General features: G+C 44.8%; 2 protein-coding genes across 4 annotated transcripts; one reads left to right on the top strand and one right to left on the bottom strand.

The window, feature by feature from the left end:
- Positions 1-25,176: 25,176 nt before the first annotated feature.
- On the top strand, positions 25,177-48,489 carry tmem179ab (transmembrane protein 179a, genome duplicate B). Of its 2 annotated transcripts, XM_078562495.1 has the most exons (4): positions 25,177-25,541; positions 28,674-28,811; positions 29,080-29,158; positions 47,391-48,489. In XM_078562495.1, exons 1-4 carry the CDS (start codon positions 25,240-25,242, stop codon positions 47,568-47,570), a joined length of 699 nt encoding a protein of 232 aa, XP_078418621.1. In that variant the 5' UTR covers positions 25,177-25,239; the 3' UTR covers positions 47,571-48,489. The 2 variants fall into 2 exon arrangements, with proteins under 2 accessions (XP_078418621.1, XP_078418622.1); XM_078562496.1 differs by lacking the exon at positions 28,674-28,811 and having other exon boundaries at positions 25,183-25,541.
- Positions 48,490-77,236: 28,747 nt separating this feature from the next.
- Positions 77,237-141,247, bottom strand: c18h14orf180 (chromosome 18 C14orf180 homolog). 2 transcript variants are annotated; one of them, XM_078563335.1, is made up of 7 exons: positions 141,097-141,247; positions 138,391-138,498; positions 116,885-116,915; positions 110,780-110,861; positions 97,587-97,747; positions 96,986-97,127; positions 77,237-77,699 (listed from the first exon to the last, which is right to left on the bottom strand). In XM_078563335.1, the coding sequence occupies exons 2-7, from the start codon at positions 138,399-138,401 to the stop codon at positions 77,500-77,502; spliced, it is 627 nt and encodes a 208-aa protein (XP_078419461.1). In that variant the 5' UTR covers positions 138,402-138,498; positions 141,097-141,247; the 3' UTR covers positions 77,237-77,499. The 2 variants fall into 2 exon arrangements, with proteins under 2 accessions (XP_078419461.1, XP_078419462.1); XM_078563336.1 differs by having other exon boundaries at positions 96,986-97,124.
- Positions 141,248-144,179: the final 2,932 nt, after the last annotated feature.

Raw genomic sequence — 144,179 nt, 5'->3', positions numbered from 1 at the left:
TCTAAGCCCCAGTGGTCAGAAGTGTAGTCGACAGTGATAAAATAATCAGTTTGTGCTATAGTGAAGAGGTCTACTCCCAGCTTCATCCATGGTCTGTATGGGAAGTTTACTGCCATGTTCGCTCACCCAGTATTTTACTTGCAGCTTTGCCTTTGGTATGTGTTTGATTGTCTTTGCCTTTGTCCTTATTCAGCAACTTTCAGCAGATTTGACCATTTCTGTGTGCTTTTCTGAGCTGTGTCTTCTCTGCAGAATTTCCAGGATTTCAAACTCTATTTTATCCCACTTCTGACACCATGTTTCGAGTTGAAAGACAGCAGTGCTTCTTAAGTGCCTTTCTCAGTGTGAATCTTTATTGAACTGATTTAAAATGGCAGCCTACAGAGAGCTTCCCACAAGGCAGAGGTCACATGATGACAGCAAGCCAGATAGGACAGGTAGTACTGTTGCATTTCAGAATCCAAACAAAGTTAACCGGGAAAACATTTTCTCTAGTTTAGTGTATTCGTTGCCTACTAATGAATGTTTGTTGATATTGATTTTAGTTTGTCACAGTAAAAGTCTTAAAACAGGAAATCTTGTGCGATTCTTTGCGTCAGGCACTGGGAAATTCATATCTCTTTTTGAAAGTCACTGGTGTCTATGGGGATCATAACACCCAATTTGAGAATTGGGTGGGTACCTAGGCCCAACCATCTTCAGCTGCTTCATCAATGACCCACCTTCCATCATAAGGTCAGAAGTGGGTATGTTTGATGGTTGTGCAATGTTCAGCACCATTCGTAACTTCTCAATTACTGAAGCAGTCCATGTCCACATGCAGAAGGACCTGGACAATATCCAGGTTGGATTGACAAGTGGCAAGTAACATCTGTGTCACACAACAAGAGAGAATCTAACCATTGCCCCTTGACATTCAATGTCATTACCATCACTGAATACCCCACTATCAACACCCTGGGGGTTACTATTGACCAGAAACTGAACCAGACTAGCCATATAAATACTGTGGCTATAAGAGCAGATAAGAGGCCAGGAATCCGGCAGCGAATAGCTCACCTCTCGACTCCTCAAAGCCTGTCCACCATCTACAAGGCACAAGTCAGGAGTGTGATAGAATACTCTCCGCTTACCTGGATAAGTGCAGCTCCAACAACACTCAAGAAGCTTGAAACTGTCCAAGACAAAGCAGTCCATTTGATTGGCACCCATCCACAAACATTCACTCCCTTCACCACTGACACACAGTGGCAGCAGTGTGTACCATCTACAAGATGCACTGCAGGAACTCAACAAGCCTCTTTAGCACCTTTCAAACCCATGACCATTACCATCCAGGAGGAAAAGGGCAGCAGATACATGGGAACACCACCACCTGGAAGTTCCCCTCCAAGCCACTCACCATCCTGACTTTGAAATATATCGCTGTTCCTTCACCGTTGCTAGGTCAAAATCTTGGAACTCCCTCCCCAACAGCACTGTGGGTGTACCTACACCACATGGACTGCTGTGGTTCAAGAAGGCAACTCACCAAGGACAAATAGGGATGAGCAATAAATGCTGGTCTAGCCAGCGATGCCCACATCCCATGAATGAATAATTTTTTTAAAGTATTCAGGATCGGCCATCCTTTGCCCCACCCCACCCTATGTAACTCGCCTGCAACTGGAATGATGACAGAAAATCAGCATGCTGGCTAGCACCGCTATTTCCCTCACCCACTGAAGTTCTAACCGCTAGTGGACCTGAAAATCAGGCCCATAGAGTCATAGAAGAGTACAGCATAAAAGGAGGTCATCCAATCATTGAGTCTGCGCCACTCTTTCAAACAGCAATCCAGTTAGTACCACTATCCCAGTCTTTCCCCATATCTCTGCAATTTTTTTTCATGTTTTTGTCCAGTTCCTTTTTGAAGACTAGTATTGAATACGCTTCCACCATCCTATCAGGCAGTGCAATCTAAATCTGAACCACTCGTTGGGTAAAAATTAGCTTTTTCCCCTGTCGTCTCTGGTTTTTTGCCAATCACCTTAAATGTGTTCCCTTTGGTCATCAACCCTTCAGCCATTGTAACAGTCTCCCTTTATTCACTTTTCCAAGCCCTTTATGATTTTAAAAGAACCTCTATAAAATCTCCTCTTAGCCTTCCCTGCTCCAAAGAGAACAACTCCAGCCTCTCTAGCCTATCCGCTAACTGTAATCGCTCAAACCTGGAACTATTCTGGAAAATCCCTTTTATACACTCTCTAAAGCCTTTTCGTTCTTCCTAAAGCGCGGTGCTGAGAATTGGACAAAATACTCCAGCTGGGGCCAAACAAGTGTTTTTCCGAAGGTTTAGCAATGCTTCCTGGCTTTCTAAATGCCTCTATTTATGAAGTCCTGGATCCCAAATGTTTTATTAACTGTATGTTCACCTGTCCTGCCACCATCAATGATTTGTGCACTCCCTAGTCTTTCTGTGCTTGCATCCTTTCAAAATTAGAATAATGAAATATAATGTTATAGGCATTTATATTGTTTCTGCATTAAGGTAGACAAAAATGATGGGCAATTACCTTAAACACAAAAAATAATCAGAATAGTCTTTATCTTAATGATATCACACACAACCTGTTTGACAAAGCCTTCCAGTAAAGTTTGCATCAATACGTTTTTTAGAATCAAACAAAGAATTTCTAAAGAGGCTTTTTCATCCAAATAAGCATTAAATTACATATAAATGCTACATGACCCTTTCTTAATAACATACGAACAGGGAGCAGGAGTAGGCCATTCAGCCCCTCGAGCCTGCTCCTCCATTTCATAAGATCATGGCTGCTCTGATAGTAACCTGAAATCTGCATCCCACCTACCCCCGATAACCTATCACACTCTTGCTTACCAAGAATTTATCCACCTCTGCCTTAAAAATATTCAAAGATTCTGCTTCCACCACCTTTTCAGAAACAGAGTTCCAAAGACTCATGACCCACTGAGTGAAACAAATTTGTCTCAACTCTGTTTTAAATGGGCGACCCCTTATTTTTAAACAGTGACCTCTAGTTCTAGATCCTCCCACAAGAGGAAACATCCTCTCCACACCCACCCTGTCAAGTCCCCGCAGGATCTTAAATGTTTCAATCAAGTTGGAATCTAGCTTCCAAAAACAAATCAAAGGTTTTCTTCCTTGGAGGAAAGTGAATAATGCTAATAAGGCACGAAAAGCTCAATTAACCAGGAAAGAAGGTAAGGCTAGAACTGCATCAGATGATGATATTGTTTCTCATTGTACATTCCACAACGAGAAGGTTCTTAGCTGGTCTGCTGGTCTAAGGATGCTCTTTACAGTTGGAGGTGTGGGTTAGCTGGGGTGAATTTTGTGCTCACCATCCTGGGGAATTTATTCCAGTGTTGGCACCAAGTGATAGTTTTTGTCATTTGGATGATGCCCTGATTTCATCCCAGGCCAGTTTGGAGAATCCAGATCTAAGAATTCCAAGATGCTACATCCTAGAATCCTCTTTGTCATGGAAACAATTTCATGAACAGGGACAGAAAGGTGACAGCAGTATTTGTTTGCCTCCTTCTCTGCCATTAACTCTCGTGGCTTCTTTCCCTGCAGTTTTAATTCCCTTGGCTTTGATGTATGCTTTATTTCTTTCCATAATGTCAAAAGATCATCAGCCTGAAGCATAGGACCTGATATTTTTTGAGGAGGAGCATAGGGGTTGGGAGGGTGGTGATGGGGTCATGGGTGGGAGGGTGGTCAGTAGGAAAGGAAGAGTTTTGATCAAGAAACCCAAAAATACCAGTTTCCTGCATGTTCTGTAACTGTTAACTGCAGAACATCTGCTAATTTTGTTTTTCTGCAGATTTCCTGCCTGACAAGAAGCCTGAATGACAGGTTGCCTGGCTCGTGAGAAAGCGTGTGGCACAATTGGCCGCAGCCGTGGAGCAGGCAGGGAGGAAGAGATCACCGTCATCGGGGTCCCATGGTCTGGGGGCATAGACTGTTGTTGAGAGTGGGGGTAGAGCATAGTTGGGGGCAGATTGGGGTGGGGGAGAAATATTTGTTGCAGAAAGGATGATGGCTGGGAGGGAGATTGTGGTCAGCGGGGAGATTGTGATTGAGGGCTGAGATTGTGGTTGCGGGGAGAGATCACAGTGGGGAGAGATTGTGGTCGGGAGGTTTTCATGGTCACTGGAGAGATCACTGGGAGGACAGAACATGAAGGTGGGGCATGATCACTGGGAGATATCAGGGCAAAATCGGAGATTGTAGAGGTGAGGGCACGGTTCATTATCCTGGAAAGGGAAGCAGGTAAGCTTGTTCGATCAGGTGGAAGCACTCCTGCCCATAAGTAATGTTGTAAAGTTCAATTACCTTATGGACCTGGCCTTAGTGGCCTCCTTTTACCTGCCAGGTTTCCCGAGGCCTGGGAAAGTGAGCCAAATGGGTTAAAAATAAAAAGAAAAAAATTGTAATAATGGAGGCATACAGCTCCATTCAAAGCTGTTACCAACTGATCCGTCTCCTGATTCTGGATTAGTCTTCTGCCCCCTATCCACCCTCCATTAAAAATGGAAATGGGTGGGTTCGAGATAGGCAGGAGTTTGGTTTGAATTTTTTTTAAATTTAACTTCTCACCCAACTCAAACCATTTCTAGAGGCTACAGAATCACAGTGCAGAAGAGGCCCTTCGGCCCATCAAGACTGCACCAATAATTGCCCTTGTTAATTGATTTTGTCTCCACGGATGCTAGCAGCATTTCCTGTTTGTATTTCAGATTTCCAGGATCCTCAGTATTTAGCTTTTGAACAATTACTATGGTAAACCTGTTTGAAAAGAAATCCACGTTGGGCTAGAATTCCCATTAGTTTGCATTTATGGGCAGAATGTTTCACTGAGCGGGCGGGCGCGCGCCCGACCTGCTCGAGTGTAAAATGACGGCGAGTATCCCGATGTCATCGTGCACTCGCGCAATATTTCACTTGGCAAGCGTGCACTGGAGTCAGAGCCGTGCCTGCCATTAATTAACAGGCCAGTTAAGGCCCTTGACAACTCAACTGACGCCGATTTAATGTTGCCCTTGCGAATTTTCGCTCATTGCATGGGCAAAACGGGCAGGCCACAATTTGCAAAACCTCATCCATGGGTGGGATAAGAAGGGTCAGCAGCATTGTCAATATGAGAAGTGAGGGGTTTTGGAGATAACTTGCTGCTGGTGGCTTATTGGTACTTGTCAGCTTAATCTCTGATCGGGGCTTCATTCTTAGCATTTCCAGGCTTCATTTCTGGACGGATTGGTATCTTCCAAGCCCCTGAGGACCATGTGGACCGTTCCAGGTATCGGAGAGCATTCCCTTACCCTGGTAATGGGGATTGTGGTCTCTGCTGGAGGCACCTCCTCTGAGGAGGAACAGAGGGAAAGAAGGGGGAAGAGGCCACATGTCCCAATGCAGCTTCCAGGGGTGGGACCTGTGGGAGGAGAGGTACAGGCACAAGGGGTGCAGGGCCAGCAGGAAGTCCAAGGCAGAAGGGGCTGCTTTCCTGCCGCCAGGGTTTACAGGCAGCGATGCAGCTCCCTCAATATGTCCGAGGTGCAATGCTGAAGAAAGCTCTGCCTCTCAATGGAGACTGTGACTTCCATTTGCCAGATGATCAGGCCCTGAGATCAGCTCCGACTGTGTGGGTGGACACCCCATGCCAGTGGCTCTGAAGGTCACAGCAGCCCTCAACTTCTATGCCTCCGACTCTTTCCAGGGGTCAGTGGGGGATCTGTGTGGAGTCTTCCAATCAACTGTTCACAGTTGTGTCAAGTTGGTGACAGAAGCTCAGTTGAGGCAGGTATTGACTTTCCTTCATTTTTGTACGGATGAGGCCAGTCAGGCTGAGCGAGCCAGAGGCTTTGCAGTGATTTCTGGGTTCCCCCTTGACCACGGAGCCATCGACTGCACATGTGTGGCCATCAAGGTGATAGCGGGTCAGCCGGGTGCCTTCGTCAACAGGAAGGGATTCCACTCCATGAACATGCAGATACTGTGTGACCACAGGATGCAGATTCTGTAAGTCTGTGCAAGGTACCCTGGCAGCTGCCATGACGCTTACATCCTGAGACATTCCCAGGTGCCAAGGCTCTTCAGTGCTCCAGCCCAACTGGATGGAAGGCTTCTGGGTGACAAGGGCTATCCCTTGAAAAGGTGGCTTATGACGCCTCTCCACCACCCAAGAACAGGCGGAGCAGTGGTACAACAGGAGCCATGCCTCCACAAGGGTGGTGGTAGAGAGAACCATAGGTCTTCGCAAGGTGCGCTCCTGATGCCTGGACCTTTCAGGGGGAGCACTTCAGTATCCACCAGAGCAAATGTCACTGATGGTGGTTGCATGCTGCACTCTCCACAATCCGGCACTGGCAAGGGAGTTCCACTGGTGGAAGAGGATCTTGACGCAGCTGCAGAGACCACAGAGGATGAATCAGTGGTGAGTCAGAAGAGGAGCACACTGAGGAGAACAATGAGGGCGTGAGACCAGACCTCGGTAATCTCCAGGGAGGCAGGGACAACAGGGACACCTTGATCCAACGCTCCTTCAGCTAGGTTGCCAAATAAAAACTACCATCTCATGCCAGGGCTGCCATCTCCATCATGGATCGCAGAAATGATCCTTTCCTTGGCCTCCAAGATACCCACGTCCCGCATTACATACTGGCCTACCCTGCACCTACAAAACAAATGAAGCATACTCAGGCCAATAACACAAAAGCAAATGTAATTTTAAGTTAGAACTCTCATAGTTTTGAACAGAAAAAAAAATTGGTGTTGGTAGTCACACCATTAAAAAAAAGAAAAACAAAATGGGGAAACAAAAGATCACCAGTGACCAGTTCCTCTTGTGCTTAAGGTGCTTTAAACCTACGTTTACGGGTGCTCTGTCTAGGTGTTCCCCCCTCGCTGGCTGGAGTCAGCCTGCTGACTGTGCTGTCCTGTAGGCGTTGATGCCCTTGGCGGTCGTCCTCTGGCCAGTGGAGCCGGTGCTGGCCCCGCCTGGGAGTGAGCGGCCAGTTCCATGGCTGGCATCTCCCCAGTCGCCACAGCCTCATCAGATATGATGGTCACTGGCAGAGGGACGGAGGAGCTGCTGCTGCCATCCAGAGTGCCCTGAAAGGAGCCCGCAGTGACAACAAGCAGCTCATGCGCCAACGTGAGGTCACTGTGGACCTCCTGCTCACCATTCAGGGCGGGCACCCAGCTGGGATACTAGGTGCCCCATCCACCTCACACATGGATCTCCGCCAGATTTTCCCACACACCCTGCTGGACGTCTACCATCTGCTGCCTAATGGACGACTCCAGAGGCTCATCACCTGCCTTCGACTGAGCATCGTCCTGGTCTTCAGCAGTCCTCCAACTGCTGGCGCCCTGGGCACTCTCTGCCCCCGTCTTAATTGGGCCACCAGTGTGAAATCTGGGTCGGGCCCCAATCACGGGTGGCAGTCAGCTTCCCGACCGCTCTCGCCTGCCCCTGCCAAGCCTGCCTGATAAGGGCTAAATTCTGCACCACTTTATCAGCGCAATCAGGGTGAAATCGGCCAAACCAGTGCAGAAGACCAGGTAACTATAAACCTAAGTTGCATCAAGCATAAATCGAGTTTCTTAATTCTTTTACGCTGCTTTAAGAAGTACTTTGGCCAAAACCAGCCAAGCCCACAAAACTAGCCATGTCCACAGATTGAAATAATGATAACTCACTCTCACTGCTGTAGGTACGTGTAGTTTGCATATCTGTGCCATGTGTTGACATATATGCAGGCATTTTTCAATGTTTCTATATGGTGTGAGGCAATATGTCAGTAAGGGTGAATGTTATGACCCAGCAGTTGGTCAAGCTGAGTTATTTAAAAATCCCAGAGGGAAACTTTAAACAACTGTCATAACCTATATTTTTATTTTTGTATGTTTGCGGTGCAGATCTAAATTCAGGAATCAGACTACCAGTTCTCGAGAAGTTTATTATCAAAATACATGAGACATTTATTAACTTTCACAAGTTAAATATATACACATGGCTACAAATTACTACTATCATAACTTAACAAATTCCCAAACTAATCTCCATTAAGGCAACAGCAACCCATAGACTTAACCAGACACCAGGCAAAGCATTTTACTCTTACAAATTCAAAATGAGATTCCTTTCAGTTTGGTTCCTTTGGAGACAGTTGTAGACTTACAGCTGCTTTGATCTTACATTGCCTCTGCCTTGCACACTTAAAACTGCTGTCTGTTATACCTAGCCCAGCTTGTTGAATATCAATTCTCGTTGTTTCACCAGCCCCTTTGAACTCCACCTCTTCCAACAATAAAATCCCTTTCATAGTACCAATTTTATTAGTAATATAAACATATTGCTTGGTCTCTGCTAGCTAGGTGCCAGATTTCACTCTCCTTCTTGAATGCTCTATTCAACAAAATGCAAATGCACTCTACCTCTCTTACATTTCAAAACTAGTACACATCAAAGCACCCAGACTAGCTGTCTTTAATCCAATTAAGACAAACACATAGACTAAACCTCTATTTTTAAAAGAAAAATAATTTCCAATAATGTTAAATATATTAATAGCTTCATGACAATGAGTGCAATGAAAATCACTGAAGGAAGAGCAGGACAATTATAGCAGGATTAGAGGTAGAAAGGTTAACTCCAATCATACTTTGCAATGTTGCTGATAACCCATAGGGCAGAATTTTCCATTCGGCGTGTGGGCACATGCCCGACACGCCAGAATGTTAAATAACGCACGATGATATTAGGCGTGCGTCCCAACGTCATCGCGAAGTCATGTGATATTTTGTTTGACGGATGCGCGCCAGAGTCGGCTGCAAGCCCGCCGATAATTGATAGGCCTATTAAGGCCATTAACCTGGTAACTAACCTGCATTTTATGCTGCCCATCCAACCTTACAGTTGGTGGGCAGGCGATAAGGCCATGCAGCCTTTACAGTTTTTAGGAAACTTCATCTAGGAGTGGGATGAGGTTTTCTAAAGCTTTTACAAATTGAATAAAACATTTTTTCGAAAAATAAAAACATGTCTCATCTCATGTGACACAGTCACATGAGGGGACGTGTTTCATTATATTTTAATTGCATTTATTTATTTCTTTAAAAGGCGCTTCAATTTCCCTGAGGCAGCTCCGTGCCTCAGGGAGATTGAAGCGCTCTTTCACGTGCATGCGCGAAATTGCGCTGGACCCGACTCTCCCTCCTCCCACCACCCGCACAGGTACCACTCACGATCCACGCAGGGCGGGCATAATTGGGGCGCCCATGTGAAGTCATAGTGTGGAGCCAATTGCGGGCAGTGGTTGGCTCCGCGACAGCCCCCGCCCACTCCCGCCAAGCCTGCCCAACGAATGGAAAATTCGGGCCATGTTAATAGAAGGTCCACATTCAATCGAACTAGAAGAAATGCTGTAAACACCGGTTTTGTTCATTCTGACTAACTTGCAATGTAGGTAGTCAGAAAGGAAACCTGAAGTAGTTGTTTTTTCCATTAGGTTAGTTCCCATTCATTATTATAAAATCATTATTGGGTAGAGGGAAAAAGTCCCAGTGTGTTGAACACCTGTGTGAGAGTGTATTTTCCATTGCTCCATTGATGTTTCCTATTTTGCAGAGTCTCTGAAAGAGGGCAAAATTAATGTTGTGTCAATTGAACTGAATTATGGGTAGTTTTCTGCTGGCACTTTTGACTACTAGGAACTGGACTAAAACTGTTTTAAATTCATCCACCTTACATCTGCAATAGAAACTGGACTGGATTCAAAAACATATCCAAGTCATAAGACGACCTTTGTTTAACATTGCATTCTACATTTGTTTGTACATAGCGTGCTTATAATTATGGGTATCCCAGGTGGAGAAGATTGTTATTTAATAGCAATAAACCTATTGCCAAATCTTTCATTTATTTATAATAAATTCATTAAATTTACAAGCCTATGTTTATATTGAAATAAATGTCCACAGGATATAATCTACTCCCCCATGTGTGCCAATTGGCCAGAGGAAAATAAATAATGGAATTACAACAATACCACTGAGAAAAATCTGAAAATGGCATTGTTTTGAATTTTCTTTTGAATACTGCATATGGAAGAAGGATTTTTAAATTTGTTTTAAATATTAACAGGTCACACTTCTTCACAAAACTAATCTGATTGATAGTAGACAAGCCGGAAATAATTGAGAAGTATGCTTCTGCCTATGGCAGTGTGACCTTACATGCACCAGGATTTACCTAGATATGTAAAATATAAAGAACAATGTTGGTATGGAATAGTTGTTCAGTGTTAGCCAATTATTTAGTGTATGCATAATTTACCCCTAAGCCAACTAACCTTGTGACTGGGGTTGAATTCTCAATGAAACATGGTATTTGAGGATTACAAGGAAAGGAAATGTCTCCATTTAAAAAGATTAAACATAGTAAAACCTAGACAACGGTGGTTTAATAAGGAGATTGGAAAGATTCTAAAAGGTGCAAGGAAACTTTAACGGAAGAATTAGACCTAAGGTAACTGAGGATAATAAGAAAGTATTAGAAAAAGTGAGAAGTAGAGGGTCAATTTACAGAAGACAGAAAAGGCATCCAAAATTGGATAAGACTATTACAGTTGATCAGAATATAGCAGATATATTTAATAGGTTCTCCAGATCAATTTTTACAGAGAGTTGCAGACAGATTTTAGTATTTATGGAGCATGTTTACCATCCTAAAATGTCCCAAGGTGCTTCATAGAAACATAGTAAGACAAACTTGATATTGAGTCAACGAATATTAAAAGACAGGCAGCTAAAAGCTTGGCAAAAAAAAGTAGGCTTTAAGGAGCAGTTTAAAAGAGGAGTGGTGGAGACATTTAGGCAGGGAATTCTAGAGCTTAGGCCTAGAAGGTTGAAGGTACAGCTCCAAAGGTAAGGCAAAGAAAATTGGGGAATGCACAAGAGGCCAGAGGCATGGAGGAAAGCATTTCTCGGAGAGGTATGGAGCTGTAGGAGATTTCAGAGATGGGTAGACGGAAGCCAGCGAAGGATTTTAAACAAGAGAATGAAAGTTTTAAAATTGAGGCTAAATGAAGCTAAACGATCCATGATACATGTTAATAAATATTTTGTAGCAGAAACTGGAAGGATAAAATGCCATATTGCTTGCATCCTAGAATTCTTAAGGAATTAAAGGAGGAAATTATTGTAACTTTGATATATTTTAGAATTCCATAAATATTGTAATATCTTAGATATGGAGGATATGGCATATTCAGAATTGAACTAAGGCATAAGCTTGCTAATTACAAGCTAGTTTGCCTAACATCCATGGCAGGGAAATTGTTGGGGCAAGCTGTTGGAATCTCTCCACATTCCTAGTCAGATAAGAAGCCATTACTCATTATTCTCAATGTGAATGTTTTTCTTTCAGAATGTTGAGTATGTAAAATGTACCACAGAGAATTAATAGATTCTTCAAGGCTCATATCATAAGTCAACAGTGGAACTTAAATCTCTTCTTTTGATAGACCAAATATTAGCTTCATAGGGCAGGATTTTACGCGTTGGTGAACGGGGGCGGGGCCCGCTCGCTGACACGTAAAATGACACGCAGTGACATCGGGGGGAACTCCCGACGTCACCCCGCCCCATTTAAATTTTCAGGAAGGCGGGGGCATAGCGAAATCAGCTGCACGCCTGCCGACCTGTCAATGGCCAATTGAGGCCATTGACAGAGGCTATTAAGTAATTAAAGGTCCTGCCCGTCCAACCTTAAGGTTGGCGGGCAGGCCAGGAGCCCCGGCGCGAATTAGAAAAAGCATGAAGCCTCATCCACGGGCGGGATGAGCTTTCGTGTAGCTTTTAAAAATTTTTAATAATTATGGACATGTCCCAACTCATGTGGCATTGTCACACGAGGGGAAAGGTTAGGGAAATTTTATTTTTCTATTGCTACCTTTTTGACATTTACAGCCGATCTCCCTGAGGCAGCACTTAGCCTCAGAGAGATGAGTGCACTCTTTCGTGCGCATGCGTGAAAGAGCGCACTCTCGATTTTGGGATTCCCCCCCTCTGCCCGCACAGGGAGCGCATAGCGCTTCTGTGTGGACGTCTCGCTGGGTGGGCCTTAATTGGCCCGCCCACGTAAAATGGCGCCACACCCCCGATTGGGGGTGCCGATCGGAAGCGCGCCTGTGCGCGCCCGCCATTCAACTTCCCCCCAAATGGAGGGAAAATTCAGCCCATAATGGGCCATCTAATTTTGCATGCTTGGTTGTAACTACATTTAGCTTTAAATTTAAACAGAATCATAGAATCATACAGCACAGTCTGAGGCATTCAGTCTATAAAGCCTATTCTAGCTCTCTGAAAGAGTTTCCAATTAGTCCTACTCCCTTTCTCTTTCCCCATAAACTTGCAGTTATCTTCCTTTGTAAGGAGAGATCCAATTCCCTTTCAAAATCGCTATAGAATTTGCTTCCAGCACTCTTTCAAACAATCCATTCCAAATCATAAAACTCACTGACTTGATAAAACATCTCCTCATTTTTCCCCTGGTCTTTTTGTCAATTATTTTAAATCAGTGTATTCTGATTAGTGACTCTCTTGCCAGTGGTAACAGTTTCTCTCTGGGTACTCTTTCAAAATCCCCATGATTTTGAATATTTTTCTTAAATCCCCCCTTAATCTTCTCTGCTCTGATGAGCACAATCTCAGCTTCTCTAGTCTCTCCAGATAACTGAAACCCCACATCTCAGGTACCATTCTAATTTTTTCTGTACCCTCTCCAAGGCCTTGACATTCGTTCTAAAGTGTGGTGCCCAGAATTGGACACAATAGCTGATATCTAACAAGTGACTTATAAAGGTTTAGCTTATTAATTTTTTTATTCTCCTGCAATATTTATAAAGCCATGGATCCCTGCTTTATCAATTTGTCCTGCCACCTTCAAAGATTTATTATGTGATTCCCAGGTTGCCCTGTTCTTGCACCCCCTTTAAAATGTTACTATTTAGTTTATATTGCCTCGCATCATTTTTCCATCCAAAATATATCAGTTCACACTTCTCTGCAATAAATATCACCTGCCATGTGCCTGCCCTTTTCACCAGTCCGCCTATGTTAGCTGCTACTATCCTTCTCACTGTATACTACGTTTCCAAGCATTGTGTCATTTAAAAAAAAATGAACAGATATATAAACAGAAAACTTAATGGAAATCTGGAAGAATTCATTACACTTAAATGAAAGATTTTCAAAGCATCATTGTAGCTTCATCATGCATGAGATAGTAAAGCTGCCTCATGATTGGAATTAATTTGGGATTCCACACATTCTTTTATATCATATCCTGGAGGTGAAATCACCTGGCAATCAATTGTGGACTATTTCTTGTTAAATCTGCAGTAACTATGGCACAGTCATGAATCATTGCCATGAATATTCATGTATCAAGAATATGAAGCAGTCTTATATTGCACTGCCATCCTAAAAACTGATGCACAATAGAGAGAAACGATGAACCACAATATACATATAAAAAATGACAGATACCAGGGAATGGTTTGGGCTATAACTAATCTTCCGGTATATACTTTGGAACAAGTCTTGTTCATCATCCCTTGTATTCACTTTCTTTTTCCATTATTCAATATTTATTTCATAGCTTATGCCTCCACCTTTGAAAGGGCTTTGTTGATCAGATAACCAACTGGTTATTGTCTGCCTCTACTTCAGTACCAAAGAACTGGCTATCAGTTACACATTTCATTTAGTCCCTTAACAAATGAGATTCTATAAATGCAGGAAAACATGGAAAATTGGCCTGATAGACATGATCTTAATTAAACCTGATTAGGAAACAATTTAGATAAGTAAGTCCTTGGGATTGGTAATTGGAAATAATGCTCATTCCACTTGCTTTTTATTATTAAAGATAACAAGGGTAAAATCTCACAAGCAGAATAATTTCAGGCTATTTTTCTACATCTTCAAGTCATAACTAGAGTTAAACCATACCAGCAAAGTTATACATATTTTAAGGTACTGGGGGGAGTTTTAACTCAACAAGGTGGGTGGGTTTTATGAGTGGGCGGAAACTGTCGGCTCCATCCACTGCAGGTGATATTTCTAAAATATAGCAATCTACTGCCCACAAGTGCATCTCATGTATGGCTGATGCCATATCTCCCAGGGCTGGCATTTTTAAGCACTTCTCAACTCATGAGGCCAGTCAGGGCGAGTGGATGCTCAGTTTTGCCCTCTGATTGGCTTCCCACAGGTTCAGGGAGTTATCAACTGCACACATGTGGCAAAGATTGCCATGCCTACTCCTGTGCAGGGGCAGACTAGTCCATCAGACAGGAGGCAGCAAGTAGGGCTCTGGCTGAGAGGGGTGGGGCAAGGGGTCAGTCGTGGAAGCGCTTAGACCCGTCCCCACTTCCATGTCCTTTTTCTCCATTTTCCCTCTCGAGTCCTGCCTGCACTTCCCTGGTAGCCAAGAGCTGGAGGGCATTTCGCTACACTTCAGTGAGGCACTAAACAGCAAAGGCCAGGTTTTTCTCAATACTGTTTAAGGTGGCAGAAAAAGAGGACAGGTCATTGGTAAGGGCCAGCAAGGGCTCGTTAGATTGTCACATCTGATTCTTCATGCAGGTGGCCGTGCTCTCCATGGACATAGATATCAGTGCACAGGCCTGAGACATCCGGCCCTCATGTTAGAGAGAGACTCCTTCAATCTCTCTTCCAATTGTGTGCAGTATGACTGGAAAGGCTGACAGAAACTCTCATTTCCTGCTGCTGTCACCCCACTCCCCACAAAGATTATCTTCTTTGTTGGTGATTCCCGAGGCCCAGCGGATGCATCCAACTAAGTAGAACTTGGAGAGTCCTATATCCTTCAGTGTTTACTTTTCACTGCTATCTTCTGATGTATGCTTCACCATGTGACAACCCAACTACCTGTCTGGCTGATCCACCAAGATGTGTGTATCTGAGCTGGTGAACAGTGCACGAGACCTGTGATGGTACCACCTCAGAGTGATTGAGTTGCTCTAAGGATTCTTCATCCTTCTCCTGCCTCACCAACTGAGGGACACTTGTAGAGCCTGTGGGAGATGAAAGATATGAACTAGAATTAACAAGGTAAGATGGTGCTAAGTCATCATTGTACATATCAAAATCTTTAGTGGGTCCGGACATCAAAATGACATGAGTGAGTTTTATATGCAACGTGGCTATGTGATATTAAATTTGTCACCAGATAGTGGGAGATTCTCATCTCTCTATCTTCCATAGCCAGGCATGACAAGATTGACTTATCTCCAGTGTGTCCTTTTCTGCAGGCGTCAAACTGGAGATGACCTCCAGCGTCACCTCTAGTTCTCTGCCTCTCCTTCAGTTCTGTGCTGTCTTCTCCTGCAAGGATCAAAGAAGAGACCTATGAGTGTGAGCAACTGAATATATTGAGAGGATGGAAGGGCAACATTTTTGGAGGGTCACTGTGAGTGATGGTGTGACAATGTATTAAGTTGAGGGTAAATTTCAGTGATTGCTAGCCAAATGGAGATGTGAGGAGGTGTCTAGATAGAGAGAGAGAGAGGAGCACCTGCACCTGGCATAAGGAGTGATGTGCAGGTGAAGGCTTAGGAAAGCAGTGTGAGAGGTAGGGTGCGGGGGTTGAGGTAAGACGCAGATCAAGAAATAGTTGAATGTGCTATGCCACTCATTTTTCCTGCCCTGATTAGGTCATTGAACCTCTACCAGCACAGTTTCCATGAGCATGGGACTACACTCCCACTGCTGACCTCCTCTGTCATTTCCAGCAACAAATACTTGTTTTTGGAGCAACCACAATCATCTTCCTTTATGGTAGGTATGACTCCAACCAGTGGAGAGTTTTCCTCCTCATTCCCATTGACTCCAGTTTTGCTAGGGCTCCTTGATGCCACACTCAGTCAAGGGAAGTCACTCTCACCTCACCTCTGGAGTTCAGCTCTTTTGCCCATATTTGGAACAAGGCTGTAATGAGGTCAGGAGTTGAGTGGCTCTGTGGAACCCAAACTGAGTGTCAGTGAACAGGTTATTGCTGAGTAGTGATGCTTGATAGCACTGCTGATTACACCTTCCATCATTTTGCTGATGATCGAGGGTATACTAATGTGGTGGTAATTGGCTGGGTTGGATTTGTCCTCCTTTTTGTGGACACAACATAGCTGGGAAATTTTCCACATTGCCAGGTAGATGCCAGTGTTGTAGCTACACTGGAACAACTTGGCGAGAGGTGTGCTAGTTCTGGAGCACAAGTATTCAGTACTATTGCTGGAATGTTGTCAGGGCCCATAGCCTTTGCAGTATTCATAGCCTTCAGCTGTTTCTTGATATCATGTGGAGTGAATTGAATTGGCTGAAAACTGGCATCTGTGATGCTGGGGACCTCTGAAGGAGGCAAAGATGGATTATCCACTCGGCACTTCTGGCTGAATTTGCAAATGCTTCAGCCTTGTTTTTTGCACTATGTTGAGCTACCCCACTATTTAGGATGGAGATATTTGTGCAGCCTCCACCTCCTGTTAGTTTGTTAATTATCCATCACCATCCACGACTGGATGTGGCAGGACTGCAGAGCTTAGACCCGATCCATTGATTGTGGGATTGCTTAGCTCTGTCTAGTGCATGCTGCTTCTGCTGTTTGGCACGCAAGTAGTCCTCTGTTGTAGCTTCACCATTTTTAGTATGCCTGGCGCTGCTCCTGGCATGCCCTTCTGCACTCTTCACTGAACCAGGGTTGATATCCCAGTTTGATGGTCATGGTAGAATGGGGGACATGCCAGGCCATGAGGTTGCAGATTGTATTTGTACACAATCCTGCTGCTGCTGCTGATGGCCCACAGCATCTCATGGATGCCCAGTTTTGAATTGCTAGATCTTTTTGGAATTTATTGCATCTAGCACATGGTGGTAGTGCCACACAACACAGAGTTGTACCTCAATGTGAAGGCGGGACCATGTCTCCACAAGGACAGTGTGGTGGTCACTCCTACTAATACTCTCACGAGCAGATGCATCTGAGGCAGGTAAAATGGTGAGGACAGGGTTAAGTAGGTTTTTCCCTCTTGTTGGTTCCATCACCATCTGCTGCAGACCCAGTCTACCAGCTGTCTCCTTTAGCACTCAGCCAGCTCAATCAGTAGTGGTGCTGCTGAGCTACTCTTGGTAATAGTCCCCCAACCAGCATATATTCTGTGTCCTTGCCACCCTTGGTGCTTCTTCTAGTTGGAGTTCAACATGCAGGAGTAATGGTTCATCAGCCAACGGTGCACAGTAGGTGGTAATCAGCAGGAGGTTTCCTTGCCCATGTTTGACCTGATGCCATGGAGTCAATGTTGAGGACTCCCAGGGTAATTCCATCCCAATTGTATATCACCATGCTGCCAGTGGGAGAGGACATACCCAGAGATGGTGATGTCTGGGATATTATCTGTAAGGTATGATTCAATGAGTATGACAACATCAGGCTGTTGCTTGAGTAGTCTGAGGGACAGTTCTCCCAATTTTAGGGCAAGCCCCCAGATGTTAGTAAGGTTGTTGTTTCCAGGTGGCCTGTCTGGTTTCATCCCATTAAGGCTCATAAAGGTTTGATACAACTGAGTGGCTTGCCATTTAAGATTCAACCAAATTGCTGTGAGACTAGAATAACATGCAGAGCAGGCAGGCATGTCCTTCCCTAAAGTGGCATTAGTGAACCAGATGTGTTCATGGTCACCAGGTTTATTAATTGATTTTAAATTCCACCAGCTGCCATAGTGGGATTTGAACCCATGTGCTCAGAGTATTAGACTGGGCCTCTGGATTAGTAGTCCAATGACATTACCACTACACCACTGCCTCCATTCCACATTTAGTTGCTAAAATGTGAGAACTAGTACACTAATGTTAGTGAATATAGCTTGTGATGCACCATGCCATGCAGATCAGAACTTTCCTCAGTTAAGTTTTCAGTCTTTCTGATCTCAGCTTTGACAGTAGTCAGTGTTCTAAAGTGATCTCAGTGTTTCCAGCCTGGAAGAGTGCAAAAAGAAAGTCTTTAATTTTTGTGCCTTATACTCCAGATAAGATATTTGATTATTTGGGGGTCACCGAACCATAGCTAATGTTGTGATTTTACTGTGGGGCAGGGCAATGAGGCAGGCTCCAAGTCTATCTCAATTGAATGGGGATTGAACCCCACTCTGTTGACATTATTCTGAGCCACACACTAGCTCTCTAGCCAACTGAACTAACCAGACCCCCTTGAGCATTATTGCATCTCGCAAAAACGTCTCATAATGTTTCAAATTAATGAATTACTGTTACCAAAGTTCAGTGACTGCTGTTACATCGCCAAATGCAGCAGCAGTTATGTGCACAGCACGGTCATACAAATAACGCAGGGTTAAAACTATTGACTGCATGGAAATTAATACAAATCCTAATAATCAGGCAGCATAATGGCACTAGATGTTAGAATGATAATATTTAGTGCCCTAGAGGAAGGACAGACACTAATTCAAATCATTCTGTTGCCAATCTCATCTATAATGAGCAAGGAGACACCGTGCAGAGACTTTAACTTCTCCAATGTAAATTGGAGGGAGCAATCCACTCAGTAGGTCCTTCGTGCCTTTTGGCAGCTTACTACCAGGGACATTAGTGATAGTCTGGGAATAAGCCATGTGGCTATCATCTCATCAGTAAGATTAGGCACACTGATGATGGAAGATGTTCCAAGAAAAGAATTTTAAAAAATCAAATATATGAATAGTCAGAAAAGGACTCCAGTTTTTTGTTGCAACTTCTCAATTAAAAGTTGGTATTCCTCTGCTGTATGTTATTCTATATGTATTTTCATACTATAACAATAAAAACTACAATAGCTTCTTCAAGCCATAATAGTTTATTTAAGTTGCAATGCCTTATTTAATTCTCTGCCATTTCTTCATGGTATCCAGATGCAAGAACCCTTATTAATTTCTTCCCATATTTTAACAATTACTCAGACCTTGCATATTCCTTTGAATAATAGTTTTTAAATCCCACTATACAATTAAGATAAGGAACTTATAGTGATGCCCACTAATTATTGCCGCTTATGCAATTCATTTTAGGATGAAGAACACATTCATTGCCTAAGATATTTTGCAAATGAAAGGAGTGAACTGATCAAAGAGCTGGGAGAAGAATTGGAAAGTTGTGTGGGCAAACTGAAGAATGATGTTGCAAAAATCATCAGAAGAAAGAAAGAACTTCAGATTGATGCAACAGCATCGACTTAAACTGAAAACTTAGAACAGAAATTGTATCCATGTTGTTTACATGGTGTCAACTGTTATGTAATCAAAATAAAGCTGAAGAATTTCTCTCACTTTTTATTAGGCTTCAACAATAATTCTAGATTTATTTTCTTTCTTCTTGGGATGTTGGTGATGCTGCCATTGTAGCAATTATTGCCCTGAGGCAGTAGTAGTTAACCATTGGATGTTGGTTCTAGGTTGGGCATTGCAGGGATTTGAACCAGGCATGTTGAAAGAATGGCGATATATATGTTCACTTTGGGATGATTTGTGACTTGGCGATGATGCTTTTCTGCTTGTGTCTTTCTTGATGGTTGAGTCATGGGGCTGGGTGTTGCTCTAGAAATAATTTTGTTGAATTACTGAAGTGTAACCTATAGATAGTACACTAGGGCATAAAAATTAAGAGGAGTAGGCCATTTGGCCCCTTGAGCCTGCGCCATCATTTGATAAGATCATGCCTGATCTGATTGTGGCCCCAACGTCACCCCCTGGGTACCCCCCATAACCCTGGATTTCCTTGTCGATCAAAAATCTGTCTAACTCAGCCTTGAATCTATTCAATGATCCAGCCTCTAATGCTGTCTGGGGAAGAGGATTCCACAGAGAAAAAATTCTCCTCATCCTGGTCCTAAATGGGAGACACCTTATTTTTAAATTGTGTACCCTAATTCCAGACTGCTCCACCTATTCTTCTCAACTCCAATGGGTACAGGCCCAACCTGCTCAACCTTTCCTCATAAGATGATTCCTTCATCCCAGGAATCAGTCAAGTGAACCTTCTCTGAACTGCCTCAAATACAACTACATCCCTTCTTAAGGCCAGAGACCAAAGCTACACAGTACCCTAGATGTGGTCTCACCAAAGCCCTGAATAGCTACAGTAACACCTCCTTACTTATATACTCAATTTCCCTTGCAATAAACAATTCTATTTGCCTTCCTAATCATTTTCTGTACCTGCATACTAACTTTTTGTGATTCATGTGCCAGGACACCCAGGTCCCTCTACACAGTGGAGCTCTGCAATCTCTCTCCATTTAAATAATATAATGCTTTTCTATTCTTTCTTGCCAAAGTGGACAAGTTCACATTTTCTCACATTATAACTCAATTTGCCAAATTTTTGACCAGTTATCTGACCTATCTAAAGCCCTTTGTAGACTCTTTATGTCCTCTTGACAACTTACTTTTCTACCTATCTTTGTGTCACCAGCAAATTTAGCTACCATACATTTGGCCCTTTCATCCAAGTCATTTATAAGTAGTTGAGGTACCAGCACTGACCCCTATGGCACTCCACTTGTAACCTCTTGCCAGCCCAAAGAAGATCAATTTATCCCTACTCTCTGCTCCCTGTTAGCTAACCAATCCTCTATCCATGATAGAGTGTGTAATAATCTTATCAAATGATTTTTGGAAATCTATGTGCACCAGGTCTACAGGTTCTCTTTTATCCACATTGCTTGTTACTTCATCAAAAAACTCTAATAGATTCATCAAACATGATTTCCCTTTCAAAAAAGCATGTTGACTCTGCTTGATTGTGTTAACATTTTCTAAGTGCCTGCTATAACCTCCTTAATAATAGATTCTAGCATTTTTCCTATGATAGATAGGTGTTAGGCTAACTAGTCTGTAATTTCCTCCTTTCTGTCTCGCTCCTTTCTTGAATAGGGGAGTTACATTTGCTATTTTCCAATCTGATGGGACCTTTTTTCTCTGAGGTTGGTTAGTCCATGGAATTCTCTTTCCCAGAGAGTGGAGACAGGGTTGTTGAATACTTTCAAGGCTGAGTTAGACAAGGGAGTCAAATGTTATGTGGGGTAGATAGAAAAGTAGAGTTGAGGCCACAATCTCGTCAGCCATGACCTTATCAAATGGCAAGACAGGCTCAAGGGGCCAAATGGCTTCCCGCTGCTCCTAATTCATATGGTCGTACATATGGAAAAGGGAGAACTGCAAGGTGGCAACATGACTGATTGTGGAAGGAGTGCTGCAGTGAAATAGAAAAGAATTTCACCAATCATCAGAAAGAGAGAGCTACAATCAACAGGATCTGGCCACTGATCATCGGAAGAAGGGAACTGTAATCAACAAGAGCTGGCAACCTTGGGGTAATTGGAGAACCATTTTTTTATAACATATTTGGACATTGTATTGCTCAGGCACCTTTATCCTAAGGCAGAATAAGAGAGACATATTTCTATGGAGGGCATTGTATTGTCAGGCAGACTGAAAGGGGCCTTGTTTTACCATTGAAATCTACAAACAATTTTATCTTTCTCTCACTCATATGGACTCGAAACGTTAACTCTGTTTCTCTCTCCACAAATGCCAGCATTTTATGTTTTTATTATTATTAAAAAAAAGCTTGTTTAGCTAAAGAGTCTTTGGGTGATTCATTAATTATTTCCCTTGTCATTTATGGTTCAAAACAAACTATAAGCCTGAGAAAAGGATAATAAGGCTCCCAGCCAGATGATCTCCAGTAGACAAGATAGGATTATTATTAGCTGTGTGGTACACTATCCATCTCACAGATGTACAGCAGTGCATGTTTTGGTTTGTTGGAGACAGGTCTGTTTATGAGAATTGCCTTTTTACCATCAACATAAGATAAAAGTATTGGCACCCTTAGTGCAAAACTATCTTTAATCTTTTAATTTCACTTCACTTGAGGTTGCTTTCCTTAATCTATCTCCAAGCCCAAAATCAGGCTTGTATGAGTTATGATATTTGGAATGAAGTTGTGGTTAATAGAAACACTAGTTCAATACATGGTGCTATGGGTGGAGTTGGTCTATTTTGCCAAGTGAGAGCTAGACTTTTAAGCTCACCGAGGATAATACCTCCCAAATTTTATGGGGAGGATCTTCCGGTCGGTGAGCGGGGGTGGGGCCTGCTCACCGACACATAAAATGACACGGGATGACGTCGGGTGGAACTCCCAATGTCACCCCGTGTCATTTCCATTTTCAGGTTGGCAGGGGCGCAGCCAAATCAGCTGTGCGCCCGCTGACCTGTCAATGGCCTATTGAGGCCATTTAAAAAGTACTTAACATCATTAATGGGCCTGCCCGTCCAACCTTAGGGTTGAGCCTAGGACACTACCCTGAGCAACTCCTGCAGTGATATCCTGGAACTGAGATGATTGACCTCCAATAACCACAACATCTTCCTTTGTGCTAGGTATGACTCCAACCAGTGGAGAGTTTTCCCACTGATTTCCATTGACTCCAGTTTTGCTGGGGCTCCTTGATTCCACATGCAGTTAAATGCTGACTTGATGTCAAGGAGAGTCACTCACACCTCACCTCTGCAGTTCAGCTCTTTTGTCCATGTTTGAACCAAGGCTCTAATGAGGTCAGAAGCTGAGTGACCCTGGTGGAACCCAAACTGAGTGTCAGTGAGCAGGTTATTGCTAAGCAAGTGCCGCTTGATAGCACTGTTGATGACCCCTTCCATCACTTTGCTGATCACGATGGAGAATAGACTGATGGGGTGGTAGTTGGCCGGGTTAGATTTGTCCTACTTTTTATGGACAGGACATACATGTGCAATTTTCCACATTGCTGGGTAGATGCCTGTGTTCTAGCTGTACTGAAACAACTTGGCTAAGGGCATGGCAAGTTTTGGAGCACAAGTCTACAGTACTATTGCCGGATTATTGTCAGGGTCCAGTATCCAGTGCTTTCAGCCATTTCTTGATATCACGTGGAGTGGATCGAGTTGGCTGAAGATTGGCATCTGTGATGCTGGGGACCTCTGGAGGGGGCCGAGATAGATCATCCACTTGGCACTTCTGGCTGAAAATTCTTGCAAATGCTTTAGCCTTATCTTTTACACTGATGTGCTAGGCTCCTCCATCATTGAGGATGGGGATATTTGTGGAGCCTTATCCTCCAGTTAGTTGTTTAATTGTCTACTACCATTCACGACTGGATGTGGCAGGACTGCAGAGCTTAGACCTGATCTGTTGGTCGTGGAATCGCTTAGCTCTGTCTAAGACTTGCTGCTTATGCTGTTTGGCATGCAAGTAGTCCTGTGTTGTAGCTTCAGCAAGTTGACACCTCATTTTTAGGTATGCCTGGTGCTGTTCCTGGCATGCTTTCCTGCACTCTTCATTGAACGATGGTTGATCCCCTGTCTTGATGGTAATGATAGAGTGGGAAAATGCTGGGCCATGAGGTTACAGATTGTGGTTGAGTACAATTCTGCTGCTGTTGATGGCCCACAGTGCCTCATGGATGCCCAGTCTTGAGTTGCTGAATCTGTTCGAAATCTATCCAATTTAGCACTGTGGTAGTGCCACATAACACAATGGAGGGTATCCTTAATGTGAAACCAGGACTTCGTCTCCACAAGGACAATGTGGTGGTCACTCCTACCGATACTGTCATGGACAAAGCATCTGTGGCAGGCAGGTTGGTGAGGATGAGGCTGAGTACGTTTTTCCCTGTTGTTGGTTCCCTCACCACCTGCCGCAGACCCAGTCTAGCAGCTATGTCCTTTAGGACTTGGCCAGCTTGGCCTGTGGTTGTGCCATCGAGCCACTATTGATGATGCACATTGAAGTCCCCCACCCAGAGTACATTCTACACCCTTGCCGCCCTCAGTGCTTCCTCCAAGTCATGTTCAACATGGAGGAGCACTGATTCATCAGCTGAGAGAGGGCGGTACGTGGTAGGCAACAGGAGATTTCCTTGGCCGTGTTTGACCTGATGCCAAGAGACTTCATGGGGCCCAGAGTCGATGTTGAGGACAACTAGGTCAACTCCCTCCCGACTGTATAGCAGTGTGCCGCCACCTTTGCTGGGCCTGTTCTGCCAATGTGACAGGGCATGCCCAGGGATGGTGATGGTCGTGTCTGGGACATGATCTGTAAGGTATGGTTCCGTGAGCATGACTATGTCAGGTTGTTGCTTGACTAGTCTGTGGGACAGCTCTCCCAATTTTGGCACAAGCCCCAAGACGTTAGTAAGGAGGACTTTGCAGGGTCACAGAGCTGGCTTTGCCATAGTCGTTTGCGATGCCTAGGTTGATGCCAGGCATTGGTTTCATTCATCCGGTTTCATTCCTTTTTATTGACTTTTTATCGATTTGATACAACTGAGTGTCTTGCTAGGCCATTAGGCCATTTCAGAGGGCATTTAAGAGTCAACCACATTACTGCGGATCTGGAGTCACATGTAGGCCAGACCAGGTGAGGACAACAGATTTCCTTCCCTAAATGACATTAGTAATGACAGATGGGTTTTTACGACAATCGACAATGGTTTCATGGTCATTGTTAGACTTTAAATTCCAGGTTTTTATTGAATTCAAATTCCACCATCTGCCGTGGTAGGATTTGAACTCGAGTCCCTAGAGCATTACCCTGTGTCTCTCGATTACCAGTCTAGAGATAACAAAGGCATAGACATGGATTTTAGCAGCAAATGAACGAATGAAAAAAAGCACAATTACCATTTAAAATATTACAGGTACATTAACCAGGCTAATGGACAACAACAAAAATTGCCGAATGCCTCCATCTGCATCAATTTATCCACTATTCTCTCCAAGTTACAATGATGTATGACCACAACACAGAATGGGGGTTTAGGGAAAAAAAGTGCCAATACATGTAGAGCTAAGATAATACATACTTTTCGCATTGAAGAAAATTTCAACTTCCACTTTAATATTGGGCAGAAATGGAAATGAGAATTAACTAATTAAATAAGGAGATGATGAACTATCTCCCACCCTGAATGGAGATGGATGTCTCCAGGTTGACATCTGCCATCCCCCTCGCGCCGAGCTTCAGCGACCAGACGTCAGCGGATCGATCGGCGCAGGCGTGGACCAGGTCTGGCTGCCGCTTCAATGTGAGAAATGGGGATGAATAATTTTCTGTTCGCTCAGTGCATCCTGTATTTTCTAGCTTTCCTGTTTGGCTTCATCGCCGTGGTGCCGCTGTCGGAGAACGGCAGTGATTTCCGGGGAAAATGCCTGCTCTTTACCCGGGGGATGTGGCAGAATGAGAACATCACTGTGGAGAAGCAGCGCTTCGTGGTGGAGGAATGGGGCCCAGAATCCGCCTGTCAGTTCACCACCTTCATCGGACTCTTCACCCTCCTCTTCTCGGCAATCCAGGCATGGAGACTCCTCTTCTACCTTTGCAAAGGACACGATGAGTAAGTCGCTTTGTGTGTGGTGCATTTCCATTGAACCCCCATACAGTACCCACTGTACCCCCTGGCCACTGTATCCCCTACCCACTGTACACCATGTCCACTATACCCCCTGCCCATTGTACCCCTTACCCACTTTACCCCATGCCCACTGTACCCCATGTCTACTGTACCCCATGCCCACTGTACCCCTACCCATTGCACTCTTTACTCACTGAACCCCATAGCCACTAAACCATTTACCCACTAAACCCCTTACCCATTGTACCACTTAACCACCAAACCCTTTACCTTTGGTACCTCTGACCCACTGAATTCCTACACACTAAACACCTGACCCACTGAACCCTTTCCTACTGAACCATATTCCCTCTGAATCCCTTACCCACTATGCACCTTACCCACTGTGGCCCTTACCCACCAAGCCCCATACCCACTAAAACTTCTTACCCAGTGAAACCCTTACCCAATTAACCCCTTCCTACTGAACACATTTCCCTGAACCCTATACCCACTGAGCTCCTTGCCCACTGAACTCTTACTCACTGACTCCTTCCCACAAAACGCTTATGCATTGAGTCCCATACCCACTGAACACTTCTCCCGCTGTACCCCCTACCTACTATACCCCCTACCCACGGAACCCCCTACCCACTGAACCCTCTACCCACTGAAACCCCTACCCATTGTACTGGTACGCATTGTATCCCTCCCTGCCATACCCCTACCCACTACACCCCTACCCACTATACCCAATATCCACTGAACACTTTACCCACTGTCCCTATTATACACTATACCCACTGTACCCCTGCCCATTGTACCCCATGCCTACTGTATGCCATACCCACTGAACTCACTACTCATTACACTCTTTACCCACTGAACCCCATAACCACTAAACCATTTAACCTCTAAACCCTTTACCTTTTGCACCCCTGACCCACTGAATTCGTACCCACTAAACATCTGACCTGCTGAACCTTTTTCCAAATGAATCATATTCCCTCTGAATCCCTTACCCACTGTGCCCCATACCCACTGTGCCCCTAACCCACTGTACCCTTTACCAAGCTCCATACCCTCCAAAACTTCTTACTAAGTGAACCCCTTATCCAATTAACCCCTTCCTACTGAACACATTCCCCCTGAACCCTATAGCTACCGAGCCCTTTGCCCACTGAATCCCTTACTCACTGAACCCGTACCGCAAAACTCTTACACATTGGGCCTCATACCCACCAAATCCCAGACCCTCTGTACACCATGCCCACTGTACACCATGCCCACTGTACACCATAAGATCATATGATGTAGGAGCAGAAGTAGGCCATTAAGCCCATCGAGTCTGCTCCGCCATTCAATGAGAGTATTGCAGATCTGATAATCCTCAACTCCACTTTCCTGCCTTTCCTCATAACCTTTGGTTCTGATTAAAAATTGTTCTATCTCAACCTCGAATATACTTAACGACCCACCCTCTACAACCCTCTGTAGTAAAGAATTCCAGATTCACTACCCACTGAGAGAAGCAATTCCTCCTCATCTCTGCCTTAAACGGGTGACCCCTTACTCTGAGATTATGCCCTCTGGTCTTGAACTCTCCCACAAGGGGAAACAACCTCTCAGCATCTACCTTCCCAAGCCCCCTAAGAATCTTATCTGTTTCAAAAAGGTTGCCTCTCATTCTTCTAAACTCCAATGAGTACAGGCCCAACCTACTCAACCCCTCCTCATAAGAAAATCCCTCCATACCCGGGATCAACCTAGTGAACCTTCTCTGGACTGCCTTTAACGCTTGTATATCTTTCCTTAGATAAGGGGACGAGAACTGTTCGCAGTACTCTAGGTGTGGTCTAACTAGTGCATTGTATAGTTTTAGCAAGACTTTCCTATTTTTATACTCCATTGCCTTTGAAATAAAGGCTAACATTCCTTTGGCTTCCCTATTACCTGCTGAACTTGTATGTTAACTTTTTGGGATTCAGGCACAAGGACTCCAAATCCCTCCGTGCTGCAGCTTTCTGCAGTCTTTCTCAATTTAAATAATATTCAGCTCCTCTATTCTTCCTGCCAAAGTGCATAACCTCACATTTTCCCACATTATATTCCATCTTGCCAAGGTTTTGCTCACTCACTTAACCTGTCTATATCCCTCTGCAGATTCTTTGTATCATCCTCACCACTTGCCTTCCCACTTATTTTTATGTCATCTGCAAACTTGGCAATAGTACATTCACTTCCCTCATCTAAGCCATTAATATATATTGTAAATAATTGTAACCCCAGCACTGATCCCTGTGGCACTCCACTAGTTACAGGTTGCCATCCTGAAAATGCTCCCCTTATCCCAACTCTTTGTCTTTTATTAGTTAGTCAATCCTCTATCCATGCTAATATACCACCCCCAACACCATAGGCTCTTATCTTATTAAGTAACCTTATGCGTACCCCTAAACCATTGTACCCCTGACCCACTGAATCCTTTCCTTCATGCCCCTTACCCACTAAACACCTTACCCAGTGATCCCTTTCCTACTGAACTATATTCCCTCTGAATCCCTTAACCACTGTACCCCTTAACCACTGAACCTTTTCCTGATGAACCCCTTTACCCACTGAAACCTTACCTCCTGTACCTCTTACCCATCGAGTCCCGCTCCCACTATACTCTTAACCCACTGAACCCCTTACCCACAAGTCTCTTATCCACTGAACCCCGTAACCACAGAATCCCATACCCACCTTGATGCAACATCTGCTGGGTATCTGCTGGCATGTGGCAGTGTTCAGAGAAATGTTGGACCTTCTTTCGTTTATAATTTACAAAAGCTATTCCTAATACTAAGCAATAATTATCTGTAGTGCAATATGTGCTAAATATCACAATCCATTGAAATGCAATCGTAACCTCTCTTACTCTCAATGCAAATAGCTTAAGGTTTGTGTTTTATTTTAGTTAAGAGCTAATCAACATGAATGGTTTTGCTGTCACTGTAAATGTAGCTATCACCAGTGCAACATTCCCAGGGTCCATCCTTAACAGGATGTTTATCAAACATCTTGCTGTCTTTGCTGTCTTACCGATGTGTTTCCTCCTCCCTCCCCACCTTCCACTCCACCTGTTTGTTGCAGTACTTTCTTTGCAACGTTCCTGAATCTGCTGGTCAGCACCTTCGTGGTTTTCCTTATCTTCGTAGCAAGCACTCTGGTCACTGTTGGCTTCAATATGTGGTGCGATGCAATCACTGAGGATGGAAGAAAGCCTAACAGGTACACAATATTAGGAATTTCTCTTGTTTTATAAACAACTGTTGTGTGCTTTCTAAAATTGTCCAGTAAGGAAAATTGCGCATAATAGAACAAAACAGATGTATGAGTTTATTATGAATGGTAATCACTATTAATATTAACATCCAATTCATTAATGCTCTTGCCTAAAGAAAATAAACAAAAGGCATTTTCAGAACAAACTTTCTAATATAAATGTTGCAAGGTCTTGTTGAACTTTCTAGAATGTAAGTTTTGTTCTGGTCTACAGTTGTGAAGAATTGCAGGATATTGATCTGGAGCTGCACTTGGATAATTCTTCTTTCTATGACCAGTTTGCAATTATCCAGGTAAGCCTTTGGAAAGTTTATATGTAGATTGTAGCATCAACAGAACGCAGCTCAAAGGATAAATTGTGAGATTTGGTTCATTAGGCTTAAACTTTGACACCAGTCAAGGTCAGCCAATTTGTTGATCTAATTTCTTATTCAGACATTTTAAAATAAATTATTGCCAAGTAAATATTTTAGAAAAGATTGAAGTGTAAGACCCAGATCATTCCAGAATACAAATTTTGTTAAAATTAGCATCCTTGGAATTCCCACCCTTGAAAACCAGTTGCTGGAATACATTCCCTTTCATGTAGTTTACCCCATTTTATCAGATGCTGAGACCACTGGCAACTTGTTTTGTAGACAGACAAAAGTCTTTTACTTATAGAATAATAGAGACACTGGAACATTTTTACATTAAGGCTGGTATCTGTGCACCTGTCATTAGCTGAGAGCCAACAGACTGGATCTGCAGCACAATGGGCCTAGCACTCGATATAATCAATTTAATTTAGTGTAACCTAACATAACATTGTTGGGTTGTCAATCAGGGATATGGGGGGTTAAAATTGATTTTTACAAGCGGCACAAAATAGGCTTGTAATGACTTGATGTATCAGGCAGGTTTCTACTTAAAACAGATAACTTTATTACTGTTCTCTTTTAGAAGCTACATGCTTGAACCAGGTCCACGGCTAGAAAGCTCCGCTCCCCCCATGGACTACCCGCACTTAGGGCTCATTCGTCAAAACGATCACTTGACCCTGATAGGCAGTAGGAAAGGTTATACCTTCAGTCACTACATTTCCTCCCCCTTTAGTTTTTTTTAACATTTCCTATTTACAAAGAACATTTTAATCCACAATATATACATATATATATGAAGGTCAGGTGGTTAAAGATTAAATCTCTGAGGTGGTTTTCTAATTCGGTTTGAGCGGCGTAGCTCTACCACTTGAGGCTCTCTCACTGGATCAACCTGATCAGGAACTGCAGCATCAGGTACATCCTTAGAAAGTGGCAGTTCAGGATTAGGCAATTCAACAAATCTATCCTAGGTCAATCTGTCACCTCGGATTAAAGGTTTGTCATCAATTACAGGCGGAATAGCTGGTTGTTGAAGTGTCTCTCTACTCCTCAGATGATCCACATGTTTTCAAACAATCCGGCCTTCCACTTCCACCTGGAATGACAAGGGACCAGATTCTGAGACGATTATACCTGGAACCCAACTAGGTCGATTTCCAAAATTCCGCACAAAAACTGTCTCCTACAGTAAATCTTTAAGCTTTACTATGAATATCGTGATTCAATTTTTGATTACTCTGATTCTCCTCTACCTTCCCCTCTAAGTTTGGAAACACCAGACTTAACCTTGTATGTAGGCGGCGTTTCATCAACAATGCAGACGGCGTTGAACCTGTCGTTGAATGAGGAGTCGTACAATAATTGAGAAGAAAGCGGGAAAGTCGAGTTTCTAGAATACCTTCAGATGACCTCTTCATTCCTGATTTGAAAGTTTGCAGTACTCTTTCAGCTAACCCATTTGATGAGGGATGATATGGTGCTGCTTTAATATGGTTGATTCCATTTAAACTCGTAAGTCTCTCAGGTTCTGTATTAGTAAAGACTGTACCATTATCCAAAACAATAACTTCTGGTAGGCCAGCTTTTCAATATTTGCACTCAATGTGGGTGACCTGACTTCATACACATCTATCCACTTAGAATGCACATCGATGATCAATAAAAACATGGTACCTAAAAATAGACCTACATAAACAATATGTAGTCTAACCCAAGGTCAACCAGGCTACTCCCACAAATGCAGTGGAGCTGAAACAGGCAACTTCTGTTGTTGCTGACACTGGAGACAGTGCTTGACAATGCTTTCAATATCATTTTCTATACCTGGCCACCCAGACATAGCTTCGCACAAGAATTCTCAGCTTCGATATGCCTGGATGCATACTGTGAAGAGTGGTTGTTTTCTTTGTGAAGGGATGACAACTCTTGATCACCACAAGATTGCATTTTGACAACTTAACTGTTTTTTCTGGCATGGAGTGGTCTTATCTCTTCAGGCGCTGGTGAATTCAACCACCCTTGCAATACAAGGTCTTGGACTTCTAACAAAGTTGGATCCCTGTTTGTCCAATTCCTTATTTGCTTTGCACACACAGGTGAAGAGTCCAAGAAATTCAGTGCAAACACAACTTCTTGTGGCATTGGAGCATGTACAATGCCAACTGGTAATGGAGACAACTGAGTGCATCCACATTTACAATATGTATGCCAGGATAGTGCATAAAGGTATACTGACATGCAGATAATATCAAAGCCCAACGTTGAATTCTTGCTGAGGCTATTGGCGGAATGGCTTTATCCTCACTGAATAAACTCGTTAATGGTTTATGGTCCGACACTATGGTGAAATGTCATCCATGCAGATACTGGTGGAATTTCTTCACTCCAAATATCACTTCCTTTTCTAGTTGTGAATAACCCTTCTCTGCTGCAGAGAGGGATCTGGAGACATAGCCGATTGGCCTTTCGGAACCATGTTCCATCCTGTGTGACAACACAGCTCCCACATCATAAAGAGTGCATCATAGGTTAATATTAATTCTTTTGATGGTCCATAATGCACTAGTAGATATGATGAATGTAATAGCTTCTTAACTTCTCGTTGTGAATTCCATGATCAAGGATGATTCTTTTTCAATAACAAGTGTAATGGTGCTAACGCTGCTAACAAGTTTGGCAAGAGGCGGCTATAATAATTAATCATGCACAAAAAAGGCTTGAGTTCAGTGACACTGGAAGGAGAGGGCGCCTCTTTGATTGCCCTAACTTTCTCCTCTACTGGATGCAACCCCATGGCATCCACCCAGTGACCCAGGTAAGTGACTTCTGGCAAAAACAAAAATACCTGGAAAAACTCAGCAGGTCTGACAGCATCTGCGGAGAGGAATACAGTTGACGTTTTGAGTCCGTATGACCCTTCATCAGAACTAAGGAAATAGAGAAATGGGGTGAAATATAAGCTGGTAGAGTGGGGTGGGACAGGTAGAGCTCGATAGGGGGCCAGTCATAGGTGAAGGCAAAGAAGAGATTGCCAAAGGTGTCATAGACAAAAGGACAAAGCGGTGTTGATGGTGGTGATATTATTTAAGGAATATGCTAATGGGGACATTAAGGGTAGCAAGCAGGACAAGCTAGTGGCAGATGGCCCTAGTGGGGGTGGGGTGGGGGGAAGGGGGGAAGAGATCGAAATGGGCTAAAAGGTGGAGATAAAACAATAGATTGAAATAAATTTAAAAATAGGTGGGAAAAGAAAAATATATTTGTAAAAAAATTATAAATTATTGGGAAAAGGGGGATCGGAAAGGGGGTGGGGATGGAGGAGAGAGTTCATGAATTGAAATTGTTGAACTCAATATTAAGTCCAGAAGGCTGTAAAGTGCCTAGTTGGAATATGAGGTGCTGTTCCTCCAGTTTGCATTGAGCTTCACTGGAACATTGCAGCAGGCCAAAGACGGACGTGTGGGCATGAGAGCAGGGCAGAGTGTTGAAATGGCAAGCGACAGGGAGGTCGGGGTCATGCTTGCAGACAGACCGTAGGTGTTCCGCAAAGCGGTCACCCAGTCTGCGTTTGGTCTCTCCAATGTAGAGGAGACCGCATTGGGAGCAGCGAATGCAGTAGACTAAATTGAGGGAAGTGCAAGTGAAGTGCTGCTTCACTTGAAAGGAGTGTTTGGACCCTTGGACGGTGAGGAGGGGGAAGTAAAGGGGCAGGTGTTGCATCTTCTGCGGTTGCATGGCAAGGTGCCGTGGGAGGGGGTTGAGGTGTAGGGGGTGATGGAGGAGTGGGCCAGGGTGTCCTGGAGGGAACGATCCCTGTGGAAAGCCGTCGGTGGGGTGAAGGGAAGATGTGTTTGGTGGTGGCATGATGCTGGAGTTGGCGGAAATGGCGGAGGATGATCCTTTGAATGCAGAAGCTGGTGGGGTGATAAGTGAGGACAAGGGGGGCCCTATCATGGTTCTGGGCGGGAAAGGAAGGTGTGAGGGCCGGTTGAGGGCCCTGTCAACCACCTTGGGTGGAAAACCTCGGTTAAGAAAGAAGGATGACATGTCAGAGGAACTGATTTGGAAAGTAGCATCATCAGAACAGATGCGACGGAGGTGAAGGAACTGAGAGAATGGGATGGAGTCCTTACAGGAAGCGGGGTGTGAGGAGCTGTAGTCGAGGTAGCTGTGGGAGTCGGTAGGCTTGTAATGAATATTGGTGGACAGTCTATCACCAGAAATTGAGACTGAGAGGTCAAGGAAGGGAAGGGAAGTGTCAGTGATGGACCACGTGAAAATGATGGAGGGGTGGAAATTGGAAGCAAAATTAATAAATTTTTCCAGATCCAGACGAGAGCATGAAGCGGCATCGAAGTAATCATCGCTGCACTGGAGAAAGAGTTGTGGGAGGGGGCCTGAGTAGGACTGGAACAAGGAATGTTCCACATACCCCATAAAGAGACAGACATAACTGGGGCCCAAAACAAAAACAGAAATACCTGGAAAAACTCAGCAGGTGTGGCAGCATCGGCGGAGAAGAACAAAGTTGACGTTTCAAGTCCTCATGACCCTTCAACAGAACTAAGTAAAAATAGGAGAGGGGTGAAATATAAGCTGGTTTAAGGTGGGGGGGGTGAGGGGAGAAGTAGGGGGGGCTGCTGGTTGTAGGGACAAGCAAGCAGTGATAGGAGCAGATAACCAAAAGATGTCACAGACAAAAGAACAAAGAGGTGTTGAAGGTGGTGATATTATCTAAAAGAATGTGCTAATTAAGAATGGATAGCAGGACACCCCCTCCCCCACTTCTCCCCCACCCCCCCACCTTAAACCAGCTTATATTTCACCCCTCTCCTATTTTTACTTAGTTCTGTTGAAGGGTCATGAGGACTCGAAACGTTAACTTTGTTCTTCTCCGCCGATGCTGCCAGACCTGCTGAGTTTTTCCAGGTATTTCTGCTTTTGTTTTGGATTTCCAGCATCCGCAGTTTTTTGTTTTTTTCATAACTGGGGCCCATAGCCACACCTTTTATTTGGAGGAAGTGAGACGAGTTTAAGGAGAAATTGTTCAGTGAGAGAACAGGTTCAGCCAGACGGAGGAGAGTAGTGGTGGATGGGGATTGTTCGGGCCTCTGTTCGAGGAAGAAGCGGAGAGCCCTCAGACCATCCCGGTGGGGGATGGGGGTGTAGAGGGATTGGATGTCCATGGTGAAGGGGAGGCGGTTGGGGCCAGGGAACTGGAAATTGTTGATATGATGTAGGGCGCGAGAGGAATCGCGATTGTAGATGGGAAGAGATTGGACAAGGGGAGAGAGAGTGGAGTCAACATAGCAAGAAATGAGTTCCGTGGGACAGGAACAGGCTGACACGATTAGTCTGCTGGGCCAGTCCTGTTTGTGGATTTTGGGTAGGAGGTAGAAGCGGTCTGTCCGAGTTTGGGAGTCTATGAGGTTGGAAGCTGTGGTGGGAAGATCTCCAGAGGAGATGAGGTCAATGACAGTCCTGGAAACAATGGCTTGATGTTCAGTGGGGTCATGGTCCAGGGGGAGGTAGGAGGAAGTGTCTGCGAGTTGACGCTCAGCCTCTGTGAGATAGAGGTCAGTGCGCCAGACAACAACAGCACCACCCTTGTCAGCAGGTTTGATGACAAAGTCAGGGTTGGACCTGAGAGAACGGAGTGCGGCAAGTTCAGAAAGAGACAGGTTAGAGTGGGTGAGAGGAGCAGAGAAATTGAGACGACAGATGTCACGCCTTGGATGTACATTTTTATTTCTTTAATCACACACTAGCTTCTAAGAATCATCTTAAAATCTCTTCTAGGTTGGCCAAATGTTCGGCTTCCATTGACCCTGTGATCAGGACATCATCTGCGTATACTACTACTCGGGGAAGTCCTTGTAATGGACTTTCCAAGTTCCTTTGGAAGATTGCACATGTAGATGATACTCCAAAGAATAGTCACGTATATTGATACAGGCCCAGTGCATGTTGATGGTTACATACCCTCTAGATGTGTTATCCAGCTCTTACTGTTGGTATGCATGGCTCATGTCTTGTTTGATATAGGACTTGCCTACAGCTAGCTTTGCATACAAGTTGTCTCCTCGGGACAGGATATTTATCTAATTTGGCTGCCTTGTTCATGGCCCATTTGTAGTTCCCACAAATGCAAATAGTTTGATCAGGTTTCATCACAGGGACTATGTGGCTGCCCATTCTGAATTTTGGACTGGCTGGATAATGCCTAGCTTTTCTAAGCGGCACAATTCTGCATCTACCTTCTCCTTTAGGGCATAAGGCACTGGTCTGGCCTTAAAGAAATGGGGTGTCACCTCTGAATCTACATATACTTTTGCTTGTAAGCATTTTATCTTTCCCAATTTGTCACAAAATACACTTATATTTCCTTAACAGCTCAGGAACACCTCCTATTCTCAAGTGAAATATTTCAGACTATTTGAGCTTTTTTTTGTAACCAGTCGCAGCCTGGAAGACTAGGTCCTTCACCTATCACTATGATCACTGGAAGCTGGGCTTTCTGTTGCATATGGGACACAGGTACTGTGGTGATGCCCTTTACCTGTATGGATTCTCCAGTGTATGTCTTTAATTGAGCCTTGGTTTGCTCCAAATTCAGTGGCTGGGACCTTCATTTAGGTATTAAAATGTCTGCTCTCCCACCACTGTGGTTGAGGCTCCTGTATCTACCTCCATTACGAGAGGTTTCCCATTCACTTGAATAGTGATGGTTATTGGTTCCGTTATTTACTACTTTGACATCATACAGAGAATAGTTATCGGTATGGACAGCTTTTGGTTCTGTTATCTTATTCACTTAAATCATTTTGGGCTGCTGTCTTGTGGGCTGTGTCAATTTTGCCCTGCATTTCATTATTACTTGCCCTTTCTTGTGGCATTAATGGCATCTGCCTTCTTAAGTCTGCAGGCTTCCGGTCCATGATTATCCCACATCTGTAACAGGTTAACATCGGAGTCGCTGCTGAGATGCTTCCACTAGGCCTTTTCATTTTTCGAGCAGCAGAGACTGTCTCTCACCTCACTACTGTCTCTGGTTTTCGCACCATGGCTGGCAGTATGCTCCCGCCCCAACTGAAGAACGGCACTCTGTTGCACACTCTGTAAAGCCTGTGAGTCCCTCTCAGCACGTTCCATGGCTAGTGCCATTTCCATGGTGCACTTCAAATCGATGTTAACTTCTGCGAATAAACGGCGCTGAATGGCATTATCATGAACCCCACAAACCAACCGGTCCTGCAACATATCACTGAGTGTGTCTCCGAAGTTGCAGTGCTCTGTCAACTGCTTCAACTTCACTATATAAATTGCAATGGGCTCTCCCGGGGCCCTTACTTTGGAGTTAAACTTAAACCTGTGCAATATTACCAACGGCTTTAGCTGAAAATGGGCCTTCACGAGGTCTATCGATTCGTTAAAAGATTTCGACTCGGACGCGTTCGGGGCCGTCAGACTGTGGATGAGGTTATATGTCTTGCTACCACAGACACTCAAAAGAATTGCTCTCTGCTTCTCCTCCGCACTTATTTCATTTGCCACAAAATAAAAACCAAGGCGTTCTACATACTGGCTCCAGTCTTTCATAGATGCATCATAAGAGTCGATTCTGCTGAAGAGTGGCATGACTAGTGAGTATACTTTTCTTTTTTCCTAAGAACTGATTTACTCACATTCACAAGGCAAGGTGCAGCATCGGAGCTACTTCACCCTCGTTGCCAAATGTAATGACACACCGGAAAGGTTTCTAGTTGAAACAGATAACTTTATTACAGAGAGCTTTTAGAGGCAACATGCTTGTACAAGGTCCACGACTAGAAAGCTCCCCCCTCCGGATTACCCACACTTAGGGCTCATTCGTCAGAACAATTATGTGACCCCCTCTAATCCCCTAATAGACAGTGGGAAAGATTATATCTTCAAGCACTACAGGGCTCTTAATAAATTGGCAGCCAATTTTTTTTTACCATGCCAGTTTTTATTTTCCATTGACTTGGAAAATATTGCCAAGATTTTTAATTTCAAACCAAGTTGACAGTGATACTAGGAAACAAATCTCCCAAAACAGCTTGAACTATCATTCTGTGAACATCAGTAGAAAGAAGATCAGGCATGATGAAAATTGACCATTGATTTGCTATAAACCGATATCATAGTGCAGGCATACACCACTGTCACCCCCATGAACTTCCTACTTGACATATTTTCAAACCTTACACTTGAAATTCTATTTATGTTCCAGTGGAAGGCCACTCAGATATGGTTTGAGTGATAGCTACGTTGAATGGCGGAGCAGGCTGTATGGTCTACTCCTGCTCCTATCTCTTGGGTTCTTGTATGTGCTAACTTCTGTTTTACTGAATTGTTTTAAAGTTGGCAGCGAAGTCAATGCCTAATCAACATTTCTAGCTGGATATCAAATCCACTGCATAAAGGTATTTGCAGTTTCAGTGGAGATGAGTGCTTCCCAGTTACAGTGCGATTCAAGCTGAGATTCAGGAGAACAGTAGAATTAAGGGTTGACAATCAAATTATATGGATGGTATATGGCACGTACATGAAAACAGATTTATCAGCAGATGGCAGATTTAAACTTGCCAAAAGCAACACTTTCCTTGTGGGGTACTTCAGCCTTTGACTCTTGAACTTGATTTTGTGTTTACTGAGGGAAGTTGCCAGTTCATGATTAGATAGTGAGGCAGCCTGATCACCATCTGCCTTACCTGCATTGTCATTCCTTTGAAAAAGATCACAACTGGTTATCTATTACCCCTGTGCTCACTGACCAACATTGACTCCTAGTTTGGCCTCGATTTTAAAATTCTCATCTTTGTTTTTAAATTCCTCTGTGGCCTCACCCCTCCCTTCTCCAGGCCCACACCCCTCTGTGATCTCTGCCCTCCTCCAATTCTGGCCAATTACACAGCTTTGATTTTCATCACACCACCATTGTTGACCATGCCTTCAGCGGCCTAGGCCCTGAGCTCTGGAATTCTCTCCCTAAACTTCTACAACTCTCTTTCTCTCTTTAAAACATTGCATCAAACCTATCTCTTTGACTAAGCTTTTGACTACCTGTCCGTGTATCAGCTTGTTGTTAATGTTCCTGTGAAGCACCTTGGGAGGTGCTACAACATTAAGGGCACTATATGAAAACAAGCTGTGTTAGACTAGATACAACCTTTTTGACTGGAGCACACACCAAAATTGAAGCCATGTGCAAGATCAGACTCCTCGCTTTCAGAGAGTACATGGTCAGAGAGATTTACTACATGTTTGGTGGCGTCATTAATTGCGCTGCTTTAAACGACTTCCGATTAAGTGAGTTTACAGTGAAGGTGTGTTTCAAGTGGGTATTGTTTATGATCATGTGCTCTCTGAAAGCGAGGAGTTTGTTCTTGCGCATGGCTTCAATTTTGGTGTGCCGTCATCCCACATCAAACAGGAAGAGGTATTTGCTCAGTTCGAACTCCTCTACTCTCAGCTGTCCCACCACAAACCAGCGTCCACTGACAATGCTGACTCCTTGAAAGCTCTCCTAGCTGATCCAGTGCATGCATATTGCAGGATTCTGAACGACTTGGCTGATTTTCACATGTAATGTGAATGCCTGTAACGTTGTGAGGCCTCATGGCCAACCCAGTCATACATACCTGTAAACCCGACAAAGGGACTGGAATAGCCATCCTTAACAAGTGTGACTATATCAACAAAATTCACACCATACTTAATGATGGGTCCAAATTCGTATCCATTGGACCCGCCACTCAGCATGACTGGACAGCCCTGCTCGAAAGTGAGTTACAAAAATGCTTGTTGGACTCTTGCAAGACTAATGAGCTGCCGGGTGGTATATAAAAGATTCATCCTCACGGCTCACTGCCTCTGTGTATGTAAGGGCTGCCCAAGACACACGAAAGTGATATCCCTTTATGCCCTATCTTATCTATGACTGGTTCTGCACAGCATGAACTAGCCAAATGGTTGGGTGAGTTGCTGCAACCAGTTCTGAGGAAGTTTTCCACAAACACGGTGAAGGATTCCTCCACCTTTGCGAAGACCATACAGGACTTGCATATCGATAGCAATGCTGTGTCCATGCGTTCATTCGACATTGCAAGCCCTATTCACCAATGTTCCGTTCAAGGATGCCTTTGACATTGGCATTGCATCACTATATCATGGCAATCTAGAAGCACTGCCATTGTCTGAACCTCTATTCATTGAACTGATGAACTCAGCAACTTGTACAGTTGAGTTCAGTTTGAACGACACCATGCATGCCCAAATAAATGGTGTTGCCATGAGATCCCCTCTAGGCCTAGTTCTTGCAAGCATCTTTGTTGGTTTCCATAAGAAACACGTCTTCGATGGAATGTCACCTAGGCTCCTGCACCTTGCATGTTTCCAATATGTGGATGATACATTTGCTATTTTGAATCCGCAGCTGCATGTAAGCATGTGTGCTCTCGGCACCTTTAAGGTGGGTCTGGCCCCATCTCTTCAACATCTGTGACCAGTGATGCTGTGCTCCTGAAGGGCTCAGGTGCTAAAGGCGGACAAAAGATCAGGTGCTTTTACAGTTTCAGTGCCTCAACGATATGACCCTGATCATGGAGTGCAAGCGAGCTGCCTTCAGCCACACAGGAGTCAGACATCCTCAGAGGCTATGTGAAGATCGATGGAGTATCCTCACTGCATGTCATCATCATCCTCCTGCAAGTGAGTGGTTATTAGGGCCTCCACTGCATCTCCATGACAGGAACATTATCACAGAAGGTATGTGCGCTGCCATAAGCCAGACTGGAGTCAAACATTCATAGGTGAAATGTGAGGGTCTATGGTGTCACTTCATTGCATGTCATCATCATCCTCCACAAATCTAGCAGCTATGAGGGCCTCCCGAGCATGCCTGCCTCATCTGGCCAGTACGAGAACCACATCGCCATCATCGTCACCTTCGAGGACCTCCTTACCCTCATCCCTGTCGATGTCTTCCTCATCTGAGGAGACCTCCAGCTCCTCCAGTTCCTCCCCAGCCAGCTCCTCTCCTTGTTGCAGCGCACGGTTGTAAAGTGTGCAGCAGACAATGACGATGCGTGACAGCCTCTGTGGACTATATTGCAGGGCTCCATCAGGCACCAGAACCGCATTTTCAGCATCCCAAGATGGTTTGCTCCACCAAGTAGTGAGTTGCAGCATGAGTCTCATTATACCTTCACTCTGCTGCAGTCTGAGGCTGCCGCACGGGTGTCATCAGCCACATACTCTCCGGGTAGCCCTCTTGCATCCTGGCTGTCCTGGTCCCGGGTGAAATGCACAAATCTGTGTGCCCTTGCAAAGGTGGCATCCGTGACCTCATGGATGCATTTGTGGATGGAGGCTTGTGAGTTCCCAGAGAGATCACCTGTGGAGTCCTGAAAGGAGCCACTGGTGTAAAAATTGAGCGCTGCGGTCACTTTCATGGCCACTGGCAGCGGATGCCCTCCATGCACCTGTGGTGCCAAATCCTGCAGTAGCTGGCAGAAGTGACCGACCAGTCCCCTAGACATGTGTAGCCTTTGGTGACCCTGATTTTCGGTCATCTGCAGGAATAAAAGGCGGCATCTATAGACCATGTGTCTAGCTAGGCACCGACCAATGATAGCTTGCTGTGGCTCTTCAGCGGCTTGTGCGGGAGACCCAGCCTGCCCTTGCCTCTGCCCAGCCAGGCAACTTTATCGTCTCTTCTCTGCCGTCTTTGATCTCTGTAGCTACAAGGTATACAGCTAGTTCACTAGGCTTCATGCTCCTGATGTACTACAGGGTGAAAGAGAGAGATGCGTGGGTTAGCTTGGGTGTACTAAGAACTTCTCTTGGTTAAGTCTGAAATTCCCTTAACACATCCCGGAGAGTGCTGGCCACCACTTGGATGGCCAGAGTTTAGTGCTCTGCATGGTTGCCCGAAACCCCACCCACCTCCGCCCCACTCCACCTGACCGATTGGCTGCAACTTTGCCCATTGGACTGCATGCTGTGCTCTCAGCTCAGATGCAGGCATTTTCCTAACCCACACTGCACAGCTGCACTGTTAGCTTGAACCATGGAGGAAACTGGTCCACACCAGGATGGTGACATTGCAAGGGGCTGTGAGCGCCTCCAGCAGTGACTGATCATCCATGGCCAGCTTTAGCAGGGAGATTATACAATGTGCCTAGTCATCCAACTGCAGTCCACTAAAACGCTCATTAGTTTGCAAGCTGTGCCTGAGGGGTGAAAAACTCTGGAGGTCTTGGTGACACTTTCATGCTTCTGCGTTGTTTGAGTGGGCAGATAAGCTAGAGACCCGACTCCATGCATGTCAATGTGGTTGCGTCTGAACTGTCTCAGCTGCAGAGGAATGGTCACTTTATACAAGGGGTCCCTAATGCATGGCCGCTTCCCTCCCTTCCACCCTGCACGTGCTTATACACTACCTTCAACCACAGGGCAGCCCTCCCAACCCCAGCCTCCCATGCACCTCAATTGCAGAGCAGCCCTTTCCCCCGTCCCCACCTAACCCACCTCAACCGCAGGGCAGCTCTTGCATCCCCCCCCAACGCTCCTCAGCCTTGAAATCCAACAGGCGACCCTCACTAGTGCAGCGCAACATTACTGTACACTCACCTCTGAGTTCCCCTCAAAGTGCAGCCCGCCAAGTGCACACCTTATATATGCTATTGTGAAACACATCCGCGTGAGTGGATGACCCAGAAGGGGGTCGTGGGGGTGGGGGGGGTTGTCTGATTCCGGTGGGCTAGCCTTGGAATGATATGCAGATGTATTACAGTGATGTTCCCTATGTCCGATGGCAGGAAATGCGGCCCACCATTGACGGGCAGATGATCGCAAAATGGTTTCACAACGCTGTGAAACCGATTTCTGACCTTCTCACTAAATTGTCTGCTCACATGCCGAGCAGCATACCAGCGGGGACTGAAAACCCCACCTATAGTGTCGAACATTAGATGTGATTCTGCGATTGGACAACAATTGCTGAACAATCCTGATTGTTTTAATAATTACACTGACAACCAATCTAAGATCATCAGCTGGACTCACAGTGTGTGCAGCTCATTTGCAGGTGCTGGAAGCTATATATATTTATACACAGGGTCCTATCCTTTGCAGACAGAAGGGGCATGTCCACACATTGCACCCTTTTCAACTAAACAAAAGCTTGGGCGACTGCCATTTCCTGGTTCATTCCCATGGCAATGCCTTGACCAATCAGAGCTGACCCGTCTGGATTGAATTTAAACAAAAACTTAGCAGTTAACTTCTCCTTGATGCATTCTCCATGTCAGTGCCTCTACCAATCAGACTCTATTTACCAACCAATCAGCACTCTCTTCTCATGCAATCTAAATTGTTGTTCCCTTCACAATTGGTATTCTTGTGAATTCTGTCGATGAGTACAAGACGAAAAGCTTCAACAGCATGTCTCTTTTTTTCAGCAGTATTAAAGTGTTCTAAAGCGCTTCACAGGAGGGCTATCAGACAAAATTTGGCAAAGTCAGGAAATGACACAGAAGGCACTATTATAACAATTCAGCATCAACAACATATAATTTATAAGCTCATATTATGCACAAAAAGACCAAATTCTTGGCATTACAGATATCACTTAAAATTTGGTGAATCAAAGAATTCTGCTCATAAAAAATACAAACTGAACACATTTCCACCACATAAAATCTACTTAATCTCTGGGAAAATATTGAGCCTACAGTTACAGTTAGTGAGGACCAGACCTGAGAATAAATTTGTTTTGTGACTCCCTCTGTTATTGTGCCTGTGGTGCATTATCCATCCTGCTGCTTCACAACCTAACTGCAGCCGTTGACATGGTCAACCACATCATCCATCTCCAGTGTCTCTTCTGGTCTTATAATCGAATTCTTGCAGTCACTTTCCTTTCTACCCCCACACCTTTACCTCTAGAGTCCCCCAAGGATCTGTGCTCAACCCCCTCCTGTTCCTTAGGGTCAGGCTTCTCTTTGGCAACATCACCTGAAAACTTGGGGGCAGCTTCCACGTGTATGCACTCAACCTCTCTATCACCTCTCTCGCCTTTCACCAGACTGTATTATCAGATTGATTATTTGATATTTAGTCCAATTAAATATTGAGAACACTAAAACAGATGACTTAAGCCCCTGCATGTAATGCGCACCTTTGCCATAGATTAATTATAATACTCATTCATGGGTTATGGCCATTGCTGGCAAGATCAGAATTTAATGTCCATCCCTAATTGCCCTTGAGAAGGTGATGATGAGCTTTCTTGAACCGCTACAGTTCATGGGATGCAGGTACAAGCACAGTGCTGTTAGAGAGGGTGTTCCAGTAAATGAAGGGGAATATAGTTCCAAGTCAGGATTTTGTGCAGCTTGGAAGTGAAGCTATGGATGGTGGTGTTCCCATCCATCCACTGTCCTTGTTCTTCCGGGTGGTAGAGGTCATGGGTTTGGAAGATGCTGTCAAAGGAGCGAGTTGCTGCACTGCATTTTGTGTATGATACATGCTGCTCCCATTGTGAGTCATCAGTGGAAGGAGTAAGTGTTTAGGTGATGGATTGGGTGCCAGTCAAGTAGGCTTCTTTGTTCTGGATGGTGTTGAGCTTCTTGAGCATTGTTGGAGCTGCTCTCTTCCAGGCAAGTGGGCAGTATTCCATCACACTCCCGACTTGCACCTGGTGGACAGTGGGTTCTGGGGAGTCAGGAGGCGAATTACTCACAGCAGAATTCCCAGCCTCTGATGTGCTCTTGCAGCCACAGTATTTATATAGTTGGCCCAATTGGATTTCTAGTCAATGGTAACCCCCAAGATGTTGATGGCGGGGTATTCAGCGATGTTAATGCCATTAAATGCTGGCCTATCCATTGAGGCCCACATCCCATGAATGAATTTTTTAAAAATTAAATATCAAGGAGAGATGGTTAGAGTCTGTCTTACTGGACATGTTCATTACCTGGCACTTGTGTGGCACAAATTTACTTGCTATTTATCAGTCCAAGCCTGAATGTTGTCCAAGTCTTGCTGCATGCAGGCACAGACTGCTTCAGTATCTGAGGACTCAGGAATGTACAGAACACTGTGCAATTGCGAGCAAAAATCACCGTTGCTGACCTTGTGATGGAGGGAAGGTCATTGATGAAGCAGCTGAAGATGGTTTGGCCTAGGGCACTATTCTGAGGCACTCCTGCAGTGATGCCCTGGGATTGAGATGGTTGGCGTCCAACAACCACAATCATCATCTTTTGTGCTAAGTATGACTCCAGCCAGTGGAGAGTTTTCCCCCTGATTCCCATTAGCTTCAATTTTGCCAAGTGTTCCTTAATGTAAAAGGGAGTCACTCTCACCTCACCTGAAATGAAGCTCTTTTGTTAATCTTTTTGTTTGGACCAAGGCCGTAATGGAGTCTTGAACAAAGTGGTCCTGTCAGCCAAACTGAGCATCAGTGAGCAGGTTATTGTTGAGTAAGTACTGCTTGATAGCACTGTTGATGATATCTTCCATCACTTTGCTGATGACCACGAGTAGACCTGGTAATTGACCAGATTGGATTTGTCCTGCTTTTTGTGGCAGGATTTATCTGGGCAATATTCCACATAGTTGGATAGATGCCTAGGGATGCGGCTAGTTCTGAAGCAGAAGCACTACAACCATGATATTGTCAGCCCCCACAGCCTTTGCTACATCCAGAGCCTTCAGCCATTCAACCATTCATCTCTCTCCCCAGCCATTATATCACATTGAACCAGATCACTCTCAACTTTGGCATCTAATTTGACCCTTAAACTGAGCTTCTAACCACATAACCTTTCCACCATAAAGACTGCCTGTATCCACCTTCATAACATTGCCTGCCTTTGCCCGTCTGGTGCAGACAACTTCATCATGCCTTGTCACTTCCAGGCCTGACTGTTCCAAAGCTTTCCTTTTTTGCCACTCTTCTTTCATACCCTTCATAATCTTCAACTCATCCTCTTCTGTCTTTAACCTAAACCACACAAATTCCCATTCGTATATCACCTGTGTTCACTAACCAACATTTGGCTTTTGGCCCCACAATGCCTCAAAATTTTCACTTTGGTTTTTAAATCCGTTTATGGCCTTACGCCTTCCTAGCACTCTAACTTTTCCAGCTCTACAACCTTTGGAATTCTACATACCTCCAACTCTAATCCTTTGCATATCCTCCCCTCCCTTTGCTCCACTACTGGTGTTGTGCCTTCAGCCATGTAGAGCCCATGACCTGGCATTCCCTCCTCAAACCTCTGCCTCCCCACTTCTGTCTGCTATGACTGTCCTTAAAACCTACCTCTTTGACTTAAGCTTTTGATCATCCATCCTAATACCTTTTTCTTTGACTCAACATCAATTTTTATCTGAATACGCTTCTGTGAAGTATATTGGGACAGATTTCTACATTAAAAATGCTGTATTAATTAATGTTGCTGTTTTAAAATCCTTATTTAACACTTTTTCGGGTGGTGTAGCTCTTCTTTATCAAAAGTATCAAATATGTTTTTATTGCTTGTAGTAAATGGGCATGCAATATGTGACTGTTTTGTTGTCATCGTGACTGATAACATATTGAACTTTATTTGTGAAGGAGGCCATCTGAAAATAGGATGGCAGCTGTGAGTAAAGTTCTCCAGTCAACAATTGGCTTGCTTTTCAGTGGGAGAATTCGTGACCATGACGACCATTGCATATTTAAATATAACAAATTACAGTTTTTAATAATTCTTACAGATGGTCACTCACTTTTTAATTAAGACAAAAAACCTGTTCATTTTAATATCACTTTTCTATTTTATGGATGAATACTAAATTGATTTGGAATTTAAAAGCAGACTAAAGATTATAAAATCGGTGACGTGTTAGACAGCTGGATGGACAGAAGGACGTGGGCTAGAAAGTAGTGCACCAGCCACTGCCTGTTTCTTAACCAATGGTTAATTGTAAAGTGAGCTACTATTTAACTGATTAGCCAGGTGGCTGATAACAATGTGAGCTATTACTACTAAAGTACCATCGTTTAGATTTTATGTCCAAAGTGGGTAATGCAGTAAAATCAAACAGATGCTTAGGTTCAACTTTCCTTTCTTTCATAAGGAAAGACATTGCAAATGATCTGAATCAAGGTCATCTGTTGTTTTACTTCTTCATAGATCTCAAAAGCTCATATAAAGTTCAAGCATTGTTTTGTGTACATAAAATAGAATCTCTGCCTTCAATATTACCAATGATGGGAAATAAATAATGAAGGAGTTAGAGTAAAATATACATTATATAAATTGTGAACTCTCCTGGCAATTTTTTCCCAGGAACTCTGATACCATGGGCTGAAATTTACCCTGGGCTTTGGGACCCTGACGTCAGGCCGAAGGTGGGTCTTGAACCAGCACTTGCTGGCAGCAGGACCTGCTTGGCAATTTTACCGCAGGCAACCTTCCAATTGGCTGCTTGCGGGCCTGCTGTCAATAAAGAATGGTGGGCATGCTGCTGATGCTGCTGGTTCCAATCAAAATGAAGGCGCCCTTAGATTAGTATGTAAAAATTAAAAGTTGGGGGTCGGAAGCAGGAGGCTGTACGGATCAGAGGGAAAATCCCTCTGAGGGAATTATTGGGGCTGCGGGGGCTGTCTTTCCTCCCTGTGGCTCCCACTTTGGGCCATGGAGCCTCCGATTCCGATGGCCACCGCTCTCTCGCTCTCTCTCTCTCTCTCTCTCCCTCCCTCCCCCCCCCCACAAAACATTGCTGAGTTGGGACAGCAGCCAGATTACTCACATGGTGACAGAAATGTATGTATCTGACATGTATGTTTATATCAAAAGATGTGATTTTATACGAATAAAAAGCTTTTGATAATTTGCTTAAATCTTTCTATTGTGAAGAAACAACTGATTCACTCAAAATAAATGTTTGAATTAAATTAGGATTGTATTGATCAAATTCTCCTTTTCTACCACGTTAACTAAACCCTTACTGATTCGTAAAACTTATGTTACGGTGTGCTAAAGAGACATTTTGCAGATTATATTCAAAAGTGAAAAGGATGACATGCCCTGAAGTTGCTAATTAGCAAACCTTGTTTAACATCTGGGAATTTCATCTGCAGTTTGGTCTATGGGCCGGATGGGTTGCTTGGATGGCAATTACCATTCTTGCGTTCCTGAAAGTGTATGACAACTATAGGCAGAAGGAGCTCCTCGACAGCCTGGTCCATGAGAAGGAGTTGCTTCTAGCAAGATCATCCAAGAGAGCATTAGAGCAAGTTGAGAAGAATGCAATGATTTAAAAGCAATTACAGTACATATTGTACAAAGAGATAATTCCAACTGATATAAATAAAGCAAAGCTGCATGTACTTTGTCAAGGCGAAGGCATTGAAAAGTTACTGTAAAACAGGATACTCACTCTCTAGCCTTACTGCCCATCTTAATGGTAGGTACCATAATAATAACTGTATCTTTCGATAGATACTATTGTTCTTCCAGTGCCTAATATAGCCTGTATAATGTAATGATTTTCTAAAATGTTACAGCACAATACATAATGACTGCTCTATTGCCAAATCAAAATGTAAACTTCTGCTGTTCCTACTTGTACATCAAAACCTAAACATTGTTGATCAGAAAAAAATATCCTGATTTATAGTACAAAGTTAAATAGCCTACACCGAATTTCATGTGCCAAAAATAAACTTGGTAATGTGTTAAATGATAGAGGAGAAAAACTTCCAGCCAGTTATATTCCACATAGTTCAGCACACTCCCACTGCTACAAAATATTGTATTGAAAGCAAATGAACAAAATTGTCCACTCTCATAGCAAATGATGATAAATTTCACATTCAACATGTCAAAGATGTTTCGAGCCAAACTCAGTGATACCTGAATATTCTTTCTATTGACAGAATACATTGCTTTCGCACTTGAAAATCTCATCTGCAGTGTTTAGAAAATGATAATGATTGTTTCTTAGGAGCAGCTGCTATCTTGCAGCACTGAATACTCTACCTTAAATCAATAGGTTTTCTTCTGCTAATAAAATGAACAACAGCTATTGGAAGCTTAGTTGTATAAAGTGACAGACTTTATTGTGCCATATGTTGCTCATAAAAAGGATCTTTGTTGTTAATGTCAATTCTTTAACCTTGATTACAGTGTCCTTTGCTCAAAACTGTGTAAAATTAAATTCATTCATACGCTTGTTTACATCTGTGCTGTTGTTTTTTTCCCCTTGTGGGAACAAATGCACACTTTTATTTCTGCTGCTACTTAATAAAAACTATTTTTTTAACTGTCACAGTCAGGATATAACTGGCCACACTCCCTTTATGTTTCCCCTGTGCCTACAAAAGATAGGAGAAATGACACATTTGCCATATGGGAACCACAAGGGTAAACTTGTGAACAATGATTACTGGCACAGTTGCTTGATATGTCAGTATGCTGTACCACCATACCATTTTATCACTACTTCCTCTTTGTTGTCAGCTCATCCCACAACTATATCACAAACATCTGAAAAGTGTAGGTTTTATTTCTCATGATCAACTTGTATTCTCCAATAACATCTTATATTTATACAGCGCCCTTAACATAATAAAATGTTATGGCACTTCACAGGATTTGAAACCGGGGCAGATATTAAATTAAGCTAGATGACCAAAAGCTTAGTCAAAGGGGTAGGTTTTAAGGAATGTCTTGTGGGCAGAAAGAGTGGAGGAAGAGGCAGAAGGAATTCCAGAGATTAGTAGCTTGGCAGCTGAAGGCATAGGCACCAGTGTTGGAGTGATTAAATCTGGGGCTGCTCAGGAGGCCAGAAGTAGAGGAGCATAGATATCTTGGTGGGTTGTGGGGCTGGAGGAGATTACAGAAATAGGGAGGTGTGAGTCAATGGTGAAATTTGAAAAAAGGATGAGAATCTTAAAATTGAGGTGTTGCTTAACTAGGAGTCGATGTAAGTCAATGAGCACAGGGGTCATGGTTGAATGGGCCTTGCTGTGAGTAAGGACACAGACAGCATAGTTTTTAATGACCTCAAGTTTACAGAGGCAGAACGTGGGTGATCAGCCAACAAAAATGACTATGTTGATCATCCAGCATTGTTGGTAATGAACTTTACAAACACCCTGAGTCTGGGTTGTATGATGTGATGAAGCCAATCAAATGCCACCATATTCCCCTTAATGCAAATCAATCTGCAGTGTAATTTGCCCATTATAATTGAGCTACTCTTTGCAGCATTTATCTCGTTTACATTCAGAAAATTAGCATGTTAGCTACCCTCATTCATAAATTTACTTGTGGGAGTAACTGTCTCTAGCACACATTACCACAGTTGATTATTTTTGTGTTGTATTGATGCTACATACTCTGGGATAGGAGCATTAACAAAGACGGGATATTCAAGACTGTCAAATTTGATGCAGCTTAAGCACTGCTGATGTGTTAGTTATCTTGCCCTCAGTAAGGTGCACAGTAAGCCATAACAGAGATACCACCTCAGGCCTGCGTCAGCTCCATGACTAGACCTGCAACTATAGAGCAACATCCAGATGGCACTCCCATGAAGGTGAAGTTGGCTACCTCATTCTCGACTTCTACGTTATGAGATGCATCCATTCGCCAATAAAAGACCTTACTGAGATCAGCCAGTGTACAGTTCCCTGCATATCACTGAGGTGCCGCAAGTCCCATTTGCCATATATCACCTTACAATAAGAAGCAATATGCAGTTTAATTTTATCTTTGTATTCAAAGGTCTGCAACACCAATGGAAAGGCACTTAATTTAATATGTGCAAGGCACCATTGAATTCATTTGCTATCATGCATGCAACTGTCAGTGGTACCCTCTAAGGGTTAGTGAGTCTAAATAGAATGCTATCTGTAGAATGTTATGCGAGTTAAAGCTGGTTTTCTAAAGAACACAATGTACATATCTTGAAAGAATCTTGTATTTCTTTGTGGACTTGTATTTTACTCTGCTTCAAATAATTAATCAATTTTACCTTAAAAGATGCAGTGGTCTCTGCCTAAATGATATTCTGTGGCAAAGCATCCCATGCTCCCAGCAACCCTCTGTACATAAATTTTTGCTAACCTCTGTCTTTACTGTTTTGGTAATAATTTTAAATTGATAAAAATAGTCTTTCCTTCTTCACTCTATCCAAACACTTTTTAATTGTAAGGACATCAATTAAATCTCCTTATTACCTTCTGGGCTCCAGTGGAGATAGTCCCAATAGCTCAAAGTATTTCTTAAACAAAAACAGAATTACCTGGAAAAACTCAGCAGGTCTGGCAGCATCGGCGGAGAAGAAAAGAGTCGATGTTTCGACTCCTCACGACCCTTCAACAGAACTGGGTCATGAGGACTCGAAACGTCGACTCCTTTCTTCTCCACCGATGCTGCCAGACCTGCTGAGTTTTTCCAGGTAATTCTGTTTTTGTTTTGGATTTCCAGCATGCGCAGTAGTTTTTTAATTTTTTGTTTTTATCAAAGTATTTCTTCCTAATTAACTCCCTAGCCACAGCATCATCTTAGTTGTACATTTTATGGCTTTATTCTTCTTTCTTTAGGGCTATCTAAAACTGCTGACAGTATTCTTAATGTGGCCTAGCCAATGCTTTACAGAAGCTCACCAATACTTTTTTTTTAACCTAGTACTTTATTCTCCTATTTATAAAACCCACAACTCTATTGCCCTTTGTTTTATTGGCTTTATCAGAAAGTCAGTCTGTGCCTGACAAACCAGATTTTTTTGAGAAGGACAGATATGGAAGTGGAACAAACAGTTAAAGTGGTGCGCATGACCTCAGAAAGCCTTTGACAAGGTAGGAGATTATTGGAGGAGATCAAAGGGTTATAGAATTAGGGGAAGGTACAAATTGGATTAAAGGAAGGGAGGATTTAGAATAGGATTAAGGACAGTTTCCCAGTGTGGTTGGAAGCAGGTAATGGTATTTCACGGGAAAGCTACACTTTTGGGTACACTTTGTTTACTGTGTAAATTAATTATTTGGATATAATATGAGAAGTGTGATAAAATTTGTCGTCAATATTGAAATTGCAGGCAGAGTACATAAATATGAGGATCAAAGGAAGCAGCCAGAGGATGTACTATGATGGTGGAAGGGGCAAAAATGGCACACAGAATTCAATGTCAGTAAATGTGAGCTTGTACATTTTGGTACCAAAGGGAAAAAATTCATTGTTCTTCAAATGGGTAAAGGATGGATGATGTAGAAGCACTGAAATTTGGCTGCTCAGTGGTTTTTCCAAACATTTACCACAACTGTGGTTGCCTATGTCTACTGGTTGGCTGTAAATTGGTGTATTCTACTTCTGCAGTGGAGGGCTGCATACTTAGGAATTATTCTCCTGCCATTTGCACACAGAGACAGCTTCTGGCAAGAGATGAGAGCCATATGCTTGTTTCTTTGTTTCTGCATGCATGCTACTACTGCGGCCTGAGCTCCAACTGTGATGACTGCTCTCTCAAGCAGAACCCACTGCGCTGCAGCAAACTCTATATTTCTCCTAACAGCCACCCCAACCCGCGAACTGTAAATAACAGACAATGTTAATTAAAATGATTGTCTGAAAATTGTTTATCAGTATCATGACACTTGCACAGCATTAGACATTAGCTGATGCATTTTATCCTAGGCTATCCCAACATATTCCCAAGTGAGTTAAAAACACCCTTTGCCCACCACGTTAGCAGTCTACATCCAATGCTCTGGATTTTCCTGTTTAAACTTTTACACTCTTCACCTCCCTTTTTTTCTTTAAGAACTTCCTTCCAACCCATCCATTAGACCAAGCTGCCAGTCACTTTTCCTAATATCGCCTTCTGTAATGTTAATCTTTGTTCGAATACAATTGTGTGGAGTGCTCTGGGACATTTTTCTACATTAAAAATGCTATATAAATGCAAGTAGCTGTTGTAATAGGATGGTAGATTTTTTTTTCCCCAGTTTAAAAGCAGAAATTCAATAACTTGCATTTATATTGTGTCTTTAACATGGTAAAGCATCTTAAGGAACTTCACAGGAGCAACATACAAAATTAGACACAGATGCACATAAGGCAATATTATGGCAGATGGCCAAAAGCTTGGCTAAAGAGCCAGGCTTTGAGGAGCATCTTAAAGGAGGAAAGATTGGTGGAGAGGTTTAGGAAGAAAATTTCAGATATGGTGCCCTTAGTAGCTGAAGGCACAGCCAATGGTGAAGTGTTTAAAATCAGGGATGTACAAGAAGCCAGAATTGGAAAGAACGCAGAGATCTGAGTAAGGAAGGGCTGGAGGGAATTATAGTACTGTGGAGAGACAAAGTTGGAAGGATAAGGAACAAGGCTCAGAATTTTAAAATCAAGATATTGCTCAACTGGAAGACAGTGTAGGTCAGCGAGTACAGGGGTGATAGGTGAACTGAACTTAGGACAAGGTAAATACAGCAGCAGAGTTTTGGATGAGTTTAAATTTATTGCGGGTGGAAAATGGGAATCCGCATGACCAGGAGTGCATTGGAATGGTCAAGTCTAATTGTAATGAAGGCTTGAATGAAAGTTTCAGCAACAGGTCAGCTGAGGCCCCATGCTGTGGGTGGCCTTAACTAGCTGAGAGTGGGATTTCCACCATTCAATGGAAGAGAGTCCTGCCCTCAAGAGCTGCCAGCCACTGCAGTTCCAGCCGTGCCAGAAGAGAATAGTGGGACTGCAAAGAGGCCCATGAAGAAGTGCCATGGACGCTGGACAAGGTGAGTCCAGGGTTTCTTGGGCACAGAGCGATTGGGCATCCTAGGGGTGGGGGTGGGGGTGGGGGCATGGGTTACCGAGGCCAAGCAGGAAGCACAAAATGGGGGGTACAATCTTGGGAGGGTGTCCCCAGGGCACAGAAGACACTCCCCAAAGGAGGAATGCACTCTTTCCGCCCTTTCACCAACTTTGATGAAAAGACAGCCTTCCCACTCTCACCCACCTTCCACAGCCCAGATTATTATGGCAGGGAAGGAAGATTGAGGCCCTTAATTGCCACTCAATTGGGCAGTTAAGCACCTCAATAGTCCCAAGGGTGGGCAGTCTAGTGGCTGCCTTAGCCACCTCAATTCGCCCTGCCCTGTATAATGGAGACCAAGTTGGAGTGAGCGGAAAGGTGGTGGCTACCCACCTGACCTATTTTATGTGCACACCCCCTCCCCTTATCGAAAACACGCCCGTCGGGGGTTGCTGCAAAATTCCCTGCTTAGAGCTCTATTATGGTGTCATATTAGAAAAAATTGTCACAAACAAATTTACAAATATACAATCCAAGGCAATTGGTACTAGTTCATATAACCGCATAAAATTATTTGCTGCAACCTCTTGAAAACCTTTCATAAATGTCATGCATATTTATTAACCCGGCAATTGAGTATATTGAACTATGCTGTTCATTGGATGAATTGAAATATGCAGAGCTGTCTCTACCAATATTTGGTTTAAACAATCAGTTGTTACTTTGTAATAATGGAAACCATTTTAGAATAAAATATGTATATGTTCAGTTTTATCGAATGCTACAACTTTTATGATGAACAGCGCCCATATTCAGAATCTCACTCCTGTCGCTTAAGGTACATAGGGCAACTTCATCTTTCACAAACTGGTCAAAAGTTATACAATTAAGAACAGACAAATAGGTTTCCTACCATCATTTTCAGTGGATCAAAGGGAACAATGTTAAGAAAATTGCACCACAGGGTATGGGGGATATGAGACAAGGATCAGTGGCTATCTGAAAATCAACCACATAGAGGTGTCAGGCTAAGTAATAGCATTACCTATGGGTTAGGAAGTTTGAGTTGCTAACAATTTATTTCCTTTTATCCCACAAAATCTCGGTTCCGTGTCCAGTTTACACTGTTGGTTAGCATAATATTTAATTTAGCATTATATTTAATTATAAAGAAATATTTTCAACTTTTGGTTAGATTACTGTTACAGAGGCGCAGCGGGTAAAATTACATCAGCCTAATTTTGTCTGATATCTATTAAGATCTAATCTAGCAACATAAATGCAGGGGCATACAATACAAGGTGCTCTAGTTTACTGTTAAGAGCAATTATACAGAAGCCGACTGACAGAAACTTTGTAACAACATGTCTTAAGGATAGGTCAGTTCAGCTAGTTCATCGTGAGGTCTTGTAAATAAAACAGCCAAACCTGGGATTTATTTTTCACTAAAAGGTTACGTTCTTTGCAAGCTGCCAGGCAGAAAATATGTCTTTGTGTTCTGAAAGGTCAGTCTTTGGGTTTATAAGTAAATTAATAATTTTCCATATTGATCCTTTAAGAATGTTTCTTTTGGCATATACATTAGAAAAAGATATTTTCAGTACCAACGTTAATTTTTAATTTCTAAAACGCTCTGACTGGTAATAGAACATTGCTATGACCAATGGAAATGAGTAATATGAGATTGCCTCAAGCTGTATGCAATATACTAATCAGTCAGTGTTTTGATAAAGCAGCAGCACAGCGAGAACTGGGGAATCTGTAAGCAATCAGTCCGTTTAATTTTGGATGAAGTAGACATACTCCTGCAAGACACCATAGATCAAGATAAATTGTATGATTTCCAGTAGTGTAGCGAACAATAATGCACAGGTTCAATAGCTGAGTAAAACTTGGCCCCTTCTTTAAAATGCAAGTATACACATGGTTTTGTTATATAGAAATCGGTCATTGGGGAGCATTGAATATATAGATCTTCTGAAGGGACAAGCTTTGGCAATACATATTTCCCCAAAAGCTACATTATCTTTAAAGACATGAGGAAGTTTCAAAATGGATGTAGTGAAACACATTCTCTTTTCAGGAAAAGCTCATATTCCTAATTTTATTCACAGACTACCACTAAATTAACATTTTGGATAGAATTTATTATAATTGCCAGCTATCACTGACAAGACTGAGGCACTGGTTCATGGCTATCAAACAAATCAGTATCTGTCTTCATTATACAGGACTCCAGACCCACCTGGATCCCAACTGGTACCCCTGGGACAGTAACTCCAATCCTTTCTCCATGAAAACTGCTATCATCAAATAGTCACCAATGCAACTGGCCGCAGTAGACATTAACTGCAAGCCAGTAGGGTTTGGCTATCAAAACATAAATGGGATCCTAACATTTGAATGTTGATGGCATGATGGACAGCAAATGGAACATAGATGGTAAACTACAGGATAAGATTGATATAACAGAAATGGGGGCAACATCGCCAGCCACAAAATACATCAGGGCAATTAGATTCCTCATGTTGCAACTCCAGGGCTTGAATGTTTCCCTCGTCGGCTCGTGTGATGGGCGGGCCTGGGAGTGGATGGGAAACGGGCCCCCGACTGCAATCAGCCTCCGACCGCGATTTCATGCTGGATGGCCAATTAAGGTCTGCCCAGCGTGAAACGCGTCTTCTGAATGGTCAGGAAGGGCGACCCGGCGGACGCTCTAAACCAGTAAAGGCAGCTCTCTGAAGGCTGCCAGGGGAGAATTTTTAGAGTCGGCCTGGAGGCTCAAACAATGGCCGCACCAGCAGCAGGAAACATCAGGCGGGAGGGCAGGTCGGGTGGGCACTCGGATGTTTCTCGGACGAGTGCCTCGTGGTCCTCGTGGAGGAAGTGGGTGTCAGGTGGGACACCCTCATGCCAAGGGATGACAGGAGGAGGCCACTACACCTGACCAAAAAGAGGAGGTGGCAGGCAAGGTCAGCAGCCACGATGTTGCTCGGCAAACATGGGTGCAGTGCCGCAAAAGGTTCAATGACCTGCTGCTCTCGGTAAGGATGAGTACATAGCTGGCATGGCTTAGTATGGAGAAGTATCAAGGTCTGGCCATCCCCCAAGCTCATGGGTGTTAGAGTCTGAGTGCCAACTGTCAATGACACCGGAGCTGGCCAAGGGGGTGAGACCTGGCTGCTTGGACTGAGCGCCTTGTGGCTTGAGGGCCATGACCCAGATGTGCTCTGCAAGGTGTTCCTCAGGTGGGGTTGGCCAGGCTGCAATGGTGCTGCAGGTGGAGAGTGGACTATTCAATGCTTCTCTGTCCTTTCAGGAGAAGAAGAGCCATAACATAATCAAGAGGTCAAGGACAGGCGGAGGCCCCCCAAACCTCCTAATATTGATGAGGTTTGAACTGGCTGCCTTGGAGCTGGAGAGCCACCGCCCAGCTCGGTCAGCTGATCGTGGAGAGGCGGGACCTCTGACGAAGTATGAGTGCAGTGCACAGAGGTGAGAGCTTCGGATTGTGCAAACAGTCTTGTGTAGCCTCATCATTAATGGGAGCCTCAAAAGTGGAGTCCCCATTGATTATTGAAAGATGATGGCATCATGATGCAGATCTCAATTGTCTCACCAGAGTGCCTGGTATGCACAGTGACAGTATGATGACTTAAACTAATGACATGTTCTTGTTCTCCCTTAGATCCACCAGCACGCACTCGAATGCAGAGCCACCATTGATGCCAGAGGACTTCTGGGCTTTAGATGCACCTGCGTCACACCCCCTCTCTGAACCAGGCACCAGTGCAGATACCAGCACCATGGTAGGCATTAGATCGCCAGCTAGAATGTCGGTGCATAGCAGTGGGGGCACTTCACACTCGCTTGAGGAGCAGGGTGGAGGCAGAAAGTGCCCAGGGCGTCAGCAGTCGGAGGACTGCTGGAGACCAGGATGATGCTCAGTCAAGGTCAGATGGTGAGCCTCTGGAGTCGTCCATTAGGCGGGGGATGCTGGATGCCCAGCGGGATGTGCGGGAGGACCTGGCGGAGACCCATGAGGGTATGCGTGCCATGGTCTCTGTTGTGGAGGAGTCCATGCGGAGCATGAGCACTATGTTGACCCTCATGCCTGAGCGCACTGCCTCCTTCAATGAGAGAGTGGCGACTCTCATGGAAAGGCAGCTCCAGGGACAGAATCCGGGGTCCCTGGGATTTCGCTTGGACCTGCAAGCCCTCACACCGGCAATGAGCTCAGGTGGTGAGGGCCAGTGTGGGAGATGGATGAGGCACCCAGTATCCCAGCTAGGATCGGTCCACAGCGACCTCACGTTGGTGCACAAGCTGCTTGTCGTCTCTGTGGGCTCCTCTCAAGGCGCTCTGGATGATGGCAGCAGCTCCTCTGCTCCTTCGTCCCTCTGCCAGCAACCATGGCATCTGATGAGGCTGCGATGACTGGGGAGATGCCAGCCGTGGCACTGGACACTCCCTCCTAGGCAGGGTCAGCACAGACTCCACTGGCCAGAGGATGACTGCCAAGGTCATCAAGGCCAACAAGACAGCAGAGTCAGCAGGCTGTCTCCAATGCCACTGCCAGCAAGAGAGGTGGGAGGGGGGGCACCAAGACACAGCACTCGCAAAAGTTTAAGGCACCACGAGCACAAGAGGGACTGTTCATGGGTGATCTTTTCTGCCATGTTTTCTTCACACGTTTACTGGTTTGGCTATTAACACCTGATATGGTTCTGTTCATTTGCTGTGAGTGTCAAAATAGGATAAACTGTGCTTTTGTCTTAATGGCCTGAGTATGCTTCAATCTTTTCTTTTGGGCATACCAGTATGTAATGCTGGATGTGAGTGGCTTGAAACTTTATTGCTGAGTGGATTTTGGGTTCAAATGAAAGGGTCATTTCAGACATCCAGGATGGAGGCGGCAGCCCTGGCATGAGGTGGAAGCAGATCTTTGGTAGCCTAGCTGAAGGAGTGTTGGATCAAGGCCCTGGTGTCCCTGCCCCCCTGAAGGATCCAGGGGTCTGCCTGCACACCCCCAGTGTTCTCCTCACCAGGCTCCTCTTCTGATTCACTACTGGATTCATCCTCTGTGGTCTGTGGAGCTGCCTCAAGATTCTCCTCCAGTGGGTCCCCCCTTGCCAGTGCCAGATTGTGGAGGGTGCAGCATTCAACCACTATCAGTGACACCCGCTCTGGGGGGTATTGTAGTGCTGCCCCTGTACAGTCCAGGCACCAGAAGTGCATCTTTAGAAGTCCTTTGGTCCTCTCTATCACTGCCCTTGTGGAGGCATGACTCCTATCATAATGCTGCTCTGCCTCTGTTCTTGAGTGATGGAGAAGTGTCATAAGCCACCTTTTCAACGGATAGCCCTTGACACCCAGAAGCTATCCATCCAGTCGGGCTGGAGCACGGAGTAGCCTTGGCATCTGGGAGTGGCTGAGGATGTAAGTGTCATGGGAGCTGCCAGGGTACCATGCACAGACTTGTAGAATCTGCGTCGTGTGGTCTCACACTATCTGGACATTCATGGAGTGGAATCCTTTCCTGTTGACGAAGGCACCCGGCTCACCCGCTGGCACCTTGATGGCCACATGTGTGCGGTCGATGGCACCCTGGACGCGGGGAAACCCAGCAATTGCTGCAAACCCTCTGGCTCGCTCAGCCTGGCTGGCATCGTCCATTTAGAAATGAATAAATGTCAGTATCCACCTGAAAAGAGCATCAATCACCAGCGTAACTGGTGACGTAACTGTGGACAGCTGATTGGGACACTCCACAAAGATCCCCCACTGATCCCTGGAACGAGCTGGAGGCATAGAAGTTGAGGGCCACTGTGACCTTCAGAGCCACTGGCCTGGGGTGTCCACCCACACAGTTGGAGGTGATCTCAGGCCTAATCATGTGGACAAATAGAGGTCACAGTCTCCCTGGAGAGGCGGAGCCTCCTTTGGCATTGCACCTCAGACATATTGAGGTAGCTGCATCGCTACCTGTAAGCCCTGGCAGCAGGACAGTGGCGTCTTCTGCGGCCCCTTAGGCCTTAGACTACCTGCTGGCCCTGCGTCCCTTGTGCCTGTGCCTCTCCTATCACAGGCCCCTCCCCTGGAAGCTACATTGGGACATCTGGCTTCCTCTCCCTTCTGCCCCTCTCTTCCTCCTCAGAGGTGGTGCCAGTGGTGGAGACCACAATCCCCATCACCAGGGTAACGGAAGGCTGCCTGATATGTGGAAGGGCCCACACGGTCAAAATTCTCCAGGGGCCTTGGAGACACCAATGAGTCCTGAAATGAAGCCTGGAAATGTTAAGAATGAAACTCAGAACAGAGATGAAGCTGTCAAGTTCAAATAAGCAATCAGAAGCAAATTATCTGTAAAACTCCTCACTACTCACACTGGCAATGCTGCTGGCTATTCTTATCCTGCCGTTGGATGAGGTTAGTTAAAAGTGGGCTGCCCGCCTACCCATTTTGCCAGCGTGACGAGCGCAAAATCACATGGGCAATGTCAAATCGCGAACAATTGCCTTTTTAATAATTGCCTTAATAATTTAATTTAATTTAATTTAATAATTGCCTCAATAATTTAATTTAATTTAATTTAATAATTGCCTTAAGTGGCCTTTTAATTGTTGGCGGGCGTGGTTCCGACACCCGGGCACACCCACCAACCTGAAGGTTGCTCGTGTCCGGGGTGACATTGGAACGCTCGCCCGACATCATCACGGGCCATTTCATGTCCGTTCAGGTCGGGCGCATGCCTGCCTGAGAGGCATAAAATTCTGCCTCAGGCTTCATTCAATGACCATGAAACTGGTATCGATTAATCTTGTGGGAGTTGTTGCCCTGCAGTTGTGGGGGAGGGGTGCAGATTGTAGGACACCTCGCTGGTATCTGCTCCACATCTTGCCACAAAGGCACAGGCAGGAGTATGCCACAATATCCCATACTCCCCAGTTGCATTTTAAGATTGGGTGTGGCCAGGACTGGATCCTGGACCAATGTCTGCAAGTGCACTTTCAAGATGGCATTATTGTGTAGTGATCAGGCACAAGAACGTGGTTTAATGGTAATAACTAAACCCCAGTAGAGCACAGACAGGGTGATTAAACCTGGGACCCTCTTGGTATGAATGATTTAATTACTGACTGCTTTATCTAGCTGAATCAATGTGTGCAGCCCGAAGGGAGCTAAACCTAAAAATGCACTCCGTGTTATTTTCTTCATTGGGACTATGCCACCAAAGATTAACTTAAAGTGGACGGTATGTAGGCAGTGTTAAATAGGGAGAGAATATCATGTGAAAGGGTAAAATTTGAAACTACGCTTAGCATGCTAAAGGAGCAGAAATAGAACTGTTTGTTTACATCTCAAGGAAGTGAGAACTGACCTGTGCTGCATACAGATATTATGCCAGTACGAGTCTTTCCATGTACCTTTCTGGCTGAACACCTTAATGGTTTACATCCTCTCCTTCCACAGCAAGTATGTGGTTCTGTGAAGTTTCCCTACATTACAACAGTGACAACAATTCAAACATACTTCATTGGCTGTAAGAATGTTTTGGCTATTGTGAAAGGCACTATATAAATAAAAATTCATTCACTCATTTCACCTTCAGGTGATTAGCCTAATAAAGCCTTTGTTACAGAGTTTTACCCTTCTGATGTGCTAAGTGTAAATTATAATGTTGGGCAGAAGTGTCAGAAATAAACTGGAGAATTTCAGATCATAGTGAGAGATGGGGAGGCACAGGGACAATTGAAGACGCAAACAATATGGTGAATCTCAGATACATTGAGAGAATAGGAATTTGAAAGATGTAAAGATGGGAGCGGAATTGTCATTCACTCTTTTGCAACTTAATTAAGTAAATGGGTAATATGCCATGATAAAAATTGATAGATGTAATCATCTAATGCACATTGTGAGACAATGGTGGTGGAGACTGCACAGAGTGAAACTGGAGGAGAGTACAGAGATACTGAAGAAGATACAATCTGGGCTGATTAGGGCCTGCCTTTCTTTATATATTTGGATGGGATATCAAGATACAGTATAAAATCCTAATGAGTTAAGTGAAAATACATCTGCTTCAAAGCTCCTGTTTAGAATATCAGTTTACAGCAATGTGGAGAAAATATAATTTAATTAATAAAATATATCAATTAAAAATTTGCAATAAAAGATAAACATTTATGAATGGATTAATTTAGTTGAGTTGTCTATGTAGTTGCTAAATTGTAAGTTCTACAAAGTTGAAGTTCCAAAAATCAGGAATAATACGGCCTCCTGAGCAACATAACTCACACAGTGCAAACTACCCTTCATATATTGGTATTATGTGTTTTGACCATGTTAACCAAAATAAAAACATTGCCACTCTGACCAGCATCTTGTATTCAGCTTGATGGATGATCTATTTATCTGCAAAGTTTGCATGGACAAGATGGAGTGAACGCCCAGCCAAATCATTTTATAATGCACCAAGTATTAAAATTAACCCCCTGTTGTGGAATTAATTTCTTGTCAGCTTGATTCTGCACTTGCTCTGATAAAAATCCATGGGCAAATAGCCCTACATTGATAAGCCCTATTTTTCTTCACCACCAGTAGGTTGAGCACACAGTAATGGCGCACCATTTTTGCCCAGGCAAATATAGTTGAAGTGTACATTTGCTGTGTATTATGAAACAATATTAGGAGGGGCACATTAAATTAGACTAGATCAGCAACATTTAAACAATGGATGCATACCTAAATGATTAAATGAATTATGGACAAGTAGTGAATGTCCAGCAACACTGGGACTCAGTGTCATTGAAGCATGGAAAATGAACTAAGCACCTTTTTCTTCTATAATGTAGCTATAAGCTCAGAGCAAGAATTTGGAAAGTGAACTTTCTGATGCAATGAGACAGTTTTACCAACACAAGTGCAAGGAAAAAAGACATGGAATGGTGATGAGAAAAAAAATTAACCTCTTCCTCTTGTGGACTTCTTTTCACACAATGCATTTCAATCAGATTTATATTGAATGGAATCCTACTCAGCTGTCGAATGGAGTTAAAATTTGCATTTGAAGTTTTGTAAAAAAAAATGTTGATTCCACTTTAACTTTATTTATAATGATTAGAAAAGGAACACAATTCAAGTCTAGTTAAGGCTATAAGGAGACTGGGACAATTGCAGATGGCCCAGAAGGTATTTGGCATCAGCCATTCATTCAGACTGTAAGTTCAGTTGTGGAACTTTGCATTTATCAAGCTGCGAGTTCCATACTTAGAGAATTCAGCTAAAAGATAGCTATCTAACTAGAAACTTGATTTTATCTTTACAGAATGGATTAAACTTGTAGTGATTATAGCTGCAAATGGAAGCATTTGTTCTGTTTTTTGTGATTTAATGGCTGTTGCATCTTGCGGCAACACCTATTTATGGAGAGATACCGCTGGCAGCACTCACATTTCAGGTTCGAGTGCGTCTTTTATTGACTTGCAAAAGTAAACAGGATAACAGATACTTCAGTTAAAACCCATTAGGTTGTAAATTGATTTTACAGCAAAATCTGACAGAATAGCATTTACATTTATAAACCCACGGGCGGAATTCTCCGGCAGTGGGATTTTACCTTCCCGCCAAAGACAATGGAGTTTAGAATGGCTCGCTGCATTTTATGGCCCTGTCCCCACCGTAAAATTCCCACCCACATCTTCGCAATCTTGCCTCCTTCGAGCTTGCTCACTTAGTGAAGGGGCCTTCTGTCATAATAGCCATGAAGTGATTCGAGCATACTGGCTGAATACAGACCTTAACCAGTCAACATCAAGTGTTGAATACATTCATCTGGGCCTGATTGGGTTCTGAGGGCTGTCATACTTTCATTTATCGGGAGCGCTCTGCTTTAAACAAGTTTGTAAGGTATCTGAAGTGCCAGCAGATCAACCTCGAGGCTTTTGGGTTTTTGACAGTGCAGCTGCTGTCAGGCAACCAAAACCTAATTTTTCGCAAGTTGCTCCCATCTCCAAAGTACAATTTGTGAGCCAAGAGGATGAATATGAACCCAAGCCTGTCACCTGAGTTCCTCAAAGAAATGGAATTATTCTGTTCGTACTTCTTTCAGAAACATATGCAAGCTAAAAATTGACAAGAAATGCCTAATCTGATAAGATAACTACTTTTGTTAAATGTCTTGTATACCCTAGCAGAATGTCCTACTGTAGATAATACAAATTGGATTAATACAAGGGGCAGAATTTTGCCCTTGTTAGATGGGCTCAGCGAGGGTGAGTGGGGGCGACGGGGAAGCCCACAGTCTCCTGTGATTGGGGCCGGACCGCGAATTCATGCTGGCCGACCAATTAAGACCCACCCAGCGTGAAACGTATGCTGCAGTGCTCAGCGCTGCCTGTGCGGGAGTGGTGGGGAGGGAAGGAGGGCAAGTGGGGAACTTCGCACATGTGCACGGTGCACACTGGAAAAGTTCCTTGAGGCACAGAGCTGCCTCAGAGAGATGAAGAGTCCTCAAAACAAAAATAAAGAAATTTTAAATGTTAAAAAAAAAACATGTCCCCTCATGTGACTCTGTCACATAAGCAGGGATATGTTATGAATGAGATGTAAAATTTTTTACTTTATTTTTATTTGCTGTTGGAAACCTCATCCCGCCTGTGGATGATGCTTCCTAAAAAGTGAAAAGGCCGCTTGGCCTTTTCGCCTGTCCACCAACCGTAAGGTTGGACGGGCAGTGAAAAATTTAAGTTAACTAATACTTTAATGGCCTTAACAAGCTTTCTAATTGTCGGTGGGCGCGCTGCTGATTCCTGCATGCGCCTGCCGACCGAACTATTTCGTGACTGTGCGTTGACGTCAGGACGCTCGCCCGAGGTCATCGCGCCTCATTTCATGCTCGAGCAGGTCGGGCATGCGCCCACCTGCCAAGGTGAAAATTCTGCCCCAGGAGTTATAAAAATACAAAGTGGAGTCTAACACAATCAGTAAAGGAACAGTTCTCAGGTTTTTTAAATACAGGCACTATGGCCTGAATTTTCTGCTGACAGCGGCCCGAGTTGGGAAGTCCCACCCCGGACCCGGCCTTTGCTGTTTTTGCATGGGTGGGGGGGGAATGGGGGTGGGTTCAAAATTGCACATCCGTGATTCATGGAGGCAGCAGCCCCTTTAAATCAGCATCTGCTCCCACTCATGTGTGATTTTGGTGAGGTAGGTGTCTGAAACCAGAAGTGTGTAGATTAGACATGGTAGGAACATATCTGGGCCTTGTAGATTTGTTTGGATAGCCAGGGTCCCCTTTGCAGAGTTAAGGTAACCCTCTGGATGTGGTCCCAGGCCACCTTTTGGGAAGGTCAGCTGCCCTTTGGCAGAGGTAAGGTACCCTTTGGGAGAGGTCAGGTGTCCTTTGAGATTTTTTAGAAGTAGACATGAATGCATATAAAAAATGCATAAACCCATTGGCACTGTCAAAGCTGTCAAATAACTGACAAAACTCATTGGAACTGTCAAATAGGTCAAGGGATTTAACACTGCTGGGCTTTAAATTGTTTCTAAAAAGTGCTTGCTATTTCACTCTGTCTGTTGACATAAGCCTAAGGGTTGTCATTATAGGATTTGTGCTGCATGACTGATTTTGCAGCCTAACATTATCATCCACAGGCGGGATGAGGTTTCCAACAGCAGCACGGAAAATAAAATAAAAAAATTTACATCTCACTCATATCATGTCCCTGCTTATGTGACAGAGTCACATGAGGGGGCATGTTTTTTAACATTTAAAATTTCTTTATTTTTGTTTTTCAGAACTCTTCATCTGCCTGAGGCAGCTCTGTGCCAGCATGCACCCTCATGCATGCGCAAAGTTCCCTGCTTGCCCCACTCGCCCTCCTCCCCCCTTGGCACAGGTGGCACTGAGCGCTGTAGCACGCATTTCACACTGGGCTGGCCTTAATTGGCCCGCCAGCGTAAACTCGCGGTCCAGCCCCGATTGTGGGCGGCGGTCGGCTTCCCAACTGCCCCAGCCTGCCCCCGCTGAGCCTGCCCGACATGGGCAAATTTCTGCCCCATATTTTATTTCTGCAATTTTTTGCTTACCTTGCAGGTATTCAAGATAAGACTAAGGCTGGAATTTCCGGCCCTATTGGTGTTGGGCATCATTGCCGGCAGTGGGGAGACAATATGGCAGGAAGCCAAAAATCGGTTTTACGCTGTCGTGAAACCAGTTTGTGATCGTTTGCTCCACCCGTCAATGGCGGACCGTGTTTCCCGCTGCCGCACGTTGGGAATGCCATTTTAATACATTTACATCTAATTATAAGTCCTGCTTGCCGGAATCATTCCCCCATGTCAAAAATACCACCCACGTCAGCGTGACTTCTGAATGGTGTGCTTCGTGACTGCCTTTAAAAGGCATGCACCTGGTCACCTGAACTTCAAGGGGAACTCGAAGGTGAGTACACGCAGCCTTGCAGAGCCCTCGCAAGCATCGCCCATAGGACATCAAGGAAGCGGCGCTGCGCATTTGTGGGGGGCATAGGCAAGTGCTTTCTTCCAGCTGACTGCAGTGCTGGGGCAAGGGCTCCAGTTTGGGTCAGACCGGGGGTGGGGGGCTGGGGGTCGCAAGGCAGCACAGACTGAAGGAAATACTCAAGAACATGCCGGAAGGTGGGGGTGGGAGACAGAGGGGGTGGTGGGGGAGTTGAGGGAAGCGACCACACACTTGGAAAAGCTTTCACAGCTGAGACAGTCCAGCTGCAGCTCCATTGACATGCTTGGAGTTGGGCCTCTGAAGCTTTTCTGCCCAATAAAACATAAAAGTGTCACAAAATGCTCCAGAACATTTCATCCCTCAGGTGCAGACTGCAAATTAATGTGCATTTTAGGGGGGCAGCAGAGCAATTGGCCCACTGGGCAAGTTGTAGAATCCCCCTTGTGAAGGGTGGCCATGTTGTAATCACTAGTGAAAGTGCTCACAGGCACTTGCAATGTCTTTATTAAGGTTAGGACCAGTGTCCATCATGGATCAAGCTAACAGCGCAGCCTTGCAGTGCAGGTTAGGAGAATGCCTGCACCTGAGCTGAGAGCACAGCATGCAGGCCAATGGCTGAAGCTGCTGCCAATTGGTCAGGTGGACTGGGGCGCAGGTGGGTGGGGTTTCAGACAGCCAATGAGCACACTACACACTGGCCATCCAAGTGGTGGGCAGCATGCTCTTGCAAGCGTGAAGGGGCCTTCAGATTTAACCAAGAGAGGTTCTTAGTACACCTATGCTAACCCACGCATCTCCCTCTTTGATCCTGCAGGAGGAGTACATCAGAATCATGGAGCCTGGTGATTTAGCAGTATGCCTCATGGCTTACAGAGAGCAGAGAAGAAGAAGAGGAGAGTGGCAAAGGTGCCTGGCTCGACAAATGGAGGAGCATCTCCCTCAAGATGAAGGGGTGGCAGGGTCTGCTGCGCACGCAGCTGAAGATCCACAGTGACGTCACTCGTAGGCACTTTGCTAGACCCAGGGTCTATAGATGGCGCCTGTAATTCCTGCAAATGACCGAGAACCAGTGTAGCCAAAGTCTGCGCATATCTAGGGAACTGGTCAGTCACATATGCTGCCTGCTGCAGGACTTGGCACCACGGGACATGGAGGTTGCAGTAATTATGGTTTTATTTAGTGTGCAATGTACCTGTAAGAATAATACTTGTTAGGCAAGATCACATGCTCGGTAGTAGCCAATAGGAGAGTAGCATGGGCTACCTCGGCAGTCAGTGAGGAGATAGAGTGAAAGCATACGTGTAGTTGTTGCTGAGTACATTGTAAATAAACTTAAGGCAGGATATTGAGGTCGACAAGCAGGGGGCGGGGCCCGCTTGCCGACGCGTAAAATGACGCTGGATGATGTCAGGAGAAACTCCCGACATCACCCTGCGTCATTTCAATTTTCAGGTTGGTGGGGGCTCAGCTGAATCAGCTGTGCGCCTGCCGACCTGTCAACGGCCAATTGAGGCCATTTAAAAAGTAATTAAGGTTGGTGGGCAGGCCAGGAGCCCTGGCTAACTTCAGAAAAAGCATGAAACCTCACCTATGGGCGGGATGAGCTTTCATGTAGGTTTTTAAAAATTTAATAAAAGATTACTTAAAAATGATGGACACGTCCCAACTCATGTGATAGTGTCACATGAGGGGGCATGTCAGAGAAATTTCATTTTGCTACATGTACCATTTTTGAATTTGGTGCCAATCTCCCTGAGGCAGCACTTAGCCTCAGGAAGATGAGTCTGTTGTTTTGCGCATATGCACGAAAGAGCGCGCCCGCAGCTTAGGGAATCCCCCCCTTGCCCGCATAGGGAGCACATGGCACTTCTTTGTGGACGTCACGCTGGGCAGGCCTTAATTGGCCTGCCCATGTAAAATAGCGGCGCGCCCTGATGGGGGGCACCGATTGGAGGTGCGCCCGTTCCTGAACATCCCCCCCCCTAACGGGGGGAAAATTCTTCCCTTAAACTTTCCACCCAAGAAGTGTTTGTAATCAACTCTATCATTAATAGTATAACGCAGCCACCCTACAACAAACTGGCGATGAGGATAAAATAGGATTGAACAGAAGAAATCAAGTTAGAAAGAAATCAGCACTGTACCTCTCCCAGCGATTGTAAGTAGCAAGCTCTGTTAGAATTGAAGAAGTTATCCCCTCTCAAAATGCCACAACTTGGGTGAATTGATCCTTTTGAGCCTGCCACAGATGATTGGTCTCAATACATAGAACGCCTCATGTTCTTTGTCAAGCGAATGAGATTACAGGGGAAGAGAAGAGGCGAGCAATTGTCTTGAGTGCTTGTGGGAGCAAAACCTACAGTCTGATTCGAAGTTTGATGGCACCCAGTGCCCCACATTTGAAGAATTCCAGTGAATTGGTGGGCCTCATGAAGGGTCACTTTCAACCCAAGCCCTCAGTCACGATGCAGAGGTTCAGGTTTAATTCACGAAATAGAGTCCTGGGTGAGCCAATTGCATGCTATGTGGCAAATTTGAAGCAGCCAACAGAACATGTGAGTTCGGTATGACTCTGAATGGCATGCTCGGAGACCGTTTAACGGTGTGAAAGAGGGCGCTATTTGGAAAAGATTATTGTCCAAAGTGAATCTGGATTTCAAGAAGGTTGTAGTCTATTTAACCAATGTATTGGTGACAGGGTTCACTGAAAAAGATCATTTGGCAAACTTAGAAGTCTTAAAATGTTTCTTGCAAGCTGGAGTGTGTTTAAAAAAAGAAAAGTGCATGTTCAATGTGAGGGAGGTAATCTATTTGCACAAAGGTATTTGGGTCACCAGGTAGATTCACAGGGACTCCACCCCATTTGGGAGAAAGTGAGAGCCATAAGAGAGGCACCTGTGCCAAAGAATGCCTTAGAACTCAAATCATTTCCAGGAATGATCAACTATTATGGGCAGTTCTTACCCAATTTGTCTACAGCGCTGGCGCCCCTGCAATCTCTACTCAAAAAGAACCAATGTTTGTGTTAGGAGGCACCCCAGAAAGAAGCTTTCATAAAGGTGAAACAGCTACTGTACTCTTCCAATCTATCAGTACATTATGGCCAGACAAAAGAATTGGCACTGACATGTGACGCATCCCCCTACGGAGTGGGAGTGGGGCTCTCTCAACGGATGGACGACGGCACAGAACGGCCAATAGTTTACATATCAAGAATGCTCATCACAGCAGAAAAGGGATACTCGCAGGTAGAAACAGAAGGCCTGTCCATCGTCTTTGGTGTCAAGAAATTTCACCAGTACGTACGCGGACATCATTTTACAATCGTTTCAGACCACAAACCATTGCTAGGATTGTTTAATGTGGACAAGGCTATACCACCCATAGCCTCAGCAAGAATATAATGATGGGCCTCAATTCGGGCAGCATAAGAATACACTTTCGTACATAGGCCTGGCAATCAAATCGCAAATGCTGATGCCCTTAGTCGTTTGCCTTTACAAGAAAATGATGAGGACATCCCAGTTTCACAGGAACTTGTTTTACTGTTAAATTTCTTAGATTCCTCCCCAGTATGTGCTCGACAGATCAGAGACTGGACAAGTCAGGAACCAGTCCTATCTCAGGTACGAGAACAAGTGCTACATGGTTGGTCACAGGAGCCGTATCTGATGAAATGAAAGCATACTTCAACAGAAGGCATGAAATAACCAGCCAGAATGGCATCTTATTATGCGGAGCACGAGTGATAGTTCCTCTTCCCTTAGGGAAGAGAGCAACTTTTAATTGAACTACACAGTGCCCATCCAGGAATTTTCCGAATGAAGACCATAGCACACAGCTATCTGAGGTGGCCTGGGATGGATGGTAAAATAGAGAGTTTAGTAAAGCACTGTGTACAATGTCAGCAACTGCAAAAGTTTCCAGTGACAGCTCCATTACACCCATGGGAGTGGCCAGGCGCAGTTACACATTGACTACATTGGACTTTTCCTGGGAACAATGCTCATTGTCAATGCCCATTCAAAACGATTGGACTTATATTAGGTGAAGTCACCAACGTCGGCCGCTATAATTGAGAAACTACATCAGAGTTTTGCCATTCATGGACTACCAGAAATAGTAGTTTCTGATATCGGCACAACATTTATGAGTGCTGAGTTTCAATGATTTATCAGCCTCAATGGGATCACTCATGTACCTTTAAGAATAATACTTGTTAGGCAAGATCACACGGGTAGACGAGTAACCTGGGCTACCTCAGCAGTCAGTGTAGAGATGGAGTTAGAGTTGAAAGCACACATGTAGTTTCTGCTGAGTACATTGTAAATAAACTTAAAGTTTCTAGCCAAGAAGTGTCTGCTGATCAACTCTATCATTAATAGTGCAACATGGCCACCCTACAACAGAGGGCATCCTCTGCCAGTGGCCGTGAAAGTGACCACGTCGCTCAAATTTTATGCCAGTGGCTCCTTCCAGGGCTTTACGGGTGACCTGTGTGGGATCTCACAAGCCTCCAAGCACAGGCGTATCCAAAGGTCATGGATGCCATCTTTGCGAAGACACAGAACTTTGTGTATTTCACCCGGGATCAGGAAAGCCAGGAAGCAAGAGCGCTGGGATTTTGTACAGATCTCAGGTTTTCCACAGGTGTAGGGTGCCATCAACTGCAGTCATGTGGCGCTTAGATCTCCGTGGCAACACGGAGCCAACTACGTCAACCGCAAGGGCTTCCGCTTGCTGAATGTTCAGCTGGTCTGCGACTACCACAAACACATCCTATAAGCCTGCGCACGATTCCCAGGGAATGTCTATGACTCCTACATCCTAAGCAGGTCTCAGATCCCTGAAATCTTCAAGGGCCCAGACAGGCTACAGGGTTGGCTCCTCGGGGACAAGGGCTACCCGCAGAGGACATGGCTGATGACGCCTGTGCGGTGACCTCAATCTGCAGCAGAGCGACAGTATACTGAGGCTCATGCCATGACCCAGACTTTGGTGGAACAAATGATAGGCATTTTGAAAATGAGATTCCAGTGCCTCGACTGCACTACAGTCCACCGAGTGTGTTGCGTATCATCGTCACTTGTTGCGCGCTCCACAACCTGACGCTGCAACGGTGAGGGGACCTGGCTAAGGAGGCGATGGAGGAGCTGTACATCTCCTCTGATGAAGAGGACGTCAAAGGGGTGACTGGTGATAAGGCCCTTGAAGACGAGGATGCCAGCAATGAGGCCATCACTCTGGCCAGACGAGGCAGGCACACTCAGGAGGCCCTCACAGCTACAAGGTTCACGGAGGATGATGATGAGATGCAGTGAGGACAGTCCTGACATCCTCACCTTGCATCCGTGAATGTTTGACTCCTGTGTGGCTGTTGGCAGCGCACATACCCTCAATGCTCAGGCTCCTGTCATGGAGACACAGTGGAGACCCTAATAGTCGCAAAATTCCAGGAGAATGCTGACGACATGCAGTGAGGACACTCCATAGATCTTCACATTGCCTCTGTGAATGTCTCACTCCTGTCTGGCTGAGGGCAGTGCGCTTGCGCTCTGTGATCAGGGTCATATCATGGAGACACAGCTGTGAAACAGTAAATGTGCCTGATCCTTTGTCAGCCTTCAGCACCTGACCCCTTTAGGAGCATAGCATCACCGGTCACAGATACTGAAGAGATGGGGGGGCCAGCCCCACTTTAAAGCACACAGAGAGAATGACGGTGACGCCTGCCCACAACATCCTGGCAGTAATAACAAGCATCATTGAGGTGCAGGTATCACTAATATGCCCAGTGAGTGTGAAGCCAGACCATTGCTTTGGTCTGAAGGTTACACACTGCACAGGGACGAGGCCCTGGAAAGCTGCTTTATCTTGTGCCGGAACCAAGGTTTCACATCTGAGTAACACAAACACTGCTCATCATAACAAAGAGTCACAACACAGGCAAGGAGACATTCTTGGGAGTTTATTTACAATAGTGAACATCAAATCCAAGTGATTAACACCCATGCCCAGGCTGTGCAACTATATCTTCTTAACCCTCCTAACCCTACCACTACACTACACCTGCCATTGGTGTCCCGATAGCCACAGTGGATGTGGAGGCAACCTGCTGACTGCTATGCCCTGTCTGTGATGACTTTGATGGCCTGAGACTTGGAGGGCCCCGGCCTGCTTTTGGGGTCCTGCTGCATGGCAGTGGTACCCTACTCGGCCTGTAGAACTGGAGCTGTTGGGGTCACAGCAAGAGGAGATTTGGATGGGACAGACACTCCCGGAGTCACCTGGGTGGAAGGCCTGGGGTATGCACCTGCTGGACCTCCTCCTTATGGGTGCCCAAGGGCCCTTGGCTGACTCTTTGAGGAGAAGGGGAAGCTGGATTGAGATCGAACTGCTCCGCACCCCTCTCGCATTGACACTGTTGGAGGCCAACTAGTGTCAGTGATGGAGTTCAGCCCGTGCAGGTCCGATGTCCTGGACCAAGGTCCCCGTGGTAGCCCACCAACCTACAAGCATTGACCTCACTGCATTGGCATGACAGCACTATCACCCCAGATTGAAGGTGGATAGACTCCTGCATCGTGCCTTGCAATCTGAGGATTGAAGCGGACATCCCTTCCTGATGTTCCCAAGTTTGCCTTTGCAGCTCCAGCAACTGAGGTATGACCGGGTCCAGAGGTTTGTCATCTGACTCAGACTCAGCAGATTTCTGGTCTCCAGCAGTCCGTCGATTGCTAGAAACCTGGGAAGCCCCTGCTGCCAACTATTGTGGATCAGACAGTGCAATGTGCTCCCCAGATTGTAACCCCGAGGCTACTCTGGAGCTAGGTCCCACCGACAAGTGTGTCTTTGTTTTGGTGGAGGGTGTGGGTGAGCGCTGTTATGGGACTTCAATTAGGGTGTCATCAGATTTTTCTTGTGATGTGTCTTCAGGGCCTGAGTCGAGGACCTGGCTTGTGGACTCCCTCGGCTGCTTCCAGTTGCCTGTGAAAGCAAGGAGGGATAATTAGTGCATGGCAGGGGACTGCGGAACAGGGGAACTGTCTCACAGCATGGTTGACTGATGGATGTTGCACTGCTGGATCCTCACTTGCTTGAGCACCGCCCACCTCACCGTCAGCACAGGAATGGTCCAGATCATCGCTGGCCAGTTGGATGACTCAAAGTCAGTGAGGGCCTTGATGTCAGGCATTCCTCCACCAGCCTGCGACCTCTCCCTTTTGTTGTGTGCCAGCTTGTCCTGCATGAAGACAGGTGGAGAGAGTGTAAGCAGGACGCCTGCCAGGCCAGATGATAAGGATGCCTGGCATGTGTGGTGGCTAGTGGTACCATGGATGGGATGAGGACACAATCTGCAGGGCAGATGAGTGTGTGCGTGAGGGTGAATGGTGATGTCCCTTGAACTGCCAGTGTGTCAGATCCCTGTGGACGTGTGATGCGTTTGTAAGTGTGCTAGTTGAGGGTGGAGGAGGTCATTCATCCTCTTTTGGTACTGAGTAGCTGTCCCCTGTTGCAGGGCATTGGTGCTGAACACAGCTGCCACTGCCTCCCTGCTGGATTGGTGACCTTGCTTGTTAGTCTTCACCCAGAGGTGGGGTAAGGACTTCATGGCAGTCTTCCATTGCATTCAGTAGGCCCCTGAGGGTGGGGTCGCTAAATTTGGGGGCAGCATGTTTCCTCCCTCCGGCAGCCATGACTTTGCAGCAGCTTCTGATGCCTTAGAGAGAGCTAGCTGTGTGCGGGGGCGCCCTTTAAATATGGCGCCAGGATTACTGAAGGCCTGAGGTGAAGGCAGGGTGGGTGAATCAGAGGCTGTCCCGCCAATAATCCGGTGTGTTTACTGGGAATGCATTAATGAGTGAGGTGGGATGCGCCTGGAATGGGACGATATGGCATGAAAACCTGCCATTGCGGCCAGCGGGTAAAACATCCTCTTTTCTCGCCCACTACCGAGCTTTATGCAAACCTGGGACAATTCTGCCCCAAGTTTTTCTTCTTGCTGAAATTGAACCAATATCATATGTAGTCCACAATAACTGATGCACACATAACCAGAGATATAGAAATAAATTATAGATACATTTTGTAAGACAAATAGTAAGCTTGTTTCCAGTGGCATTTTAACACTGTAACATCCTTCCCTCTAAATGGACACACCAGCAACTGTGGGCATATATAGTCTTCAAGATGAAGTGTGCCCTAATTATGCCTAACAAACCACTCAAATTTACTCCCTTCTCCTTATTTCAAACGAATAAATGTAGTTGAACTGTCAGCTCTTCCAAGCCAGGTTGGAGAAATCAGCTTTCACTGCTGCATTTCAATTAATTGTCTTACACTTTACTTTCTCTGAATTAAAAGAATGCTAATGTGACATCAGTTCCACCGAGTGAAATTAAATATTATGACATGGGTCAGTGGCCACGATTCACCATGTGATGATTTTTCTTTTATCTAGACTGTGCTGACAGGGGCATATCCTGAGTGAAGGCCAGCTGCTGCCCCACATAAAAGGAGTCAAAATTGAAAGGAGAGTCAGTCCAGACACCTTCACCTTGGTGCAGACTGAAGAGCTGCATTACTAGAAACATAGGAGGAGGTTACTTACTCTGCGCCCGCCCCCCCCAACCCCGCCACCCCCAATATTAGCCATCAAAAGAAGGAAGGGTAAATAGAAAAAATCCTTAAAAATAGAATAATCTGTAAATAGGAAGCAATGTCATTAACTAGGATTTCCTGTTACAGTGGTAAAAATATTTTAACAGGTAACTTGAAAGTACAGACAACAACTGGCAATTTGATTTCAGATCCTGTTAGTGCCAGGCAGACTCCTTCAATCGACCTGTTTAAAATTTATTTGGTCACTGGATGTGGGTATCACTGGCTAGGCCAGTGTTTATTGCCCATCCCTAATTGCTCTTGAGAAGGTGGTGGTGAGCCGCCTTCTTGTACGGTTGAAGTCCATGTGGTGTAGGTACACCCACAGTGCTGTTAAGAAGGAAGTTCCTGGATTTTGACCCAGTGACAGTGAAGCCATTCTTTTACTGAACAACTCCAACTGTAACCTTTGTCTAACTGACTCTGGTCCTCCCCACTGTGGTCCCCAGCTCCTTGTTCAATCTTGTTTCAACACAACTTCACTAGAACTTACAGACACTAAGATGAACTTATTCCAACTTCAACACCAACTAGCATGGTGAGCTCCATGAAATTAAATGACTTTTGTCCAAATAGTGAGGTTAAAGGTAGTTGACCAAGTGCTACAAGTTTCAAGCTCTCAACTTTAACCCTTACAAATCTAGGCAACTGTGGAAATAAAAGCATGTGTTACAGTTACATAGCTCTACAACTTTATTAATATTGGCTCATTTTAGAATCACAGATACAATTTGTAACATACTGCTCCCTTTAGAGACTATGAGCAGCCAGATGACTGTGATATCTATAATATATTATAACTTTTAAATTAAAAATGGTCAGTATGATATCATAAAAATCCAAATGGAAGCAGTTAAATGCTTTTGCAGATTTCAAATGCAGTCAAGAGAAAGGGAGCAGAATTTAAAAATGCAAATTTTTGAAAAATGTATGCTCTAAATTCAACTTTATGGGTCTATTTTCATAAATTGACTATATTAATATGAATTTTAAACCACATTTTCCTCTTTTATTTATATTACATTCAAAATGTTATGCATTTTTAAAGGGCCTAATGCTTACTGAAAAGCAATTTACAATGAGTTCTGCATGGTAAAATTAAGTTATTTCTAAGCTCACATTTTTATGGGATGGAGATTATATGCACTCCACCTTTCAATAGTAAGATGTGTATTTGCAAAAGTCTGGAAGACACGTCAAATGTTTATATAAAATGTTTAATATAATATATTCTGTACAAAATATCAGAATGTATAAACAGAGGTAATAGCTTAAAAATTTAGATAATTGTTCAGCAGAAAGAATTTAGATCTATGAGAATGTTACATTTTGTTTCTTAACAGTCCAGTAGAAATTTAAGAATAAACAATATTTTTTCCCGTTTTCTATAATGTTAAATACTTTTAAAGCTTGTTAGTAATAGCAAATTGTAGTTTTCTAGGATTAATAACTGCTTTGGTCCTTGCCCGCATTCAATCTCAATTAAAATTAGCTCTTGCAATAATTGTTTTCTTCCGAGGCCATGATTTTCACAGAAAAAAAAAATCTTTTTAACTAGTCATCCAGTTAAAAAAAGATCCCTGGAGGAAACCAAGGCGAAGTCTAAAAGAGTGCAGTCCCTTGCAGTTCACACTACATTTCTCCCCAGCTAAAGACATACACCAAAACAGTGCTGAAGACAGACCTGCAGTTCTCAAGTACATATTTCAGAGGAAGTTTGCAACTTCAGTCAATCTGAAGCAAATAGCTCGAGAGGTTGTTTCAAAACATCAGCTGCAGTATTTACGTGGGTTGCCACTGCTCCCGGTTTTCTGGGGACACGCTGGTACAGGTTTTGTTTTTGCCATTTATGGCTCTTCTAGGTAGGTTCTTTATTTGTCCCATTACCTCCCCCTTTTGCCTTGCATCATTCACACTTTTTGTCATTTAATCACTAATAAAAAACAGAAAAAATGTTCTGACAAAAGGCACTTGACCTGAAACACTAACTCTGTTTCTCTCTCCGCAGATATTGCCAGTCCCACTGAGTATTTCTAGCGTTATCTGTCTTTAGCTGTCAGATTTCCAGCATCCACTGTATTTTGCCCCTGTATTAATCATTCAAACACTCCTGCTTCCCACCCATTCACAGATCTCCTCTTTTGTTTTCTGGCACCCTTACCCCCCAAACACCCCAACTATTCCTACCCCCACCTTTCCTGGCCCTGTACTTGCTTAATAACTGTTAAATCACTAATTTGTTCTAGCTCTGACTAACCATTGGGCCTGATTTTAACTGTGTGCAAGTGGGTGGATCTTGGAGTGAGTAAAATCTCACCTACTAACTTTGTTTTTCTCTCCACAGATGCTGCTTGACCTGCTGAGTATTTCCAGCATTTTCTGTCTTTCCTTCAGATTTCCAGCATCTGCAGCATTTGCTTGCTTCATTGTGTTGTTTTCTGTGATTCCCATCATTCATATTGTACTATATTCTCTGAATTTTAAGGAAGTTGGTGAACCTGAACACTTAAGCTACCTAGCAGGTACGGTGGTCACTGTGGCAAAGAGCATAGGCAGAATTTTACGGCTCCTCCCACCGGCAGGATCTCCTGGTCCTGCTGAAATCAATGGAGCGTTGAACGGCTTGCCACATTTTCTGGCCCCGCCCCTGCTGCGACCAAGCCATAAAATTTCGCCCAGGTTCTTTTGCATTTTATGGAAGAGAAAGATAAGCATGTTTTGGATGGCAGCTGCAGTATGAATTGGTTGGAGCGGGAAGGAGAACTTCTATATTTAGAAGGAAAATTAAAACTAACATTGAAAAGAAGTGATAACAAGAAGACCATTTTACACCAACCCAATTCAAATTGTTGCAATAAGGTGCATGAGACAATAATTTGCTGCTGATTACAGGGTAGGCAGGTAGGAGCCACCCACCTATCTGTGCATTGCAATGATAGGTCTTGGCTTCAAGTTATTGCTTTTAGTGACTTTATTGTGTAGTAGATTAATCAGTTTATATTGCTGAATGTAGAGATCAAGTATTGGATTGACTTTTTTTGACATTTTAATGAATTACAATGTTTGGATAACAAGCAATTTAAAGTGGTACATTTAAAGTTCATTTATTTTTCCTTCAGGTATTATGCTTATTGCTATTTCCTCTTTTTTCACCCTTCAAGTCACTGTCAATGGTTGTTGAAAGTCGCTTACAGCAGACATTTTTATATTTGCTGTTGAAGATTATTTTGCAAAGGGATCCTTCCAGACAAGGTTGCTCTGCATCCTAGTGACATTTGTGGATATCTTAATTTTTCCTACTCCAAGTTAGCCAGCTGAAAGTCATATGCTTCATTTCCAGGTAATAGCTGTTGAGTTTTGACTGAAGTTGCTGATAGAAGTTTGATGCATTCTCGCTACAATAGAGCAATATGATCACCAGACTCAGCAAAATGATCATCAATAACTTGCGTAACATTGCTGGCAATTGGGAATTACATCTGTTAGCTGGTAAAAAAAAATACAAATAGATCACAAAAATGCAATATTATATCCTTTTGTATCATTACAATATTCTTCAAAATATAAAAAAAATGCACCTTCGCAGTGTACCATTTTATTAGTTTTACATGAAGGATAAGCTAACAGTTTGATAGTGGGCAATGCAGGACAGGAGACTGATTACTCAATCAGACTGACCGAATTCAACCACCGATTGCAAACCAGCGCTTATGAGTTCAGAACAGCCAATTTAATGATGCTAATTTTTTCTTCTCTTCTGGTTTTAAAGTTAACTGGAAACCTGACAAGCACACTTATTTCACTGTAGGTGCCTTCCTCCATCTCCTTCAATTGTGTCATGGCAAAATTATTGTTGCTGTAAAAAGTTACATTGATAACATTTGTCAATTGTACTCAATTTCAACATTGTTATTTAATATGTTCACATATTCCCATTAAAAATAACACAGCACTGCTGAGCCATGAAGAACAGGATGGCAATACAATGAATCGTGCCACTTTTTTACACATACTCACAGAATTAAAACTTGAACCACCTCTGAAGAAATATGATTCTTTCATAACATCTGTGCAATGTAGCAGTCTGAATTAATTATTTAGTGTATCTCCTTTTATATATGTTGCAATACCTTTACTTAACGATTAAACAACAGGTTATTCAGTAGCAGCCATGTCCTAACTAGAACTACATTTCTATGTGTTTCCAATCTAGTTATTTAAAATCTGTCATCAACTATCCCTATAATTTTGAAATGTGTTTTTGCTATTATCTTCTTGAATAATAAAAAAAAAGACTTGCATTTATATACCACCTTTCATGACCTTAGTGCAGTGAAACTCAGAGCAACCTAGGCGAGTGAGTGGGCCGCATGACTGGCCCTCCTTCATCTCAATGGGCCGCAAGATTGAAATCGGGCATGTATACTAACCATGACTCCATAAATAAGGTTAAATACATTTAATATGCACTGAATATTTCATAATGAGTTATAGAAAATGCTTAATCATTCATATATGAATAGAACTGTCATCAACTTCAAATGGTAAAAACAAAAGAGATATTTACATTTACTTACATCATGCTCAGTGCGACTTCTGGTTGGATCTGTCCTCCACAAGCTTTCTTAGATTAGGACTCAGGGATGTTTGGACACTTTGTAATTCAGCACTGAGGCTTCTATCCGTTAGCCTGTTGTGCTTCTTGCATTTGATGTGTCTCAAAGCAGAAAAAGTCTGCTCCCGTGCAGTGCTTTGATTGGACACAGAGCATGGCTCTCACAGTCAATGTTGTGTACAATCAGCGTGCACCTCACATGCCCTTGCCTTGTGTGCATATCACTTTAGTAATACCGGTAAGAAAGAAACTGCGTGAATAGAAACTAGTGGAATCTGGCAAACCTACGTGTGGGCAACAGTCAACAAAATGTCTCATGGGCCGCACTCAGGACCCTGATTGGCTGCATGTGGCCCATGGGCCACAGGTTTTCCACCACTGTCTTAGGGTGTCCCAAAGCACTTTACAGCAATTAAGCACTTTTGAAGCTACATTGAAGCATAGTCACTGTTGTCATGTAGGAAAAGCAGCAGTCAATTGGCACACAGTAAACTCTCACAAACAGTAATGCGATAATGACCAGATAATTTGTTCCTGTGATGTTGATTGAGGGATAAATATTGACTGGGACACTGGGAATAACTCAACTGCTCTTCTTTGAAATGGTGCCATCTGATCTTTTACGCCAACCCCAGGAGCCAGACAGGACCTTGGTACAGAATCGTCCCAGATTTGCACTAAGTGCGGTAGCGAGCGGGTAAAACAACGTTTTACCCACCAGCCGCGATGGCGAATTTTCACGCTGTATTGTCCCAAAACTGCCGTAGTACTAATGCATTCCCGGGAAACATGCCGTTTCCACGGCAAGCGGGCTCTCATTCACTCACCATGCCATCAACTCACTGCTTCATCAAGTCGGGTGCCATATTTAACGTCCAGCCGTGTACACACATCTCAGTGTTTCCAGCCCATGACTAATGCTGGGAAGATGTCCAGAAAAGATAAAAAGACTGCAGCCCCAGGTTTAGTGACGAGTCACTGGAATGCTATTTGGGCACCGTGGAGGCCCACCGTGATGTTCTCTACCACCAATCTGGCCACAGGACTGGCAGCAGCATCACCAATCCATCATGGCAGTTGGTGGCAGTGGTGGTCAGCGCCAATGCCCTGCAAAAGAGAACAGCCACCCAGTGCCGCAAGAGAATGAATGGTCCCATCCGTTCCGCCAGGGTAAGCCACTCTTTTCATCACTCTCAGCTCACACACTCACAAACCCATCACACATCCACAGGGATCTCACACCTCAAGGGACAACACCACTAACTCTCACACACACCCTCACATCTCCATCAGGTTCATACACTCTTGAGCTCACATCCTCATTCATGTCCATGGTGCCGCTCGCCACACAAACATTCCACGTAGTGCCATGTGTCCTTGCTCACACTGTCTCCATCTGTTCCCATCTAGGAGGAGCTGTCTCACATCAGTAGGGAGAGGTCCCAGACCGGGAGTGCAACGGCCCACATTAGGCCCCTCACTCACTTTGAGGAGTGTGATATTGCGCTGACTGGTGAGGACATGGACTGTGCCTGTGGTGACTGTGAGGTCGGAGGCGAACACCCTGTAGAGGATCCTGCACCACATCACCCCTCCCTCAACACAACTGTGCGTGCTCTCTCCTGCTTTTGAGTCTGCTGCCATGCACTAATGGTTTCTACGTTAGTTCAGGGGGAGCTCTGCCAAGGGACTGACACCCTCAGCCAGCCAGCCCCTCAGCTCCATCCACGTCCTCATCTGCAGCCAATAGGACACCTCCTCCAGTAAAGAGCTGGAAATAAGCAGCCTGGAAGACCCATCACAGTGCATACCCACACCCTCCACCAACAAAAAGACACACACCTCGGTGGGACCTAGATCTAGAGCAGGCTCGGGTTCACAATTTGGTGATCACCGCACGGACACATGTCCGCAGCAGGAGGAGGCAGGTTCAGTCGAGCTCCCAGGCACTCGGAGGACTGCTGGGGAGGAGGCCTCTGTGAGGTCCGAGTTAGATTATGAGCCTCTGGATTTGGCCTTCCAACTCATCCTGGAGAGTCAGCAGAAGGCAGAGATCATCATGCAGAGCTGTTGGAAGCCTTCAACAGAATGGCACGTGAGTTGGAGGAGTGCGTCCGCCTGCTCTCTGATACAGTGCTGCCCACATGTACGTGTATGGAGGTCTCCACGGGGAGGATGGCAGATGCCATGGAGGCCCTGGTCCAGCAGAACATGGAAAAGAGTGCAGACCTGCACTCCATCCTGGTAGCCATGGGTGAGCTCCTGCATTGGCAACATGAGAGGGAAATGGGGCACCCCGACCTCCCTCCAGGTGCTCCTTCCCCTCAAGAATTCAGGCCGGCACCCCTGGGCACCTGAAGGGAGGAGGAGCGACAGTTGGACACCCCTGGGTCATCCACTCAGGAATCTCAGAGGCTGTCTTCTCCCTCCGAGTTCCCTTTGCCTGTGAGTCCTTCAACCTCATCCTCTGTCACCACAAAGGGAGCAGCTGGCCAACAAGTGATTCTGGAGGGAGAAGTGTGTGTGGCAGAGCCTTTCGGAGACTCATGTAAGCACTCTCCCACGTCCGTGGATCATTCACGTTTCCAACTCATCCCAGTGTCCTGAGCATTTTCAACGCTGCCTGCTGGGGTTCACTTTCAGTTGTCCATCTGAGCTGACCTGCATCTCCGCCCACCCAATGATCACACTCCCATGCAGCACATGATCCCACCCACCATGACTCTCGTTTCACTTTCGATTTGGACAGCATGGTCTGGTTTCACTGCATTGTGTGCTCCCTCATCTTTTCCCCTCCCCCAGCCACCCATTTGCTCTGCCCCTTCAAAGTTGACCCCCCGGCATCACCTACCACCTCCCCTCTGTTACCGACCATCCACAATCCTTTTCCTTCGGGGATGTCCAGGTGAATGTGCACGTTCTCTTCTTTCCAGAAAATTCCACCCCCGTCCACATTCACCTCCCCAACCTCCTCCTTCCCACCCCCAGAGTCCTCTGGTTCCTCACCAACCACCCGCGCCATCTCTTCTATTGCTACTTTTGGACCCTCACCCTACCACCTCACTCTCACCCTTCCTCCATACCACGCCTGCCCTCAGTTCGCTCCCCAGGTGGCAGACATGGACCTATCTGACCCCTTCATGTACATTCACCTGGACATCCCCCCCTCAGCACGCCTTCCCCCCTTTGCACCACTTCCCCCCTCTGCACGCCCTCCTCAACTCCTGTGAGCTATTTCGCAGCAGAGCCATGTCCATGATAATCCACCCAGCATGCCATGGACATTCCTCCAGTGTGCCTTTGGTGTCGGGCTCCAGCATCTTCTGCTCCTTGGATGGCCACAATGTGAGCAGGGCCCTGGAGGGGTAAGTCCCGACTTCTGCACGTCACACTTTTCAAGACGTGTTCTATACCGGCGTGTTCTCCCGCTGACATGGGCGGACGTTCCAGCAGGGGTGGAGAGGATGGATGATTCTGATATGCCGATGAATTATAATGAGGTTCCCGACATCTGAGGCAGGAAAGTGGAGGAAAGCCATAATCAGATCAGCCATTATCTTATTGAATGGCAGCAGGTTCGAGGGGCCAAATGGCCTATTTTTGGTCCTATTTCTTATGTTCTTAAAATGGGGCTAATCTTTGGTTCCACCAGGATTTGACCATATTTGCATGTTTATAAGAAAATCCAGCCAAAGGGGATGTAGATAAAACTTTCACCCTGCCCCATATCAAGTGGAGTGTGTTTAGGGGAATTGACTGGTTACCTCAGGGAATTCTACCTATTAGGACCTTTGTAGGCTTCATCAGGTTAGAGCTGTCAAGAGACTCATGGAGGTCCCAAAAGTTTCCTGCAAATAGCTAATCCCAGCAACTGATTCCTTTAGAAATTCATATTCCACTCTGACAACGTTGCTTAACTATAGCATTGAAAGAAATGAGTCTGAAAAGAAAATACCTCATAAAATGATTCAGTGTCTAAAATATATAAATTCACAAATATAAACCAACGGGAACCAAGGAAGAAAATACTTGGCAGAAAATTCAGGCTACCACAGAAATTATAGCAGTCAATACAACTTACAGGAGAAATATGATGCTTTCACACAGCAAGAGAAAATAAATTTTATGCTCAGCAGTTTATTTTGCATGTATAATGACAGTGAATTTAGTGCAGGCATTGTGTGATTATGGCTTGGATATTAGCTCTAGGCCATCTGGACTGGCTCCCATAATAAAAGCAAGTTGCCTTTTAAAATGGTATGCAGAGCCACGAGCACAGTTACAGACAAAAATTAATTGCAGAAAGGTGTTGTGTTGACCAGGCACTAGAAAGACAGATTCACACATCTGGAGTGCTAGCACCACAGGGCCTTTAAAAGAGAAAGAAAGCAAAAGCCAGAACCAGGAAATAAAATGACAAAGAGTAATGTTACCCCTGAGAGCACAAAATAGATTAGTTTGGAGGAAAACACCCCTGTGGAGTAGTGAATGCCAAATGAAAATCAATAGTAAGCAGAGTATTATATCTCTTTAAAAGTTATTTAAATTGCATGATGGAAGATTACCTCATAGTTAAACATCATTCTAATGAGCTCCTCTTCATGGCGCTCCTTTCAGAAATGCTCCCATCGCTTGCCATACTTATAAAGTTCATGCACTATGTTGATTTAAGAAAAATAATCAATATTTTATCCTCATTATTCTCTGTGCATATGGCTAACAAAGAAGTTAGAATTCCATCATTTGAATAGCACTGGTGGAGGGGGCGAAGATGGTCAGATCCATTTTCACTTAACCAGCTTCAGCCTCACACCAAGGAAAGTCTGAAACAGTGGATGCAAAAAGGGTCTGCAATTGGTCACAATATAGCTGGTGCCAGGAACTTCAGGTTGAGAAGGGTTACATAATATGCATCAGCACAAATGGGATGGCCAAAATGAGTATTAACGTTTTAGTAGCACAAACAATTGCCTTAAGTGCAAACTGAAAAATCAAAAATGAATCTTTTATGCTGAACTTGAACTTACTTGAGTTACAAGAACATTTACAGCAAAGTGTTTTTATTGCTAGCAGGAATTTACTGAAAACTTTTCATTTCTGTCATACCATAATAGGGTTGCCAACCCTCCAGGATTGGCCTGGAGTCGACAAGAATTGAAGGTCAATCTCCAGGACACTGCTCGGAGCAGCCCTGGAGAAAACTCATAGGGATATTATAAAAGGTTGATTATTTTTTTTTGCCATTTTCTTCGAACATTTCTCTTTATGATAAAAATATTGAAAAAGGGGGGAAAAGGCGGTTTGGCTGACAGTCAGGCATCATCCAATTGGGTAATGAATCTTTTTGTTTTCCAATTGGCGTAGAAAGGCAGTGCATCACAAGGACGGATATGAAGGCCAACTAATGGCTGGAGTGTGGGGTCAAGCCATGTGATGAAACCTCCAGGAATACATTTAATCACCGCTGGCAACCCTGTATGTTAGCAAAAATAATCTAAACATGACTAAGATCTTGCTCTTTATTAATCTTTTTTAAGCAGAGTGGCTTGAAAGTGTCACATGAGATTCTAGCACATGGACTGCACAAAGGTAATAAAACAGGGATCCTTTATTCCAATGGCTTCAAATCTTTATAAACATTAAGTATAAGTTTAACTCAGGGAAACAAACTATTTACAATGGACATTCATGGCCGACCCTCCAGATTCACTAGGATACCACCAAGAGCTTAACTCCTGAACTCTGATGGATAGCAGAGTTCAGTTGGTGGGGCCCTTATTGCTAATTTCCTGTGACCACGTGAACCAGATTACCTTGCCCCCCGCCCCCCACCAAGGCTCGAAGGGAATATTTCTCTCCTCGTGGCTTCTCGAACTCAGAGATGCTGTCCAGATGGTCTGCCTAGATCTCCAGCAGCTATGTGGCTGCACCACTTCCACTTCCCTATTCTCTATCCACGGTCAGAGGATAGGGCAGCCTTGGCTCCTCCACACTGCAACTTACAAGTCCTGGGCTTCTTCTTCTGCTCCTTCCTGCTTTCTCTCTCTCTCTCTCTTCCCCCCTCCTTGTGGCTTCTGCTCCATCCCTTCTGCAGCCTGCAGTCCAGGCTCTGCCCCCAGCCTGCCAAGGACATCATTTTATGGCCTGAGAGGGGCCCACAGGTCGTCCGCATGCCCTGCTCGGTGTCCTCCTGGGCTGATGTTCTCTGCTAGCGGGGAACCCAGTGCCCCGAAGTGGGTGGGGCCCAGCATCCGGCCCCACACAGAAGTCGGGACACTGGGTCCCACTCACCTCCCCTGCTACAGAAGTCTCGTACTAAAATATTGTTATAAATTGAAATTGGATGACTATTCAGGATTTAAATTAAGCTAGGAAATGTTGTCAGCCTGATGGCTTTTGAACATCTCTAATCTTTATGGAATTTCTCCTGGAAGAATTGTATTTATTCAATGGGCTATGACTGTGATTTACTGCATTATTTGCAAGTCGAGACATTATTGGATTGGGAGCCAGGCAGTGAGCATAGGGATGATGGGTGCATAGGACTTATTGCGAGTTAAGGGCAGCAGAGGTTTGAATGAGCCTCAGGTTTATGAAGGGAGCAAGGCAGGAGGCCAGCCAGAAGAGCACTGGACTAGTTGGTCTAGGTGGAACAAAGGCAAGAATGAGGGTGTCAGCAGCAGATGAGCTGAGGCAAGGGCAGTGTTACAGTGGTGGAACAGAGGTGGTGATGGAGTGTATATAGGTTTGGGAGTTCATCTCAGTGTCAAATAAGATGCTATGGTTGTGGATAGTCTAGTTCAGCCCCAGAGAGTGGCCAAAGAGGCATGGGGTCGGTGCCTCGGATATGTTGATCTGGTAGCTCCAACTTCCTTTTGGGTTTTACCTTCCCATTTATTTAAATTTCAAATCATTTGGTTTAGATGACAAAGTTAGAAAAACCTTCTCTTTAAGAAAGAACACTAGAACCAGCAATTTGTGGTACAGTCAAACTCCACACACTATGTCAAGTGCTGGTCCCCTTTGGAACTCCATCTATTGCTTGTAATAATGAAATTGGGAAGTCAGCCACAAACTGTATCAAGATTGCTGGAGCATGGCTGTGACCAATTGGTTAGCATCAATGTCATTTGAGTAGAGCACTCTTTCTATATTCTAAATCTCTGTTATTGGTTATCCTGGTACAATTTCTACAGCGCTAGTACTCATTTTGAACATTCCAGTTTTGCTGATGCACATACGTACCCTACCTCAATCTAAAGTTTCAGCCACTAGTTGTATCGTTACCGATTACACACCCTTTCTGAATTTAATGTTTTAGACATTCCCTGGTTTGGATGTGATGTTGAGTAAGTGAAAATGGAACTGGAAAAGTCTTTGCTCCGCCTCCTTATACTACTATTGTTATTCAGATGATGGAATTCTAACTGCCTATGAACAATATGCACAGAGAATAATGAGGATGAAATATTGATTATTTTGAAATCAAAATAAAGCTGTAATTGTGCATAAGGACTTTAGACTATGGTTTTCGCAATATTTAGCGGGAAGAAATTTTTGTTCCTCCAATACTGGATACCGGACAAATCAGAGGCAGTGGATGGATTGATAGATGTGGCAGGGTGCTATCAGTGCACATGCGGAGTGGATGTGGTCAGGATTTCCTGGTGGGTGTCCTGACGGGCAGGAGTGGAAAATATCACCGGACTGGAAAGATCAATTTACTGCCTTCGTAAAAGTGGTTCGGGATTGTACGTTCCAGCCACCAATTGTGGGCTCCATTTCCAGCTGCAGCACATTGGGAACGTCATTTTAATACATTTGTATTCCATTATAAGGGCTGCTCGCCAGAATCATCTCCCCACATTGGATCAAGCGGGCACATCGGTGTCCGATTAGACCGACGTGTTTCACAACGGTATATAAGCAATGTGCACCTGGCAACCTGCACTTTGCTCGTGTCTTCGAGGTTCGTTCACCTACCTTGCATCGTGCAGGGCCGATTAAACTCAGACTCAACACTATGCTTCACAGGCAGCACCAATTCACTTTCAGGGGGGTGTCAGTGGCAAATCTCTACTTACCAGACCATGGTAAGGCAGGCGTGGCTTTTAATGTGCTGCAGGGCAAGGCCTCCACTGGGGCAGGGGGGAAACTGGCCTGAGGCATGGGAAGGGGCTGCAGGGCAAGGGCTCCACGGCTAGGGGGTAAGAGTGGGGAAGGTTGTATTCAGACCTTGACAAGATGGAATATAATGTGGGAAAATGTGAGGTTATGCACTTTGGCAGGAAGAATAGAGGAGCTGAATATTATTTAAATGGAGAAAGACTGCAGATAGCTGCAGCACAGAAGGATTTGGGGGTCCTCATGCATGAATCACAAAAAAACTAGCATACAAGTTCAGCAGGTAATAGGGAAGGCAAATGGAATGTCGGTAAAAACAAAAAGCTAAAAGCTACTGCGGATGCTGGAAATCCAAAACAAAAACAGAATTACCTGGAAAAACTCAGCAGGTCTGGCAGCATCGGTGGAGAAGAAATCAGTTAACGTTTCGCGTCTTCATGACCCTTCAGCAGAACTGAAGCATAGTCAGGAGAAAGGTGAAATATAAGCTGGTTTAAGGTGGGGGGGCGGGGGGAGAGAGAAGTTGAGGGTGTGGTGATTGTGGAGATAAGCAAGCAGTGATAGGAGCAATAATCAAAAGATGTCACAGACAAAAGGATCAAAGAGGTGTTGAAGGTGGTGATATTGTCTAAGAAAAGTGCTAATTAAGAATGGAAGACAGGACACTCAAGGTACAGCTCTAGTGGGGGTGGGGTGGAAAGACTAACAAAGTTTTAGTTTTAGATTTCAAAATAATGGAAATAGGTGGGAAAAGAAGAATCTATATAAATTATTGAAAAAAAAGGGAGGGGGGAGAAACGGGGTGGGGATGGGGGGAGGGGGAGTTTAAGATCTAAAGATGTTGAATTCAATATTCAGCCCGGAAGGCTGTAAAGTGCCTAGTCGGAAGATGAGGTGCTGTTCCTCCAGTTTGCGTTGGGCTTCACTGGAACAATGCAGCAAGCCAAGGACAGACATGTGGGCAAGAGAACAGGGTGGAGTGTTAAAATGGCAAGCGACAGGGAGGTTTGGGTCTTTCTTGCGGACGGACCGCAGGTGTTCTGCAAAGCGGTCGCCCAGTTTGCGTTTGGTCTCTCCAATGTAGAGGAGACCGCATTGGGAGCAACGAATGCAGAAGACTAAGTTAGGGGAAATGCAAGTGAAATGCTGTTTCACTTGAAAGGAGTGTTTGGGCCCTTGGACGGTGAGGAGAGAGGAAGTGAAGGGGCAGGTGTTGCATCTTCTGCGTGGGCATGGGGAGGTGCCATAGGTGGGGGTTGAGGAGTAGGGGGTGATGGAGGAGTGGACCAGGGTGTCCTGGAGGGAACGATCCCTACGGAATGCCGCCAGGGGGGGCGAAGGGAAGATGTGTTTGGTGGTGGCATCATGCTGGAGTTGACGGAAATGGCGGAGGATGATCCTTTGAATGCGGAGGCTGGTGGGGTGATAAGTGAGGACAAGGGGGACCCTATCATGTTTCTGGGAAGGAGGAGAAGGCGTGAGGGAGGATGCGCAGGATACGGGCCGGACACGGTTGAGGGCCCTGTCAACGACCGTGGGTGGAAAACCTTGGTTAAGGAAGAAGGAGGACATGTCAGAGGAGCTGTTTTTGAAGGTAGCGTCATCAGAACAGATGCGACGGAGGCGAAGGAACTGAGAGAATGGGATGGAGTCCTTACAGGAAGCGGGGTGTGAGGAGCTGTAGTCGAGGTAGCTGTGGGAGTCGGTAGCTTGTAATGGATATTGGTGGACAGTCTATCATCAGAAATTGAGACAGAGAGGTCAAGGAAGGGAAGAGAAGTGTCAGAGATGGACCATGTGAAAATGATGGAGGGGTGGAGATTGGAAGCAAAATTAATAAATTTTTCCAGGTCCCGACGAGAGCATGAAGCAGCACCGAAGTAATCATCGATGTACCGGAGAAAGAGTTGTGGGAGGGGGCCGGAGTAGGACTGGAACAAGGAATGTTCCACATACCTCATAAAGAGACAGGCATAGCTGGGGCCCATGCGGGTACCCATAGCCACACCTTTTATTTGGAGGAAGTGAGAGGATGGAATGTTGGCCTTTATTTCAAAGGGAATGGAGTATAAAAATACGGAAGTCTTATTAAAACTATACAAAGCACTAGTTAGACCACACCTAAAACAGTTTTGGTCCCCTTATCTAAGGAAAGGTATACTGGCATTGGAGGCTGTCCGGGTTGATCCCGGGTATGGAGGGATTTTCTTATGAGGAGAGGTTGAGTAGGTTGGGCCTGTACTCATTGGAGCTTAGAAGAATGAGAGGCGATCTTATCGAAACATATAAGATTCTTAGGGGGCTTGACACGGTGGATGCTGAGAGGTTGTTTCCCCTTGTGGGAGTATCTAGGACCAGAAGGCATAGTCTCAGAGTAAGTGGTCGTTCATTTATAACATAGATGAGGCTGAATTTCTTCTCTCAGAGGGTAGTGAATCCGTAGGATTCTTTACCACAGAGGGCTGTAGAGGCTGGGTCATTAAAAATTTTCAAGGCTGAGATACACTGATTTTTAATCAGTAAGGGAATGAAAGGTCATGGGGAAAAGGCAGTTAAAGTGGAGTTGAGGATTATCAGATCAGCCATGATCTCATTGAATGGTGAAGCAGACTCAATGGGCCGAATGGCCTACTTCTGCTCCTTGGTCTTATGGTCTTATAGACACATGACCAGCAGAGGATGGTGGTGAGGAAGCGTCCTCACCACCAGGATGGAGACAGAGTTAACTACAGAATGACATAAGCGATTTTAGGCCAGAATGGGAGGGTCGCTGAGTGAAGAAGTGCTGCAATGTTGAGCTTGCAAAGACTGTCCTTGTCCCAGTCCAGGCAGGAGAAGTGCATATCAGCCCAGTCTCAGCCGTGCCCGGGATGTTGTGTGCAAGGCATTGTCGTAACATCATGTAAGTTAGTCCAGGGGGTTTCCGGCATCCTACTGGGCCGCAGATGGCACACTCAGTCAGGGGAGGCATCTACAGCCTTTAGTTGGGGAGAAGGTATTGTGGGGGCATTAGAGGGTGTCAGAAGGGGAAGATATATGTCAGTCTGTGCAAGGGTCCTCAAGAAGGGGAGGGGTGAGGTCCAACAGGGCATAGGCACATCTACCTCACCATGTTCTGAGGGTAACAAAGGGATATCCACCACAATCACAAAGGGATGAAGGAATACAGTGGAGGATTGAGAGCTTCCTGGAGGGAGGGAAACCTGAACATTAAGCTCCTCCAGGATGATGGGAGGGATTCCCACTCTCACACAGGAAGGGCCCAAGTTGGTCTGGTAGTGAGACCTCAACATGACCATCTTCCAACCTGCAGCTATGGTGCAGAACAAAATTAAAATGAGGAGATACTCTGCTGGTGAAGGCCCTGAGGGCCGATTGGAAGGCAGGTGCATGCACTGGGGAGGTCAATTAAAGAGGCACCCAACTGAACTGTGCATTCCCAAATGAGGAGAGATGCACAGCTGAGACATGTTAGGAGCCTTCCAATGACAGTGCAGGGAATCAGGAAAGTGAAGCTATGATGTGCATTCATGCAAGACTAATCCCGCAAAGTGACACTAATCCATCTGCTTGTTTTAACCCCTTGCTCACAGCGTGGAGATTCCCCAGAGCAGTAATGCACCATAGAGCAATTGGACAACTGGACAAGACTCAGATGCGTGTTAGAATCGTGGCGCTGGCAGCTTCACAGAAGAGAAGCCTCAGGCCCCACTCAAATAATCTCAGTCCCTGACTAAACATTTTCCCTCATGTTTATTAGAGTGCAGTGAATGAGGATCTCAGCACCTGGGCTGAAAGCAGCATATCCAAGCACCTGGCCAAAGAAACCTCATAGCAGTCAGTCATGTAAATGGGTGGGGGTGTTGGTTGGGGCAGGGAAGGTGCACCTTGAAATGCGCCGGCCTGGATTTTTGGGGCAATTAGTCTCCGATACTGGAACAAAGCCCTTGAACCCACATTCACTTACAAGTCATTTACAGAAATAGGACCTTTGCAGGCTGATGCTGCCTCATGTCTGTTTCTCATTGATGCTGTAGAGAGGAGACCAGCGGGGAGATGGAGCCCGAATATATTGCTGCCCCCATAATCGTATACAGGCAGGAGAGGAGGAGGAGAAGATTGCGTCAGAGGCACTAGGCTTGCCAAAGGGAGGAGCAAAACCCTCAAGACCAAGGGGCATCAGGGCCCCATCCAGATGCAGAGGATGAGGGTTACAGAGATGTCGTGCGTAGGTGCCTCGCAAGACCGAGATGTACAGAACTCGCAGGTCTTATCTGCGGATGAGCGAGAGACAATGTCACCGATGCCTCAACATGTCCAGGAATCTGGTGATTCAAATTTGCCACGAGACCTGGGAGGGCATCCATTGTCACTGGCTGTGAAAGTAACTGCCACACTGAACGTCTATGCGAGTGGCTCCTTCCAGAGCTCCACTGGGGATCTCTGTGGGATTTCTCAAGCGTCCAGACACAAATACATTCATGAGATCACAGATGCCATTTTTGCCAAGGCCCACAATTACACTAACTTTGACGGAGATCAAGCAAGCCAGCACTGCGCCTTGCTGCTACTTCCGGATTCCCACAGGTGCAGGATGCCATCATCTGCACTCATGTGGCTATGAAATCTCTTTGGTAACAGACACTGCAATACATAAACAGGAAATGCTACCACTTACTCAATGTACAGTTGGTCTGTGACCATAAGAAACTGATCATGCAGGTTTTCGCCAGATACCCAGGGTGCGTCCATGACTCATAATATGGAGTAGATCGCAGGCCCTGGCCATCTTCAAGGGAACACAGAGGGTCCAGGGTTGGCGAGGAGTATCTGCAAAGGATGCGGCTAATGATGCTCATGTGGTGGCCACAGAACCCTGCAGACAGAAGGTACAATGATACTCATGCTGCTAGTCAGGCATTGGTGTAGCACATGATAGGCATCTGAAAGATGCCATTCCGAAGCCTGGGTAGACCTGGCAGAGCACTCCAGTACAGTCCCCAGAGGGTCTCATGGATCATCTTAGCTTGCTGTGCGCTGCACAATCTGGTGCTGCAAAGGGGGGAGGACTTGCCAGATGTGAGGCCCTCACAGTCACCAGATTCCACCAGGAGGGTGATGAGTTGCAGTGAGTACCCTCTTGGACAAGTTCCCTCCATCATGGTCCAACATTAGCACCAGCTTTGCTATTACACTCATTTCAACCATGCACTTCAACATGAGAGTAAATAGTTACACATCAGGCTCACATTGTTCTGATCCTCTGAAGGGTGATGAAGCCTCAGGAGCACGTGTCCTTGCTGAGATGAGGTACTAACTAGAGGAGGGTATCTCAGCATCAAGGGTCAGAAGGTGCTGCTTCTTCAAGCAACTCTCCAGCATCCTAGTTCCAGCAGCAGCCTACAAGAGCCGTGAGCTGTTCCACTATCCTCAGTGAGCTCGTAGCTATATGCCTTCAATCCGACAAAGCTCCTGAAGGAGATCCATCTCCAGCAATAGAACAACGCATCCTGTGTAACCTCAAAGGTGAAACAGATAGGTGACACTTGGGTCAAGGCATTCTGCAGGTCTGCATCTAATCTGTGATGACTCAACCCTCTGTGTCATCTTCTTCTCTATCACATTAACATCCAGCACTCTCAGTCAGGGATGCTGGCCTGCTTTTACCTCACCTTAATATGCATGTAGACCACCGGAAGATGACAACAATTAAAATGCCTCCTCTTTAAGACACACATTGTGCCCTCTTGGCCAGCCCTGGCCCTTGCGAACTCCAAAATGCTCAGACACCATGAGGCCCTCAAGGTGGCGAGTTGTTGCTAATAAAGAGCAGACTTCAGCTTCAGTACATCCTCCTTCTTATCCCATTGCTCCCCTCAACATTGTTTAAAGCTATGATGGGCACATCCAGAGCTTGTGCAAAGGCTCTGTTTACCCTAAAAATCATCATTTGCAATTAGTAAGACACTTGGCGGCAAGTGCTTAGATGATGGGACAGACAGCGCTGCATCCCAACATTGTGTTGAAAGCCTTGTGGTCGCAAGGCAGACATTTATAGGTTAAGAAACTATCAAGGTTGTAGGTTTTACTGCCAGGCAAGGGGCAGAGCTTCAGCACCTCGAGGTGACAAGGTGCTCCCACTTATTGATGAGCTTAGCAGATGTACACTCGGAAAGTCAGAAACACAGTTGGCAGACAGGAGTGCACCCAAGATCTGAATCTGGGCTCATAGCATGAAAACCCTGCCGAGAGACAGGGAGCACATGGAGTTGCACGATACACGATCCTTCTCCATGCAGAAACACATCTCTCCTTGTACACTTTCACCTTTCAAGAATGCAAATGAGATAGGAGAACACCTCTGCCTCAATCTTACACAGCCAAGAATAAATATGACAAGACCTAGCAAAGCATGTGAACGAGGTTCCTTCCACAAGCACACTTCACATTAAGGTCGAGGCATCACTGATGTCGAGAATGATCTGAAAAAAGGGCACACACTGTGGTGTTATGGAAGAACACTACATCAATGAGAGGCCCATGATAGTGACATCTGCGATAAGTTGGGGGGGGAGGCACTATGGTATCACACCTGATTGACAGCAACACAGCTCATCATAAAAAGGAGGCATACACAAGAGAGGTGTGAAATGGGTGTGATTCTACTTACATTTGTGAACATTATATACATGTTGTGAACACCCGTGCCACTGCTGCGCTCCTAAATTTTTTAAACTTTCCTAACCCTACTGCTATGTCTAAGTGCATCCACAGTGCATGTGGAAGCAGCCTGTTGACTGCTATGCCCTGTTGTCTGTGATGACTTTGGCGGACGTCCTCTGGAGGGCCGCGACCTGGAGGGCCCCAGCCTGTTTTAGGTATCCTCAGGTGGACCCTCCTCAGCTTGTGGAGCTGGAGGTGATGGAGTCACAGGAAGAGGGGATTGGGATCAGCTGGACAGTTCTGGAGTCACCTGGGTAGATGGCCCTAGGGTATACATCTGCTGGTCTTCCTCTCTACGGGTGCCCGAGGGCCCCTGCCTGACTCCTTTATGAGAAAGGGCAGCTAGAGTGAGATCGAGATGCCCTGCCCCCCTCTCACATGGCCACTGATGGATGCCACCAATGGCTACAGCAATGGAGTGCAGCTCCTGCATCAGCACAGGACTGATGTCTTTGACCAAGGTTTCAATGGTGGCCACCATCCTGTCCATGTTGACCTCAGTGCATTGGCATGCTGATGCTATCACCTTAGACTGAATGCAGATGGACTCCTCCATCATCCGTTGTAAGCTGAGGAATGCAGTTGACATCCCTTCCTGATGTTCCTGTGATTGTTGCTGCAGCTCCACTCACTGATTTAGGACCGAGTCCAGAGACTTGTCATCTGACTCGGACTCAGCAGAATCGTGGCCTCCAGGAGTCCTCCGAGTGCTGGGGACCTCGGATGTCCCTGCCTCCGCCTGCTGCGGATCAGATTGTGTGCTGTGCTCACCAGATTGTGCTGCTCTGGAACTAGGTCCATCGAGGCATGTGTCTCTGCGCTGGTGGAGGGTGTGGGTGAGTGCTGAGATAGGCCTTCTGCTGTGGTGTCCTCAGGATCCTCATCCGAGGTTACATCGGGATTCAAGCTAAGGGATTGGCTGGTTGAGGCTGTTAGGCACTTGGCTGAGGTTCCTAGAAAGGAAGGAGAGATAATTAGCACATGGCAGGCGACACTAAAAGAGTTGGGCATGGTTGTCTGAGGGATGAACTGGTGCAGAATCCTCACTTGGGTGTGCACTGCCAACCTCACCGAGACACGGTCCACGTCCTCTCCGGCCAGCTCACTGGCTTAGTTTTCAAAATGAGAGAGGACCTTGAGTTCCAGTACTCCACCTCTGCTCTGGATTCCTCTCCCTGTGATTGTGTGAGATCTTGTCCAACATAAAGACAGATAGAAAGAGTGTGAGCAAGATGCATGCCAGCTCAGATGATAAGGATGTCTGGCATGTGTGGGTGGTGAGGGGAGCCATGGAAGGGATGAGGACGCAATCTCCAAAGGAGATGAGCCCAGATGGAGATGCGAGGGTGTGTGTGTGAGTGAGTGGTGATGTCCCTTAAGCTGGCAGTGAGTGAGATGCCAGTGAATATGTGATGGGCTTGTGCATTTGTGAGTTGAGAGTGCTCTTGGTTAAGAAGGATGAAAAGGGATAATTTACCATCACGGTCACATAGGATTGCATCTGTTACAGGCAGGCTACAGGAACCAGTGTGAGGGACTAAGACCTCACACTGTATATTTTTATAAAAAATATCTAGATATGCTCGTTGGTATTTCTAAAATTTTAAAACTGAACAAAAACCTTTAAAATGGCTGAACCTATGTCTGTCTGTGACCCCTGGACAGAGGAAGCTACTTGGCAGTTTGGGAAAACTCATCCCTCGTTAACTCTGAGGAGCCACTAATGTCTACCTGTGGACTATACAGCCCAACTTCAAAGAGAGCTATACAAAGGCCACCTGCATTTAATAACCCAGGCTGGCCAGAAGGCAATGGATCATCTGCTAAGACAAAGGTCCTGCAACCTTCCTTTTAATTCCTAAGGGCTGAGACATTTTACAGTCTTTGGAATCCAGATGATGGATACACATCCTTTGTCAAAGACCTGGTGGAGAGGTGGGAGTCATGTGACATGGGCGTCTGGCTTGTGGAACAAATACTATTTCCTTGCTGAACTGCATAGCTCAGTCTGCTATTTACCATCTGACTAGCAGCCACACAGAAAAGGAGGTCTGACCAGGTGGAGCACCTGGTTCCATCTACACTGCTTCTTCTGGAAATTCTGTACCATCACCTACAAGACTGGTTCATCTCTGCATGTCTATCTTATCGTGTGAAGTCAATACCAACAAAGTGAATTAAACAACATAGGTTTTCAGCCCACCGACCTGGAGCTAAAACAGCTCTGAAGAAGAGTCTTACAGACTTGAAACATTAACTCTGTTTCGCTCACCACAGGTGCTGCGAGACCTGCTGAATTTTTCCAGCATTTTCTGTTTTTATACCAAAACATCCTCTTTAGCACAATGGCAGCATAGCAGAGAGAGGAGAGAAAGAACTAATTGATGGACACCCAGTTTTGTCATATGGGGGAAGTCAACCACTAACATGAGATCAAGTTTGCTGGAAATTGTACAAGACATTTGAAAAGAATATAAAGATACTGCTGACAGAAATTTATGCAGAGCTAAAACATATCTGGGGAGACCCAATCAGAAGGATAATGAGATTCATGTAGCACATCTTAAAGTTGACTCCTGGCTAGTATGGGCCTAGAATCTTATTTTTTTTTGTTAGACACTTAATAAATTCACTCCCTATCACGTACCAATGATATGTTTTTAATATGTATGTTCTTCCAGTGCAGTGAATTGAACTCTTTAATCATATTTCAGGGTGCGTATAAACAAATTAACGCCAGGAGAGATGTCAAAATAACAAAACTGAGAGTGCTGGATATTTCAAATAAAAATAAATGTTCTGGAAGTGCACATATTGACAAATGTTTGAAAAAGAAAGATAGGTTAATGCTTTGGATGTAACTCTTTGCCAAACCTGCTGTAAATATTCCCATCATTCTGTTCTTATTTTAGTAGATGGAATTTGCTATGTATACATATGCGCACGGCAGGAAGACAGAAAGGAACAAATTTTAGTAACAAAGCAAAGAACGGCAGTAATAAGTCTGCTTTTCTTCTAAAATTTTAAAATTTAGAAAATGCTCATAATACAATTTGAATTGTGAGCAATACTCTCAACGAATAATCCATTTTTAAAGTCAGGTTAATATGTTAACTCTTATGAAATAGTGCATTATTAAGTCTGAAACAGCATTGCACAAGAAAAATTAGGAATGAAAGAAAGCCATTTAGCTCATCGAGGCTCATCCCTTTATTACAGTTCCCTGTAAACTATTGCTCAATATTGTACACCAGTCCATTTGCTTCCTTTTTTATACGATATGAAATGGTCAAAATATAGTCAAACGTACTGTGAAAAATTATCTCATCCAATTCTCGAAACCGAACTCTTCTTTCAGTTCTCGTTCTGTGAGTAACATAAGCATCGTCATTTTTTGTCCTATTGGATCTCTTCCTCAGTATGGATGCTGGACATTTCAGTGCAATCACCTGCTGGTTTAAAAATATTTATCAAGCTATCTCTGTATATGCCATCATAATTAAAGTTTATACTTCTCTATTTGTGGTTGATATGATTTAATTTAAAAAGGTAGAGTTTTTAAGTAAATGGCTTTAGAATATTAACTCCAATTCAAATATTGTTTCACCGAATGCCCAGTTTTTCTCTCAAAATCCATGTAAACCTGTAGCGTGCCATTAAATTTTCATCAAAAAGATAACTTGCAAGGAAAACATGGTTCAATATTGACCCTTAACTGAACTCTTGACTAGCTGAAAATACCTGATCAAGAAGCTAAACATTATTTGGTCTGATCTGATTTTTATTTAATGATGGGTATAAATATCAATGACAACTAACTGAATCTGTAGCACTAGTTCATTTTCATTAATGGCAGGATCAAGAACAGGTACAAATGACCCATGGAAAAACACACTGACATGTTAAGATACCTCTTGTGCGTGACACGTTCTTGAAGATAATGCTTTTGCTTTAAGTCTTCTGGTATCTGGAGTGTTTTCAAACCCCTGTGGCAAAACCTTATTTGAATGATCCAGCAGTAGATCTGCAGAAAAATCCTGAGAGTTGGCTGAATGATATGGTCCTAATGAATCTAAAGAAAGGTGGTAGATATAATGCATATAATTATCAATGATGTTTCAAATAGAATACACTTCATCAGTAAAAAAAAATGATGGCTGCAAAATTTGGCTCCGTAGTGCCAGTAATTTCGATACTACAGATGTTACTTTCATACTAAAATGGCGTCCATGGCACTTCTGTTCACTTCCAAGAGCTGGCGTCGAATGCCATCTTGGTGAAGGCATTAGTGTGTGCATCATAATTATGCACTGAATGTATGCACAATGGGTAGACTATGACGTCAGTCAGCTACTAAAGCCGATTTGATGCCACTGCTAACGTTTTGGAATTCAATGCTCCAGTTAACATCCTCTCAAACATGCACAGCTGAACATGCATTCAGCGGCAGGAAGGATCCCCCCTCCACCAGTTCTTGTTAAAGAGATCGTGAACAACTTGCAGGTTATAGTTGCTGATTGCTTTCTACTAGCTCTGTTTGAGTTTTATGGAAGTGCTGAGTGTTTGGAGGTGTTACAGTTAGCTGAAATCTGCAGGGAGTGGTGCTGCAAATATAGAAAGCATTGCTTGTGACTGCAAGAGCACTGGGTGCACCATCTGCTCCTAGTCATGGATGCTATAGTGGGATTCCACCTTGGGCTGCAGCATGAGACAGAGATGGCATAGAGGTAGCAAATAAGCAAGCAAGTTGCTCATACAGGGAGGAGGAGAAAAGGGGGTGGGAGAAGGGTTTCCAGCAGGAGGCCTTATCCACCTGAGGCCTTCGGGGAATATTTATTTTACTTCACCTAAGCTAGGAACAGTGTGTGTGACATCTGCGACTCACAAAGGAGGTTCTCATGGAACTCTGCCATCACTTGCAACTAGACGTGCAGCCTCGGAGAGGGTGAGATCAACGCTGCCAGTGGCTGTGAAGGTGACTGTGGTACTGAATTCCTTCACTTCAGGGTCGAGATCCTTCCAGATTAGAGAAGGTGACATTTGTAACATCTACAAGCATGTGATCCTTTGCTGTATCAGAAGGGTTTTTTTATTGCCAGGAGAGAGGATTTGTTGGATACGATCTAAACAGAGAGAAGCACAGGTGGCTTTAGGATAGCAGGCTTCTCCATGGCACAGGGTGCCATTGACTGCACATACATGATTTTGCAGGCGCTGCAATTCAATGGTTAGATGTACCATAAATTCAAAGGGTACCGTTCACTCATTGTGTGGTTGGTGTGTGCCACACTCAGCACAACACACTGGTGAATCATGCTACGCTGGCAGCAGTCATGATGCATTCATTCTGCGCCAGTCTGCTGTTCCATCAACCTTTCAGCCACCACGTCAAACCAGAGGGTGGCTGCTGGGTGACAAGGACTACCTGCTCTACATTTGCTTCATGATTCCCCTCTGCAACTGTATGTTATCAGTATACATACAATGAGAGCTGCCACGAGAAAAATCATCATATGACTGGGGTGCAGAAGTAAGAATACCACTGCCTCAACTACATTGGAGGAGCCCTACAGTACTCATGCAACATGTTAGTGCCAGTCTTGTGGATGCCTTTGCCTGGCTAGGGCTCCTATGCAGTGCTACCCCATGGCTGCAGCATGGCTGGTGGAAAGCTGCTGACCTACAGATGGCTTTGCAGGCTGCCTTTGAGAAGCCTTGGGGCTAGAGGCCCCAGCTTCAGACTATGTGAGCAGCCTGATCTGGCTGGCTGACAGGCTGCAGCACAGGTGAGTGTTTGCAAACAGCTTCAACCCAAAATTCCGAGTGGATGATTCATCAGAGGCTCCTCCTAAGGCCTTCAGCATTACAGATGCCAATTTTCAGCCAATTTGGTAAATTGCATGTGACATTAAGAAAGCTGAGCTCCCTGAATATAGCAAAGGCTATGAGCTCTGACAACATCCCAGCTGTAGTGCTGAAAACTAATTCTCCAGGACTAACAACCCCACTAACCAAGCTGTCCCAATACAGCTACAACACTGGCATCTTACCCAACAAAGTGGAAAATTACCCAGGTATGTCATGTTTACAAAAAGCACTCCATATCTGGAATTCAACTCTTTTGTTCATGTTTGGACCGAGGAAGATGGCTGTAGTTGTTGGAAGCCAATCATCTCAATCCCAGGACATTGCTGCAACAGATCATCAGGATAGTGTCCAAGGCCCAACCATCACCTGTTGCTTCATCAATGACCTTGTATCCAACATAAGGTCAGAAGTTCACTGATGGTTGTGCATTGTTCAGTACCATTCATAATTCCTCAAGTACTGAGGCAGTCCAAGTCCACATGTAACAAGACCCGAACAACATTCAGACTTTAGCTGATAAGTGCCAGACAATATTCATGCTAGATAAGTGCCAGATAATGTCCATCTCCAACAAGAGAGAATCTAACCACCTCCCCTTGACACTCAATGGCATTACCATTACTGAAACCCCCACCATCAACATCCTGGTGGTCACCAATGACTAGAATTGTAACTGGACCAGCCAAATAAATACTGTGGTTACAAGGACAAGTACCTTTTGATTCCCCAAAGTCTGTCCACCATCTGCAAGGCACAAGTCCAGAGTGTGATGGAACCCTGTCCACTTCCTTGGATGAGTGCTTCTCCAACAACACTCAAAAAAACAAGATACCACCCAGGATTAAACAGCTCACCTGATAGGCCATCCCCATCCACCGCCTTAAACATTCACTCCCTCCACCACTGACACGCAGTGGCAGTCGTGTGTATGATCAGGCAAATGGGAACACCGCCACTTTCAGTTTCTCCTCCAAGTCGTGCACCATCCAGATTTTGAAATATATCGCTATTCCTTCATTGTCACTGGGTCAAAATCTTGGAACTCCCTACCTGACAGGACTGTAGGTGTATTTACACCACATGACCTGTAGTGGTCCATGAAGGCAGCTCGCCACCTTCTTCTCTAAGGAAATTGGGGATGGGTAATATACAGGCCTTGCCAGCGACATCCATATCGCACAAGCGAATAAATCTTGAGAGATAACACAAGTTTGTGCTTCATGGAGTCATTGGGACCCCTCCAGGACAGGCACCTCAGCTCTCCTGGTGATCTGCTGCAGCATAATTCACTTGATAGTTGTGAGATCCTGATAGCCCCTTTGAGCACTGGCATCCACCACCATGATGGCAGCATTCTGAACCCGCAAGGTAACAAGCTGAGATTTCATAAGCAGAGTCTGAGTTCCACTGCAGCACTCAGGTGGTTTCTGGTTGTGCTGCAAAGGAAGTTGAGCTATCGGCCATCAGGTGCTGCATCATCTTTAGGTCTGCAGGCGCTCTTATGGAGTTGGCCATGCTGGAAAGGATGGGTTCCAAATTTTGAGTGAAGTCCTTTGCCCAGTTGTAGCCAAACTCTTTCACATTCCTTGCAGCAAGCTTCATGGCAGGCCAACCAATGCACCAAACATTTTTATGTACACGTGCATCAGCCTTTTTTTATGCACCATCCCATTTAAGTCCTCATCTGAGTCCTCTGCAGCAGAACGAAAGTGCAACCTCGACCTCCAGGAAGCTGGCACCTGCACTATCCTCTCCCCCTGCACTGGCTGCAGCCCCCTTGTGCCCAGAGACTCATCAGGCTGAACTTAATTTCCATGGCATAGATCTTGCAGCCAATTGGCATAGATCTTGCAGCCAATTAACATGATGGAGGCATGGGGCCCATTCAATCATGAGGCGGAGCAGGTAGCAAGGTGCCAACCTTGGCACAGCCTAACGAAAGGCTGGAGCTATACCCAGCTCCTGCCATCTTCAAAGGGCTTCCAGACCTGTGTGCAGGTTTGCCTGGCTTACTGCTAAAACCTCCTTGGCTCAACCACAAGATCCCTCACCCGCTTGGCTCAACTGGAAGACCCTTCATCCCCTTGGCTCAACTGGAAGACCCTTCATCCCCTTGGCTCAACTGGAAGACTCCTCATCCCCTTGGCTCAACTGGAAGACCCGTCATCCCCTTAGCTCAACTGGAAGACTCCTCCATCCCCTTGGCTCAACTGGAAGACTCCTCATCCCTTTGGATCAATTGGAAGACTCCTCATCCCCTTGGCTCAACTGGAAGACTCCTCATCCCCTTGGCTCAACTGGAAGACTCCTCATCCCCTTGGCTCAACTGGAAGACTCCTCCATCCCCTTGGCTCAACTGGAAGACTCCTCATCCCTTTGGATCAATTGGAAGACTCCTCATCCCCTTGGCTCAACTGGAAGACTCCTCATCCCCTTGGCTCAACTGGAAGACTCCTCCATCCCCTTGGCTCAACTGGAAGACTCCTCATCCCTTTGGATCAATTGGAAGACTCCTCATCCCCTTGGCTCAACTGGAAGACTCCTCATCCCCTTGGCTCAACTGGAAGACTCCTCATCCCTTTGGATCAATTGGAAGACTCCTCATCCCCTTGGCTCAACTGGAAGACTCCTCATCCCCTTGGCTCAACTGGGAGACTCCTCATCCCCTTGGCTCAACTGGGAGACTCCTCATCCCCTTAGCTCAACTGGAAGACTCCTCCATCCCCTTGGCTCAACTGGAAGACTCCTCATCCCTTTGGATCAATTGGAAGACTCCTCATCCCCTTGGCTCAACTGGAAGACTCCTCATCCCCTTGGCTCAACTGGGAGACTGGGAGACTCCTCATCCCCTTGGCTCAACTGGAAGACTCCTCATCCCCTTGGCTCAACTGGGAGATTCCTCATCCCCTTAGCTCAACTGGAAGACTCCTCATCCCCTTGGCTCAACTGGAAGACTCCTCGTCCCCTTGGCTCAATTGGAAGACTCGTCACCCCCTTGGCTCAACTGGAAGACTCCTCGTCCCCTTGGCTCAATTGGAGGACTCGTCACCCCCTTGGCTCTACTGGAAAGTTCCATGGGTGGGATGAGGTTTCATGAGGGTTTTAAAATATTTAACAAAGGTTTCAGTAAAAGTTATGGACATGTTCCAACTCATGTGACAGTGTCACATGAGGGGACATTTCAGGGAAATCTTGCTATCATTTGTTTCACAATTTTTAATTTGGTGCCAATCTCCCTCAGGCAGCACTTAGCCTCAGGGAGATCAGTGTGCTCTTTTGCATGCATGCGCAAAAGAGCGCACTCTTGGCTGAGGGAATCCCCCCCTCCCGCACAGGGAGCGCATAGCGCTTCCTGGCAGATGTCACGCTGGGTGGGCCTTAATTGGTCCGCCCACGTACCCACGTAAAATAGCGGTGCCCCCCCTCCCCCCCACAATTGGAGGCGCTGATCAGATGTACACCCGTCTGCACCCAGTCCTGCATTTTCCCCCCCACCTCGATGGGGGGAAATTTTTCTCTATGATAGATTTTTATTATTAGAGAGGTAAAGTTCAAAGACATTTGATAATTTGCATTCAAAGGGGAAATCTGTATAAAGGAGATGAGGTTGTGTGTAGGGAAGGAGGCATTCTAAGATCAAACAACTGTGAAATGCCTCCAGCATCTATGCCTCAAGCTGCTGTCTAAAGAAACTGAAGTTAAGAAAACTCGCTTTGAATTCGACTGTTCAGGGTATCGTGTTACTTTGTCTGGGTCTTTTATAATATTTGTTTTACTGTTGCCTTAAAGGAGGTGTAACTGGGAGTTAGATTAATCAGGGTAGCTAGAAGTTATCATAGTAGTAATTTGTAAACCTACCTATGTACTTAAAATCATTTTTTAAAATTTAATTAAGGTTTAATTTAGTTTTGCAAACCCTCTAAGCCTCAGTGGCCTCCTTTTTACTGAATTCAAAGCCCGCATCTCGAAATAAGTACAAATTGCAAATAGTTGTGGCAGCTGCTTCAATTTTCCCTCTGGGATTTGGGCAGCTTGGCATTTACCATGCACCTGCCATAATGAAATTGGGGGCTCTTTGTGGGATATATTTGAAATTCCTTGATTGGTTTGGAGTTGGTGAATCATAAGGTTACAAGGTGGAGAAGCACTTTGAGTTCAGGAGTTGGTGTGATGCTTTTTTTGAAGTGATGACACTGCAATATGGCTTTGGCAGTTGCTAAGATTTGTCTGGGAGTTGAAGTTATAACGATTACTGGTTTACAAAAGGTAAATAAAGTTAAGTTAATGGAATTGGCAGATAAGTTACAATTAGGATTAACAGCAGGGATAAGGAAATCAGACATAATTGAAGGTATAGCACAGCATTTGACATTAGAAGGAATACCTGAGAGACCGAGTTCTCCAAGGGGTGGTTCATTGGAATGGGCTCAAATTCAGTTGCAAATGAAAAAATTGGAACGAGATTCAGCAGAAAAAGAAAGGGCAGAAAAAGAAAAAGAAAGAGCATTTCAAAAGGAGCAAGCGAAAAGGCAGGATAGAGAATTAAAACAGGAAAGGGAAAAAGAGAGAGAGAGAGACAATTCCAGCTTAAAATGCTGGCAGTTAAAAAAGAGATGCCAGTAGGCGATGAAGGGCTTATTTCCAGATCAGAACTCAGTCGAGAGATGTTTAAATTTGTGCAAGCTCTTCCAAAGTTTGAGGAAAGAGAAGTTGAAGCCTTCTTTATTTCATTTGAGAAGATAGCTAAACAGATGAAATGGCCACAGGAAAACTGGACATTGTTGTTACAATCCAGGTTGATTGGTAGAGCACATAAGGTTTTTGCTTCACTGTCAGAAGAAATGTTGGTGAACTGTGATGTGATTAAAAAAGGCTATTTTGAGTGCATATGAGTTGGTTCCTGAGGCATACAGGCAGAAATATGAGAAAACAGCCTGGTCAAACTTATATTGAGTTTGAGAGAGTAAAACAAAGTAATTTTGACTGGTGGATACGGGCATTAAAAATAGAGACGACATATGCACCTCTTAGAGAAGTAGTTCTTTTGGAAGAATTTAAAGATTCAATTCCTTCGGTAGCGAGAACTCACGTGGAGGAACAGAGGGTTGAAGGTAAGACAAGCAGCAGAGTTAGCTGGTAATTATGAGTTAGTTCATAGAGTTAAACCTTTTTTTTCACCCTTTTAAATCAGAAAATGATAGAAAGTGGGAAGCTGAAAGGAAGGTGGGTAGTCAGGGAAGAGAAGTAGGTGGAAATTCACAGGAAGTTTTTTCCCAAAATAAAAAGGAAGGTGCTGAAGATAGGGGTGACGCTTGAAAATTGAGGTGTTTTCATTGTGATAAAGTTGGACACACAAAATCAGTGCAATGGAAATTATAGGGAAAAAACGATTCTCCTGAGTTATATGTCAAACTTCAGAGAAAGATTGGACAGAGCATATGAGTTGGCTAGGGAACATTTAAAGATATGATGAAAGTAAAGGCAGACAGGAAAACTACAGTTTGTAGTTTTGTTGCTGGGGAGGAAGTGCTATTTCTGTTACCAGTACTGGGTGACTCATTAACGGCAAGGTTTAGTGGGCCTTACAGGATTAAAAAGACATTGAGTGAGGTAAATTATTTAATAAATACTCCAGATAGAAGAAAGAAGCAGAGGGTGTGTCATATAAATATGCTTAAAAAGTACTTTGATAGGGAAGAGGACCAAAGGGAGGTGTTAGTGGTGGTAGACAATGAGAAAGAGATAGACATGAATGATCTTGAAATTGATTTTCCTCTAATCAAATTGGATAATGAGGGGGTACTTGAAAATTTAAATGTGATATTGAGTTATCTTCCAGGCAAGTGTCAAAGTGATTTGGAGAAGCTATTGCGGCCACACAAAGCTATTTGTGGGAATAAGCTGGAGAGGACAAATTTAGCTAAACATGATGCATACGTAAAAGATTCATCTTCGATAAGACAACATCCTTATGGAGTAAATCCATCAAAATGACCACAAGTACAGAAAGAAATTGAATTCATGCTTCAAAATGACATCATTGAGTCTAGTTGCAGTAACTGGAATTCGCCTATCGTGCTGGTACCAAAAATGGTTGGAACACAAAGACAGTGTGTGGATTATCGAAAGGTGAATGCAGTGACAAAAGCAGATTCATATTCTATACCACAGTTGGAAGATTGCATTGAGGAAGTGGGACAATCAAAATTTATCACAAAGATTGATTTGCTAAGAGGATATTGGCAAGTACCGTTATCGGAGTGAGCAAAGGAGATATCAGCTTTAGTGACGCCAGCTGGACTATATCAGTTTAAAGCCATGCATGTTGCAGTTTAAATGCACCTGCAACATTTCAAGGACTGACAAACAAAGTAAGTACAGGTCTGAGCAATTGTGCTGTTCACTTTGATGACTTGATAGTTTTCAGTCAAATGTGGGAGGAGCATCTGGAAGAATTATTTACTCAATTACAAGAAGCTAATTTAGTGATGAACCTGGCTAAAAGTGAATTTGCAAAAGTACAAGTTACATATCTAAGCCATGCCATTGGACATGGTAAGGTGACTCCGAGAGATGTGGAAGTCAAGGCCATCATGGATTTTCCCCATGTCTATGACAAAACGAGAAGTTTTGAAATTTCTGGGCATGAGCGGGTTTTATCGGAAATTAGTATCAAATTTTAGCCAGTGTGGTTGCTCCATTGACTGAACTATTAAAAAAGAACAGGAAATTTCAATGGACACAGGAATGTCAGAAGGCATTTGAAAGTTTGGAAACTGTATTAACTATGACACCAGTTCTGGCTGTGCACAATTATGCCTAGCAATTTAAGTTGGCTGTTGACACAAGCGATATAGACATTGGGGCTGTACTGTTACAATAAGATGACACTGGAATTGAAAAACTGATAGGGTATTTTTCACGGAAGTTGAATGTACAACAGAGAAGATACTCAATGATCGAAGAGGAAACTTTGGGTTTGGTGTAAGCAGCATTTTGAGATTTATGTGGCAAACAATTTGTCAGAAATAATTGTTTATACAGACCACAATCCTTTAAAGTTTCTGAACAAATTTTGAGACAGAAGTGCAAGCCTATTCAGATGGAGTTTATTGCTGCAACCATTTAATCTACAAATTACACATATGGCTGGGTGAGAAAATCTGATTGCAGATGCATTGTCAAGGGTTTGAAGCTTAAAGGGAAAATTGGACATTTAAGACCTGGACTGGAATGATTTCTGTTGATACCAATGATTTGTATATATATTATGTTAATGCATGCATTTGGTAGTGTAATAGTGTAATAAGTATAGGAGGTAATATAGGATGGGTTCAGAAAATGAAGCCGTCTTTTTAAATTATGACGGTTCGTTTTTTTTTTAATAAGGAGGAGGATGTCAGGAAGTTACAATAATTTTCATAATGTTATTGGAATTTATTGTAGAGTAATAGTGGGGTCTGTGGCGATGTGTGTGTGTGTGGACTGTAGTGCAGTGCTCCACCAGATCCTCCCAGGCAACAGAATCCCATCTTTAGGATGTCAGTGGCCTGCTTGATCTTGGCCCAGGTCAACCCGTGCCTGTAATGCAAGGTTTCCTCATCACTGTCAGCAGCCATGCCCTTGGTGAGTACCCTTTTCTTCCAGTATCCATCCCTCAAGGCATGCGAGGGGCTGGAACCTGAAAGTGTCATAATATATAAGCGTCATGACTGCTCCCGAGAAACCAGATACACACCCACACCAAGTGCATTCCAAGGTGGCAGACAAGTTGAACGTTGATCAAATGGAATCCCCTCCTGTTAAAGAAGGCTGCTGGCTGATCCAAGGGAGCCTTGTTGGCCAATGAGTACAATCTATTACACCCTGCACTTAAGGAAATCCTGCAATGACCCCGAAGTTGACTGGTGGCTCTGCTATCAGGGTCAATTCAATAGTGCACAAACTCTTTAGTCCTCTTGAACAATTCAGCAACGGGCTGCTTCCCGGGAGACTCCACACTTGCACTTGCCAACCTGAGGCCCCACCTGAGGATCTGAGGGCCTGTGGTTCCTGTGCGCCACTCATTAAATTCGAAAGGTACCATAAAATCACATTCAGACTCATTGGAATGATCATTAATTACCTGCACAAAAGCACACTTGGCTTCCCGCTTGGTGGCACACTGGTGAGGCTCCAAGTCCACAAGTGCAAGTCAACCACATCAGAGCTGCCTTCATTGTGATTGGGATTGTTTGAAGAAAGGGGACATGAGGCCATTGTCTCACTGATGAAGGACGCCTCTGAGGAGATGAGGGGCAAGAGCTTGTGGGTCTTCTCTGAAGAGATAATGCGGATCCAGCATCATACTGTTGGACTACTGCTCCATCACGTCCCGACACCTCCCCACCTCATAGCCCATTTGAGTGGGCCACATTAATCTATACCCATCATATGCAGATCCCATCCTTATGCTAACCTTTAAGGTAAGCACAGTGCCAATATCTGAGCTGATGGCTGTGGCTGTCGGATTGAGTGAAGGTATTTCTGCTTCATCAGTCTCGTCTTTCTTTAGGATCTCAGTTTCCCACGGGCATAATTTTACATCCTGTGGGTGGGCGCGTGCCTGACCGGATCGGGCATAAAATCGTGCGATATTTCGCTCGGCGGGCGCGCGCTAAAGTTGGAAGCGCACCCGGCGACAATTAAGAGGACAATTAAGCCCATTAACGGCGCAATCGTCTCCGATTTTTCGTGGCCCGTCCAACGTTACGGTTGGTGGGCGGGTGAATCAGCCAGGTGGCCTTTACATTTTTCATCAAACCTTATCCAAGGGTGGGATGAAATTTCCTTTATGAAATGAATTTAAAAATAGATATGTGTGGGCAGCATTTTTATGAGGTATAATTTCAGGTGCTCGATTGTGATGCATGGGCTTTTTTTTTGCACTTCTTAAACCTTTATTTAATCATTTGAAGGTCTGCAGCTCCCTGAGGCAGCTGTCTGCCTTCAGGGAGCTCTCTCGCAACGCCCACCCACACCCACAGTGATGTCATCGCCCGCCCTCTTCCTGCCCCCACCCTGGCAGCGCTGAGCTTTTCAGCGCGCGTTTCACACTGGCTGGCCATTAATTGGCCATCCAGCGTGAAATCGCGGCTGGGAGCCTATCACGATCAGTGGTCCATTTCCTGGCCAATCCCGGGCCCCCGATCACGCGCGCCTGCCAAAGGTAAAATTCAGGCCATAAAGGACAAAGGCAGAGTTGGGGTGGAGGAAGGGGGGAAAACAAGAGACAGATGGTTCCACCATCTACAGATGGTAAACTATAACAGACTGCAGGATGGTGGTGAAGTGGGATGTGATGGATTAGGTAAGAACATGCTGTCACCCTCAATGCTTTCAGCTGACCACAGCCTCAGTGATGGCTGCTCCAATGATTTCCAGTGATCCAATGATTTCTCCTCCATGGGGGTGAGGACATGCAGCTCTGCCCGCCCTTTGCCATTTAAGTGTTCCTGCTTCCAATGATGAGTCATCTTGTCTTGCAAGAGAGATTGAAATGTGTCTGCGAGTGTAATGCAGTGTGTTTGGGTGAAGTATCTGCCAAGTTAAGTAGCTGGCAGTGTGTATAAGCTGAGAGGTATGAGTGTGAGTCTTGCTGCAGTGTGAGGGTGAGGCGAAGCAATAAATGTGAGATCTAAGTCTTGGTTGATAGAGACTGTTGTAGGTGCGTGAAGGAGTGTGGTGAATGGTGCAGTGTGTGAAGCTGGTGGTGCAATTAGTAGGAGATGGAATACAAAGGTGCATTAAGGTCATTAAGCTTCTTGTGGCACTCCATGCAGAGCCTCAGGACTAGACAGCCTGCATTGATCGCAATGGCTACCTGCTCCCACTGCCTTCTCAGTGTCTGTCTGGATGGCCTCCTAACCCACTGCGTGAAGAGGACCATTCTATCCTTCAGCCTCCTGCACTGCGTTAGAGAATGTTAGGGCACGCTCTCTGGCCCGTTGTGCCATTTTTCAAGGTACGTTCTGTTTTTTAGCTCCTATTCCATCATTTATAGCCCTGCTGCAGCTAGAATGCACCTTACCTTCAAATTTAGGCCTCCTGCTGAGTTCTGCAGCGACTTAACATCATGTTCAACACTGGGCTGCCTGCCACAATCATCATAATTAGCAGCCAGCACGAAGCTTGCATGCTGACTGTATTAGACTGAAGGCGTGCAGGTTAATTGTGCATCATGATCTCCACATCTGATTTTGAGGGCTATCCAATTGAGGCCCCAGATTTTTACCATTGGAAATATGCCTCACAGAAAATGTACTTTTAAAAAAAAGATGGAAATATAAACGCCAGAAAAAGTGAAACACAGAAACACAACAGAAACTGCAATGTACAAATCAAGAAAATAACAGGGCTTTTTTCATTATTTACTATTAGTTTTAGCTTACTACTAGAAAAATTTCAATGAATTAACAAAATAAAAGAAACACCACCAACACTTCCAAGTGTTTTGTACCAGCTCAGGAAATAAAAGAATGCTGAACTTAACAGAGCATGGGACATGAGTGGATGATACCCAGATGACTAGAGTTTAATTCGAGTGGAGCTCAGGAGATCAATGGAAGAATGCTGCAGTCATGAGGTGACTTATGTTTCAATGTCAATGGGAGTGAGGTAGAAATATAGGCAGGCAATGCTACAAAGGTGGCAATAAAGATGCCAGAGCAGAGGTTGATTTTGAAGCTCAGTTTGGAACCAAAAGAGAGGGCGATGGTGTGTGTTACTGGGTTTATTATGAACACGCAGTTGGGGTAGGCTTGATGTATGGCAGTCGATCATATAGCAGTATTAGAGTCAAGGGTAGTGGCAGAGAGATAAGCTTAGATGCTGTTGGCATACATACGGAAGACAAGCCTATGCTTATGGATGCTGCTGATAGAGGATTACATGCAAATGAGGGAGGAATGAATACTGAATACAAATTATTGTACTCTCATCACAGCCAGAAAATTAAGCACATACTACCCAAGTGGGGAATAACTTCACTTGACTAATGATAAAAGCACCTATAAATCATATAACAAAGTGCGGAAAATGTTAACTTTATATACTTCAAGCAGAATTAAGCAAAATGCAGGTTCTGGTCTTGAGTCTTTCATTACAGTCCAAAAATACATCAGAAGAGAATAGCCTCCTTTTCAATCACAATAGTCCTATAGCTTGCCCATGCCACTAATAAAGAAAACAAAGTTACCTGCTTTGTCGATCATTTTACATTCAGAAGTCAAGAATTTAAATCTTCTGCTAGTAATTGGATTTTCACTGACAAACACTTTCTGATGCAGAGAAAAAAAAAGACAATTGAGAATTGAATTTTAGCCCAAGTCATTCATTCCATGCATCACCTACACGCCATTTACTGGATTCTGCCCAATCCATTTAACTTCCTGAGGCATGGTTCTGCAAAGTTTCTCCTCAGCCTTGTCTCCCCACAAAGGCCAGTAAAGCAAAACTCTGGTAAAGCAGTCTATATATTACATTCTATGTTATTCAAAGGAAAATAACAACCAGCTGCATTTATGATGTTATTTTTAACACAGTAAAACATCCCATAATGATTCGTGGTGGCAAAAACAAAACCCAAACTGTGGTGGTAGAAGCATCAGTGAAATGGGTAGCTTTTAAAGGACGTTTTTGACAGAGGGCAGTGAGTTAGCGAGATAGATTGCTTGCAGGACTGCTTTCCAGGTGAATCTGGCCAAAGTCTTCCACTGAAGGTGGAACAGTGAGAGGGATAGTTGCAAATATGGCCAGAGAAGAAAGATCAATCGGCATATTCACACTTAGCCCAAGCTGAATTTCAAACCACACAGATGTGGTGGAAGCATTTGTAAATGGGGCTTAAAGACAGGGCTGATGACAGCAGGCTTTACTATTTTTAAACATGTGATAGTCGCAGAGCTAGGCAGGGACATGTGGATGTTGTGGAAAACAGAAATCTGAGCCTCGTAAAAAGGCGAAGTTACAGCCTTGGGAGCAGGAATTGATATGCAGGATGAGGCTGTGTTTTCAGAATAACAGGAGTGCCAAAAACTCAGAGGAGAAAAGACTAGCATGCCAAGGCTACTGAAGAAAAGGGGTAAGATTTCGAAAAGAATTGCTTGCATTTATACAGCATCTTTCATGACTACTGGGTACCTGAAAGTGTTTTACAGCAAGTGAATTACTTTGAAGCTTAGTCACTGTTTTAAAACACAGCAGCCAATTTGTGCAGAGCAAGCTCCCACAAACAGCAATCTGATAATGACCAGATAATCTGTTTCTGTGATATTGATTGAGGGATGATCATTGGCCAGGACAATAGGGATAACGCCCTGACAGCAAGGAAGTTGCCGAGGGACTTGGGGATGTAGCAGATAAAAATTTTGAAGCAGATGTGGGTGGGATGATAGAGAATGAAGTGTTGAAAGACGCCAGATGCCTTGAAAAGGCAATCCCTTCCCTATGATGTGTAGTGACCAGAGGATATGATAGAATCTGTGGTTCAGTGAGTTAGGTTCAGTGAGTGGGTAGGTATCAATGGTAGTAAGCCAAACTTTGGCCAATTCCAGCGGTCCAGCATGCCTGTGGATTCATCCAAGGTGATTTTCTAGACATTGAGACTTTACTAGACATTGATACTCTTATTCACAAGAGAACAGACATTGGGCGGAATTTTCAGTGCCCACTGGTGTTGGGTGGCGTGAGCGGACAATATGGCGGTTTCATGACGGCGTGAAACCAGTACACAGCCGTCCGCTCAGCCCACCGATGGTGGACTGCGTTTCCCGCCATCGGACGTCGGAAACTTCATTGAAGTACATCAGCATATCATTATCAGGCAGGCCCGCTGGAATTGTACCCCTGCCATCATTGCTGGAACAGCCATCCACGTTGGTGTGCTTTCCCACCGACGTGTTTCACAACAGCACATAAGCGGACTGCACTTTGAGGGGAACTCGCAGGTGAGTACACAGTAACATTGTGCAGCACTCGCCAGGGTTGCCTGTTGGACTTCAAGCTTCAGGGGTGGGGGGGTGGTTTGGGTTTAAGGGCAGCCCTGCCATTGAGGCGACTTGTGAGGGGGTGCCAAGGGCCTGCCGTTGAATATAGCGCACAAGCGTTTGGGGTGGGGGTAGCGGCCGCACATTAGGGAAGCCTGTGACCATTCCATTGCAACTGAGACAGTTCAGGCGCAGCCACATTGATATGACTGGAGTCGGGCTTCTAGCTTATTTGGCCACTCAAGCAATGTAGAGGCATCAAAGTGCCACCAAGTGCTCCAGAACTTGTCACAAACACCCCCCCAGGTCAACCAGCTCTATGTCTGATGGCCTACAGAGTGTGAAAATGATGGAGGCTCCTGTCTGCACAGGGGCAGGGGCAGCAGAGGCAGCTGGGGCTCCCACACACTCCGCCCAAGAGCCACAGCGAGCCTTCACAGGCCGGCACCTAGCGACACCCAGGGTCTATATATGCCGCGTTTCATTCCTGCAGATGACTGAGAAACAGTGTCGCCGAAGACTGTGCATGTCTAGGGAACTGGTCGGTCACATTTTCCAGCTACAGCAGGGCTTGGCACCAAGGGGACATGGAGGGCATCCACTGCCAGTGATCGTGAAAGTGACCATGGCACTCAATTTCTACACCAGTGGCTACTTTCAGGGCTCCACAGGTGACCTCAGTAGGATCTCACAAGCCGCCACCCACAAATGCATCCATGAGGTCACAGATGCCATCTTTCCAAGGGCACACAACTTTGTGCATTTTGTCCAGGACCAGTACAACCAAGATGCAAAAGCAATTAGATTTGCCCAGATCTTGGGGTTCCCACAGTTGCAGGGTGCGGTTGACTGCATTCATGTGGCACTCAGATCTCCGTCGCAACAAAAGGCATCTCATTCGCTGAATGTGCAGCTGGTGTACGACCATCAGAAACGCATCCTGCAGGTGTGCGCACGGTGTCCAGGGAATGTGCACAACGCCTACATCCTCAGTCGGTCACAGAGCCTTGGGGTCTTCCAGGATCCACAGAAGCTGCAGTGATGGCTCCTCAGGGACAAGGGCTACCCACAGAGGCTGTGGCTGATGACATTAGTGTGGCGGCCTCAAATTCCATCAGATCGACAGTATAATGAGGCTCATGCTGCAACTCGCAACTTGATGGAGCAGACCATCGGGCTGCTGAAGATGAGGTTCTGGTGCTTGGACCGGTCTGGTGGAGCCTTGTAATACAGTCCGTAGAGGGTGTCACACATCGTCATCATCTGCTGCGCCCTTTATAATCTGGGCTACAACGGGGAGATAAGCTGGCTGAGGAGGAGATGGAGGAGCTGCACATCTCCTCCGATGAGGAGGACGCCGATGGGGATGAGAGTGAGGAGGTCCTCAGAGGTGGCAATGACGGGGATGAGGCCCTCACACTGGCTAGAGGAAGCAGACATGCTCGGGAGATCCTCATAGCTGCTAGATTTGTGGAGAATGATGATGACATGCAGTGAGGTGACTCCATAGATCCTCACATTGCGTCTGTGAACGTTTGACTCCAGTCTGGCTTATGGCAGCGTGAATACCCTCTGTGAAAATGCTCCTGTCATGGAGACGCAGTGGAGGCCCTAATAGTCACTCGATTGCAGGAGGATAAAGATGACATGCAGTGAGGACACTCTATAGATCTTCACATAGCCTCTGAAAATGTCTGATTCCTGTCTTGTGGAGGGCAGCTTGCTTGCGCTGCATGATCAGGGCCATGGAGTTCAGCCCACGCAGCAGTGCAGAAGTGAAGTCCTGGACCAAGGTCTTCATTGTGGCCGCCACCCTACCAGTGTTAACCTTGGTGCGTTGGCATGCTGGTGTTATCACCTCAGACTGAAGGTGGACGGACTCCTCTATCGTGCCTTGCAATCTGAGGAGTGCAGCGGACATCTCTTCCTGATGTTCCTGAGCTTACCTTTGCAGTTCCAGCAACTGTGACATGACTGAGTCCAGGTGCTCGTCATCTGATTCGGACTCCGCAAATTTCTGGATTCCAGCAGTCCTCCGAGTGCCGGAGACCTGGGAAGTCCCTGCCACCACCTGCTGTGGATCAGGCAGTGCGATGTACTCACCAGATTGTGATCCTGGGGCTACATCTAAAGCTAGGTCCCACGAGGTGTGTGTCTCTGCGCTGGTGGAGGGTGTGGGTGAGCGCTCTGATGGGGCTTCAGGGAGGATGCCTCCAGATTCCTCTTCAGAGGTTTCTTCAGGGCTTGATTGGAGGCCCTGGGTCAAGGGCTCCATCAGCTGTTTCCCTGATGTGCCTGCGAAAGCAAGGGGAGATAATTAGTGCATAGCAGTGGCTTGTGAAAGAGGACACGTTACTCACAGCATGGTTGCTTGATAGATGTTGCACTGCTGGACCCTCACATGGTAGAGCAGCACTGACCTCACCGTCAGCACAGGACTGGTCCAGATCCTCGCCAGCCAGCAGGATGGCTGTTTTCAAAGTTCGTGAGGATTTTAATTTTGGGCATTCCTCCACTGGTCTGCGACCTCTCTCTGTTGTTGTGTGCCAGCTTATCCTGTATGAATAGAGATGGAGAGAGTGTAAGCAGGATACATGCCAGGCCAGATGAAAAGTATGCCTGGCCTGTGTGGGTAGTGAGTGGTCCCATGAATGGGATGAGGGCAATGACGGTGTCATTGTGAGACAGTGAGTGGTGATGTCCCTTGAACTGGCAGTGAGTGAGATCCATGTGGATGTGTGATAGGTTTGTGAGTGTGTGAGTTGAGAGTGATAAAAAGACCCAAATTACCCTGGTGGAACGGAGGAGATCATTCATCCTCTTGTGACACTGGGTGGCTGTCCTCTTTTGAAGGGCATTGGTGCTGACCATTGCTGCCACTGCCTCTCAAGCTGGGTTAGTGCTGTTGCTGCCCATCCTGCGGCCAGAGCAGGGGCAGAGGACATCCCAGCGGGCCTCCACGGCATCCAAAAGCCGCTCAAGGGACATGTCACTGAACCTGGGGGCTGCAGTCTTCTTCAGTTTCAGGGCCATGTCTTCCATGCAGCAGTGGTGGTCTGGAAGCACTGAGATGTGTGGCTTGTGACTGGACCTTAAATATGGCGGCCGGCGTGATGCAGCGGCGGGGTGATGGCAGGAGGGCGAGTGAGAACCCACTTGCCATGGAAACAGTGTGATTCCCAGGAATGCATAAATAATGTGGTGGGTTTGGTACGATATGGCGTGAAAATCTACATCATGGCCAGTGGGTAAAACGTCGTTTCACCCGCCCGCCATCGCACTTAGTGCAAATCTGGGAAAATTCCGCCCATTGTAAAATGTAACGTGAAACAGACAGGTGGTTAGGAAATCCACAGATTCTATCATGCCTATTTGTTTTTGTCCTTAAATCTTGTATTCCATTCTTCATAAGGTTATTATCCAGTTCCGTTTTAAAGTTGTTAAGGAAGAATGCATTGACTGTATTTGGTCAGCGGTTAAGACACTTATTTATCTGACATATCTAATACTGGAGAAGTAAAAGTTATTGCTTAACACTTTGCTAATTGTAAATTCATTTTATGCTCACACCCTCACTGTGCACATAACGGTCCAAACTAAATAACTTGATGATGACCACAAAACCATTGCCGATTGTCAGAAAAACCCATCTGGTTTATTAATGTCCTTTAGGGAAGGAAATCTGCCATCCTCACCTGGTCTGGCCTACATGTGACTCCAGACCCACGGTAATGTGGTCGACTCTTAAATGCCCTCTGAACAAGGGCAATTTGGGATGGGCAATAAATGCTGACCTAGCCAGTGCCGCCCACATCCCATGATTGAATTTAGAAAAGCTACAATCCATTCCTTTCAGACCTATATCATGCCTTTATAAAAAAACTTCTTTCCCCCACAAAAAAAGTTCAATCAGAGTCTTTCTTCATAGCTTAGAATCTAAATCCTCGTCATTCTCTTCTGAACATGTTCCTATCTACCAGTTCTTTCGAAGGTACGGTGTTCAAAAATGCACAGAAATTCCAAATGAGGTGTCACTGACCATCTTTGTGAAGTTAGAATAATTTGCTTTGACTTGTAAAGGCAAACATTGCGAGATCTACTTCAAAATTTATCCTAAGGTGAAATGGCCTTGGGATGTGTCCCAGTACTTCATCACCCTTGTTGATACAGTTCACATTGACTTGCTACTTATAGTGTACTTCACAAACACCCACATCTAAATTTGCTGCTTTTACTAAATGTAGAACAAGCATAACTCTTTTGTTTAGTTTACTTGGCAGATGCTGTCAGATGTTTTAAAGTGATGGAAAACATACCTCTCCATTACATTCCAAAGCAAGATGTGACCTGGAAAACAAAACGAACTTAAAAAGGGAATAAGACCATTAGCTGAACAACAAATTTATAAATATTCACAGAACACTGGAAGAACAACAGTAATGGATAAAAGTGAGCTGATAATATGCTTGTTATTTAAAAATAAGTTCACTGGAATGAGTATTTGTCCAAGAATACATATTCATCTTTAAATTAATTGGAAACAATGCCTGCTGTTTAATTCCAAGTTGTAGTTTTGCTTGTGTCCTACTCCTGCTCCTAATTTGTAAGTTCGTATGATACCTAACACCACAGAAAATTAATACCTCAGAATGTTATAACCTGTAGATTCCTCATAACATTTCAGCTCATGCATTGAGTTGCTGAAAACTCCTCTTTTTATGATCGTAATAGTGTTCCTGAGATGTCAAAGAAGCTTCATTGCTGTTACCACACGCTGCCATAAATACCTAGTTCATGGTTCATTGCAATATTTTAGAGGCAATTTTGAGTTCTGGGGCGATTAAAGTTTCACCGTATAAAATGGGATAAAAGCAACTAAAGCAGCTTGAAGACTATTGCACTTAAAAGGTTGGGGCCATGTTGACTTAAGGTGTTAACAGCTAGAAAAGTAAGAGCATAAAACAGCAGGTGGGTTTACTTAGCTGGAGAACTGGAGATAAGGTGCCTACACTGCTTGCAAAGAAATGCAGCCCAGAGAGTTGTTTTGTTTTATGAGTTTTAGGTACAATTAATTTAAAAGCATTCAATGAGCCCTGGAAGGCTACGTCATCTTGGAGATGGGTGGAGCTTAAGGTTTTAGGGTTTCAATTTATCTGTGTATTTGCTGGGGGAGTGAGTATTCTGCAGGGGAAAAGGCCATACCAAAAAGGTGCTGCTGTTAGCAGGCTCCAGGCAGCAAAATTGTTGCTGTTAGCTGGCTCTGTGTAGTTGGAGCCCAGGAGAATTTTTGCGGAGCTGAGAAGATGGCGGAAAGTCACTGGCTCCATACTGGAAAGGGTTAGGGCTCAGAAGAAGCCCTGGGAGCCATTTATAGCTTGATGTAGCTGGGGGGATTGGAGCTTGGTGAAATCTAGGGCAGCGCCAGTCCAATGATGCTATTAAATTGCTGAAATTGCGCCAGTAAGTAGCAGCTAGAGTGCAAACTCAGAAATCCAGGGAAACGGAATCTCAGGAGGTGAGATTGAAATCCTGGGATGTGTGCAGTTGTTGAGGAAGTTTGATGAACGGACTGAATGTATGGTTGCAAATTTGCTGATGACACAAAGATTGGTAGGAAAGTAAGCTGTGAAGAGGACATAAGGCACTGCAAAGGGACACAGGTAGATTAAGTGAAAATGGGCAAAACATTGGCAGATGGAGTATAATGTAGGAAAATGTGACCTTGACCACTTTGGCAGGATATAATAGAAAACCAGCATATTATTTAAATGGAGCAGGCTGCAGAACTCTGAGGTACTAAGGGATTTGGTACATGAACCAGGAAAAGTTAGTATGCAGATACAGCAAGTGATTAGGAAGTTAATTGGTAATTGTTATAGCAAGTGTTATAGGTAATTGGTACTTGTTATAGCAGGGCACTTAGAAAAATTCAAGGCAATCAGGCAGAGTCAACATGGTTTTGTAAAAGGGAAATCATGTTTAACCAGTTTATTGGAGTTCTTTGAAGGAGTCACTTGTGCTGTGGATAAAGGGGAATGGATGGATGTACTGTACTTAAATTTCCAGAAGGCATTTGATAAAGTGCCACATCAAAGGTTGCTGCAGAAAATAAAAGCTCATGGTGCAGGGGGTAACATATTGGTTTGGATAAAAGATTGGTTAGCTAACAGGAAACAGAGAGTTGGCATTAATGGGTCTTTTTCTGGTTGGCAGGATGTGACGAGTGGAGTGCCACAGGGATCAGAGCTGGGGCCTCAACTTTTTGCAATTTATATAAATGACTTGGATGAAGGGACTGAAGGAATGGTTGCTAAATTTGCTGATGACACAAAGATAGGTAGGAAAGTAAACTGTGAAAAGGATGTAAGGCGGCTACAAAGTGATATGGATAGGTTAAATGAGTGGGCAAAGGTCTGGAAAATTGAGTATAATGTGGGCAAATGTGAAATTGTTCATTTTGGCAGGAAGAATAAAAAAGCTTATTATCTAAATGGTGAGAGATTGCAGAGCTCTGAGGGTGTCCTAGTGCATGAATCACAAAGGTTAGTATGCAGATACAGCAGATAATTAGGAAAGCTAATAGAATGTTACCATTTATTGTGAGGGGAATTGATTACAAAAGTAGGGAGGTTATGCTTCAGTTGTTCAGGGCATTGGTGAGGCCACATTGGAGTATTCTGTACAATACTAGTCACCTTATTTAAAGAAAGATGTAAATGCTTTAGAAGCAGTTCAGAGAAGGTTTCGCTTCACTGATACCTTGGATGGGGCAGTTACGAGGAAAGGTTGGACAGGCTTGGCCTATATCCATTGGGGTTTAGAAGATTGAGAGGTGATCTTATTGAAACATACGAGATCCTGAGGGGACTTGACAGGGTGGATGTTGAAAGGATGTTTCCCCTTGGGGGAGAGACTTGAACTAGGAGACACAGCTTATAAGTGAAGGGTCTCCCATTTAAGATGGAGGTGAGAAGATTTTTTTTCTCTTAGAGGATCATGAGTCTTTGGAACTATCTTCCCCTGAGAGCTGTGGTGGCAGGGTCAATGAATATTTTTAAGGCAGAGGTAGATAGTGTAGTGATAAGAGCAGCTGATACTAAGTGGAGAAAGGTTAGGACAGATACATAAACCAATTTCCACATGTGTGGCGAAACGATGTGGAAGGGAAATTGGTCTGCATTTATACTGAGTTTTGTGAATAAATCTATGTTGAAGATAGTCTGGCCCCAGCTTTTTCCTTTGCCAGATGGATGTTCACCAGATTAACAGAAGCATCTCCCCCACCCCCCACCTCCTCCCTCCTCCTTGTATTCTATGGTTTAAACCAACTTTGAGTAGATGATCCAACTTGGCCACCTTCTGAGATCCCCGCCTTCACAGAAAACAGTCTTCAGCCAATTTGATTCACTCCACATGATATCAAGAAACACCTGCATGTATTGGATACAACAAAGGCTATGGGTCTCAAAAACAACCAGCTGTAGTGCTTAGGATTTGTTCTCCAGAGTTAACTGTGCCTCCAGCCAAGATGTTAGCACATCCACAACACTGGTGTCTACCCAACAATGTGGAAAATAGCTCAGGGATGTCCTGTCCACAAAAGAAGGATAAATCCAATCCAACCAATCGCCACCCCATCTGCCTACTCTCAAACATCAGCAAGGGAGCTGTCAAGTGGCACTTACTCAGCAACAGCCTGTTCACTGATGCTTTGTGTAGCTTCCACTGGGACCACTCAACTCCAGACCTCATTACAGTCATGGACAAAAGAGCTTAATTGCACAAGTGAGCCGAGAATGGCTGCTCTTGCCATCAAGGCAGTATTTGAATGAGTGTGGTGTCAAGGAGTCCCAGTGAAATTGAAGTCTATGGGAATCAGGGGAAAGCTTCCTTCTAGCTGGAGTCATACCTAGCATAAAGCGAGATGGTTGTGGTTATTGGAGGCAAATCATTTCAGTCCCAGCACATCACTGCGGGAATTCCACAGAAAAGTGTACTAGGCCCAATCACCTTCAGCTGCTCCATCATTGACCTTCCATCACCAGCCATAAAGTCAGAAGTAGGGATGTTCACTGATGATTGCAACTCCTTAGATAATGAAGCAGAGTGTGCCCATATGCACCAAGACCTGGACATTATTCAGGTTTGGACCAATAAACACCAAGTAACACTCATGTCAAACAAGTGCCAAACAATCATTTTCTCAAACAAGAGACAGTCTAACCACCTCCTCTTGACATATAACAGCATTACAATCACTGAATATATGCATTTAAGGGAAGGTGGCGGTGTAGTGGTAATGTCACTGAATGAATAATCTAGGGGCAAGGGTTCAAATCCCACCACAGTAGCTGGTGGAATTTAAATTCAATTATTTTTTTAAAATCTGGAATTGAAAACTAGTCTCAGTAATGGTGACCATGAAACTATCATTGATTGAAAAACCCATGTGTCTTTTATGGAAAGAAATATACCACCCGCATCTAGCCTGGCCTACGTATGACTCTAGACCCACAGCAATGTGGTTGACTCTTAACTGCTCTCAAAAGGCAGTTAGGGATGGGCAACAAATGCTGGGCTTGTCAGCAATGCCATGAAAGAGTAAAAAAAAAAATCCCACCCCACTCCCACCATTGGCCAGTGACTTAACTGGACCAGCCATATAAATACTGTGGCTACAAGAGCAGGTCAGAGGTTGGGAATTCTGTGACAAGTAACTCACCTCCAGACTCCCAAAAGTGTGCCCCCCGCCAACAAGGCACAAGTCAGAAATGTGATGGAATATTCTCCACTTGCCTGGGAGTGCAGCTCCAACTACTTTTCAAGACGTTCAACACAATTCACAAAACACCCCTTGATTGGCACCCCATTCACCACTTAAACATTCACTCCCTCCACCACCTCCAGTATGTACGATGCACAAAATGCACTTCAGCAATTCTCCAATGCTTTCTCAAGAGCAAACCTGCAACTTCTACCATCTAGAAGGACAAGGGCAGCAACTGCATGGGAGCACCATTACTTGCAAAGTTCCTAAACTGACTTGGGAATATACTGCCTTCAGCATCACCTCCTTTGGTGAAGACAGTGGTGCAGTGTAGTGCTAATGTCACTGGACCAGTGGCCAAGGCTAATGCTCTGGGGACAGAGGTTCACAACCCACTTTGGCAGCTGGTGTAATTTACATTCAATTAATAAATTCAGCATATCGAGTGAGTCTCAGGGATAGTGGCCATGACAACTATCACTGATTATTATAAAAACCCATCTGGTTCACTAATGCCCATTAGGGAAGGAAATCAGCCATCTTTACCTGGTCTGGTTTACATGTGACTCTGGACCTACAGTAATGTGGTTGACTCTTAACTGTCCTCTGACATGACCTAGCAAGCCATGCAGTTCAAGGACAGTTAGGGATGCGCAAAGAATACTGGCCTTGCCAGTAATGCCCACATCCCATGAAAGAATAAAAAGAAACCTGGAACTCCTGATCTAATAGAACTGGGTGTACCTACACCGCATGGGCTGCAGCAGTTCAAGGAGGCAGCTCACCACTGACTTCTCAAGAGTAATTAGGGATGGGCATATATGGTCTTACCAGCAACTCCCACGCCCTATGACTGAACAAAAAAAAAAACAATGGCCGGGATATTCCGGCCCCGTTGCAGGCAGGACCCGCCACGGGGGAGGTGGTGCCCCAGCTAGAAGCCCATTGACTTGTGGCGGAAGCAGACGATTCCAGCGGCAGGAGGGTGCGGAAAATCCCGCCCAATATCGTTTGTGAAGATTTTGTACAATTTTGTCACAGGGTGCGTAATGGAGCATGTAAAGCTGATTTGTGTTCCGACAGGCTAGGGAGTGACCATACTAATAGAAAGGGCAGGCAGAGAATTATGGCTACAATGTTGTCACCCTTTATTCCTTGCACTGGCATGTTTAGGAATGTCAGTAATAGTTATACACATGCCGGCAATTGCATACTGTTTGGTGTCGAAAATAATTTGATGGTAGAATGTACAAGTGGCGCAAGGGGCCTTCCACTTTGCATGCTGACTACAATGGTCTCTGATCTGATGGAATTTTTCTCATCAAATTTTAAATAAACAAAATAATTTTCCTCAAATGTTAATGAGAACTTGTAGGCATTACTATCACTGAAAAATTGGCTATATTTCATTTAAAAAAGTTTCACATCAGATTGGTACAGGCTAACTAACAAAAACATTATAAATAAATACCAAGCCTAATGTTTCCTGTTCAACACAGAGGAAGAATATCTGATCTCACATGATAGTGATTGGTTTATTTTTACAGTACACTAGATAAATTATTTAGACGTAAGGGCAGCGTGTTCAGGACTATAGGCTTGTTTACTGTGTAGCTGTGGCATATGATTATTATTGAGAAGCATTCTAAACAATGGTCAGGAAAAGCAACTACATTCAGTACCTGACACAGATGTGTAATTGTGTATACATAATCCTCTTTAGTGAAGCCATTTCACAAAATTTAAAGAATGAGCTTGACCCTCTGCCTCTTTAGAATCAATTAACGGTGCAAACTCTATTTCAGAGTCTCCTCATATAGGCTACACGTACAAACAGCAGTCATTCATGTAGAAAAGCTTAACATGCTTGTACATCCTTTCATGAAGTTTTTAATGTAGGTATTTAAAATAAAGAAGTTAATATCTGTATTAAAAAGATGCTCAGAAAGTTCTAGCACATTAAGCATTTATATTGGAACAGCAGCAATTGGAAATTACAGCAGGAACAAAGCAAACACGAATTATGATGTAAAGTTACTTCCAGATATTGTACTGATAAAGATCATGACCCCTACAAAGAGAGCATACAGCAACTTAAAAAGCTTTACTACCTGAAGAGAAATCAAGTAAATTGGTTTACCGACGCACAGAAATATATTACACTCCTTCTATAAACAAAAAATGGGGTTTTATTGCAAGTTTTTCTGGTGATCTTTCATCTTCCTTGCTATAGAAAGCAAGATTCCAGCAGGTTTACTGAGCTAAAGGCACAAACTGTTTCATGCTATTTAGCAAAACTTGGCAAAGTAGTAGATAGCGATGTTGATAGTTGTAGACCTCAGGATGGTGAAACAGGCAGAAACATGGCAGATGAAGTTCAATGCTTAGAAGTCTTAAGTAATAGCTTTTGGGAGGACTAATATGGAGTGAGAGTATGTTATACACATCATGATTTTGAAAAACGTGTATGAACAGAGAGACCTTGATGTCAATTCTTTAAGGTAGTAAGGCAAGTTGATTAGATGGTTAAAAGAAAGCAAAAGCAAAATCCTGCGCATGCTGACAATTTGAAATAAAAACAGAAAATGTTGAAAATACTCAGTAGGTCAGGAAGAATCTGTGGAGAGAGAACCAGAGCTAATATTTCAGATGTCCTTACATCAGGACTGGTTAAAAAAGCATTCAGGTTACTTGAGTTTATAAATAGAGGCATAAGAATACAGAAAACAAACGGGTTGTGCTATAGCTTTATAAATCACAGGCTAAACCTTGGCTTACTATTCTGAACAATCCTGGGTACCATACTGCAGGAAATATGTAAAGGTCTTAGAAATGGTACAGTGGAGGTTTACCAGGATGTTACCAGCAATGAGGAACTTCAAGTCTGAGAAGTTGGAAATGTTAGGACTGCCCCTCAGCAGGGAGAAACTTTTTCTCTCAGTTTAATTGTCAGAATGCCCTACCTAAAAGGGTTTTTTTTTTCTTTTATGGGATGTGGGCATCATTGATAAGGCCAGCATTTGTTGCCCATCCCTATTTGCCCTTGAACTGAGTGGCTTGCTTGGCTATTTCAAGGGGCAGTTAAGAGTCAACCACATTGCTGTGGACCTAGGGCCACATGTAGGCCAGACCAGGTAAGGATGGCAGATTTCCTTCCTTAAAGGATGTTAGTGAATCAGTTGGTTTTTTTTACAACAATCAATGATGGTCTCATGGCCACCATTACTGAGACTAGCTTTTTAATTCAAGATTAATTGATGTAATTTAATGTCCACCAACTACCATGGTGGGAGTTGAACCCATATCCCCTGGACCTCTAGGTTATTAGCCCAGTGATATTACCATTATGCTATCATCTCCCCTATACTTTACAAAAAATTTGTGGTGCAACAAATGGCCTCCTTCTGTGCTCTAACCATTCTATGATTCTAAATCAATTTCATACATAATTTTAAAAGGGAGTTGAAAAGATACTTGAGAATGAAGAGTTTACTAGGGCTATGGATAAAAAGGGAGGTGTGGGTTTGAACACGACTGCTCTTTCAAGCAGCCAGCATAAACACAACAGGCTGAAAAGTTTCTGTGTCGTAGTTTTCTATGGTTCTAATACCTTGCCTACCTCAAAGGGTAAGGTGATGTTTAGTGTCAGTGCAATATTTCATTAGTGTAACAATGCTGAATGTGCAGCACAGTGTACTGATTTCATGGTTAGCATTGGCAGCAAGACACAGATGACCCTCAACCCCTGGAACTGTGCAACATTCAGATAAAAGATTTTTTTCAAAAATCTGATGTGATCCATTACACTGGCTTTTAATTTATAATGACCCAAGAGCTGATTATTTTATGTTGCATAATTATGAACATGTAAGTGGGATTATTTCTGCTGGAACACAGAACAATAACGTGATTTATTAGAGGTTTTAAAAAATTATCATAGAGTCATCGAGTCAATTACTTGAGTTAATTTATGGAAGAAAGGAAAGACTATTTTCTCAAATTTTAAAGTTTCTTAAACACTATAGGGGACGGTAGCATTGTGGTAATTTTACAGGACTCATAATCCAGAGGCCTGGCCTAATGCTCCAGAGACATGAGTTCACCATGGCGTCCGGAGGAATTTAAATCTGATTAATTCATCTACAACAAAAAACTACTCCTGATAATAGTGATCAAGAAACTACCGACTTGTTGTAAAAATCCATCTGGTTCACTAATGTCCTTCACGTAGGAAATCTGCCGTCCTTACCAGATATGGTCAATATGTGATTCCAGACCCATACAAACGTAGTTGGTTCTTAACTGAGCTCTGAAAGCCACTCAGTTATAGGCAGCTCATCACCACTTGCTGAAGGGAAACTAGGGATGGCCTCGCTGGTGACACTCAGATCTCAAGAACAAATAAAAAAGGGAAGAAAGAAGGGAGTAGGATTATAACAAAAACACATTACTGGAAATACTCAGCAGGTCAGTCAGCATCTGTGGAGAAAAACTGAATTAATGGACGGAATCGTCCGTGCCCACTGGCGTCGAGTGTGTTCGGTGGCGTAAGCAGGAAACATGGCGAGAAGGCCAAAAATTGGTTTCATGACATGGTGAAACTAGTTTGCGATCGTTCGCTCAGCCCATTGGTGGCGGGCCGAGCTTCCCACCATCGGACGTCAGGAACCTCATTGTAATAGATCAGCATATCATTATAAGGCTAGCCCACCGGACTCATCCCCCACCACTGGATTGCTGCCCACATCGTCGGTGTGCCAACATGTTTCACAACAGCACATAAAAGGGATGCACTTGGCGGGCTGCATCTTGAGGGGAACTCGGAGGTGAGTGCACAGTAATGTTGTGGAGTGCTTGCGAGGGACGCCTGTTGAACTTCAGCGCTAAGGAGCGTTGGGGAGGTCGGGGGCAAAGGCTGCCCTACAGTTGAGGTGACTTTGGCGGGAGGTGACAAAGGCTGCCCTGTGGTTGGAGATAGCACATAAGCTCGTGCGGGGTGGGGGCAGGGGGGTTGGTGGACGAGGGAAGTGGCCACACATTAGGGACACCTTGTATAAAGTGACCATTCCTCTACAGGTGAGACAGTTCAGGCACAGCCACATTGATATGATAGGAGTCGGGCTTCTAGCTTATTTGCCTACACAAGCAATGCAGAGGCATCAAAGTGCCACCAAGTGCTCCAGAACCTTTCACCCTTCAGGCACAGACTGCAAACTAATGAGTGTTTTAGTGGGCTGCAGAAAAGTTGGATGACTGGGCACATTGTACAATCTCCTTGCTAAAGCTGGCCATGGAGCTGTCACTGCTGGAGGAGCTCACAGCCTCTTGCAATGTCATCATCCCGGTTTGGACCAGTCTCCCCCATGGTTCAAGCTAACAGTGCAGCCTTGCAGCGCGGGTTAGGAGAATGCCTGCGTCTGAGCTGAGAACACAGCATGCAGTCCAATGGGCAAAGCTGCCGCCAATCTGTTGGGTGGAGTTGGGCGGAGGTGGGTGGAGTTTTGGGCGGCCATGCAGTGCACTAATCTCTGGCCATCCAAGTGGTGGACAGCACTCTCTGCGATGCATTAAGGGGCCTTCAGAATTAACCAGGAGAGGTTCTTAGTACACCCGTGCTAACCCACACGTCTCTCTTTCATCCTGCAGGAGTACAACAAAGGAAGCATGGAGCCCAGTGATAAAAACAAAAAACTGCGGATGCTGGAAATCCAAAACAAAAACAGAAATACCTGGAACAACTCAGCAGGTCTGGCAGCATCGGCGGAGAAGAGCAAAGTTGACGTTTCGAGTCCTCATGACCCTTCAACAGAACTAAGTAAAAATAGGAAAGGGGTGAAATATAAGCTGGTTTAAGGGAGGGGGGGGGGGGTGGGGGAGAGAGAAGGGGGGTGTTGTTGGGACAAGCAAGCAGTGATAGGAGGAGATAACCAAAAGATGTCACAGACAAAAGAACAAAGAGGTGTTGAAGGTGGTGATATTATCTAAAAGAATGTGCTAATTAAGAGTGGAGAGCAGGACAAGCAAGGTAGCTCTAGTGAGGGTGGGGTGAAATAAACGATGGGTGGAATACATTTGAAAATAATGGAAATAGGTGGGAAAAGAAAAATCTATATAAATTATTGGAAAAAACAAAAAGGAGGGGGAAGAAACGGGAAGGGGGTGGGAATGGAGGAGGGAGTTCAAGATCTAAAATTGTTGAACTCAATATTCAGTCCGGAAGGCTGTAAAGTGCCTAATCAGAAGATGAGATGCTGTTCCTCCAGTTTGCGTTGAGCTTCACTGGAACAAAGCCTTGCTTTCTGCATTGTTCCAGTGCAGCTAAACGCAAACTGGAGGAACAGCACCTCATCTTCCGACTAGGCACTTTACAGCCTTCCGGACTGAATATTGAGTTCAACAATTTTAGATCTTGAACTCCCTCCTCCATCCCCACCCCCTTTCTGTTTCTTCCCCCTCCTTTTTGTTTTTTCCAATAATTTATATAGATTTTTCTTTTCCCACCTATTTCCATTATTTTCAAATGTATTCCACCCATCGTTTATTTCACCCCACCCCCACTAGAGCTATCTGTACCTTGCTTGTCCTGCTCTCCACTCTTAATTAGCTCATTCTTTTAGATAATATCACCATCTTCAACACCTCTTTGTTCTTTTGTCTGTGATATCTTTTGGTTATCTCCTCCTATCACTGGTTGCTTGTCCCAACAATCACCGCCCCCCCCCCCTTTAAACCAGCTTATATTTCACCCCTTTCCTATTTTTACTTAGTTCTGTTGAAGGGTCATGAGGACTTGAAACGTCAACTTTGCTCTTCTCTGCCAATGCTGCCAGACCTGCTGAGTTTTTCCAGGTTTTTCTGTCTTTGTTATGGAGCCCAGTGAACTAGCTGTATGCCTCGTGGTGTACAGAGAATGAAGACAACGGAAGAGAGAGTGACTCAGGCGCCTGGCTGTGCAGAGGGAGGAGCAGCACCCTCTGGAAGAAGGGGCGGCTGGGGCTCCCGCACACACTGCCAAAGAGCTGCAGTGAGCCGTCACTGGTCAGCGCCTAGCTAGACCCAGGGACTATAGACACTGCATTTCATTCCTGCAGATGGCCAACAACCAGTGTCACTGAAGACAGCGCATGTCCAGGAAACTGGTCAATCACATCAGCCTGGTAATGCAGGACTTGGCGCCTTGGGGACATGGAGGGCACCCACTGCCAGTGGCTGTGAAAGTGTCAATTTCTATGCCAGTGGCTCTTTTCTGGGCTCCACAAGTGATCTCTGTGGGATCTCACAAGCCTCCACCCACAAATGTAACTATAGGGTCACAGACGCCATCTTTGCGAGGGCACAAAACTTTGTGCATTTCACCTGGGACCAGGACAGCAAGGATGAAAGAGTGATTGGATTCGCCCAGATCGCGGGTTTCTCACAGGAGCAGATGGGCTGCACTCATGTGGCGCTCAGATCTCCATCACAACACACAGTGGACTACATCAACCACAAGGGATTCTATTCACTGAATGTGCAGCTGCTGTGCGGCCACCAGAAACGCATCCTGCAGGTGTGCGCATGGTTTCCAGGGAGTGTGCACAACGCCTACATCCTCGGTCGGTCACAGATCCCTGGAGTCTTCCAGGGTCCAAAGAAGCTGCAGGGTTGGCTCCTTGGGGACAAGGGCTACCCACAGAGGCCGTGGCTGATGACACCCATGCGGTGGCCTCAGACTGCAGCGGAGCGACGCTATAATGAGGTTCATGCTGCAACTCGCAATTTGGTGAAGGAGACCATCAGGATGCTGAAGATGAGGTTCCGGTGCCTGGACCGGTCTGGTGGAGCCCTGCAATACAGTCCGCAGAGGGTGTCATGCATCATCGTCGTCTGCTGAGCCCTTTACAACCTGGCGCTCCAGGAGGGGAGACAAGCTGGCAGAGGAGGAGATGGAGGAGCTGTACACCTCCTCCGATGAGGAGGTCGCCAACAAGGATGAGGGTGAAGAGGTCCTCGGAGGCAAAGGTGACTGCGATGAGGCCCTTGCACTGGCTAGGTGAGCCAGGCACGCTTGGGGGGCCCTCATAGCTGCTAGATTTGTGGAGGATGGTGAGAACATGCAGTGAAGTGGCACCATCGATCCTCACATCGCAGTTGTGAACGTTTGACTCCAGTCTGGCTTATGGCAGCGCGAATACCCTCTGTGAGAATGCTCCTGTCATAGAGATGCAGTGGAGGCCCTAATAGTCACTCGATTGCAGGAGGATGATGACGACATGCAGTGAGGGCACTCTATAGATCGTCTCATGGCCTCTGAGAATGTCTGACTCCTGTCTGGCCAACGGCAGATCACTTGTGCTCTGTGGTCAGGGTCATATCATAGACATGCAGCCATGAAACTTTAGAAGCACCTGATGCTTTGCCCGCCTTCAGCACCTGAGCCCTTCAGGAACCTCAGCACAGCATCAGTGATCAAAGCTGCTAAAGAGATGGGGTCAGCACCTCCTTAAAGACGCTGAGAGCACACAGAGAGAATGTGAGAACTCTGTGATGCCTGCCCTCTACATTCTGACAGCAATGACAAACACCGTCAAAGTGCAGGCATCAGTAATGTTTCCAGGGAGTGTGAGGCAGGACCATCACTGTGGTCTGAAGGCTGCACAGAGCACAGGGAAGAGGCCATAGACTGAGACACCTGCCTTTTATCTTGTGCAGAAAGGTTTCACATCCAAGTGACAAGAACGCTGCTCATCAGAACAAGGAGCCATAGGCAGGGAGACATTCTTGGAAGTTCATTGACAATAGTGAACAGTATGTACAAGTGATTAACACTCATGCCCAGGCTGTGCAACAGCGCCTTCTTAACTTTCCTAACCCTGCTGCTATGTCTTGGTGCTCCCCGGACTTCCACAGCAGAGATGGAGGCAACCTGCTGACTGTGACGCCCTGTCTGTGATGACCTTGAATGGCATCCTCTGGAGAGCCGAGACTTGGAAGGCCCCAGCCTGCTTTTGGGGACCTGCTGTGTGGCAGTGGCACCCTCCTTGGCTTGTGGAGCTGGAACTGCTGGGGTCACAGGAAGAGGGGATTCGGATGGGCTGGACATGCTCGGATTCACCTGGGGGATGGTCCTGGGATGTGCACCTGCTGAACCTTCTCACTGGGGTGCCCATGGGCTCCTGGCTTGAGGAGCAGTGGTATTGGAGTGAGTGAGATTGAGCTGTCCCACACCCCTCTTGCATACACGCTGTTGAAGGCCAACTATGCCGTCAGCCAACTATGGAGCCAGCAATGGAGTTCAGCCCATGCAGCAGTGTAGGAGCAACGTCCTGGACCAAGGCCTCCATGGCAGCCACCATCCTACCAGTGTTGACCTTTGTCCATTGGTATTCCAATGCTGTCACCTCAGCCTGAAGGTGGATAGACTTCTCTATTGTGCCTTGCAATCTGAGGAGAGCAGTGGACATCCCTTCCTGATATTCCTGAGCTTGCCTTTGCAGCTCCAGCAACTGAGACATGACCGAGTCCAGAGTCTTGTCAATTGACTCGGACTCAGCAAATTTTTGGCTTCCAGGAGCCCTCCGAGTGCTGGACATCTGGGAAGTCCCTGCCTCCGCCTGCTGTAGATCAGACAGTGCGATGTGCTCACCAGATTGTGATCCTGAGGCTATTCAAAAGCTAGGTCCCACCGAGGTGTGTGTGTCTCTGCACTGGTGGAGGGTGTGGGTGAGCACTGTGACAGGGCTTCAAGATGGGTGCCTTCAGATTCCTCTTTAGAGGTTTCTTTGGGACTTGATTTGAGGCCCTGGATCGTGGACTCCGTCGGCTGTTTGGCAGATTGCCTGCGGAAGCAAGGGGAGATAATTAGTGCATGATAGTGGCCTATGAAACAGGACACATCACTCACAGCATGGTTGTCTGATGGATGTTACAGTGCTGGATCCTCACTTGGTAGAGCACCGCCGACCTCACTGTCAGCACAGGAACAATCCAGATCCTCACCGGCCAGCTGGATGGCTGTTTTCAAAGTTCATGAGAACCTTTATTTCAGGCATTCCTCCACCGGTCTGCAACCTCTCCCTCTTTTTCTGTGCCAGCTTGTCCTGCATAAATAGAGATAGAGTGTAAGCAGAATGCCTACCAGGCCAGATGATAAGTATGCCTGACATGAGTGGTCCCATGGACGGGATGAGGACAATGACGGTGAATGTGAGAGAGTGAATGATGATGTCCCTTGCACTGGCAGTGAACAAGGATCCTGTGGATGTGTGATGGGTTTGTGAGTGTGCGAACTGAGAGTGATGAGAAGAGTGACTTACCTTGGCGGAACGGAGGAGATCATTCATCCTATTGTGGCACTGAGTGGCTGTACTCTTTTGAAGGGCATTGGCGCTGACCATCTCTGTCACTGCCTCCCAAGTCGGATTAGAGAAGGTGCTGCCCATCCTGCAGCCAGAGCCGGGGTAGAGGATATCATGGCTAGTCTCCAATGCCTCTAAAAGGCACCGAGGAACGCATCATTGAACCTTGGGACTGCAGTCTTTTTGCCTTTCGGCGCCATGTCTTCTGTGCAGCAGTCCTTGGCTGGAAGCACTGAGAGGTGTGTGCGCGGCTGCACTTTGAACATGGCGCCCGGCATCATGAAGCAGCGAGGTGATGGTGTGGCGAGCAAATGAGAGCCCGCCAGCCATAGAAATGGCTTGTTTCCTGGGAATGCATAATTAATGCGGCGGGTTTGGGACAATACTGTGTGAAAAGCTGCCATTGCAGCCAATGGGTAGGATGTCGTTCTACCCGCCCGCTACTGCACTTAGTGCAAATCTGGGAAGATTCCACCTAGTGTTTCAGGTTGAGATGACCTTTCATCAGAGCTGAGGAAAGATAGAAAATTTAAGAATTTTTAAGCCAGTGGAAGTGGAGAAGGGGGCAGGAAGAACAAAAGGGAAGCTCTGTGATAGGTAAAGGGCAGGAGCAATTCAATAACAGAGCATTTCATGCTGAAACAGTCAAAGGACTGGTAATGGAGTAAAGTGACAAACATTGTGTCCAGATGACACCCATAACAACCATCTGAATGCAACATGAGGGGATAAAGAAAGAAACAATTCAAGACCAACCCACCAAAATGAAAAATGAAAAAACACTGTTGGAAAAAGATGAAGGCAGAGGTTATGATCTAAAGTTCTTGAACTCAATGTTAAGTCCAGGAGGCTATAGAGTGCTGATTTGACCCCTATAAAATTTCAGCCAGGTCTGGGGTGGGTAGGAGGGTAGCAGGAAAGCCACCCAAGATAATTTTATGGGCCTTTGCCACCCATCTGCAAACCTGCCGATGGGGGCCTACTAAAGTTTGCCCTCTGAAAAAGTGATGGCAGCAGTTTCAATAGTAACTTTCAAAGGGGGTTGTATCAAAATGACATATTTGAAGGGCTATGGGGAAAGACCAGGTCAGAGGGACTAATTAGGACAATCAGTTCTGATGAAAGGTCATAACCTGAAACATCAACTCTGTTTCTCTCTCCACAGATGCTGATAGACCTGCCAAGTATTTCTAGCATTTTCATATTTTTATATCAGAGGCACAATGGGTTGAATGGCTTCCTTCTGTGTTGCATGATTCTATTATTCACATGACAATTAAAAGGTACGTGTGTTAATTTGTTTCGCTGTTATATTTTCTCCTCTTCTGAAGGTATTAACTCCTTGCTGGGGTATATTTCCAAAGGCTCAATCTGTGCCTTGTGTTGGTTCCCCTATTGCATGAAAATAAATCCAGAAATTTATTCTATTGCTATTTTTAAAAAAATGGATTTTGTGCTGAACCAAAAGAGATGGCTGCTGTAAGTCACATGACCACAAGGTTGGCCCCTTGTTCTGAGAGCTACTACCAAGAGTTACAAAAATAAAATAATTATTTTCTAAGCCTGTGGAATCTCACAGCTCATTGGATAGGCCCCTTGCAACCTCAAAACCGGGAGACTCGCACATCGAAACTCATTATGCCTTCAGAACTGCTAACAGACATGTATCACACCTGGGACTGTCCAGGTCCATTTCAAAAGGGAACCAAGGGACAAAGAGATAAGCTCACCTTTCTAGTGGAGTCAGAGTGTCTGCCTAGACAATAGCTTCCTGGCGCCAGACCCTCAATATGGATGGTAACACTTTCAATAGCTAATGACTGGGACATTATCAGTCCTGAAATCAAAACCAGTTCCAGATACTGGATAAACATCCCCTTTCAAGTCATTGTGGGAAAAAAGATCACATGACTTGAGTGACCATTTTGAAATCTGTATATGCCTTTGAGAACGGAGAAATCTTCAGACTGTTTTAACATCAATTGAAATGAACTCCAGCTGCCCAGCTGGGCAAGCAGTCAGTTACTATCTCTCAACTCCACAAAGCCTGCTTGATTTTAAAAGCCTCTTATCAACACCTGTCAAGCAGTCTAAGCATAGAAAGCCCAAGTGCTGCAGTGTTATCCATTTCAATGATTTTTGCATTGTCATCTCAAACCAGAAACTCATCAGGACTGAACTTAGCCATGAAGGAAACGTTCTCTGGACTTTGACTTCTTAGACTCTGGAAATAACGTGAACTAATATTCATTTCTGTGGTCCTTGTATTGTTACTACAAAACACACCACTGCATACTTTAAAAATAATTCAAAACACCTTCTGCTTATGGACAGGTGATGAGAAGAATTAAGCACAGTTTGTCTGTCTCTCTCCTGTCCGAAACACTTTCCTATGTGGTCATTATTCATGCATTAATCTTATTGCGGACAGCCAAAAGACTAGACTATTCAACAGCAGGTTTATCACAGTTACTGTTATTAGGCAAGCAAGAAAGGCAGCCATTTTCTACCTGATTTTAGTGTCATTTGAGGGATAACGTTTTGTGAAGACATTAGTAGTCCCTGCCCTTGTTCAAATAATCCCAGGGGATCTTTTTTGTTCAGCTGAACTGACAAATGGGGCCTCAGCTTAACATCTTATCTGGAGAACAGCTTCCCTGACAGTGTAACACTCCCTCAGTACTGCTGAAGTATCAGTCTAGGCTGTGTGCTCTAACCTTGGAGTGAGGCTTTTTTGAATTGGCAATAAGAACTGTTTTTTAACATAAATTTGTCAAATAATATACAATCTTGCGCATTAGCAGTTCTCATTTAAACAACGTGTTGCGCCCAGTGCAAAAGAATACCTCATTCATGTTTTCTTGTCAATATTTTGTGCACAATCCCTTTTAATGCCCATGATTTTTCTCCTGCCATTCGATAGACACATGCATCCTGATTTTCTCCAACGTTTCCACACTTTAAAGCCAGGAGGATTTAATGTGATACTGCTGTATAAATTATTTAGAAACTGAGCACATTCTTTCCTACACTTGACATTTGTTAGCTTTATCTAGCCAATTGTACCTGCACTCTATAAAATACTACACTACTGAACAGTGTGAAAACATCATTTTCATATTGTAGCTTCAATATTGAATGCAATGAATGTAACAGCAATAAAAATAAATAAACTTAACCTGGAGTTAATCCCTCCACCTTTTTTCATTTATTCAATATCTTACTTTTGATCCTCCAGTCCTCCAATTCTCTGTCCTACCTTGAAAATGGCAATGCATCATGGGGTACCTTTCCACATGCAGCAGTGACCCACTTTGATTTTGTCCAAATTTGGATTCCTTGTGGATAGTGAGTATTATAGTTAGTCAACAGACAACTGCCTATTCAAATCTGTTCAAAACACATGACATTTCCAACAAGGCCCAGCACATAGTGATCAGGAAGGAGAACAATCAGCAGGTTTCCCTCCATTATGGCAGGCAGATGGTAAATGCCAAGCTGCTCAAATCCCAGTGGGAAACTTGAAGCAGCTGCCACAACTGTTTGCAATTTGTATTCATTTTGAGGTGCGGGCTTTGAATTTAGTAGTAATAAGACCACTGAATCTCATTGTTTTTTTTCACAAAACTAAATTAAACCTTTATTAATAAAAAAATGACTTTAAGCACATGCATAAGGCAGCATCTTACCTATGCCGGGTGGGTTGGGTGGGCGCAGAGCCGAACGCCATCCGCGATTGGCTGTGCACTGCCATTTTATGTGGGCGGGCCCATTAAGACCCGCCGAGCGTGACGCGCGGCCAGTAGCGCTCAGCACTACCTTTGCGGGCGGGGGGAGAGGGAGAGTCAGGACCTGTGCTCTCTCGCGCGCATGCACTCAAAAAAGCGCAGCAATCTCCCTGTCTCAGGGAGATTAAGTTCATTATAAAACTTTTGAATAAATGAACGGAAAAATTATTTAAACATGTTCCCTCATGTGACAGTGGTGCATGAGCTGGGGCATGTTTGTATATTTAGCAAAATTTATTTAATTATTTTATTAAACCTTCAGGAAACCTCATCCCGCCCGTGGATGAGGTTTCCTAAAAATGAAGGCCACTTGGGCTCTTTGCCTGCCCGCCAACCTTAAGGTTGGACAGGCAGCGTTGATAAGTGCTTTAATTAGTTTTTTAATAGTCTTAATAGGCCATTGACAGTTTGGCGGGCACGTGCTGGAGGCGGCTGCGCGCCTGCTGAACGTAGTAACTAAATGACGCATGCTGATGTTGGGACGCTCGCCCGACATCACCACACGTCATTTTACACGTCGGTGTGTCGGCACCCCCCCTTCCACACTGACGTCAAAAGTCTGGCCTATGCCTTTGGACTTTACCTCTCTAATAATAAAAATCTATCATAATACCAATTTTGCCAGTAATCTTTGGGAAAAATAAACATACTGTTTCTTAATTTCTCCTGGTTAGGTGAAACATTGCGACCCCTCTTTTGAATTCAACCTACTGTGGTTTATTTAAAAATGCAAATGTTCCCTTTACACCTCACGTTCTAAAACTTCCATTATGTTTACCTATTTAGCATTTCAAACCTAACTTCTCTTTTTACATCAAAGCCTTCAGACCAGTTGTATCTAATTCAATTAAGTCCCAAACACACAGACACACATATACACATGTATACATAGACACAGACCCCACTATTACACTACTTTACAATAAATTCCAAACAGCATTATGAAAATTATTATAACTTCCTGACACTCCCCCAAGCTTGGAAATACTGAGGGGAGCTAAAGCACCCTGAACATCTGCCTGATTGAGACCGATTAATTCAGCACAAAGCAGAAATTATAACTGGGAGGCTTTCTACTCCCTTGCTCTTTATTGAATCACATGTACAATTTCCCAAGCCATTGTTAAACTGTTTTATAACTTTCTATGACTTTAGCCCTCTGGCATTTTTACCTTGGCAGTACAGCTTTCATGATCATCAATTCTGTTTCATATTTATGCTCTGATCAAAGCACAACAATTCAACAATAAGTTTTTTTTGGGTAGATGGGGCAGAGGGAATAAAGAACAGATGCAGCATAACAAAAGAAACAACTTTCGCCATTTGAGAACAGTATAGGCCATTCAGTATTCAAAACATGAAAATAGTTTAGACATGAAGTATTCCTGTGTTAACTGATTGATTATAGCTGCGTAAAAGATGTTTAGTAAATTGTGGCCAACTTAAATTTCAGCCAGGCTGCATCACATGCTTATAAGAAAGTCAAATTATTTCAATCAATTACCCTATTTATTCCTAAAGTTGCCCAACTTAAATATGTTAGTCAGCTTTTAACACTTGAGTATCTAAATGAAAGCAAAGGAACAATGGCTGTCATTAGCAAAGTTATCACTGTTAACCAAGTTCCCCAACAAGTGCAAGAAACAAGCAATTTATATTTCAATAGCAGTGGTCAAAGAATGGATGCTAAGCACAGGAAATCTAAAGGACAGGGCCTAGTAACTGAAATGGGAGATGCCTGTGGTGGGGTGTAAGTAAGGAGTAATCTTGTGTCAAAACAGAAAATGTCTGAAATACTCAGCAGGTCAGGCAGCACTTGTGGAGGGAGAAGCAGAGTTAACGGGTGGGATTTTACAGCCCCGTCGCAGCAGGGGCTGGGCTAAAAAATGTGGCAAGCCGTTCAATAGTCCATTGGCTTTGGCGGGACCATAAAATCCCACCGCCATAAAATTCCACCCAACGTTTCAGGTCTGATGAATCCCGAAATTCATCGACCTGAAAAGTTTTAGCTGTGTTTCACTCTCCACAGATACTGCGTGACCCGTGGTTTTTCTGTTTTTATTTCAAATTTTCAGCATCCGCAGTGTTTTTGCTTTTGTGCTAATAATCTGGTATCAATAGATTGGATGCTGGCGAGGTGGGTAAGATAGGGTGGTGTGAGGCAATTAAGAGAGTGAAGCTGAAGATTTTAAAGCCCATTCTCAGACATGAGAAACCAATGGAAGCTGATGTCAGTGAGGGCATTATGTGAGTGAGGACATGAGTTGTGTTCTATAGATAAATTGGTGTTTGTGAAGGATGGAGTGGAGAGGCCAGGAAAGAGAACATAGGAAAAATAACACTTGAAATAAATAATGGTGCCATTATACTGTAGTTAGCAGTTTGATACTACGCTAGCCAGCAATTATACTGCTGGCTCCACACTGCTCTATATGAAAACAAAGCAGAACTGTGTACATTAAACACTCATATAAAGCTTTGCTCATTAATTCAATTGATTTTTTTTTATATTAGTTAAAAAACACAATGTCCTATGATCTTTACCAACATTAAACTGGGATCCTTATATAATTGTTAACAAAGTTTAAAGCAATGGATTTGTACTTGAAGCTCTAGTGCAACTTGTAAGGATTCCAAACGAAATAAGGCGTATTCTCATGCTGGTTATGAAAATGTACATTGTGCAACCTCAAGCTAGAGTTAGACTGTGTTCTTTGCATCAGCTCAAACACTGTCATATCACTGCAGTTTAATCAAATTAAAGGTTTACATTGTTATTTATATTTGTAATGCCAGCAATATAACAACGGAATTAGATTAGCAGATACTGGCTTGACAAAATCTTAATATCTCCACTTTTTCAATAACAATCAAATAAAAAACTTCAAAAGTTTAAAGCATTAAGGCACGTGCTGTTCTTTTAGCCTTACCTGTTGCTCATGATGCAGAGCTTGGGTCAGCTTCTTATAATCTTTGGCAAAGTTAGGCCTGTATTGAAGACTTTTCACTGGAGTTCCAACTTTCTCCTTCATCTGTAGCTATTACAAAACGCCACCGAACGAAGACGTCATTAAGCCCTGTTCTCAGCTGGTAGGAAAAAAAATGCCAAAGATTGGCATATTGCCACTTTAGATAAACACTAAGGGTTCAACTAAAAATGGCAGTAAAGGGCATGGCACTTAATAAATAATGATGCAGTGTTTGCTGTTTGGAATTCAGTTTGATTGTACAATATCTGAAACAGCTGGAGGACACTGAAGAGGTATCCCATAGCTTAAATGCCACACAAAACAGTTTGCATTTGTGGGAAGTATTAAGCAAGTGCTAAAGTTATTGATTGAACAGAATAAGCATTTAAGGAAATGCAGCCTTGTTTTATTCTTTACCGAGAACATGGTGGGAAGGGCTACCTGGCAAATGGGCAGGCAAATTTTTAGGCACTGTCACTGAGGACCTGTAAGATCAGTGCCCGGCAGTTAACTAACTCTTAGGAGGAGAAATGAGAGGGTATCACGGTCAGGGGAGGAGAAGGGAATCTTGGGGCAGGAAAGCTGCAAGTTTTCTTTTTGGGACCTGGAGGAGCACTCCCACTCCTCCTGGTCCACAAGGAAAAAGAAAAATATTAAAAATGACCTACCACTCTGGGCCACTTCTAGCCCAGGATCAGCTTACTGCCTGCCAGGTTCGCCTGGTGGGGAAGCAGTTGTGGTTTACTAACATAGGCCTTGGGCTAAAATTGCAGTCAGGCCTCAATGACCGAATCGGAGGTAAGCCTCCATATTTAAAGAAGGACCATCCGGTGCCTACTGCTTGGTGTCCCATGCACTTGCTCAAAAATAGATTAGAATTGCAACCCACAGGAAACCAGTTGGACCGGAGGGGGTAAGCTGCTGTGGCTATTTTAACTATTTAAGATTATTTTAAGGGTTAAAATGTAAAATTTTGGCCTACCTGAAAATTTAGTTTCCCTTATGAAGCATGCAGAAAGCAAGAGAACTCTATGGAAACAGGGCCATTCTATGAGTCATATAACTAGTAGAGGGCCTCTGATAAACACTATTATTTAAAAAAAGACTCTTTTACATGTAGCATGAACACATGGAATCACTTTCCACCATACAGTTCTTGAGCAAAGAGGAGAAAATCTACTGATGAGACTTTTGAAGTTCCCAGGATTTTACAGCCAGTAACATTCCTCCAAATATGAGAATTGGCAAAAGTTCCATGAAAATAAAATTTATATGGAGTGTTTCCTTCCAAAAGAGGCTGTTTACATGTGAGTGAAACAACAAAAAGAAAATCAACTCTCATGACAAACCTTTGTGTAGACAGACACATGCAGGAATATGAGAGAGAGAGAAAGAGATGGAGACAGAGACAAGAGAAAGACGTACCTCAACTAATGTTATCTCTGGCCAGTATCTGCAACCAATCACTTCTCATATACTCATAGTGCATAACTCCCTCCCTATATGCACTGGCTCTGTTCTCTCAGGCTTTGTTCGCACGATCTACATCTAATAAAAACCTTGTCAGATTCTTGAGTCACCTTAAGGTTTTATTAATTCTAGTTTTCAAAAATATTTTATGGGGCTATACTTTGGTATAGTTTCCTGAGCATGTTTCCAACCTTGACTCCCTATTTTGCTTATCAACCTCCCCTCTTCCTTGCTTCTATTTGCCAGGCCTCACTGGCTCCCTCTCTTTCCTTTTCTCTCTACTACCTCTGCTGTCCCTCCTTCCCTTCTGATCTCAGTAGTATAGTCACTTCATTCAAGATCCAGCCCCATTTCAAAAACCAAGTAGCCTTCAACTCTTTCCCACTACTCCTTCTCCTCCAACTCTCTTCTAACCATTTAGTGCTCTATCTTCCTCTTCAGCACCTTGCAACATTTAACTCTGTTTCATCTTCTTCTCCTGACCTCCAACTTGTTCTACATTTTTATCCAGGTCTCTAACCCAACCCTATCTATCCCCTCCATCCAATCTGTTGTATCCTCTATATCTCCCTCTACCCCACTTTTTCCCTCCATACCATTTCAGCTTCTCCCTACAGCTTCTTTTATCCTCCATCATTACAGTCCTTACTCAGCTCTGGTCCAATTATTCTCTAAACCTGCTTGTCCTGTGGCGTCCGATGCCTTGACTCCCTCATGCAATGCCATGAGAGATGAACTAATGAATTAAACATTTGCTTACTCTGCGCACTGCATGTTTACATTGATTTTGTATTCTTTGTCAGTCTTGTATAATAGAAATTCTGTTTGTCAAGATTTCAGAATGGAAAAACTCTGTTTTGAAAGCAGTTAATCTATGCAAAGTTTCTGAGATTACCAGGAGTAAATTAGACACAGAAAAACTAAATATAAATGGTTAGTAAATTTTTAATTAACCACAATTATCTTTAGTATCAGAAGTATTAAATGTTCACTTCAAGTCATTGTTTGGAATCTAGGTTGAACGATCATAGAAAGGTGATGAAATATAAAACTACACATGATACAAATTCTGTAACACTAGAATTTTTTTAAACTAAAGTTTAAAATACAGCTATGAAACCAAAATGCATTTCTTCCAGAATATAACTTATAAATTCTGAATCCCTGTGCAAGATAAAAGCAAAATCAGAGACTTACCTAATTCCTCCGTCATTGCAGTGCGATTGATCAAATCTACTTTGTGGTACATTTTTTAATGTGAACAAACTGCAGAGCTCGGTTATCTGTTTATTTAAGTGGGAAGTTCTTTAACCCTGATGTGACTTGTCACAAACTTTAAAAATAAACTCATGTGAACAAATTCTACTTAATTACTGATAGGTTAATGGTAGTTTTCTACGCACAAATACATTTGTAGTTTTCACAGTTTGCATATAATCTTTGTTCACTTAAACTAATTAGCTTTGTAAAACTGCATGTATTTCCAAGAAATCACTTTGTTCTGGGTCACAGTTTGGCAGGGCCTGACACTTTAATTCTTACAGTCACCTTTAGCTTCATGAAGGCGGTTTGGGCAGCAGGGAAGAGAAAGGGGCCGGGGGAAGAGAGAGCGAGAAAGAGAGATTGAGAGAGAGAGAGAGAACATGAATTTTCAAGGGCTATAGAATGAACACATCAGTAAAAAGAGAGAATACATTTTGTGGTGATCTTTGACTCGGAAGTTGTATGGTCAGTAAAATTTGTAATTTCCTTAAAAGGACTGTGGGATCTGTAATTGTTTTTAAGGATGTTTGTATCAATTACAATTTTCTTGGAAAATAATAATTACTGGTCCATGTGACCTAGTGAACCTTGACCTGGAAAGAGTACAAACAGAAAAGGAAGTTGAGAAAGAAGCCATATGACTGGCAGACACAAAGGAGAGCTGCAGACACAAAGAAGTGCTACAACTGGACACAATTATCGAACTCCTGTTGCAGAATTTTACAGTCCCTGTTGGCAGGTTTGCAGGAGTGTGCCTAAAATTCCTCAGATGGCCTTCCAACCAGGCTCCAGCCTGCCCAACCTCTCTCCAACTTTACGGTGGGACAGCAAGGCCTTGCCCCAGTTGAGGCCCTTAAAGTGATCAATTAATGACCACTTAAGAGCCATTTCCCGCCCAGCCTCAATTTTCATGCTGGCAGGACAAGTTCAGGAGCAGGGGGAAAGCCTGGAAAGTTACCCTGCTCAGGCCTTGGGTGAGAATGTAGGGCAGTGCCTCCATCAACAGCCTCTTTTCAACATTGGGTGCCTTCCCACCAGGTCTAGCCACTGTGGATGCTCCCTACACCCCTGGCCTCTCCACCAACAAATCCATCCCCAATTCACCCACTCCCCCAGGCCTCAACTTCCCACCCCACCCTGAGACCCCACACTTAACTAGTCCTCGACTCCCGGGACTTAAACTCCAGGGACTCCTTGCCCTGAAAGGGAAAAAGACTGCAGCCCCCATTTGCAGCAACGCATCCCTCAGGCGCCTTTTGGATGCTGTGGAAGCCTGCCGGGAAGATCTCTACACCACCTCTGGCTATAGGTTGGGCAGCAACAGCACTAACCGGCTTGAGAGGTGGTGGTAATGGTAGTCAGCGCCAAAGCCCTTCAAAAGGGGACAACCACGCATTGCCGTAAGAGGATGAATGATCTCCATTCCGCCAGGGTAAGTCACTCTTCTCATCACTCTCAACTCACACACTTACAAACCCATCACACATCCACAGGGCCCCTCACTCACTGCCGGCTCAAGGGACATCACCATTCATACTCTCACACTCACCGGCATTTTACTCATCCCGTCCATGGGACCACTCACCACCCACACATGTCAGGCATACTTATCATCTGGCCTGGTAGGAATTTTGTTTACACTCTCTTCATCTCTATTCATGCAGGACAAGCTGGCACACAACAAGAGGGAGAGGTCATAGACCGGTGGCGGAATGCCCGAAATCAAGGCCCACATGGACTTTGAAAACAGAGCCATCCAGCTGGCTGGCGATGATCTGGACCGGTCCTGTGTTGACGGTGAGGTCGGCACTGCTCTACCAAGTGAGGGTCCAGCAGTGCAACATACATCAGACAACCATGCTGTGAGTGATGTGCCCTGTTTCACAGGCCACTGCCATGCACTAATTATCTCCTCTTGCTCTTGCAGACACACCTGCCAAACAGCCAACGGAGTCCACCACCCAGAACCTCCAATCAAGCCCAAAAGAAACCTCTGAAGAGGAATCTGGAGGCATCCTCCCTGAAGTCCCATCACAGCGCTCATCCACACCATCCACCAGCGCAGGGACACAGACCTCGGTGGGACCTAGCTTTAGAGTAGCCTTGGGATCACAATCTGGTGAGCACATTGCACCATCTGATCCACAGCAGGTAGAGGCAGGGACTTCCCAGGTCCCTGGCACTTGGAGGATTGCTGAAGGCCAGGAACCTGTAGAATCTGAGTCAGATGATGAGCCTCTGGACTCAGTCATGTCACAGTTGCTGGAGCTCCAAAGGTAAGCTCAAGAACATCAGGAAGGGATGTCTGCTGCACTGTTCAGATTGCAAGGCACGACGGAGGAGTCCGTCCGCCTTTAGTCTGAGACGATAGCGCCGGCATGCCAACGCACCAAGGTCAGCACTTGTAGGGTGGCAGCCACCTTGAAGACATTGATCCAGGACTTCGCTCTTGCACTGCTGTGCGGCCTGAACTCCATCACTGATGCCATGGTTGACCTCCAACAACAGTGTGTACATGAGAGGGATGCCAGGCAGCTCAATCTCTATCCAGCTACCCCTGCTCCTCAAGGAGTCAACCTGGGGCCCCTGGGCACTCATAGGGAGGTGGATCCACAGGTGCACACTCCAGGTCCAACCATCCAGGTGTCTCCGATATTGTCTGGCCCATCCGACTCCTCTTCCTGTGATCTCAGCAACTCCAGCTCCACAGGCCGAGGAGCGTGCTCCACACAGCAGGACCTCAGAAGCAGGCTGGGTCCCTCCAAGTCTCAACCCTCCAGAGGATGCCCGCCAAAGTCATCATAGACAGGACACAGCAGTCAACAGGCTGCCTCCACCTCCGTTGTGGATGTCCAGGGAGCACCAAGACATGGCAGCAGAGTTAGGAAAGTAAAGGAGAATTAGTTGCACGGCCTGGACACGGGTGTTAATCTCACGTACATAATGCTTACTATTGTCAATAAACTCCAAAGAATGTCTCCCTGCCTATGGCTTCTTGTTCTGATGAGCAGTGTTCT

Source organism: Cetorhinus maximus, chromosome 18 (assembly GCF_964194155.1).
Source record: "Cetorhinus maximus chromosome 18, sCetMax3.hap1.1, whole genome shotgun sequence".
NCBI lineage: Eukaryota > Metazoa > Chordata > Chondrichthyes > Lamniformes > Cetorhinidae > Cetorhinus > Cetorhinus maximus.
This window is presented reverse-complemented; position numbering and strand designations above follow the sequence as displayed.

Coding starts and splice junctions, on each gene's coding strand:
- c18h14orf180 (XM_078563335.1), bottom strand. Junction 97,748..110,779: donor TAAAATGATCGACAAAGCAG/GTAACTTTGTTT, acceptor ACCTTTCTTTAG/ATTCATTAGGACCATATCAT. Junction 77,700..96,985: donor GGATGAGATAATTTTTCACA/GTACGTTTGACT, acceptor TTTTTTTACCAG/CTAACAGATGTAATTCCCAA.
- tmem179ab (XM_078562495.1), top strand. CDS start 25,240: ATGGGGATGAATAATTTTCTGTTCGCTCAGTGCATCCTGTATTTTCTA. Junction 25,542..28,673: donor CTTTGCAAAGGACACGATGA/GTAAGTCGCTTT, acceptor TGTTTGTTGCAG/TACTTTCTTTGCAACGTTCC. Junction 28,812..29,079: donor GATGGAAGAAAGCCTAACAG/GTACACAATATT, acceptor TCTGGTCTACAG/TTGTGAAGAATTGCAGGATA.